Source organism: Ochlerotatus camptorhynchus, unplaced genomic scaffold (assembly GCF_037179485.1).
Source record: "Ochlerotatus camptorhynchus isolate MF236.1 unplaced genomic scaffold, CSIRO-AGI_Acam_v1.1 ptg000755l, whole genome shotgun sequence".
In the NCBI taxonomy this organism is placed as follows: domain Eukaryota; kingdom Metazoa; phylum Arthropoda; class Insecta; order Diptera; family Culicidae; genus Ochlerotatus; species Ochlerotatus camptorhynchus.
In genome coordinates, this window is record NW_027041222.1 from 1 (window position 1) to 126,599 (window position 126,599).

At 35.9% G+C, this 126,599-nt stretch overlaps 1 protein-coding gene and 1 pseudogene across 1 annotated transcript; one reads left to right on the forward strand and one right to left on the reverse strand.

Moving 5' to 3' along the window:
- Positions 1-49,221: 49,221 nt before the first annotated feature.
- LOC135714889 (uncharacterized) lies at positions 49,222-117,443 on the reverse strand. Its single transcript, XM_065238303.1, has 5 exons — positions 117,338-117,443; positions 117,191-117,274; positions 116,776-117,134; positions 106,917-107,225; positions 49,222-49,462 (listed from the first exon to the last, which is right to left on the reverse strand). The coding sequence occupies exons 1-5, from the start codon at positions 117,351-117,353 to the stop codon at positions 49,358-49,360; spliced, it is 873 nt and encodes a 290-aa protein (XP_065094375.1). The 5' UTR covers positions 117,354-117,443; the 3' UTR covers positions 49,222-49,357.
- On the forward strand, positions 82,007-83,438 carry LOC135714891 (uncharacterized; annotated as a pseudogene).
- Positions 117,444-126,599: the final 9,156 nt, after the last annotated feature.

Below are 126,599 nucleotides of genomic sequence, written 5' to 3' on the forward strand. Positions count from 1 at the left end.
TGGTCTCTTGCATTATAAAATGAATTTTTTTATACATTTTAGCTATCAAATAATTTCATATAAATGTTACGAAATAACATATAAATTTAGATCAATATTTGCCAATGAATCGCATAAAATGAATAGAAGTTTCATTGATAAAATTGTATTTTTGAGTTACTGTATGTATGGTAGAAACAGTTTTCAAAAGTTTCCCGGCTCTATAAATTTAAAATTAATTGATTGTTAGTTGTACGTTTTATAATACGTTAACAATTTAGCCCATAAACTGTATCAAGTTTTGTATCCGGCTTGTAACCAGCCTCATACAGTATCGTCTTGCTTTATAGTTATATTACCCAAATACCCCCATATCCCAAATAATAGAATTATTCCATAAATGGTACTCTGAAGATGTCGTTAAGCTAAATAACCATACACATTTTATTGGGGCACTTTTATGTATTGATCAGATTGATAATCCAGTATTAGCGTACACACAAAAATGGGGAAAACAAAAACGGAAATAAAAAATAAAACAAATTATCTTCCATGATCCACACAAAAACAACAAATGACACACACCTAACAAGTTGCTTCTCACCGTTCTCTCAAATATAGTCCAATTTATTGCTGGCAAAAGTACCGTAAAACATGGTAACATTGATAGTTTTTTCCAAATTTTATATTTTTAAAACATGTACTCAGGTCTAGAGTCAATTCGTTAGTAATATGTTTAACGGAAATTATTGCATTTGCACTATTGTTTTAGTCTTGTGACCGACCTCAATATTTTGACTTGGGGTTACTTTGATAATGCTCCAAAATCATAAACACGATTTAATAGATTAATTTAATGTTTTTTTATTATATTTCACTCCATATAACTTCCCTATTGACGATGCAGTGGTCCATTTTCTACTTGATCAACATTATAATCATGAATTTTTGGCATAATTTTAAATAATACCGCTTTCAGGAGTGAACAGCACCTTTTAAAATCAAATCGTTTTAAATTCATACATAAGTAAAAATTTATCACTGGATGTATATATCAAAATATGATTTGTTGCTTGCACAATGTGATAACCAGAAGAAACAAAATTTAACTTTATTATCAGTTTGAACAATACGCTGCACATATTCATGAAGATTTGATGCCCTTTCCATTGAAATATTTTTTGAATACTCAAATCTAGTATCATTACGACCATTCATTTATCCGATTATATAATGAGCACACTTTATTGCTTCACGGTTAGACAAAACATTTGTAGTGTTCACAATACACAAATATGTCACTCGAACATGTATATGCAAAACTAAACTAAAAATCATACATGCAGGCGTTTCGGAAGGACTGTTTGTTACTTTCGGCACTATTTTCCTTTTATCCTTAGATACTAACTCGTTAATCAATTGAAAATGATAAGAAAAGTGTTTTAATCTTTATTTTAGAGATTTTTAGCCCAAGGCAAGGCTAGTTCATCTCTAATCTGTAAAACTTATTACTTTATAGTTTTATTGTAGTATGCCTTGATTTGTCTATATATCAATATTTTTTATGTAGCAAAATACTGATTGTTAAAATATCAGGTAGTCAAAGACTCACCGAATGGTCCTAGGAACATCCATAAAATAAAATACTTCCTGTATTTGGTTCTGATCATTATGCAATGTAGTAAAGCACTGAATTTATATTCAGTCCGCATCGTGCTCTCTTGCCGTGCGGATCTATTTGCTTTTTGCTGAAGGAAGTGTTACTACTACCTAAAGCTACAACAAATTTAAACAGCACTTTTCAGTGCTCAACCTGTAAAAATTTTCTACCTTGTTCAACTCTTATTCCTCTTCGATCCTTGTTTGGACCCTACCCGAGGTAATCCTTCTTGGATATCGATTTGGAAAATTCCTCTTCGATCCTTCAGATTCTTATAGTAATCTGCTTCAAAGTCGATTTGGATAAAAATTTACTGCCGCCATGGCGCCTAAACGCAAAAGAAAGGGGCAAACTCTTGACCCCCCTTCTGATGAAATTAATTTGAGTAATCAATTTGATTTGCTCACGGATGATGAGAATGATCCATCATCCAAGAAAAATTCTAGTAAACTTTCCCGGCTTAATGCCAAGAAGGAAAAGATTCCCCCTATTGTGATAACTACTACCGATTTCCATGCTCTTCGCATGGAACTTTTGAATTTCGTGAAAGTTAAGTTTTCACTACAAATTGGACGTCGGGGTGAATGCCGTGTATTGGCTGAAACCTTGGACGGATTTAAATGTCTTCTCAAGTATCTTACTGAGAAGAAGCACAAATTTTTTACTTACGACACCAAAACTGAACGTGTGTTCAAGGTTGTCATGAAAGGACTGCCCAGTGGTGAATCCCTGGATCAGATCAAAGATGAACTGGCAAAATTACTTGGAGTTGTGCCACTCCAAGTAATCAAAATGAAAATGAAATCCCGTCCTGGCGATTCGCGCAACGGGATTTCTAATGATTTTTATTTAGTTCACTTCAAGTCTAGTGAACTAAACAACCTTAAGGCCTTAGAAAAAGCTAGCCTTATGCTCCATGTCCGAGTGAAGTGGGAACACTTCAGGAAGACTGGAGGAAATTTCCAAAACCTCACCCAGTGCCGTAAGTTCCAGGGATGGGGTCACGGAACTAAAAATTGCTACATGCCAGCTAAATGCATGAATTGTGGTGATTCCTCTCACGCAAAGGACGACTGTCCTGTGAAGGAAGATCCTAAGAAATTTAAATGTTCAAATTGTGGTGAAAACCACAAATCCAATTTTTGGGAATGTAAGACTCGCAAAGCGATCCTACAATCTCGTTCTAACCGTCAGGTAGGAAACGCTCCACGTTTCCGACCAGGTACAAATTCCTCTGCTGTTAACAACGGTCAGCGAGGAACAAATTCTACATTCGTACCAGTAGGTACAAATATCTCCCCTGCTTCAAATGTTTCATCTGTACCTACTCCCCTCGCTGCTAACAATGTTCAGCGAGTTAATGGAGCTACCTATGCTGCTATGCAACGGGTAGAAATCAAAATACTAACCAACGTTCTAATGGAAATTTTGACAATTTTGACTTAGGAAGCATTACTGCCCCCAAAATGGAATTTTTACAGAATTCATTAATTGACATGATTTCTGATATGCTTAAATCTAACTCCATGTTTGATGCTATTCAAACTGGAGTAAAATTTGCAAATAATATTGTCATGACTTTAAAATTCAGTAATGGATTTTAAAGCATTAAATATTGTAAATTGGAATGCTCGATCTCTTAAAGATAATGAAGACGAGCTATTTAACTTTTTAAGAGTTCATAACGTGCATATTGCCGTTATAACTGAAACGTTCCTTAAACCTGCCCATAAGGTTAAGAAGGACGCAAATTACTTGATTTATAGAAATGATCGTCTTGATGGACCCTGTGGTGGCGTTGCCATCATTATTCATAGACGAATCAAACATAAAATTCTTTCTTCATTTGAAACCAAAGTTTTTGAAACTTTGGGGGTTTCTGTTGAAACAAAATTTGGACAACTTACGTATACAAATAGGCAGCTATATTTGCCATTCCAATGCGTAGGCCAGCAAAAGAATTTTCTCAAGGGTGACCTCCAGAAACTTACCCGTCATAGGTCTAAATTCTTCATTATTGGTGATTTTAATGCAAAACACCGCTCATGGAATAATGCTCAAAGCAATTCCAATGGTAATATTCTGTTTGATGATTGTTCTGCAGGTTATTACACTATTCAATATCCAAACAGCCCAACATGCTTTTCTTCTGCAAGAAATCCCTCCACTATTGATTTGGTCTTAACTGATTCATGTCAACTTTGTAGCCAATTGGTTACCCATGCTGACTTCGGTTCTGATCACCTTCCAGTAACTTTTGAAATATCCCAAGAAATAATTTGTAATCCCAACAGCTCTACTTTCAATTACCATAGAGCTGATTGGGAGCAGTATCGAACATTTATGGAATATAACTTCGATCCAAACATTCCTTTGCAAACCAAAGATGAAATTAATTATGCTCTTGAATCTCTGACTACTTCTATAGTTGAAGCAAGAGCTGCCTCAGTACCAAAATGCGAGGTTAAATTCGATTCAATTATAATAGACGATGATCTTCAGCTCTTGATCCGTCTTAAAAATGTCCGTAGGAGACAATATCAAAGAACACGCGATCCTGCCATGAAAGTTATCTGGCGGGATTTGCAAAAACAAATTAAAAAGCGATTCTCTGCCCTGAGGAACAAAACTTTTGAAAATAATATTTCTAAATTAGACCCGAGTTCCAAACCCTTTTGGAAACTCACAAAAATTTTGAAAAAACCTCAAAAGCCTATTCCAGCGCTTAAAGAAGGTGGCAAAATTTTGATCACAAATTTGGAAAAAGCTCAGAAACTTGCTAAGCAATTCGAGAGTTCCCATAATTTCAGTTTGGGTCTTACTAGTCCTATTGAGAATCAGGTTGCTCGGGATTTTCTGAATATTTTCTCTCGGGAAAATATTTTTGATGATTCCTGGGGGACTGATTTGGACGAAGTAAGGTCTATAACTAAAAATTTTCAAAATATGAAAGCTCCAGGTGATGATGGAATTTTCTATATCCTCATCAAAAAACTCCCAGAGAGTACCTTGTCTTTCTTGGTAAAATTATTTAACAGATGTTTCCATTTGGCATACTTTCCTGATAAATGGAAAAATGCAAAAGTTGTTCCAATTTTGAAGCCGGATAAAAATCCAGCTGAAGCTTCTAGCTACCGTCCAATAAGTTTGCTTTCTTCAATAAGTAAACTTTTTGAAAAGATAATTTTGAATAGAATGATGCTTCACATCAATACGAACTCAATTTTTGCAGATGAGCAGTTTGGATTTCGCCATGGGCATTCAACTACTCATCAACTCTTAAGAGTTAACAATTTAATTCGTTCAAACAAATCTGAAGGCCACTCAACTGGAGTTGCTCTTCTAGACATAGAAAAAGCATTCGACAGTGTTTGGCATGAAGGTTTGATAGCTAAATTGAAAAAGTTTAATTTTCCACTTTATATTATGAAATTAGTTCAAAATTATTTAACTGACAGAACTCTTCAAGTAAATTATCAAAATTCCAAATCTAATCGACTACCTGTTAGGGCAGGAGTTCCTCAGGGTAGCATTCTTGGGCCTATATTGTATAACATTTTCACTTCGGACCTCCCTGATTTGCCTCAGGGTTGCCACAAATCTTTGTTCGCTGATGACACAGGCATTTCCGCTAAAGGAAGAAGTCTTCGTGTTATTTGCAGCAGACTTCAGAAAAGTTTAGATATTTTCTCTTCTTATTTACAAAAATGGAAGATTTCTCCCAACGCTTCCAAAACTCAACTTATAATATTTCCACATAAGCCTAGAGCTTCGTTTTTGAAACCTAGTAGTAGTCACATAGTGACTATGAACGGAGTTCCAATTTCCTGGTCAAACCAAGTGAAATATCTTGGATTAATACTTGACCAAAAATTAACTTTTAAAGATCACATTGAGGGCATTCAAGCCAAATGTAACAAATATATTAAATGTTTGTATCCTCTTATAAACAGGAAATCCAAACTTTGCCTGACGAATAAACTTCTAATATTTAAACAAGTTTTTAGACCGGCCATGCTTTACGCTGTACCAATATGGTCTAGTTGCTGCACTACCAGGAAAAAAGCACTTCAAAGGATTCAGAACAAAATTCTGAAAATGATTTTGAATTTGCCTCCCTGGTACAGTACAACCGAAGTACATAGAATTTCGAATGTTGAGACTTTAGCACAAATGTCCAACAAAATAATTAATAATTTCAGGCAAAAATCGTTGCAATCCTCAATTGCAACGATTAATTCCCTTTATACTTAGATAAGATTTAGTTTTAGTTTTTAGTTTTAAGATATCAATTGTTATACTGACATGCAGGTTAAAAAACCTGTTTAAAATACTGAATTGCCAAGACATGAACAATGTAAAAACACTTAGATATATATCATAACAATTAAGGCTGGTACGTTACTGCAGTAACTGTAGCACCTAGGTTAAAATGAAATGTAATTTATTTTAAATTTGAAACAAATAAAGAGTTAAAAAAAAAAAAAAAAAACTGAATTTATATTCATCAGCTGGTATTAGACTCTGAGTGATAGATTAGATTGTAGTATGTGTTGATTTGTATCTGTAACTGAAAAGTATAAAAATGCTGATTTTTGACCTGGTCATACTGAGTGGTCACCGGATGGTCTCCTGGAAGATCCGGATCATCCTGAAAATTAAATACTTATTGTATTGGATTGTAGTATGTACACCACAATTCGTCTCTATGTAATTAATAATGTAGCAAAATGTTAAATTTTTAAACATTAGCTGGTGCTCTCCTTCAGTGATATTTGGGTTGGAATATATTTAGTATTCAGTATTTTTATGACCAACAGAATCCTCCCGGTACAGAACCTTGAAAGATGGTTCATATGGCTTTTTCTGAGAGTTACAAAAGTTTAATTTTTATTGAAATTTTAATGGACCATCTGCACTTATATTTGGGATGAAATAAATTTAATATCAGACTGAGGAAGTTTTGAAATTGTGGGTGTTTACATTTTGCAAATTGTGGTAGCCTAATTCAAAAGTTGCTGCGGTTTGGAATCAAATTTATTTTTTTTTTACTTAGATGCAAGGGGACGCAGACATGTTTTCTACAAATTTACTGGCTTTTCTGATCAAAATCCAAATTCTATTTATGAAAAGGTTTTCTAATATCTTCTTGACAAGTGGAACTGAAGGGAAACATTTTCATGAACAGAAATTCGGTTTTGAATGAAAAAAAAAACTGCTTTTGACATTTTTTTTTGTGCTCAGCACGGAAAACAAAATCGGCGTAAAATAAATCCAAGAAAAAAAAAATTTCTCACGAATTAAATTATGAATGCTGTAGAGAAAAACTGTATGAAATAAGGTATACTGAAATGGAGCCGCACCCATCAACCAAAAGAATTTCTAAAGTATCCATGTACCATAGAGCAGGTATATGATCTTCGAAAGGTCTTTGGAAACATCCCTGATAAACGTACACTTGCTGGAATTTCTAAAATACATGGTTGGATTTTTTTAATTATTAGGGGTCTTCAGAATTATAATTAACTAATTAAACATATCCAGATACCACAGTGCAGGTCTATGATGTTCTTTAATTTTTGGAAAAAATCATAATCCTTCTTTCTTGCGAGAATATCTAAAAGTCATGATTTCATTTATTGAACAATTAGAAATCATCGGAATGATTACAAATCAATCAGGAAAATAACCAAAATAATCAGAGACCATAGTGCTGAACGTCTTTGAAATAAAAAAATCGTGATCAACCTACTCTTGGGAGACTTTCTAATATACATTGATTGATTTATTGAACAATTAGAGGTCTTCCGACTATTAAGTAACTAACCATAAAAATCAAGACGCCATAGTGCATGTCTATAACCTTCTTAAGTTCTTTGGAACAATTTCTGATCAACCTACTTTCTTGCGAGAATAGAAAATAAGATTAAGATACAAGATTTGCTTTATTGAGCAATAATAGATGTTTAGAGTAATTACTAATCAACCAGTAGAATTACCATGATAATAAGAGAACATAACGCTGGTCTATGGTCTTTTAAAAGTCTTTGTAAATTTTATGATCATCACCTCTTGGGAGAATTTCATAATTTATAAATAACCTACTTGCATGCGACAATATTTAAGAGGATATTTATTGAACAATTAGAGATCTTCAGAATAATTAGGGTGGAACACTTCTTCGGCTTGGTGCTGGTCTATGATATTCTGAAAGTCTTTGGAAACATTCTTGATCAACCAACTTTTGCGAGAGAGTGAGGGAGATATTAGATTAGATTAGAGGTCTTAAGAATAATAAGTAAATAACCAGAAATATAAAAAAATACCATAGTCCAGGTCTATGATCTTCCAAAGTTCTTTAGAATAATGTTGATTAACCTTCTTTCTTGTGAGAATGTTCTTTTTCTTCGCATTTCAAGCTTATTGCATATTGCATATTAGCTTATTGCGTTCTCTCATCTTAGTTTTCTAGATGCACTTCCACAGTTATTAATTGAGAGCTTTCGATGCCTACCATTTTTGCATTAGTATAATTTTGTGTATATTGTAGCATCATACTCTATGCCAAGGGAAGTCAAGAAAATTTTCAACCCGATACATTCCTAGATCGGACTGGGAAATGGAACCCAGCCACCTCCAGCATGGTCTTGCTTTGTAGTTGCACTTTTACTGTCTGAGCTAAGGGAGGCCCGTTTCGAGAATATCTTAGTGTCATTATTTGATTTATTGATGATCTATGGAATGAAAACCAAATAACCAGAAAAATTGCCAACATATTCAGAGACCATCTTTCAGGTATATGATCTTCTGAAGAAATTTGGTCAAATTCATGATCAACCTATTGTACGATAATGTCTAAGATGCTTGATTGGATTTATTGATCAATTAGAGATTATCAGAATAAGTACTTATCAACTTGAAGATTTCCTAAAATATTCACAGAAAATTATGCTGGTCTATGATCTTCTGGTTTATGAATAATTTCTGATCAACTTACTATTTTCCGAGAGTATCGTATAGTCATGATTGGATTTATTGAACATTTAGAGATCTTCCGAATAACTATCATTCAGCCAGAAGAATTTCTAAAATACCGAGAGACCTTAGTGCAAGTCTATGATCTTCTGAAGGTATATGGAAAAAAAATATCAACCTACTTACTTGCGTGAATGTCTAAAAGACATGATTTCATTTATTGGAAGATAAGAGATCTCCAAAATAATTACCAATCGATCAGAAGAACTACGAACTCTTGCGAAAATATCTAAGATTTATTATTTGATTTATTGAACAATTAGAGGTCTTCAGAATAATAAGTGACTAACCAGAAATATCCAGACACAAACAAACATCCAGAGCAGATCTATGATCTACTGATCTTCTTTGAAATAATTTCGGATCATCCTTTTTCTAGCAAGAATATTTAAGAGATATGATTTGATATATTTAAAAATTAGTGATCTTAGAAACAATTAATAACCAACCATAAAAAATGACAAAATATTAAGAAAACATAATGCTGGTCTACAGTCTTCTGAAGGTATTTGAAATAATTTCTGATGAACCTTCCTTTTTGCGAGAATGTCTAAGAAGCATGATTTAATTTATTGAACAATAAGAGATTTAAGAAAAAATATCAATCAACCAGAATAATTTTCAAAATATCCAGAGACCATACTGCAGGCCAATGAATTTCTGAAGGTCTTTGGGAAAAATCCTGTTCAACCTTCTCTTGGGGGATTTTCTTACAGTCCTGGTGTGATTTATTGAGAAATTAGAGGTTTTCAGAATAATTAATAACACTTGGAATATCCATAGACCTTAGTGCAGATGGATGCAGATCAGGAAGTTCTTTGTAATAATTTTGATCAATCTACTTTCATGCTAGTATATCTAAGAGTCATCATTTTATTTATTGAACAATAAGAGAGCTCGAGAATATATTCCGAAACATCCAGGTCCATGATTTTCTGAAGGTCTTTGAAACAATTCCTGTTCAATTTATTCCAGATATAAGGAGGAATCATCAATCCATCAACCAGGATGAGCAGGTGTATGATCTTTTGAAGGTCTTTAGATGCATTTCCTTCCTTTATATGCAGATAAACCTACTCTTGCGAGAATTTCCAAGAGACATGACTGGATTTATTGATAAAATAGAGGTCTTCATAATCATAAGTTACTAGCCAGAAATAACCAGAGACCTAGTACATGTTTATGATCTCCTGATGTTCATTGTAATAATAATTGCGGATCAACCTACTTTCTTGCGAGGCTAAGGATTGTTCAAGTTATAGAACGAACACACACTACCAGCCCCATTTTTTTTATTTTACTACTTAGTTTAATGCTTTCATCGGCAAGTTTTAAACTCTTCTTATAAGCAACAAAGCAACAATAATATACTATATTTTTGAAGCAGAATATTTGAAACACATACAATAAATTTCGTTCTGATTATCAACTTTGTCAACATACCTTTTATCACATTTTGTTCTAGTTAAATGATCTGACAAATGTAATGGTTATTATTTTGTACCTGTTTGTTTATTAATTTATTTGATAAGGCTCAACCGAATTAACTTAACAGAGCCGAGGATTCTTGGTCACTATACAATACATCTTAAAGCTATAGTCAAAAGGTACAACACAATAAACACTTTATCTTCCGCTATCCAAAAAGCCTCCTCCATCAGAACTGGAGCCGCTTCCAGTAGTTTCATTGTATGGCAAATTGTTGTACGCCAACGAGGGTCAGAGCGCGTCCATTGCAGCAATGGACGCAAAATGTGGTCAACACTCACACACTCATCACGAAACGGTTGCTTTCCAAAGTCGACGACGCATCGACCGAAAGAACTGCTGATGAAGAACAAAGAGGAGGACCACACAATGGTTGCTACCGAGTAAACAGACGATCGCGTAGCACACATCGAGAGTGGCCTGCTTTTGTCGACAGCCGAGTGAACACTCGATTATTTTTTTGTACCTAAAGTGTATAAAGTGGATCTCATTGAAAAAAAAAAATGAAAAATAACCTTGTTCATTTACGCAAAAAACAAAAAGGGTGAAATATTTGTTATAACTTAAAGCAATGAATATATGTTTTTATCATAATCTATACAAATACTGATTAAAAGAATACGGATGCAGAGAAAGATTAAAAATTAACAGACTATTTTTGGTAACCGTTTTATAATATGAAAAGTTCTTATCTAAGAGCCATAATGTCAGAATAATTATCGATCATATAGAAAAAGCTCCAAAATATAATGTACAAATTGCGTTTCAATCTTCTCTTGGGAGAAATACTAAGAGACAAGATTTTATTTATTGAACAATTAGATATCTTCAAAATAATAAGTAATTAATCAGAATGCAGGTTAATGAGTTGAAGTTGAAGTTCTTTAAAAAATTTGCTCATCAACCTTAATCCTTGCAAGAATATCTAACAGCCATAATATCATTCAGGCTTGCAGCCATTCGTTTGCTATAAAACAAATGTTTTTCGGATTTATGGAGTCATTACATCATATGATATGATGTATGATGACATGATATGATGATATTTTGCACATATGAGAAACAAGATGAGTTTGTAAAGTATGTGTTTTACACATGAAACCTGTCAATTTTGCTTCCAGAGATTCATAATTTGATAATCAATGATTATTAATTACTCATGAAGAGTGAATTTTCACCGATCATAAAATTGCTGATTGTGACTCTCTAAAAGCATAATTGAAAATATTCATGTGCCAAATATATAAATTACAACTTCTTCTTGTTAATTACAAGTATAAAATCAATTGATTTCACAATGAAATCCAGTTTTTATAGAAAACGAATGGCCACAACCCTGGTAAATATGCTCTCTTCATGAAGAATGAATGTTCAACGATCATAAAATTGTGCCTCTCTGAAAGTGAAACTGACAGGTTTCATGTGTCAACCACTTATTATACAATCTCTTCTTTTAACTGACAAGTGCAAAATATCTTCTGAAGATTTAATGATTTCATAACACCCACATGGTATTATTTATGGTAAATTAATAACAAAAACCTTAGCCAATATGTTACTACAAAGCCACCTAGTTATTGTTAACATGGTTTTCTGGTACCAGCCATTATCAATTGACCATGCCTGTCACGTCAGCAACAGGAAATGGGATATTAATCAATATGATATTATAATATCCAATCTCTTATGTAAAGCATGGTTCATAAGAATTATTGCATAACCTTAATATGTCTGTATCTGTATAAAGGTATGAATTATGAAACTTGAATCCCCCATCAACCATAATATTCACCCATCACTAAATTCCCAATATATGTTTTACCCCCGAATGTATATGCAAATATGTTAGTGCAACATGTAGAGAATCGCACTACATGTCGCAATACATTTCCTTGATGCCAGATGATTTTTTTACAAATTCACCAATTTTCTCATTCCGGTGGAGCCTTAAAGTGACATGTCAATAATTTTTTTATTATCCTTATGTTATAGCTGACTGAAAATGCTATCTAGTGCACAGTAGGTTGTTCTGGAGAAAAATAGGTTACGATGAAAAAAATTGTTTTTTAAAAAAATACAATTTTCAAAAAAGCTATTAAGAAAAGTCAAAAAAGTTTGTCACCCTAATTTTATGAAAGTACATCAAATTTGCAAACAAAAAGTACTTCGGTAACATTTTTCTAAGATGCACCGTTTAGAAGATATTACTGATTTAATATTGTTTTTTTTTGATAACTTAATAAGTTTTGGCCCTTTTCGGATGTACTCCGTGTTTTTCCAGTTTCAAAAGTATTTTTTTCGGAAAGATTGGAAAATTTTGAGTTAAAATGACACTGACAGCTTAAAGATTCGAGTGAAATTCTCTGCCTTAAGGCTCCACCGGAATGAGAAAATGGGTGAATTTGTAAAAAAATCATCTGGCATCAAGGAAATGTATTGCGACATGTAGTGCGATTCTCTACATGTTGCACTAACATATTTGCATATACATTCGGGGGTAAAACATATATTGGGAATTTAGTGATGGGTGAATATTATGGTTGATGGGGGATTCAAGTTTCAAAATTCATACCTTTATACAGATGCAGACATATTAAGGTTATGCGATAATTCTTATGAACCATGTTTTACATAAGAGATTGGATGTTATAATATCATATTGATTAATATCCCATTTCCTGTTGCTGACGTGACAGGCATGGTCAATTGATAATGGCTGGTAAACCATATGGAGGAAGTGATCGATCTGTATATTTCAGAAAACCATAAAATCAATAACTAGGTGGCTTTGTTGTAACATATTGGCTAAGGTTTTTGTTATTAATTTACTATAAAAAAAATTGTGGGTGTTATGAAATTATTAAATCTTCAGAAGATATTTTGCACTTGTCAGTTAAAAGAAGAGATTGTATAATAAGTGGTTGACACATGAAACCTGTCAGTTTCACTTTCAGAGAGGCACAATTTTATGATCGTTGAACATCCATTCTTCATGAAGAGAGCATATTTACCAGGGTTGTGGCCATTCGTTTTCTATAAAAACTGGTTTTTCAGCATTGTGAAATCAATTGATTGTATGCTTGTAATTAACAAGAAGAAGTTGTAATTTATATATTTGGCACATGAATATTTTCACTTATCCTTTTAGAGAGTCACAATCAGCAATTTTATGATCGGTGAATATTCACTCTTCATGAATAATTAATAATCATTGATTATCAAATTATGAATCTCTGAAAGCAAAATTGACAGGTTTCATGTGTAAAACACATACTTTACAAACTCATCTTGTTTCTCGTATGTGCAAAATATCATAATATCATGTCATCATACATCATATCATATGATGTAATGACTCCATAAATCCGAAAAAAAAACATTTGTTTTATAGCAAACGAATGGCTGCAAGCCTGAATGATATTATGGCTCTTAGATATTCTTGCAAGGATAAAGGTTGATCAACAATTTTTTTAAAGAACTTCAGATTATCATAAACCTGCATTCTGCAAAATATAGTACATTATTGATGCTATGTTGCTTATAAGAAGAGTTTAAAACTTGCCGATGAAAGCATTTAACTAAGTAGTCAAATAAAAAAAATGGGGCTGGTAGTGTGTCTTCATTCTATAACTTGAACAATCCCTAGTCTCGCAAGAAAGTACGTTGATCCGCAATTATTATTACAATGAACATCAGAAGATCATAAACATGTACTAGGTCTCTGGTTATTCCTAGTTAGTAACTTATGATTATGAAGACCTCTAATTTTTCAATAAATCCAGTCATGTCTCTTGGAAATTCTCGCAAGAGTAGGTTGATCTGCATCTAAAGGAAGGAAATGCATCTAAAGACCTTCAAAAGATCATACACCTGCTCTATGGTCTCTAAATATTTTGTAAATTCTCCTGGTTGATGGATTGATGATTCCTTCTTATATCTGGAATAAATTGAACAGGAATTGTTTCAAAGACCTTCAGAAAATCATGGACCTGGATGTTTAGGTATATATTCTCGAGATCTCTTATTGTTCAATAAATAAAATGTTGACTCTTAGATATACTAGCATGAAAGTAGATTGATCTAAATTATTACAAAGAACTTCCTGATCTGCATCCATCTGCACTAAGGTCTATGGATATTTCAAGTGTTATTAATTATTCTGAAAACCTCTAATTTCTCAATAAATCACACCAGGACTGTAAGAAAATCCCCCAAGAGAAGGTTGATCAGGATTTTTCCAAAAGACCTTCAGAAATTCATTGGCCACTATGGTATCTGGATATTTTGAAAATTATTCTGGTTGATTGATATTTTTTCTTAAATCTTTTATTGTTCAATAGATCAAATCATGCTTCTTAGACATTCTCGCAAAAAGGAAGGTTCATCAGAAATTATTTCAAATACCTTCAGAAGACTAGACCAGCATTATGTTTTCTTAATACTTTGGCATTTTTTATGGTTGATTATTAATTGTTTTGAAGATCTCTAATTGTTAAATATATCAAATCATATCTCTTAAATATTCTTGCTAGAAAAAGGATGATCCGAAATTATTTCAAAGAAGATCAGTAGATCATAGATCTGCTCTGAATCTTTGTTTGTGTCTGGATATTTCTAGTTAAATAGTCACTTATTATTCTGAAGACCTCTAATTGCTCAATAAATCAAATAATGTCTCTTAGATATTTTCGCAAGAGTAGGTTGATCGGGAATTATTGCAAAGACCTTCAGGAAATCATAGACCTGCACTATGGCAGTTCTTCTGATCGATTGGTAATTATTTTGGAGATCTCTTATTGTTCAATAAATGAAATCATGTCTTTTAGACATTCACGAAAGTAAGTAGGTTGATAATTTTTTTTCCATATACCTTCAGAAGATCATAGACAAGTGTACGTTTATCAGGGATGTTTCCAAAGACATTTTGAAGATCATATACCTGCTCTATGGTACATGGATACTTTGGAAATTCTTTTGGTTGATGGGTGCGGCTCCATTTCAGTATACCTTATTTCACTTCGGCACACAGCCCGACAGCCTCATACAGTTTTTCTTTACAGCATTGATAATTTAATTCGTGAGGAAAAATGTTTGTTTTTTCTTGGATTTATTTTACGCCGATTTTGTTTTCCGTGCTGAGCACAAAAAAAAATGTCAAAGCAGTTTTTTTCATTCAAAACCGAATTTCTGTTCATGAAAATGTTTCCCTTCAGTTCCACTTGTCAAGAAGATATTAGAGAACCTTTTCATAAACAGAATTTGGATTTTGATCAGAAAAGCCAGTAAATTTGTAGAAAACATGCCTGCGTCCCCTTGCATCTAAATAAAAAAAAAATAAATTTGATTCCAGACAGCAGCAATTTTTGAATTGTGCTAAGAACCACAATTTGCAAAATGCTAACACTAACAATTTCAAAACTTCCGCAGTCTGATATTAAATTTATTTCATCCCAAATATAAGTGCAGATGGTCCATTAAAATTTCAGTAAAAATTAAACTTTTGTAGCTCTCAGAAAAAGCCAAATGAACCATCTTTCAAGGTTCTGTACCGGGAGGGTTCTGTTGGTCATAAAAATACTGAAAACCACGTTTGAAAAATTAAATATATTCCAACCTAAATATCACTGAAAGAGAGCATCAGGTGACCAGTCAGAAGCTATGACCAGCTAATGTTTAAAAATTTAAAATTTTGCTACATTCTTATTTACAAAGAGACGAATTGTGGTGTACTGCAATCCAATACAATAATTATTTAATTTTAAGGATGATCCGGATCTTCCAGGAGACCATCCGGTGACCACTCAGTATGACCAGCTCAAAAATCAGCATTTTTATACTTTTCAGTTACAGATACAAATCAACGCATACTACAATCTAATCTACCACTCAGAGTCTAATACCAGCTGATGAATATAAATTCAGTGCTTTACTACATTGCATAATTATCACAACCAAATACAGGAAGTATTTAATTTTATGGATGTTCCTAGGACCATTCGGTGAGTCTTTGACCACCTGATATTATAACAATCAGTATTTTGCTGCATGACATATTGATATATAGACAAATCAAGGCATACTACAATAAAACTATATAGTAATAAGTTTTACGGATTAGAGATGAACTAGCCTTGGGCTAAGAATCTCTAAAATAAAGATTAAAACACTTTTCTTATCATTTTCAATTGATCAACGAGTCAGTATCTAAGGATAAAAGGAAAATAGTGCCGAAAGTAACAAACAGTCCTTCCGAAACGCCTGCATGTATGATTTTTAGTTTAGTTTTGCATATACATGTTCGAGTGACATATTTGTGTATTGTGAACACTACAAATGTTTTCTCTAACCGTGAAGCAACAAAGTGTGCTCATTACATAATCGGATAAATGAATGGTCGTAATGATAAAGTTTCAATAAATATTTTTTTCGGCTTTTCATTTTTTAAAACTAGTTTTGAGTATTCAAACAATATTTGAATAGAAAGGGCATCAAATCTTCATAAATATGTGCAGCGTAACGGCGCCGGTGGTATAGTGGTAAGCGTGATTACCTCTCACCCCAGCAGGCCTGGGTTCAATCCCAGTCGGCGCCGCCGGGATGTTCTGAGGCATAACATCTCTGATCACGCCTTCCTTCGGATGGGAAGTAAAGCCGTTGGTCCCCGGTTCATGAGTTGATGATGGGTCGATAGGTAGGGTCCAGGTGTGGGAGCTGCCTTCCTGGCACGTCGGTAGCATTGGTGCTCAGCACGGAAAACAAGATCGACGGAAAAAATAAACCAATGGAAAAAAAAAAATGTGCAGCGTATTGTTCAAACTGAGAAAAAAGTTAAATTTTGTTTCTTCTGATTATCACATTGTGCAAGCAACAAATCATATTTTGATATATACACCCAGTGCTAAATTTTTACATATATATGAATTTAAAACGATTTGATTTTAAAAGGTGCTGTTCACTCCTGAATGCGGTATTATTTAAAATTATGCCAAAAATTCATGATTATAATGTTGATCAAGTAGCAAATGGACCACTGCATCGTCAATAGGGAAGTTATATGGAGTGAAATCAATAAATAATTCAATACATTATCAATGGTTTTTATGAGAATGAACAACATATAGTAAAAAAAAACATAAAATTAATCTATTAAATCGTATATTGTATGTTTATGATTTTGGAGCATTATCAAAGTAACCCCAAGTCAAAATATTGAGGTCGGTCACAAGACTAAAACAATAGTGCGAATACAATAATTTCCGTTAAACATATTACTAACGAATTGACTCTAGAAACCTGAGTACATGTTTTAAAAATATAAAATTTGGAAAACATACAATGCTGCAAAAATATTTAGAAAATGCTTCAAAAAACTATCAATGTTACCATGTTTAACGGTACTTTTGCCAGCAATAAATTGGACTATATTTGAGAGAACGATGAGAAATAACTTGTCAGGTGTGTGTCCTTTGTTGTTTTTGTGTGGATCATGGAAGATAATTTGTTTTATTTTTTATTTTCGTTTTTATTTTCCCCATTTTTGTGTGTACGCTAATACTGGATTATCAATCTGATCAATACATAAAAGTGCCCCAATAAAATGTGTATGGTTTTTTAGCTTAACGACATCTTCAGAGTACCATTTATGGAATAATTCTATTATTTGGGATATGGGGGTATTTCGGTAATATAACTATAAAGCAAGACGATGCTGTATGAGGCTGGTTTCAAGCCGGATACAAAACTTGATACAGTTTATGGGCTAAATTGTTAACTTATTATAAAACGTACAGCTAACAATCAATTAATTGTAAATATATAGAGCCGGGAAACTTTTGTAAACTGTTTCTACCATACATACAGTAACTCAAAAATATAATTTTATCAATGAAACTTCTATTCATTTTATGCGATTCATTGGCAAATATTGATCTAAATTTATATGTTATTTCGTAACATTTATATGAAATTATTTAATAGCTAAAATGTATAAAAAATTCATTTTACAATGCAAGAGACCAATACGAAGCATTTGTTGTAGATAATCAGACATTTCACTCGTACGATATATATATATATAAAAACAATAAGTTTTATGGTAATATATTAATACAATAAAACTTATAGTAACACAATGTAAAAACAATATAATTAATAAAGAAACACTAAAAACTATAATGGATTTTCTTTCCAAAGGATATCAGAATCTTATGAAATTTTGCCAACAGTTACAGTTTATGATTATTAAAACAAAAAAAAAATCAAAAAAGTTAGGGGTGGTTAATTTTCCCAGAAAATTTAAGTTGAAGTTTTTAGATTTTGCCGGATAACACGAACTTTGAAAATTCATACCTTTGGAACTAAACATCGTAGGAAGAAACTGTTGTAGTGAAATTATAAGTTATTTATCTCAGCAATCCAGAAAAAAAAACATGAAAATTAGTTTTTTTTACGATGATCACACAGAAAAACAGGAATAACCTTTTTTTGCAATTCAAATTCTTAAAAATTAATTTAAATGCTCTCTAACGGCTTGCAAACTTTCAGTTCAATTTTTCCGATTTATGATTCTCTTCTTTGGCTTTTTTATTGCGTCCCTACTGGGACATTACGCCGTGTTCTTTGAGCACATCCACAATTGTTAATTGAGAACTATCGAGGTCTGTACCATTTTTGCATTAATATAATTGTGTGGCAAGTACAATCATGCTCTATGCCCAGGGAAGTCGAGAAATGTTTTAACCCGAAACATACCAAGAACATCCCAGGAATTGAACCCAGCAGCCTCCTTCATCTTGCTTTATAACTGCGTCATTATGAAAAGGAAATTGCGTCAGATGAAAAGGAAATTATTTCAGCAATAAATAAAAATACTAATTTCTCATACAAATTTTCACTATGGAGGAAACATACAAAGAACTGGAAAAACAATTTTCCAGAATTTTTTTTTATTTTCCGAAAATTGTTTCTTGCTCAAAAATTGCATAAAATAAAAAAGAAAATTTCGTTAAATTCAAATTTTTACTTCAAATTGGCCGTCGGGGTGATTGTCGCGTATTGGCTGAAACTTTGGATGGATTCAAAAGTCTTCTCAAGTATCTTACTGAGAAGCATCACAATTTTTTTACTTACGACACCAAAACTGAACGTCTGTTCAAGGTTCTCTTGAATGGTCTGCCCAGTGGTGAATCACTGGATCAGATCAAAGATGAGTTGACAAAATTACGTGGACGTGAGCCAGCCCTAGTAATCAAAATGAAAATGAAATCCCGACCTGGCGATTCGTGCAACGGGATTTCTAATAATTTTTATTTAGTTCACTTCAAGTCTAGTGAACTGAACAACCTTAAGGCATTAGAAAAAGCTAGCCTTATGCTCTACGTCCAAGTGAAGTGGGAACACTTCAGGAAGACTGGAATAAATTTCCAAAACCTCACCCAGTGCCGTAAATGCCAGGGATTGGGTCACGAAACTAAAAATTGTTACATGCCTGCTAAATGCATGAATTGTGGTGATTTATCTCACATGAAGGAAGATCCTAAGAAATTTAAATATTCAAATTGTGGTGAAAACCACAAATCAAATTTTTGGGAATGTGAGACTCGTAAAGCGATCCTACAATCTCGTTCAAAGCGACAGGTAGGAAATGTTCCACGTTTACGACCTGTCACTAATTTCTCTGCTGTTAATAATGGTCAGCGAGGAACAAATTCTACATTCGTACCCAAAGGTAGAAACTCCATGTTTGATGCTATTCAAACTGGAGTTAAATTTTCAAACAATATTTTCATGACATTGAAATTCAGTAATGAATTTTAAGTTATGAAATATATTAAATTGGAATGCTCGATCTCTTAAAGATAATGCAGACGAGCTATTTAACTTTTTGAGAGTTCATAACGTGCATATCGCCGTTATAACTGATACGTTCCTTAAACCTGACCATAAGGTTAAAAGGGACGCAAATTATTTCATTTATAGAAATGATCGTCTTGACGGAGCCGGTGGTGGCGTTGCTATCATTGTTCATAGACGTATCAAACATAAAATTCTTTCTTTATTTGAAACCAAAGTTTTTGAAACCTAGGGGGTTTCTGTTGAAACAAAATTTGGACAACTTACGTTTATAGTTGCCTATTTGCCATTTCAATGCGTAGGCCAGCAAAAGAATGTTCTCAAGGGTGACCTTCAGAAACTTACCCGTCATAGGTCTAAATTCTTAATTATTGGTGGTTTTAATGCAAAACACCGCTCATGGAATAATGCTCAAAGCAATTCCAATGGTAATATCCTGTTTGATGATTGTTCTGCAGGTTATTACACTATTCAATATCCAAACTTTGCCTGACGAATAAACTTCTAATATTTAAACAAGTTTTTAGACCGGCCATGCTTTACGCTGTACCAATATGGTCTAGTTGCTGCACTACCAGGAAAAAAGCACTTCAAAGGATTCAGAACAAAATTCTGAAAATGATTTTGAAGTTGCCTCCCTGGTACAGTACAACCGAAGTACATAGAATTTCGAATGTTGAGACTTTAGCACAAATGTCCAACAAAATAATTAATAATTTCAGGCAAAAATCGTTGCAATCCTCAATTGCAACGATTAATTCCCTTTATACTTAGATAAGATTTAGTTTTAGTTTTTAGTTTTAAGATATCAATTGTTATACTGACATGCAGGTTAAAAAACCTGTTTAAAATACTGAATTGCCAAGACATGAACAATGTAAAAACACTTAGATATATATCATAACAATTAAGGCTGGTACGTTACTGCAGTAACTGTAGCACCTAGGTTAAAATGAAATGTAATTTATTTTAAATTTGAAACAAATAAAGAGTTAAAAAAAAAAAAAAAAAACTGAATTTATATTCATCAGCTGGTATTAGACTCTGAGTGATAGATTAGATTGTAGTATGTGTTGATTTGTATCTGTAACTGAAAAGTATAAAAATGCTGATTTTTGACCTGGTCATACTGAGTGGTCACCGGATGGTCTCCTGGAAGATCCGGATCATCCTGAAAATTAAATACTTATTGTATTGGATTGTAGTATGTACACCACAATTCGTCTCTATGTAATTAATAATGTAGCAAAATGTTAAATTTTTAAACATTAGCTGGTGCTCTCCTTCAGTGATATTTGGGTTGGAATATATTTAGTATTCAGTATTTTTATGACCAACAGAATCCTCCCGGTACAGAACCTTGAAAGATGGTTCATATGGCTTTTTCTGAGAGCTACAAAAGTTTAATTTTTACTGAAATTTTAATGGACCATCTGCACTTATATTTGGGATGAAATAAATTTAATATCAGACTGAGGAAGTTTTGAAATTGTGGGTGTTTACATTTTGCAAATTGTGGTAGCCTAATTCAAAAGTTGCTGCGGTTTGGAATCAAATTTATTTTTTTTTTTACTTAGATGCAAGGGGACGCAGACATGTTTTCTACAAATTTACTGGCTTTTCTGATCAAAATCCAAATTCTATTTATGAAAAGGTTTTCTAATATCTTCTTGACAAGTGGAACTGAAGGGAAACATTTTCATGAACAGAAATTCGGTTTTGAATGAAAAAAAAAACTGCTTTTGACATTTTTTTTGTGCTCAGCACGGAAAACAAAATCGGCGTAAAATAAATCCAAGAAAAAAAAAATTTCTCACGAATTAAATTATGAATGCTGTACAGAAAAACTGTATGAAATAAGGTATACTGAAATGGAGCCGCACCCATCAACCAAAAGAATTTCTAAAGTATCCATGTACCATAGAGCAGGTATATGATCTTCGAAAGGTCTTTGGAAACATCCCTGATAAACGTACACTTGCTGGAATTTCTAAAATACATGGTTGGATTTTTTTAATTATTAGGGGTCTTCAGAATTATAATTAACTAATTAAACATATCCAGATACCACAGTGCAGGTCTATGATGTTCTTTAATTTTTGGAAAAAATCATAATCCTTCTTTCTTGCGAGAATATCTAAAAGTCATGATTTCATTTATTGAACAATTAGAAATCATCGGAATGATTACAAATCAATCAGGAAAATAACCAAAATAATCAGAGACCATCAGAGACCCCTGAACGTCTTTGAAATAAAAAAATCGTGATCAACCTACTCTTGGGAGACTTTCTAATATACATTGATTGATTTATTGAACAATTAGAGGTCTTCCGACTATTAAGTAACTAACCATAAAAATCAAGACGCCATAGTGCATGTCTATAACCTTCTTAAGTTCTTTGGAACAATTTCTGATCAACCTACTTTCTTGCGAGAATAGAAAATAAGATTAAGATACAAGATTTGCTTTATTGAGCAATAATAGATGTTTAGAGTAATTACTAATCAACCAGTAGAATTACCATGATAATAAGAGAACATAACGCTGGTCTATGGTCTTTTAAAAGTCTTTGTAAATTTTATGATCATCACCTCTTGGGAGAATTTCATAATTTATAAATAACCTACTTGCATGCGACAATATTTAAGAGGATATTTATTGAACAATTAGAGATCTTCAGAATAATTAGGGTGGAACACTTCTTCGGCTTGGTGCTGGTCTATGATATTCTGAAAGTCTTTGGAAACATTCTTGATCAACCAACTTTTGCGAGAGAGTGAGGGAGATATTAGATTAGATTAGAGGTCTTAAGAATAATAAGTAAATAACCAGAAATATAAAAAAATACCATAGTCCAGGTCTATGATCTTCCAAAGTTCTTTAGAATAATGTTGATTAACCTTCTTTCTTGTGAGAATGTTCTTTTTCTTCGCATTTCAAGCTTATTGCATATTGCATATTAGCTTATTGCGTTCTCTCATCTTAGTTTTCTAGATGCACTTCCACAGTTATTAATTGAGAGCTTTCGATGCCTGTACCATTTTTGCATTAGTATAATTTTGTGTATATTGTAGCATCATACTCTATGCCAAGGGAAGTCAAGAAAATTTTCAACCCGATACATTCCTAGATCGGACTGGGAAATGGAACCCAGCCACCTCCAGCATGGTCTTGCTTTGTAGTTGCACTTTTACTGTCTGAGCTAAGGGAGGCCCGTTTCGAGAATATCTTAGTGTCATTATTTGATTTATTGATGATCTATGGAATGAAAACCAAATAACCAGAAAAATTGCCAACATATTCAGAGACCATCTTTCAGGTATATGATCTTCTGAAGAAATTTGGTCAAATTCATGATCAACCTATTGTACGATAATGTCTAAGATGCTTGATTGGATTTATTGATCAATTAGAGATTATCAGAATAAGTACTTATCAACTTGAAGATTTCCTAAAATATTCACAGAAAATTATGCTGGTCTATGATCTTCTGGTTTATGAATAATTTCTGATCAACTTACTATTTTCCGAGAGTATCGTATAGTCATGATTGGATTTATTGAACATTTAGAGATCTTCCGAATAACTATCATTCAGCCAGAAGAATTTCTAAAATACCGAGAGACCTTAGTGCAAGTCTATGATCTTCTGAAGGTATATGGAAAAAAAATATCAACCTACTTACTTGCGTGAATGTCTAAAAGACATGATTTCATTTATTGGAAGATAAGAGATCTCCAAAATAATTACCAATCGATCAGAAGAACTACGAACTCTTGCGAAAATATCTAAGATTTATTATTTGATTTATTGAACAATTAGAGGTCTTCAGAATAATAAGTGACTAACCAGAAATATCCAGACACAAACAAACATCCAGAGCAGATCTATGATCTACTGATCTTCTTTGAAATAATTTCGGATCATCCTTTTTCTAGCAAGAATATTTAAGAGATATGATTTGATATATTTAAAAATTAGTGATCTTAGAAACAATTAATAACCAACCATAAAAAATGACAAAATATTAAGAAAACATAATGCTGGTCTACAGTCTTCTGAAGGTATTTGAAATAATTTCTGATGAACCTTCCTTTTTGCGAGAATGTCTAAGAAGCATGATTTAATTTATTGAACAATAAGAGATTTAAGAAAAAATATCAATCAACCAGAATAATTTTCAAAATATCCAGAGACCATACTGCAGGCCAATGAATTTCTGAAGGTCTTTGGGAAAAATCCTGTTCAACCTTCTCTTGGGGGATTTTCTTACAGTCCTGGTGTGATTTATTGAGAAATTAGAGGTTTTCAGAATAATTAATAACACTTGGAATATCCATAGACCTTAGTGCAGATGGATGCAGATCAGGAAGTTCTTTGTAATAATTTTGATCAATCTACTTTCATGCTAGTATATCTAAGAGTCATCATTTTATTTATTGAACAATAAGAGAGCTCGAGAATATATTCCGAAACATCCAGGTCCATGATTTTCTGAAGGTCTTTGAAACAATTCCTGTTCAATTTATTCCAGATATAAGGAGGAATCACCAATCCATCAACCAGGATGAGCAGGTGTATGATCTTTTGAAGGTCTTTAGATGCATTTCCTTCCTTTATATGCAGATAAACCTACTCTTGCGAGAATTTCCAAGAGACATGACTGGATTTATTGATAAAATAGAGGTCTTCATAATCATAAGTTACTAGCCAGAAATAACCAGAGACCTAGTACATGTTTATGATCTCCTGATGTTCATTGTAATAATAATTGCGGATCAACCTACTTTCTTGCGAGGCTAAGGATTGTTCAAGTTATAGAACGAACACACACTACCAGCCCCATTTTTTTTATTTTACTACTTAGTTTAATGCTTTCATCGGCAAGTTTTAAACTCTTCTTATAAGCAACAAAGCAACAATAATATACTATATTTTTGAAGCAGAATATTTGAAACACATACAATAAATTTCGTTCTGATTATCAACTTTGTCAACATACCTTTTATCACATTTTGTTCTAGTTAAATGATCTGACAAATGTAATGGTTATTATTTTGTACCTGTTTGTTTATTAATTTATTTGATAAGGCTCAACCGAATTAACTTAACAGAGCCGAGGATTCTTGGTCACTATACAATACATCTTAAAGCTATAGTCAAAAGGTACAACACAATAAACACTTTATCTTCCGCTATCCAAAAAGCCTCCTCCATCAGAACTGGAGCCGCTTCCAGTAGTTTCATTGTATGGCAAATTGTTGTACGCCAACGAGGGTCAGAGCGCGTCCATTGCAGCAATGGACGCAAAATGTGGTCAACACTCACACACTCATCACGAAACGGTTGCTTTCCAAAGTCGACGACGCATCGACCGAAAGAACTGCTGATGAAGAACAAAGAGGAGGACCACACAATGGTTGCTGCCGAGTAAACAGACGATCGCGTAGCACACATCGAGAGCAAGGTTGCAAAGACTCATTTCAGCTAAAACAATGTTTTTTTTAAATTACGAAATAATTAGATGCCATGATCAAATTTTGAATTGGTAGGATACAAGAAGAGGTTGCAAAGAATGTGTTTGACATATTAAACCTGTTTATTTCACTTCATGAGAGTCACAATCAGCGATTTTTTACAAACTCACTCACTCACTCACTCACTCACTCAGCGATCAGCAAATCGCTGATTGTGACTCATAGAAAGCAAAATTTACAGGTTTTATGTTTCCAACGCATACTTTGTAACCTCTTCTTGTAAGTTACAAGTAAAATATGCCATTATACCATCTTTTGGTTTTATTATTCCGAAAAACATTATTTTAGCTGAAATGAGTTTTTGCAACCTTGATCGAGAGTGGCCTGCTTTTGTCGACAGCCGAGTGAACACTCGATTATTATTTTGTACCTAAAGTGTATAAAGTGGATCTCATTGAAAAAAAAAATGAAAAATAACCTTGTTCATTTACGCAAAAAACAAAAAGGGTGAAATATTTGTTATAACTTAAAGCAATGAATATATGTTTTTATCATAATCTATACAAATACTGATTAAAAGAATACGGATGCAGAGAAAGATTAAAAATTAACAGACTATTTTTGGTAACCGTTTTATAATATGAAAAGTTCTTATCTAAGAGCCATAATGTCAGAATAATTATCGATCATATAGAAAAAGCTCCAAAATATAATGTACAAATTGCGTTTCAATCTTCTCTTGGGAGAAATACTAAGAGACAAGATTTTATTTATTGAACAATTAGATATCTTCAAAATAATAAGTAATTAATCAGAATGCAGGTTAATGAGTTGAAGTTGAAGTTCTTTAAAAAATTTGCTCATCAACCTTAATCCTTGCAAGAATATCTAACAGCCATAATATCATTCAGGCTTGCAGCCATTCGTTTGCTATAAAACAAATGTTTTTCGGATTTATGGAGTCATTACATCATATGATATGATGTATGATGACATGATATGATGATATTTTGCACATATGAGAAACAAGATGAGTTTGTAAAGTATGTGTTTTACACATGAAACCTGTCAATTTTGCTTCCAGAGATTCATAATTTGATAATCAATGATTATTAATTACTCATGAAGAGTGAATTTTCACCGATCATAAAATTGCTGATTGTGACTCTCTAAAAGCATAATTGAAAATATTCATGTGCCAAATATATAAATTACAACTTCTTCTTGTTAATTACAAGTATAAAATCAATTGATTTCACAATGAAATCCAGTTTTTATAGAAAACGAATGGCCACAACCCTGGTAAATATGCTCTCTTCATGAAGAATGAATGTTCAACGATCATAAAATTGTGCCTCTCTGAAAGTGAAACTGACAGGTTTCATGTGTCAACCACTTATTATACAATCTCTTCTTTTAACTGACAAGTGCAAAATATCTTCTGAAGATTTAATGATTTCATAACACCCACATGGTATTATTTATGGTAAATTAATAACAAAAACCTTAGCCAATATGTTACTACAAAGCCACCTAGTTATTGTTAACATGGTTTTCTGGTACCAGCCATTATCAATTGACCATGCCTGTCACGTCAGCAACAGGAAATGGGATATTAATCAATATGATATTATAATATCCAATCTCTTATGTAAAGCATGGTTCATAAGAATTATTGCATAACCTTAATATGTCTGTATCTGTATAAAGGTATGAATTATGAAACTTGAATCCCCCATCAACCATAATATTCACCCATCACTAAATTCCCAATATAGGGTTACGGTATGTAATGTGGGTCTAGTCCTTTCATTCGGCCTATCACGCAAATAAATAATTAATTAAGGAATATTACACAAAAAATAAGGAAAATATTGATCACTGATGATTGATAAATGTGTACCACACACAAATCAATTTATATCACAACATTTCAATACATTTTCAGCTCTCGTAAGTAATAAAACTGGTTGAGAATATCACTCTGTTCGGAGTTCTTAGCCGCCATGACTTCTAAGGTTAAGATGGGAAGGTTGCACTGACGATCATCAAATGGCCTGATTATGGCATTTATTGAATGGAATTACCTGATAATACACACTAGACGTAAAACTCACAGTTACTGTTTGAATATTTTATGTTTATTTTAATTGTTTAACAACGTTTTCACAAGTAAATCATGGACCCAACTTTAGGGACACATTTCTTTTCTATGTTCCTAACTTTGGCCCATGAAATTCATTTGACAGCATATAGCAATAAGAGTAACGTCAACAATGTGGTTTGCATTTGGATGATAAGGAACGAACAGGAAGGGAGATTTTTTCTGCCAAATCTGTATAATGAACATCACAATGTTTTGATTTAGATATTCTGCGGTCGAAAGACGATAAGCGAAATTTTTAATTTTTAATTTTTAACTTGAGTGATTTAATGTAGTTTTCGTAAAATGTTTTGAGGAATGAAGAGTATTAAGTTAACAGTGATAGTGATAAAAAAAATACATAAGAAAACGTTACCAAGAGCGTTTTTTTTGAGAATCAAACAGGATAGGACGAAGTTGCATCCATAAATAGACCCAATTTGGGGACAATAGACCGATATTACATACATTTCCCTGGTGAGTTTTTGTCTTAAAAAAAGTAAGTTTTTCAACTTTTTGCGGTTCCTGATAGCAAACGACATGATAAGCATATCTAAGCATACCATTTAGCAGTAGAATATCGTTTGCAGGTAAATTAATTGATGAGTTATGATTAAAAACGTAATCTATGGCTGCATATTAGACCGAGGTTAGGGACGTATACCCTATGTTTTACCCCCGAATGTATATGCAAATATGTTAGTGCAACATGTAGAGAATCGCACTACATGTCGCAATACATTTCCTTGATGCCAGATGATTTTTTTACAAATTCACCAATTTTCTCATTCCGGTGGAGCCTTAAAGTGACATGTCAATAATTTTTTTATTATCCTTATGTTATAGCTGACTGAAAATGCTATCTAGTGCACAGTAGGTTGTTCTGGAGAAAAATAGGTTACGATGAAAAAAATTGTTTTTTAAAAAAATACAATTTTCAAAAAAGCTATTAAGAAAAGTCAAAAAAGTTTGTCACCCTAATTTTATGAAAGTACATCAAATTTGCAAACAAAAAGTACTTCGGTAACATTTTTCTAAGATGCAACGTTTAGAAGATATTACTGATTTAATATTGTTTTTTTTTGATAACTTAATAAGTTTTGGCCCTTTTCGGATGTACTCCGTGTTTTTCCAGTTTCAAAAGTATTTTTTTCGGAAAGATTGGAAAATTTTGAGTTAAAATGACACTGACAACTTAAAGATTCGAGTGAAATTCTCTGCCTTAAGGCTCCACCGGAATGAGAAAATGGGTGAATTTGTAAAAAAATCATCTGGCATCAAGGAAATGTATTGCGACATGTAGTGCGATTCTCTACATGTTGCACTAACATATTTGCATATACATTCGGGGGTAAAACATATATTGGGAATTTAGTGATGGGTGAATATTATGGCTGATGGGGGATTCAAGTTTCAAAATTCATACCTTTATACAGATGCAGACATATTAAGGTTATGCGATAATTCTTATGAACCATGTTTTACATAAGAGATTGGATGTTATAATATCATATTGATTAATATCCCATTTCCTGTTGCTGACGTGACAGGCATGGTCAATTGATAATGGCTGGTAAACCATATGGAGGAAGTGATCGATCTGTATATTTCAGAAAACCATAAAATCAATAACTAGGTGGCTTTGTTGTAACATATTGGCTAAGGTTTTTGTTATTAATTTACTATAAAAAAAATTGTGGGTGTTATGAAATTATTAAATCTTCAGAAGATATTTTGCACTTGTCAGTTAAAAGAAGAGATTGTATAATAAGTGGTTGACACATGAAACCTGTCAGTTTCACTTTCAGAGAGGCACAATTTTATGATCGTTGAACATCCATTCTTCATGAAGAGAGCATATTTACCAGGGTTGTGGCCATTCGTTTTCTATAAAAACTGGTTTTTCAGCATTGTGAAATCAATTGATTGTATGCTTGTAATTAACAAGAAGAAGTTGTAATTTATATATTTGGCACATGAATATTTTCACTTATCCTTTTAGAGAGTCACAATCAGCAATTTTATGATCGGTGAATATTCACTCTTCATGAATAATTAATAATCATTGATTATCAAATTATGAATCTCTGAAAGCAAAATTGACAGGTTTCATGTGTAAAACACATACTTTACAAACTCATCTTGTTTCTCGTATGTGCAAAATATCATAATATCATGTCATCATACATCATATCATATGATGTAATGACTCCATAAATCCGAAAAAAAAAACATTTGTTTTATAGCAAACGAATGGCTGCAAGCCTGAATGATATTATGGCTCTTAGATATTCTTGCAAGGATAAAGGTTGATCAACAATTTTTTTAAAGAACTTCAGATTATCATAAACCTGCATTCTGCAAAATATAGTACATTATTGATGCTATGTTGCTTATAAGAAGAGTTTAAAACTTGCCGATGAAAGCATTTAACTAAGTAGTCAAATAAAAAAAATGGGGCTGGTAGTGTGTCTTCATTCTATAACTTGAACAATCCCTAGTCTCGCAAGAAAGTACGTTGATCCGCAATTATTATTACAATGAACATCAGAAGATCATAAACATGTACTAGGTCTCTGGTTATTCCTAGTTAGTAACTTATGATTATGAAGACCTCTAATTTTTCAATAAATCCAGTCATGTCTCTTGGAAATTCTCGCAAGAGTAGGTTGATCTGCATCTAAAGGAAGGAAATGCATCTAAAGACCTTCAAAAGATCATACACCTGCTCTATGGTCTCTAAATATTTTGTAAATTCTCCTGGTTGATGGATTGATGATTCCTTCTTATATCTGGAATAAATTGAACAGGAATTGTTTCAAAGACCTTCAGAAAATCATGGACCTGGATGTTTAGGTATATATTCTCGAGATCTCTTATTGTTCAATAAATAAAATGTTGACTCTTAGATATACTAGCATGAAAGTAGATTGATCTAAATTATTACAAAGAACTTCCTGATCTGCATCCATCTGCACTAAGGTCTATGGATATTTCAAGTGTTATTAATTATTCTGAAAACCTCTAATTTCTCAATAAATCACACCAGGACTGTAAGAAAATCCCCCAAGAGAAGGTTGATCAGGATTTTTCCAAAAGACCTTCAGAAATTCATTGGCCACTATGGTATCTGGATATTTTGAAAATTATTCTGGTTGATTGATATTTTTTCTTAAATCTTTTATTGTTCAATGAATCAAATCATGCTTCTTAGACATTCTCGCAAAAAGGATGGTTCATCAGAAATTATTTCAAATACCTTCAGAAGACTAGACCAGCATTATGTTTTCTTAATACTTTGGCATTTTTTATGGTTGATTATTAATTGTTTTGAAGATCTCTAATTGTTAAATATATCAAATCATATCTCTTAAATATTCTTGCTAGAAAAAGGATGATCCGAAATTATTTCAAAGAAGATCAGTAGATCATAGATCTGCTCTGAATCTTTGTTTGTGTCTGGATATTTCTAGTTAAATAGTCACTTATTATTCTGAAGACCTCTAATTGCTCAATAAATCAAATAATGTCTCTTAGATATTTTCGCAAGAGTAGGTTGATCGGGAATTATTGCAAAGACCTTCAGGAAATCATAGACCTGCACTATGGCAGTTCTTCTGATCGATTGGTAATTATTTTGGAGATCTCTTATTGTTCAATAAATGAAATCATGTCTTTTAGACATTCACGAAAGTAAGTAGGTTGATAATTTTTTTTCCATATACCTTCAGAAGATCATAGACAAGTGTACGTTTATCAGGGATGTTTCCAAAGACATTTTGAAGATCATATACCTGCTCTATGGTACATGGATACTTTGGAAATTCTTTTGGTTGATGGGTGCGGCTCCATTTCAGTATACCTTATTTCACTTCGGCACACAGCCCGACAGCCTCATACAGTTTTTCTTTACAGCATTGATAATTTAATTCGTGAGGAAAAATGTTTGTTTTTTCTTGGATTTATTTTACGCCGATTTTGTTTTCCGTGCTGAGCACAAAAAAAAAAATGTCAAAGCAGTTTTTTTCATTCAAAACCGAATTTCTGTTCATGAAAATGTTTCCCTTCAGTTCCACTTGTCAAGAAGATATTAGAGAACCTTTTCATAAACAGAATTTGGATTTTGATCAGAAAAGCCAGTAAATTTGTAGAAAACATGCCTGCGTCCCCTTGCATCTAAATAAAAAAAAATAAATTTGATTCCAGACAGCAGCAATTTTTGAATTGTGCTAAGAACCACAATTTGCAAAATGCTAACACTAACAATTTCAAAACTTCCGCAGTCTGATATTAAATTTATTTCATCCCAAATATAAGTGCAGATGGTCCATTAAAATTTCAGTAAAAATTAAACTTTTGTAGCTCTCAGAAAAAGCCAAATGAACCATCTTTCAAGGTTCTGTACCGGGAGGGTTCTGTTGGTCATAAAAATACTGAAAACCACGTTTGAAAAATTAAATATATTCCAACCTAAATATCACTGAAAGAGAGCATCAGGTGACCAGTCAGAAGCTATGACCAGCTAATGTTTAAAAATTTAAAATTTTGCTACATTCTTATTTACAAAGAGACGAATTGTGGTGTACTGCAATCCAATACAATAATTATTTAATTTTAAGGATGATCCGGATCTTCCAGGAGACCATCCGGTGACCACTCAGTATGACCAGCTCAAAAATCAGCATTTTTATACTTTTCAGTTACAGATACAAATCAACGCATACTACAATCTAATCTACCACTCAGAGTCTAATACCAGCTGATGAATATAAATTCAGTGCTTTACTACATTGCATAATTATCACAACCAAATACAGGAAGTATTTAATTTTATGGATGTTCCTAGGACCATTCGGTGAGTCTTTGACCACCTGATATTATAACAATCAGTATTTTGCTGCATGACATATTGATATATAGACAAATCAAGGCATACTACAATAAAACTATATAGTAATAAGTTTTACGGATTAGAGATGAACTAGCCTTGGGCTAAGAATCTCTAAAATAAAGATTAAAACACTTTTCTTATCATTTTCAATTGATCAACGAGTCAGTATCTAAGGATAAAAGGAAAATAGTGCCGAAAGTAACAAACAGTCCTTCCGAAACGCCTGCATGTATGATTTTTAGTTTAGTTTTGCATATACATGTTCGAGTGACATATTTGTGTATTGTGAACACTACAAATGTTTTCTCTAACCGTGAAGCAACAAAGTGTGCTCATTACATAATCGGATAAATGAATGGTCGTAATGATAAAGTTTCAATAAATATTTTTTTCGGCTTTTCATTTTTTAAAACTAGTTTTGAGTATTCAAACAATATTTCAATAGAAAGGGCATCAAATCTTCATAAATATGTGCAGCGTAACGGCGCCGGTGGTTTAGTGGTAAGCGTGATTACCTCTCACCCCAGCAGGCCTGGGTTCAATCCCAGTCGGCGCCGCCGGGATGTTCTGAGGCATAACATCTCTGATCACGCCTTCCTTCGGATGGGAAGTAAAGCCGTTGGTCCCCGGTTCATGAGTTGATGATGGGTCGATAGGTAGGGTCCAGGTGTGGGAGCTGCCTTCCTGGCACGTCGGTAGCATTGGTGCTCAGCACGGAAAACAAGATCGACGGAAAAAATAAACCAATGGAAAAAAAAAAATGTGCAGCGTATTGTTCAAACTGAGAAAAAAGTTAAATTTTGTTTCTTCTGATTATCACATTGTGCAAGCAACAAATCATATTTTGATATATACACCCAGTGCTAAATTTTTACATATATATGAATTTAAAACGATTTGATTTTAAAAGGTGCTGTTCACTCCTGAATGCGGTATTATTTAAAATTATGCCAAAAATTCATGATTATAATGTTGATCAAGTAGCAAATGGACCACTGCATCGTCAATAGGGAAGTTATATGGAGTGAAATCAATAAATAATTCAATACATTATCAATGGTTTTTATGAGAATGAACAACATATAGTAAAAAAAAACATAAAATTAATCTATTAAATCGTATATTGTATGTTTATGATTTTGGAGCATTATCAAAGTAACCCCAAGTCAAAATATTGAGGTCGGTCACAAGACTAAAACAATAGTGCGAATACAATAATTTCCGTTAAACATATTACTAACGAATTGACTCTAGAAACCTGAGTACATGTTTTAAAAATATAAAATTTGGAAAACATACAATGCTGCAAAAATATTTAGAAAATGCTTCAAAAAACTATCAATGTTACCATGTTTAACGGTACTTTTGCCAGCAATAAATTGGACTATATTTGAGAGAACGATGAGAAATAACTTGTCAGGTGTGTGTCCTTTGTTGTTTTTGTGTGGATCATGGAAGATAATTTGTTTTATTTTTTATTTTCGTTTTTATTTTCCCCATTTTTGTGTGTACGCTAATACTGGATTATCAATCTGATCAATACATAAAAGTGCCCCAATAAAATGTGTATGGTTTTTTAGCTTAACGACATCTTCAGAGTACCATTTATGGAATAATTCTATTATTTGGGATATGGGGGTATTTCGGTAATATAACTATAAAGCAAGACGATGCTGTATGAGGATGGTTTCAAGCCGGATACAAAACTTGATACAGTTTATGGGCTAAGTTGTTAACGTATTATAAAACGTACAGCTAACAATCAATTAATTGTAAATATATAGAGCCGGGAAACTTTTGTAAACTGTTTCTACCATACATACAGTAACTCAAAAATATAATTTTATCAATGAAACTTCTATTCATTTTATGCGATTCATTGGCAAATATTGATCTAAATTTATATGTTATTTCGTAACATTTATATGAAATTATTTAATAGCTAAAATGTATAAAAAATTCATTTTACAATGCAAGAGACCAATACGAAGCATTTGTTGTAGATAATCAGACATTTCACTCGTACGATATGTATATATATAAAAACAATAAATTTTATGGTAATATATTAATACAATAAAACTTATAGTAACACAATGTAAAAACAATATAATTAATAAAGAAACACTAAAAACTATAATGGATTTTCTTTCCAAAGGATATCAGAATCTTATGAAATTTTGCCAACAGTTACAGTTTATGATTATTAAAACAAAAAAAAAATCAAAAAAGTTAGGGGTGGTTAATTTTCCCAGAAAATTTAAGTTGAAGTTTTTAGATTTTGCCGGATAACACGAACTTTGAAAATTCATACCTTTGGAACTAAACATCGTAGGAAGAAACTGTTGTAGTGAAATTATAAGTTATTTATCTCAGCAATCCAGAAAAAAAAACATGAAAATTAGTTTTTTTTACGATGATCACACAGAAAAACAGGAATAACCTTTTTTTGCAATTCAAATTCTTAAAAATTAATTTAAATGCTCTCTAACGGCTTGCAAACTTTCAGTTCAATTTTTCCGATTTATGATTCTCTTCTTTGGCTTTTTTATTGCGTCCCTACTGGGACATTACGCCGTGTTCTTTGAGCACATCCACAATTGTTAATTGAGAACTATCGAGGTCTGTACCATTTTTGCATTAATATAATTGTGTGGCAAGTACAATCATGCTCTATGCCCAGGGAAGTCGAGAAATGTTTTAACCCGAAACATACCAAGAACATCCCAGGAATTGAACCCAGCAGCCTCCTTCATCTTGCTTTATAACTGCGTCATTATGAAAAGGAAATTGCGTCAGATGAAAAGGAAATTATTTCAGCAATAAATAAAAATACTAATTTCTCATACAAATTTTCACTATGGAGGAAACATACAAAGAACTGGAAAAACAATTTTCCAGAATTTTTTTTTATTTTCCGAAAATTGTTTCTTGCTCAAAAATTGCATAAAATAAAAAAGAAAATTTCGTTAAATTCAAATTTTTACTTCAAATTGGCCGTCGGGGTGATTGTCGCGTATTGGCTGAAACTTTGGATGGATTCAAAAGTCTTCTCAAGTATCTTACTGAGAAGCATCACAATTTTTTTACTTACGACACCAAAACTGAACGTCTGTTCAAGGTTCTCTTGAATGGTCTGCCCAGTGGTGAATCACTGGATCAGATCAAAGATGAGTTGACAAAATTACGTGGACGTGAGCCAGCCCAAGTAATCAAAATGAAAATGAAATCCCGACCTGGCGATTCGTGCAACGGGATTTCTAATAATTTTTATTTAGTTCACTTCAAGTCTAGTGAACTGAACAACCTTAAGGCATTAGAAAAAGCAAGCCTTATGCTCTACGTCCAAGTGAAGTGGGAACACTTCAGGAAGACTGGAATAAATTTCCAAAACCTCACCCAGTGCCGTAAATGCCAGGGATTGGGTCACGAAACTAAAAATTGTTACATGCCTGCTAAATGCATGAATTGTGGTGATTCCTCTCACATGAAGGAAGATCCTAAGAAATTTAAATATTCAAATTGTGGTGAAAACCACAAATCAAATTTTTGGGAATGTGAGACTCGTAAAGCGATCCTACAATCTCGTTCAAAGCGACAGGTAGGAAATGTTCCACGTTTACGACCTGTCACTAATTTCTCTGCTGTTAATAATGGTCAGCGAGGAACAAATTCTACATTCGTACCCAAAGGTAAAGGTGTTTGATGCTATTCAAACTGGAGTTAAATTTTCAAACAATATTTTCATGACATTGAAATTCAGTAATGAATTTTAAGTTATGAAATATATTAAATTGGAATGCTCGATCTCTTAAAGATAATGCAGACGAGCTATTTAACTTTTTGAGAGTTCATAACGTGCATATCGCCGTTATAACTGATACGTTCCTTAAACCTGACCATAAGGTTAAAAGGGACGCAAATTATTTCATTTATAGAAATGATCGTCTTGACGGAGCCGGTGGTGGCGTTGCTATCATTGTTCATAGACGTATCAAACATAAAATTCTTTCTTCATTTGAAACCAAAGTTTTTGAAACCTAGGGGGTTTCTGTTGAAACAAAATTTGGACAACTTACGTTTATAGTTGCCTATTTGCCATTTCAATGCGTAGGCCAGCAAAAGAATGTTCTCAAGGGTGACCTTCAGAAACTTACCCGTCATAGGTCTAAATTCTTAATTATTGGTGGTTTTAATGCAAAACACCGCTCATGGAATAATGCTCAAAGCAATTCCAATGGTAATATCCTGTTTGATGATTGTTCTGCAGGTTATTACACTATTCAATATCCAAACAGCCCAACATGCTTTTCTTCAGAAAGAAATCCCTGTACTATTGATTTGGTCTTAACTGATTGATGTTAACTTTGTAGCCAATTGGTTACCCATGCTGACTTCGGTTCTGATCACATTCCAGTAACTTAAGCTGTTAACCCAACAGCTCTATTTTCAATTACCATAGAGCTGATTGGGACCTCTATCGAACATTTATGGAATATAACTTTGATACAAATATATCTTTGCAAACCAAATTTGGTATTAATAATGTTCTTGAATCTTTGACTACTTCTATAGTTGAAGCAAGACCTGCCTCAATACGAAAATGCGAGGTTAAATTCGATTCAATTATAATAGACGACGATCTTCAGCTATTGATCCGTCTTAAAAATGTCCGTAGGAGACAATATCAAAGAACACGCGATCCGCCATGAAAGTTATATGGCGGGATTTGCAAAAACAAATTAAAAAGCGATTCTCTACCCTGAGGAACAAAACTTTGAAAATAATGTTTCGAAATTAGACCTCTTTTGGAAGCTCGCAAACATTTTGAAAAAACCTCAAAAGCCTATTCTAGTGCTTAAAAAATGTGGTAAAATTTTGATCACAAATTCGGAAAAAGCTCAGAAACTTGCTAAGCAATTCGAGAGCTTCCATAATTTCAGTTTGGGTCTTACTAGTCCTATTTAGAATCAGTTTACTCGGAATGATCTGAATATTTTCTTTCGGGAAAATATTTTTGATGATTCCTGGGGGACGGTTTTCCTGATTTGGACGAAATAAGATCTATAACTAAAAAGTTTCAAAATGTGAAAGCTCCACAGGTGATTATGGAATTTTTTAAATCCTCACCAAAAAAAAAGCTGTATTTCTTGGTAAAATTATTTAACAGATGTTTTCATTTGGCATACTTTCCTGATAAATGGAAAAATGCAAAAGTTGTTCCAATTTTGAAGCCGGATAAAAATCCAGCTGAAGCTTCTAGATATCGTCCAATAAGTTTGCTTTCTTCAATAAGTAAACTTTTTGAAAAGATAATTTTAAATAGAATGATGTTTCTCATCAATACGAACTCAATTTTTTGCAGATGAGCAGTTTGGATTTCATCATGGGCATTCCACTACTCATCAACTCTTAAGAGTTACCAATTTAATTCGTTCAAACAAATCTGAGTTGCTCATCTAGACATAGAAAAAGTATTCGACAGTGTTTGGCATGAAGGTTTGATAGCTAAATTGAAAAAGTTTAATTTTCCACTTTATATTATGAATTTAGTTCAAAATTATTTAACTGACAGAACTCTGCAGGTAAATTATCAAAATTCCAAATCTAATCGACTACCTGTTAGAGCAGGAGTTCTTCAGGGTAGCATTCTTTGGCCTATATTGTATAACATTTTTACTTCGGACCTCCCTGGTTTGCCTCAGGGTTGCCACAAATCTTTCTTCGCTGATGACACAGGCATTTCCGCTAAAGGAAGAAGTCTTCGTGTTATTTGCAGCAGACTGCAGAAAAGTTTAGATATTCTCTCTTCTTATTAACAAAAATGGAAGATTTCTCTCAACGCTTCCAAAACTCAACTTATAATATTCCCACAAAAGCCTAGAGCTTTCTTTTTGAAACCTAATAGTGGATTTTATTTTAAGATTCCAATTGTTAGACTTACATGCAGGTACAAGAAACCTGTTTAAAATAATGAATGTCCAAAGCAGGAACAATGTAAACACACTTTGATTTATATCATAATAATTAAGGTTGGTAACTTACTGTAGTAGCTGCTAGATTAAAATGAAATGTAATTATATTTGAATTTGAAACAAGAAAAATTTAAAAAAGGCATACTCTAATAAAAAATAAGAAATATTTAATTTACCGATGTTTATGACTAGCTGATAAATCAAAAATCTTCATTTTGCTACATTTCTAGAAGCAAATGAAGGCATACCACAATCTAATATAAAATTCCGGTGACCAATCAGAGTCAATGACCAGCTACTATATGGAAAATCAGCATTTTGCTACATTACATTTTGATATAGACTAATCCTGGCATACTATAATAAAACCATAAAGTAATACTTTTTTACGGATGATCCGGATCATCCACAGGGTGAGGTGACCACTGAATCGATGCCCTCCTGAAATATTAAAAATCAGTATTTTGTTGCATATTGATAATATTGCACAAATCAAGGCATACTATAATCACTTTTCTTATCATTTATTCAACTGATCAACGAGTTAGTATCTAAGGATAAAAGGAAAATAGTGCCGAAAGTAACAAACATTCCTTCCGAAACGCCTGCATGTATGTTTTTTAGTTTAGTTTTGCATATACATGTTCGAGTGACATATTTGTGTATTGTGAACACTACAAATGTTTTGTCTAACGGTGAAGCAACAAAATGTGCACATTACATAATCGGATAAATGAAAGGTCAAAATTATTACGTTTCAATAAGAAACATTACTTCAACTTTTCATTCATGCATAATGTTTCTAAAATTAGTTTTGAGTATTCGAACAGTATTTCAATAGAAAGGGTATCAAATATATATGAATATGTGCAGCGTATTTTTCAAACTAGGAATAAATATTGATTTAGACCTTAATCTTATGGATAGCACATTGTGCAAGCAACAAATCTATGTTGCCGCATGGTTGCCATTATGGCTATGATTTTTATAAATTCATATTTGAAATTCATTCGTGAGTTTCTCAAAATTCTTTGCGAATATGCTCGAAAATTTAATAATCGATTAAAACTTATGGTATAGAATAGGGAATAGACTCATTTATTAGGTGATCCTTTTAGCCATTATGGTTTTATAACCGTTACAAGGAAGCGGGGTATGGTTTCCCCATATAAAATAAAAAAATAATAACTTTCACTAGTTTTCTCCAGAGAGTTTCTTTTGCATGAGTGGGCAGATAGCCATGAATTTGGGCTCAAATTAACCTTAGGTATCAATTTAGGGAATAGACTATATCTGATTACAATGAGAATCATGATTTTTGAAATTCATGCACAAACGTGCAATGAAGTCAGGTTTCAGATTTTTTCATTCCGGTGGGTCCTTAAAAGTATTTTGAAAAACAAGTTACAAAATCCCACTATCAGGAATAATGATTTCTTCAAGTGATTTTTGGTGCGTTGTGCTGAAAATGTGCATTCAACTCTTGCATATCGCCTAACAGTTTAATCCATTTAAACTGGATGTTTTTATACTGTGCATATTTTCTCTCTATTGCCGAACATCGCCACAGACATCAAACCGATGAGACAACTCGATTTCGAGATACACCTTTTTGAGAACTGCAAATGTAAGCTCCTCAATTAGCAAGATTCAAAAGAGCGAATTAAGCTTATTTTTCAGGGATGGTGATTGTGCGCAATAAAAAATAACATTATATGTTGGATATCATCAGTTTATTTTTATTCTTGTATTTTTATAAAATTATTGTTTACACAACTTTCTTAACAATATTGAATATTTTGGCATCATTGTCAGGACCAGTGGTGGCACGAGTCCTGGAGTTTAACATTTTTTCCTTAACATTTGATACTTTTTGCGATAACCATTTTGACGACACACAAAAACAAACTGGCAAGCGGCAAAAATGTCATGACATTTCTAAACTGTTTTCTGCCAGCGACAGAACATTTTCGCACAAAGAAGCAGACAAGACCGCTGTTCGCTTGGAATGTAGTTATAAACGGCCGCCCGTGTGCTGGCTGTTTTGTTTCGCTCTGGACGATGGTTTTTCAAAAAATGTACTGTTGCCACCTCTGGTCAGGACAGTTTGAATAAAGCTTTGCCTTTATTGTATTTTCTGATAGAGGAAGAAATGAGTGGAATTTTAGAGTTCCTTGAATTGTTTTTGCATTATTATATTGATTATTTAGCTGCAAAGACATATTTTCGTATTCTTCTGTAGTAGAATAACAAAATGACAACTTTGTAAGTTCTTCTTCTTTTCGTTTGTTTACCCAATTAAACAACTCTCTTGCAGTCTTTATCGGGTGTTCGCGTTCTTTGGCTAAACTTGCTCTGGTAGCCATGCGTTTTATCGTACCTCCAATAGCATCGCATGGACCTTTTCCGTGCGATGTTGCGAAGAAATGCCATTCAGCGTCAATACCATACTTTGACTTAAATTTACAAAGGCTAGAAAAGTTTTTTTCGGTTTTTATGCTGTGAAGCAGCACCATCTGACATAAAATAATTTTTTTTTTATGTTTTTATTTTGATCAATTTGTAAAAAGTTTATCATTTTATCAATAAACAAATTGACAGCGACTGAATCATGTCTTAGTTCTTCAGAAATTATAATGAAGCTAAATGTTTAATTTGCATATTTTCAGTATAATATATTACGAAAGGATGGATTGTGGCCTGTTGCACGTTCCAATGGTGTGATTGAACTTCATCCTGCAAAACGAAGCTGTAATTTTCAGAAAAGTCACAAATAGCTAAAAATTCACCATCTTGTAGTGGAGGCGAACCAGCCTAAGGCTGAAAGCCTCCTAAATAAAGCTAAATAATAATAATAATAATAACCATCTTGCAAGTTTTGTTTTGTAGTTTTCAAAATCAGGTACATCAGGTATGGTCTAAACAGTTGGCATCCTTGAGCCGCCGGCTACGCTTTGTTCCTCGTTTTGGGTGAGGTGAGCTCTTGAATCAATATGTAGACGGCAAGACGAACAAACACGAAAATCCTTGGTGTTCAGTGTGGATACCTTGGAAAATCCAATTGATTTTAGTTTTTGGATGATACCATCCGTGAGATATCGCAGCTCTTTCGAACACTGAATGTCTTTGAATGGGCGAATACATCTTATTTTACTCATTTTGTAATCTGTAACATAGAAAATATTTTCCAATTGTTAGTTTTGTACGAAAATATCACAAAACATATAATTAAAATGTGTATTTAAAACTTACCTTTGCACCAAAACGTGTTACACTTTCCTTTACAATTATTATGTTATCAAACAACACTGGATCTCGTTCAAAAACACAGGATTATGAGCTGAAATTACTATAATCACTATGCTACTAGCAACCTTTCTGCATTTACTGTTTGGTTTTCCCTAGTAGATACTTTTAAGAGATGAACTAGCCTCAGGCTAAAAATCTCTAAAATAAAGATTAAAAAAAAAAAAAAAAAAAAACCTAGTAGATACTGGATGAATTCAGAACCGAGTCAGACATTATTATACAGCTCACGTGTAGAAATCATAGAATGCTGGGTAAAGACTGTTGGGAGATAGGTAGAGTTGAACGCTCAGGTATCGTCGAACCTTCAGGTACGAGTTTGGAGAGTTGGAGCGAGGTAGATTTGCTGGCGTAGGTATATTGTTATTGAAGAAGATTGTAAATTGTATATACCTGGAATGAATAAAGAGTGCGGCGGTTGTTGATTGAGGTATCAGTCGGCAGCCCTCTAGTTTGATGGAAGGTGACTACTGCGTTCTTTTTATTTATTATTAAGGAACGGTCAACGACGGAGCTAGCCTCGTTATGGCCAGCGTGGCCATGGTGGACTAGTTCCAACAAAGACCATGTTTACAATCACCAACTGTACGTAGTCGGCAGCCCTCTAGTTTGATGGAAGGTGACTACTGCGTTCTTTTTATTTATTATTAAGGAACGGTCAACGACGGAGCTAGCCTCGTTATGGCCAGCGTGGCCATGGTGGACTAGTTCCAACAAAGACCATGTTTACAATCACCAACTAGACTGATATCTGATTACCTGTATCTAATACTTGTTAGCACGTTTTCAGCACAACGCACCAAAAATCATTTGAAGAAATCATTGTTCCTGATAGTGGGATTTTGTAACTTTTTTTTCAAAATACTTTTAAGGCAGAGAATTTCACTCGAATCTTTAAGCTGTCAGTGTCATTTTAACTCAAAATTTTCCAATCTTTCCGAAAAAAAATACTTTTGAAACTGGAAAAACACGGAGTACATCCGAAAAGGGCCAAAACTTATTAAGTTATCAAAAAAAACAATATTAAATCAGTAATATCTTCTAAACGGTGCATCTTAGAAAAATGTTACCGAAGTACTTTTTGTTTGCAAATTTGATGTACTTTCATAAAATTAAGGTGACAAACTTTTTTGACTTTTCTTAATAGCTTTTTTGAAAATTGTATTTTAAAAAAAAAACAATTTTTTTCATTGTAACCTATTTTTCTCCAGAACAACCTACTGTGCACTATTTTCAGTCAGCTATAACATAAGGATAATAAAAAAATTATTGACATGTCACTTTAAAGGGAAAATTTATATTTTAGTTCAAAACACAAATACCAAACTTTTTTTTTACCGTGCATATTTTCTCCATATAACACCAACAATTGTCTAAAACTTCGCCCAAGACACCAAACCAATCGGACAAACCGTTTCCGAGATACAATTTTTTGAAGATATCATGTGCATTTTTCATAGGCCCTTCTCATAAGTAAGGCTAGATTCAAAATGGCGAACCAAGTATGCAAAACGGCGTTTTTCTTCCCCAAAAACTTGTATGCAAGGTTTCATGCAAATCAAAAAATACAAAAAATAAAAACTGGAAAAATTTCCCACTTGTTCGTGGAACCGCTCTAGTGTCAAAATGTTCCCCCGAAATTACATTTGAACACTACCCTGAAATGAAAGGGGAAAACTTAAGGCTTCGTTAGATGTGTGGCTCAGAGATACTGATTTTTTTTTATTATCCTGAAATATTTTATTTGATGCTGAAAATGTGTGTCAACCTGTTTGCCAATCGATTTAAATACATGCGATGTTTGTGTGACTTACACACCTACACACTTACTAACGACTACGCCGGAGCTGTCCTCATACGAAGCAATTAATTTTACTGATGTTACAACGAACAGCTAATATATAAAAAAATCACCATTTTACCACATTCCATTTAGTTGCAGAGAAAAAGCAAGGCCTACTTCGTTCAAATTTACACAGAAATCAATTTTAAGAATGTTCCAGATCTTATGACGGACCATCTGGTGACTACTCAGAGCCATTGAACAGCTAGTGTATCTATAATTACCATTTTACTTCATTTCACATAGTTGCAGAGCAAAATCAAGGCCTACTTTGATCAAATTTACGCAGCAATAAATTTTACGTATGTTCCGTATTTTCTGGACCACCTGGTGATAACTCGAAGCCAATGACCAGCGAATATATAAAAAAATCACCATTTTACTACATTCCATTTAGTTGCAGGGAACAAGCAAGGCCTGCTTTGATAAAATTTACACATAAATCAATTTTACGGATGTTCCGGATCTTCTCACGGACCATCTGGTGACTACTCAGAGCCATTGAACAGCTAATGTATCTAAAATCACCATTTTACTACACTCCACATAGTTGCAGAGTAAAATCAAGGCCTACTTTGATCAAATTTACACAGCAATAAATTTATCAGATTTTCCGGATCTTCCAGCGGGTTATGTCGTGACCACTCGGAACAATTGAACAGCTAATATAACAAAAATCACCATTTTACTACATTTCACGTAGTTACAGAGCAAAATCCAGGCCTACTTTAATCAAATTTACGCAGCAATACATTTTACGGATGTTCCGGATCTTTCGGCGAGCCACTTGGAGCCAGTGAACAGCTAATATATAAAAAAAATCATAATTTTACTACATTATATACAGTTGCAATGAAAAATCAAGGCATACTTTGATGAAATTTACTTTGCAACCCATTTTATGGATGTTCCAGATCTTTCGGTGGGTCATCTGGTGACCATTTGGAGCCAATGACCAGCTAATATTTCAGAAATCACCATTTTACTGTATTCCATAACATTTCGGAGGAAAATCAAGGCCTACTTTGATCAAATTTACACAGCAATCAATCAGCATTGAAATCTCCTCCAATGACGATTGGTCTCCGTCCGGTGAGCTCCCCGGTGAGTCCATCTAGCATCTGGTGAAACTGCTCCATTGTACATCTCGGGGGTGCATAGCAACTACATACCAAGGTTCGATTAATTTTGGCGATCACAAAACCTTCGTAAGACCTCGTCACCACTTCTTGTATGGGATACCTGCCCATAATTTGTATTGCCGCCATCCCTGCTCTATCGGCCACCCAGTTATCGTTATCGGGAGGGACTCGATACGGCTCCGCAATCATTGCAACGTCGCACTTTTTTTCCGTTGTCGACTGCCACAACAGTTGCTGTGCTGTGTCACAATGATTGAGATTTATTTGGGTTATCTCCATCTGCCCTTAAGACCTTTCTTATGAAGACGATTTCGTACGGTTTGTGATGTCAGTTGAATGGAAAACTCGCTTTCAATCTGTTTCGCAATTTTCGGAACTGATAGTCCCCGGTCCAGCTCCGCCTTCTTCACGATAGCTCTGTCAATTCGGCCAGTTGTCTTTGAAGGACGCCCCGATCGCTTAGCTGGTGAGATAGAACTACGCTTTTTGTACATCTGCACAATACTTCAAGAGCACTAAATGACAGCTAGACACAATGTTTACATTCGAGAAAGTTGCAGAATACACACTAAAACCAACCGGTGGAAACTAACGATTTTAAATTGGCTCAATGCTTGACTAACCTATTGGTCCCAAGCAAATCGATTAACGTACCCTATTCTTGTCGAAATTCTAGTACTACACTATGTTTGTTTTGATTCGCTATGAAAGTTTGACAGATAAAATGAGGGGTTTGTGGATTTTTCCTATGTTTCGAGGGGTGCATCGATTAGCTTGGGACCCAAGAGTGTACCAGAGCTAAGCCAAAAAGTTGAGCACGTTTCTTCGGGACCTTCTAGTCTTAGAGTTACCTCTATGCTAAAACTCTTTAAAACACACTTAAATCGCAGTATCCGTTTGGGAGTGGATAAACTTTTTTTGCGTAATTTTTTACCCTTTTCCATAATTCATCACAAGAAATCTCAAGAAAAGATATAAACGCCGTATTTTCAATGGCAATGTGATAAATAAACATAAATTGATAAATCATGGAGGAACACTCATTATATTAAACTGATTTTCACCAGAAAAACAAAAAAAAAATTGTAAATTGGTAGGAGATGGATAAACTTTTTTTTATATACTGTATGTATTACCTCTATCAATTGGATATTAGTATTACACATATACCGAATTAAAATATATAACGAATTGAAACCGATTGATGGAGGTTCGTTTTCTTATAGTACTTCCAGTTTCAAAATGTTCTTTTGAATCCTGGCACGTATTTAGTTTGTTTTTTTTTTTATTGTAAAAAGTATTTGGGACCATGATAATTTGATCGTGGAATCCATGGGATCCGTAGTTTGCAGCTTTGCATCTCATTTCGTGATTCACCTTTGTTGTAGGGTTAACTACCGTAAGATTTGATAAAGGGAAACAAATTGTTGAGATATTGTTAAAAGTCTTACAGTCATTCTTGAAGCCAAACTTGGCCTACGGATTATAAACTCGGCCTAATGCATTGAAACGCCATTGAAATGCCAATGAATTCACTTCGGCCTATCGGATGAAGTTAAAAATTGATTCGGTCGGAGCGCTTCATTTGTTTTTGAGAATATTGGGTGCAAACATTCATATCACGCGTTCTTATTGACTTCGTTCGGTAGCATTTGAACTAAAATATCGTACCAAAAGCAGAGTTTACCTGTTAACGCCGAAATCATGGATTTATTTGATGTTTTCTGCTTGATAGGCCCTAAATGGGCGCTTAGGCCGAAGTAGTTCTCTACCCTAATACTTCCTTCAACGAACACATCTTGCATTGCCATGGTCATCTGGGAGGAGGTCCGCATCTCGTGCTTTCCCCAGGAACCTTTCGCAGCCACCAGCTATCACCAGTCCAGTCTTGGGCGTATCCAGCGAGGCGTCTTTCATATTGCTCACAATCTCCGACACCGACAGCGGAAAACTTGCTGATTCACGGCAACGTCGGCCACCGAATCACCACCAAAACTCGCGACGGACACATTATCAGCACGTTCCTGTGCTAATTCACCAGCCGGACCGTGTTCAAACTAGCCCGCGGTGACGAATCTCTCAATAGAACAAAACTACACGTCGAAAATATGGCATCCAAACTCGGAGAACCGGGCTCCCGGGAGGCAATGAAAAAAGGCAACGAACAATGAAACTGAAGCTGCGTCGTTTGGAGGTTCGATTCATGGTCAACCAAGTCACTCAAGGCAACCACAGGCAAAACACGATATATCACTTCATGAACACTAAACTAAATTTCAGCACACAAATTAACAAATTTAAAGCAAAAAATGTTTAATTTGCTGACGAATTTTTTTTTTTTTTTTTTTATATCTTTATTAAGGAGACTTTCAGCCCTGGGCATCACTGACGAAGAATACGCAGCAAAATAAACACATCAGCTTTCAAGTTCGGCCTACTGCTATCCAAACTGATTCGATTGTAAGCATGACCCTAAATAACGTAAAAATTGAGGTTACGCGACGCCACTGATTTAATATAGTAGGTCTTGAATATCAAAAAATATGCTCAATGCAATATGCAACAATTCTAACATATCATTTGATTTTTCATTGAACGTAGGGTCGATCAATCTATTTTTTTTTAAATATTGTTATTGTTATTGCTCAGTTCACACCCTGGCCGACTATCACCCGCCCATCTGTACTTAAACTAGGTATGAGCCTACGGAAATTTTGGTCGTGGCCTATGCTAGACCGTTTAGCATAACGACTTTCTTCCACCAGCAGGCCTGTTGCTCCCGTAGGCTAGCTACTAGCTTCAGATTTTAAGGGGATAATAAGAAAATAAAAGAATAGAGAAGAGCGATAGAGTATTTGTTGAAGAACAAAAACAGCACGCTGACTTGTTGTGCTGCATGAGCTATGTCGGCTTTCATTCCCGCTCCTGCGGGTTACGCCCCTCTTCACGTGCTCACTCACTCAAGTATCCTGAAAAGTGGAAAACCTCCAGAGGTGCAGAGGGCCAATATGAGAAACCTCCATTTTGATTCTGTTTATTAACCCATTTATTGTATTATTGGACCGTCCCTTCCCTTTTAATATGTATTTCAATGTATATACGAGTTGATTGATATAATTATTGTCAAATTTCGATGAACATGGTTCATGGTCATCTTCTCCTTCTTCAGGTTCGCTCATCACCCGGAATGAAGGCTCGGTGCGGTTAGTAATATCAAACAGTGTTACATGCCAACGAAAAAGAGATACAAGTAGGATTAGTTTTTTTAAAGTAATAGTCATCTGAATACCCAACTAACCATATCTCAGTGACATTTTCTCACTCTGAACCTACATTAAAAGTTATGTTGTGAGTATATGGTTACTTTGGTACTCACATGAAATGTTGTGCAAGTACCACATGTTCAACAATGCTCAACTATGGACAGCTCAATTTTAATGCCATTTCCTTTTTGAATTAGCGTACACCAACATGATAATCTTCTAAGAAACACCTAAGAATGTATAGAGATAAAGCTCAAAATACAGTTTTAACTGATGGTACTTTATAAACATCAAACTGTCCAATATTGGACCCTGCCAACACACGGCGCCTGCACGGTAATGTGGGTAATGAATGGTTCATCGGTTGCGAAGTGAAGTGCTTCTCAAACTGAAGCGAAACATTTCTCAATTTTTCAAAGTTATCCTAACGTAAACTTAATATTATCACCCATATGTCCGTCCACGCCCGAAACCCATCCACCACACAAAATCAAATAAAAATGTTTCTGTATGACAAACACGTCTAGCCACAAACGAGAATATGGGTGTATATCTTCACTGTAACAACTACGGATAATGATCGAAAATACTTGCATTTTACTAAGGCACTTTTGAGCAAACCACATTGGCACAACGACGCCCTATACGCGATCTGACCAAAGCGCAGGGAATCTATTTTTTTTTTTAATATGATACAAAACTTCCAATGTTAGAAATTCATGATTTTCTGTGAAATTACCAGTGAAAAATGCCCACATTTAGGTGCAACTCCATTTAAAAACATATATTTCCCATGACATCTGCTGAAAGTATATTTCTTACAAGGATTTAGGAAACCAAATTTAATGAGAATATCTCATAGAGAGTTGCCTTAAACTCCCACATGTATCGTGTATCTTTTGGCAGATACACGTGCTTTGTCCACTATTTGTCGGCTGCCTACAACTCAAGGGCCACTTGGCATTGAATTTAATTTAGTCTGTGACATATTTGACAGGTCTTCTACAACGGATTTGATAAATTCAATTTATTTATTTTTCTTGATAACATTTATATAATAAAAAAACTAATGAATATTTTACATCAATAAACAATTCGTTATGCATAAATTGAAAACAAAAACATCTAAAATATGTAATAAAAAACAAAAATGTATGGGCAATTTTACATATATAGGTCTATAATTAATTTTACTTCAAATAATAAAGACTAGCGTTAAAGAAGAATAACTACTAAAAAAAAAATTACAAAAATATGTAACTATAATGAATGAAATACTGCAGCATATGTGTTACATTACCTATTGTGTTCCATTGCCAGAATCATTATTGTTGTCCTCAGTGATGCCGGTGTAGGTATTATAATAGATTGGCTGTGATGGTGAATATCCCCAAATGGTAAATCCCTGAATATGATAAAAAAATCTCATTTATTCTGTAAATTAATAGGAACATAGGAAAACTTAAAATAAGAAATCAAAAAAAAAATATGGGATGGTAATTATAATCATAAAAATGGTGATTGATTTCTCCATACTTTATTTTATGAAATGTTCCTCCTTACCTATCTATATTAAGAGCATTTATAGAGTAAGGTGGGGCAAGACGTGTCACTAAGCATGATGGGTCACTAGTATATTTATTCATTTATTTGTCTTTAAATGTTGATCAACACGTTATACGCATGCAAAATGATGGTTTGCTTTTTCAAACCAGCTTTGGGGCTACATTGAGCCTGTTGATGTTGACCAACAAAAATATAAAAAAATCAAGTAGATGAACTTACCCCCCATGACCAGGGATAGGGAACAGCACAAAGCGCAAACAAGTAAACACATACACCTGTTCGTTTGTAGAAACGCAGGAATAAGAGACCAGCGGAGACACTGTTATGATTCCAATCGAACTGTCAAAAGCGGTTCCAATCTGCAATGTTTACAAATGGTTTGCTTCAATTAGGGAGGAGTATTAAAATCGTTTAACAATCACTCATGAACTCGTTGGTCGGTGCATTGGCGAAGCAAGCAGTTACAAATGCAAGTGGTGCCAGGATTGCTTTAATGTTTATCTTGTTGCAAAATTCATGTTTTTTTCTCCGCTGGTCTCTTATTCCAGTGTTTCTATTTGTTTGCAAGTCTAAAATAAAGAGACGTGCAATGAGTATAGCTATGAGCTTGTGCTAATGAAACATGTGAAAACCTGTTTAAAATAAGGAATTGCCAGTGTTACAGTCGCTATAAATCGATGGAGACGCATGGTAGTCTAGTCGCATAGGAGTATTGAGTGAAAACTCAAAACTTGAGATACGCCATTTCCTCTATAACACAAAAACGAAGAAAAACACAGCTGATTTTGTGACATAATGCGCACTGAGAAAACTGTCCCTAAAATTTACAAAAGCTGCGTATACGTATGAACGTATGAAAATATGATCTCAATCCAGTTTCGTAAGAATCTTATGTTTTCATACTATATTATGACAAACAGAATTGAGCATTGCAGTGCTGTATTGCATTACTCATCGAAATTAAAATTAAGTGCCTTCCATTCATTTTGACTAAAAAAATGTTTTAAGAAATTATGGAATAATAAGATATTATGAAAATATTTTGATTATGTAAATAACATTATACTTCAACAGTTTCAGTGAGATTGATGCGCCTTTCTTTGCAAACCACCCTGTAGGAAGCTTAATAAGTATTGCGAATAGTGTTATTCGATTTGCTGGATCGTATCGTTGGAAGGAGATTCTTAAATTCCCATAGATTTCGTGTAAGTATCTCTGCTTACCGGTCCGCGCCTCCGGTTTTGGTCCTTCATACAGCGGTATTGTGAATTCAGATCGGTAGCTCAAATTAATCTTACAATACAAGATCTTTGAAGGGATGGTGGCTACCTTACATACATTTTTTTTCCTTGGTTTGTTTTCCGTGCTGAGCACTTATGCTACCGACGCCAGGAAGGCAGCTCCCACACCTGGACCCTACCTATCGACCCATCAACTCATGAACCGGGGACCAACGGCTTTACTTCCCTGTTTGAAACCAGGCCTGCTGGGGTGAGAGGTAATCACGCTTACCACTGCACCACCGGCGCCGCTACCTTACATACATACATACATACATACATAAAAGTTAAAAACGTCCAAAAGTAACATGGGACAGATATGCGTAGAACGGCAGTTTAAACAATAGTTAATAGTATAATTAAAAACTAATAGATCGTCCGAAAAATTTGAAGCCTCAATAGGAAGCTGAAGATATAACATCAGAGTAAACGTGGGGGACCGAAATCCGAACAACTAACAAATTAATCAAAATTCGTACATTCTATACAAAAACCTATTTTACGTATGAGGTTGTCGGTCCCGCACGATACCTGTTACCTCCAGAACGAACCGTCGTCGGCAAAAAATATATCTTCCATCAAGCCTGCTGCTTCTAGAAAGGAAAGAAGAAAAAACAAATGTATCTACAAGATCAAGATCCAGGAGGAAGCTTGACCCGCCTCAGTGGCGTGAGGACAAACATGTTCGTTTCAACTATCCTGAACTGACTGTAAACGTTTCTCCACCACCGGTGAAGAAAATGATTCCTTACCAGAGTCAAACACCTCTCTTCACCAGCGACAAAAGACTTACAAGATGTCCATTCAAATTCCATTTTTCAATTCCCAGTTTTTCCCAGTTATTCCAAAAAAAAACTCCACCTTAAACAAAAAAGGCGTTCAAAAATAACCCTTTAAAGATAATGATAAAATTTTGTCAGCAGGATTCCTCTACAATATGCAGGGCTGGTAGTGGTTAGAGCGTAAAATTATTTACTGCCTAGGCCACGCCACTGACAAGACCTATACCGACAGCAGCGTTTGACAGTAGGCAGCATGTCCCGGGCTCAAATCGTTTATTTTGCTGTGCTGGGCCCGCTGTCACGGTATAACATGTTGCCTACGCTCGGCTGGCCTAGGCTGAGTGTGAAAGCACTGCACTATTCAATCAATTACTCTGTGCAGACTGTTTGTACCAAACGGTAAAGGACGAGGCAATGAAAGAGCCAACAAAAACATTCAGTCATTTACGAGTAGGCGACGCACACCGCTTGCCTTCGCTCACACAGCATGTAATTGAGTCATTTTTCCATAGAAAATGTACGCTCAGTCATTCAAATCAAATATTGGGTACCATCACGGCAGAATAAACGTGTTGACTGAGCTACTGACTGAGTGCTCGGCTGTCAGTGACTCGTTTACCTCTCAATCATTCAGACTCTTACGAGGCAACTCATATTCATATCAAAATGACTCAATGAACCTGACTGTTTTGCGCACTGGTGGTTATACTATAGTATTGACTACAATAACGAAAAAAGTGATAAAATAGTGACTTTAAACAATAAAAAAGTGACCAATAGTGACATCTATTGATCGGAAAGATATTAAAGGTATGAATCGAATCTGTCGTTGAATGCGATCCGCTTTGACACATATTATAAATTCCCAAACCACCATGAGCATTTCACAAACTTTTTTTAAATAAAACAAATGGTTGAAGGATCTTATAAATTTGTTTTCGTAAAATCAGTATTAATTGAATAATCAATAGGTTAATTTATAGCCTCCATTTCCTTAAACAGTAATCAATTTTCTGAAACCATTTTTTTTGGAAACGAACCGTTGAATAAGTTTGATTTAGATTCAGATCGCGAATTTTTAAAGGTCTTGAATATAGAAATTTCTGTAAAACTTCAAACATAGACAAATTTCATATCTCTAGAACCTAGACAAGTGTTCTGGATCGTATCAATAATTATCATTATTCTGGAACGAGAAAATTTTTCTCGAAAAATATCGATCTTCAAAAAAGTTGCAAGACTACTGTTCTGGATAGCTCAAGAGATGAACTAGCCTATGGCTAAAAATCTCTTAAAGATAAAAAAAAATCTGAATCGGAGTTTTGAGTGGACTGTAGGTTAATTTTCCGTCCAGACCGCACTATGCACTTGAGGTCACCGACCTTCACTTGACCACTGGAAAAGGTCTGTACAAACGACACACCAGACTTGTTTGTTGTGTGGTAAGATTTATACTGATTTATTGCTGCTATTTATTATCGAACCTAGCTATTGTGTGGATCGCGTACGATCGGGTGGATGCAAGAGAGTAAGAAATGAGAGAAATCCTAACTGTTCTACAGCGATCCATGGGGTACTCTTATCGATTTACGTAAACAAGTACAGTTTAGCAATTCAAAAACTCAGTAAAAATTACTGACTGGATAAGTGTGTACTGATGTATGGTTGGTGAAGAGGCTAGCATCTGGAGGGTATTCTCGGGCTAGTGAATGCAACCCATCTCCACTTATAATTCAGGAATACACTAGTTATTCATTTCTGTTTGATATGTTTACAAAGTTTGACAACTAGAAATCAGTATTGTGTGTGTGTAGTGTAGTTACCAATTTTCCAAGTCATAGACTTCAGATAACTGTTCAAAGTCCTATATTTATTTTAACGGAATCATGAACCAAAAAACCAAAGACCACTATGACAAACACGATCGATCTGAAGGGATCTTTGGCTGACTAATGAAAAGGGGGAGGCAGAACATAGAAATTGTTTTAAGGTGATACGATCCAGAACCTCGGGCTCTGATTTCCCTTCGCTTTTTCCAGGAGTCCATTATCTGCTATCGGGAAACATACAATAACAAAACTGTGATGACAATTGAGTGCCTCAAATCGCAATAGTGCCCGAGATTAACTCTCTAGAAAACTAGAAGTGGCAGTGAAAGTGCCTATGATTTGTGGACGCTGAATCGTATCACCTTAAGAACTCAGTATGTTCCATTCCCAGGTTGGAAATTTTCTCAACTTCCCTGGACATAATACAGATTCATGCATTGGTTGGCATAGAAAGCTTTCAATTAATTACTTTGCATCTAGACCACTTAATTGAGAGCCACCAAAAGACTTGTTACAGAAGCGTAAAATGCCTAGAAGTCCAATTAAGCTATGACTTCTGCGAGCTTCAATGAAATTTTCAGTAATGCTTTAATTTCCCTCTTTTCACATGACTTTTCCTGAAGCTTGTATGTTACAGTTATTAACTACAGTAGCCCTCATAATTCCTTTCGAGGCTGTGCGTTTGATCGAACCTGACGTTTGTTTTTACCGTGGAGTTTTTTTTATCTATAATCGGTTGCTGATCTGGCCAAAACCAGGCCCAGGAGACATTTCTAGTTCCTCAGTCCCTATTATTTACCGCTGAGAAACTGTTCCGAAGACAAGTAGAACCTCCACGAGACGTCCCATCATTCGTTGCATCATTAGTTCCATCATTCGTTGAGTCGCAGCGTTGAACCTGACTATTGGCCACAGGCTTGCCATCAAAAATTGACTACATACATCCGAACATTTGTTTATCTCAAGTCGACGGAAGACATTCCACGCAACTACCATAAACCGGAATAGTTCATGTTGATGTTCGTCAAGCTTCGTCTACAATTTGAACTTCTACATCAACACATGTCAGGCAGCATTCAGGTTCAATTGGCTAAACTTGGTGAGTTCGTTCCATTTTGTAAATTTTTATCTGTTCAAACCAGGAACGTTGGGAGATCACCTTTTTGTGGTACGTTACTGGTATAAGATCAAGACCAACAATTGAAATGGCCTTGACTCCATTTTTGTAAGGCCATTTTCTCGCGAACCGAAGTCCGCAAAGGCAAACCAACATAATGAAAAGGTAGCGGAAATTCTCCTCTACCCGATTGTGGTTTAGGTTTGCGAATGAAGGTTTAGGTTCGCGAGAAAATGGCCTTACAAGGTTTCTTTGCAAAATGGAGTTGAGGCCATTTCAATTGTTGGTCTTGAGATCTACCACCGAACCCCAGTCGTTACAACTTCAAACTAAGGAATCAGGATTTTCCAGTAATCAAAGGATTACATTTAAGTGCTTGTTACTTTTTATGACTTGATAATAGTGACACCCGCTGTTATGCATTTCTATATTGTATATTTTAAATCAAAATTATTGATTATGTTCATAGAGTTTACATAATCCTTTTCCCTTTGTCCTCCTCCTTTTCCTTTCCCTCTTCTCTTTTCAGAAAGCGAGTAATGACGCTATAGCCATAAGCCATAAAAGGCTAGGACAAGAGTTAGTGTTCATGTCCCAACCGTCAGAAGAAAATGGAGCATCACTTAACCTTGCTAGTTTTGATGCTTCCAACAAGCAACCAATCATATAATTACCAAAAACGGAACGTACGGTATGAGATGTCCACGTTTCATCCATTTATTGGATTCTGAAGCATCGAAGATTTAAACAGGCCCGATGTTTTCTGAATCATCTTGTCCCTTAAATGCTGCACAGTAGGCCGGGCCGTTTTGATAGGTGTGACGCATCTTTGATGTGAAACATCAATAGACAAGAAAAATTATGGAGGTATATCCATTATTTTCCAGGATGCTTTCAAGAACTGGCTGTGTTGGTGTTAGATTAGATTAGATTAGACAGTAGCCCTCAGCAACAGGCCATCAAACGACATCAAACAAATCTGCTGACGGAGTAGCACACGCGGCGACAACGAATATCGACGACGACAGGCATGGCATCACCAAGTAACTGATCCTACAGGTATAAGTGCAAGGTTATCAATTAGGATTGTAGGAATAGCTTGTATGATTTGAATTGTAATACAATTAAATTCATTATTGTACTGACCATCGTAGAGAGTAGTTCTTTTTTAAAAGTCTTCGAGTACTTGTGGTACATAAGTGGCGCAGTCGCGTAGTTCTGGTTGTGGATGAAGTGAAGTGAAAAGTGAGTTTTTATCCGAAATTGCCATCGGGGGAACACCGGTGGACGAGACAAGGACGAAATCATCTTCAAGCTTTACACCTCCACACACGCCAGAGGATCTAGTAGCATCGCATCGGGACGAGCGATCTTTAGCCGAGGGAATATTGGAACGCCGCATCGGAACGTACGATAAGCTATAGCCGAGGGTATCGGTGCTGTCTAACCATAAGTAATAATCAATTTTTTTTCTAAGCTTCTGTTTATAAACGCAATTTAGTTTTATGCACTGTGTGATTACAAGATTTAGTGATTTAGTGAAAAGTGAATGATAACAAGAAAAATGACGGAAAGTCTAGCAAGAAAAATAGAAGAGCTAGAGCGCATTTGGGAACAACAAACTATACAGTTAGAAAGGTTACAGAATGCTTCGCAGAGGGTAACTATGGCACCGCAGCAGGCACATTCTTTTGACCTTTAAAAATCCCAGACGTTATTAAATTAGTACCAGTGCTGTAAGTTCTCAAAATCAATTGAAATTTTTAGATGAAAATGAGAAAAGCAGCTATCCGCTATCAAAGAAGACCTCCTTCGAGTGGGTGATTAGTCATTTGACGAAGGCATGGATCATTCTCATTTGAGAAACGCTTGATATTATTCATTTGAGTGTAACCTACACATAAACGGAGCTCTGGTCGACATTCCGGCGAAAAAGCTAAGCCAACCCGACACTAACCTGACTTCTACCAAACCCCAAACCGATGTTGACCCAAAATTGACCCGACATCAACCCGACATTGGGTCGACATCAAGCATAAATTTGTCTTACAATGATCCGAAATCGGGTCGACTTGTCTGTTCGGGACCATTTTGCTGGGTTTCTTCCATACTTCACTGTCGTATATCAAATGATAGTGAGTGACTCAATTGACAGTGACGATGAGGCTCGCGATGAGGTTCGAATGAGAAAGGTGCTGGCCATGTAAGAATTCATTTTCACAGAATTGATTGAATGGTTGAATTGGTTCATCTTCAATCGAATGATATGAAAATTAACAGCACTGATTGTGGGATCGATAATGAGCTACCTGCCTGGTAGATTCAGTGAAAAAAAAACTAGAATGCGCAAAAAAGGTAGTGCCATTATACAAGATTCAATTAGTTATGCCTATTTGGGAGTCCATAATACGGGACAAAATAACAGGCAAGGCTAATGAAGTTTTGCTTATGAGTAACACTGATTGCTCGTGGGCTGCAATTAAAGCAAAATTATTAGAACGGTTTGGGGACAAGCGTGATCTGTCAACCATAATCAGTAAAATGCTGTACCTTAAACAAGGCAGCAAAGGCGTTGAAGAATTCTATTTTGAATGCGATAGTCTGTTATCAGATATCAATGCAAAAATAATATTAGATGATACGATGAAGCCATGTGCAAGAACGATCATAGCATCTTACGAAGCAATGCTTATTAACACTTAAATAGACGGGTTACACGAGCCCATCTCGTCTTTAACGAGAACAAGTAGACCAAATACTCTTCTCTTGGCCTATCAACATTAGACTGACCCACATTTATATGGGAGATTTTATATCGTTTTTTTTTTCAACGGGCAAACCCCTTGATTGTGCTATTAGGCGAGAAAACCACTCTCTAAAAATTTCAGCTCTTTTGACTTAAAGTTTAGATGGGGATTTTTTTCGAAATGTATGGAGAATTAACATCCCTTCACTCTTTCGTGCATAGAACTGGTCCAGCAAACTCTTTTGAGCTCAGAATTTCAGCACATGTAGCTTAATATATGAGAAACAACTTTGTTCAAGACAGCATCATGATTGAAGTTAGTATTATGGAGATATTCATTCTTGAATTTATATGTGCATTTTGTTCGTATATTGCAGCAAAATAAGGCAGCTTATGCAACGTATCGACTAGATTACCACTAAAATAATACAAGTTCATATTTTCCACAGGCCAACATTCAGACTCGTGTCAGTAGGTGAGATAACCACTCTCTGAATGTTTCAGCTATTTTTGACGTTACAAAGGCTGGCGATTTTGGTTTAATGTTCATATAGGAGATTGGATTGAAATTTTCATATACAAAATGCTTATATATATTCAAAAGCGACTATCTCAATCAGGCTTGAAATTGCTCATTACAGCTAAAATGCTACTTTTCGTTATTATGAAACAATAGGATACTATTATGCTAATTTTTATTTGCAAGATGCAAGAAGAGGTGGTAAAGATAGTATATGACATATTAAATTTGTCAATTTTGCTTTCAGAAGGTCACAACTAGCGATTTTATGATCGCTGATTGCTCGCTCATCGCGTTGCTCATCGTTACAGCTACCTCTTCTTGCATCTTACAAATAAAAATTATCATTATAGTATCCCATTGTTTCGTAATAACAAAAAATAGCATTTTAGCTGTAATGAGCAATTGCAAGCCTGATCTCAATAAAACTAACCGGATTCATAATCCAGTCTTCAGTTGTTACTTATTGTTTGTTTGTATTCCAGAAGCTCAACACTGTTCTTCTCAAGAAGACATCGAGATACACAGCACAAGAAACCCACCAGATCAGCAGCAATAACGAATCGGGACGATTCTTCCTCAAACGGGGGACTAGTCAAACACCTCTCTTCACCAACAACAACAACAACAACAACAGGGCTAATGGGCAAAACACCGTTTCAGCACCGGTGAGGATTTCTAAGACTCTGAACCATTTGGTGGATTATTTTAACTTTTGGTTAAAATTTGACAGATGGAAAGTTATTAAGGTGTAAGCTGCGGGTAAGAGAAGGATAAGGAAATTAGGCGAACGCGAGGGGACGACTCTATCTACGATGCAGGAATTTTGTGTTTTGCTGTGGCTAGCTGCGCGTATGCTGAGCAAATAGAAAGAAGATTTATCACGATTTTTAAGATTTTCTGCAAAAAGATGATGCGCGATGCAAGTAGATGCGAGAAATGAAAGAAGATTTTTCGAAGATTTATTGGCTAGTGTGAGATTTTTTGAGCATCTAGAATTGAGATTTAGATGTGTCGCCTCCCTCGGGCGAACGGTTTATTTACGCATACACAACATTCTGATTGGGAAGCGAGTTACGCAAGCAGTTGAATGTGTGTAACTCGAACGTTCAACAAAACGGACCAAGAGCAATATCACTGCTAATGACGATTTTCGATTTGAGAATACCTCCCATGTTTAATTTCATCTTGAACGAAGCCGTCATTGAATACTCAAACATCTGGAAAAATAAAACTAAGTATCACTTTCTCTCTCATTCAGCATCTGAAGCCTTTCTGCTCTTACAAATGAGTCACCTCGTCGTGGCCACATTATAAAAATTGTGCTAGAACCTTGCGATTTTTTCTATGTTGATCAGAATCAAGAGATCAAAGCGTATTTAACTTGGAATACATATTTTGGAATATGGTGGTCATATCCTGGTTCACCGGGTAATCTGGATTGACCGATAAAGTGGCCACATTATAAAAATTGTGCTAGAACCTTGCGATTTTTTCTATGTTGTTCAGAATCAAGATATCAAAGCGTATTTAATATGGAAACTATATTTTGGGGTGTAGTGGCCATATTCTGGTTCACCGGATAATCTTGATTGACCAATGAAGTAGTCACATTATAAAAATTGTTCTAGAACCTTTCGATTTTTTCTATGTTTGTTCAGATTCAAGATATCAAAGCGAATTAATAAAGAATTTAAATTTTGGGGTAAAGTGGCCATATCCCCAGAAAATCTGGATTGACCGTAGAAGTGGTCATAACGTGTAAACAGTCCTGCAAAACTACGATCTTTTTTCTTAACAATCTTGTTCATATTCAAATAATTAAAACTATTTTTATTAAAAAAAAAATCCCTAGTATCCCACTTCTGGCAGGTGCTTTAAAAAAATTGGTACTTTAAATCCAAAAATTGTACACATTTAAAGTTCTGTGAAGAAGGCTTCAGCTCAATTGATCATAAAAGAACAAAATTATATCTGCTATTATATCGATCGGCACTGTAAACTCTCCTAAAAACCCGCAGTTTTTGAATACAAATTCAACCAACCAAACTCAAAACCATACTGATATAACTTGAATAGTTGATATACCAGTAATCAACATTTCAGAAATGTTGAAGCCGTCCTGAAAAGTTACAGCTCATAGCTCATCAAATTTTTTTGAAGAGAAAAAAAATCACGAGGTCTTATTATTTTGTCCGGTACTGTAGCTGTATTTGTTAATTATCGATATGTTTCTGAAGAACTGTAATTGGGCACTTGATTTCAGAGTAATACCGGATTTAAATGGGGTATATTTTTTCAATGTATGGTAGATCACAATAATTTCTAAAAAAAAAGACTTTTGAATCGTCTCATATTATTTTTTAATAAAATGTCAAAATTATCTGTTCAAAGAGTACCTCCGACCACTTCTTAGGCCACTACCGGATGTTTTGGAATACCATGGACCAATTTTCGATCGGACAGATCATGGGCATGAGACACATCAAATCACGATGTTTTCGTTTTTATGTCCAGTACTGTAAGATATAAGAATATACCTTGGCCTACTGTTAAGTGCGATATATGTTTATCACAGAAGCTTTAGCACGATCGATTGCAATTAATTGTTAACAGCCCAGCGGATATCATCGCAATCGGGAAACTACTGTCAACATGATTTCTAACGGTGACATCGCGAAATTTTATCTACAACACCAATCCGAAGATGAATTATTTCGTTTTTTATGTCGTAAAGGGAAGGAACGAGAAAAAAATATCAAGCCAACAGTGAAAGCATGGATTAGCAGCTTCAAATATTATTGGTCGAAGCATGGATGCAAAAAACGATTTTTCGAGAAGGATTCGAAATGGATTAAGTCTGTATTTACGGTATGTTGCCTGAAGAAAAAAAAATCAGAAGAATAGCTTGTTGTGATTTTGATTTAAAGCTGAAACAATCAGGATCACCAGCTTCTCCTTTCAATAATTCTGGAACAACATCACCATGTTACGTTTGGGACACTTTGTCCCTACAGATTCTTCTGGATTGTGATATCTTTCCGAAATCACAAACGCGCTCGTTGGTGGTTAGAACAATAATAATCTTTATTCAAAATTATATTCCTTAACACATTTTTTCCTACGGGAGACACCTGAAGTCATTATGTGACAGTTTATGTAAATGATCACCAATCAGCGATCGATATTAACAAACGAGAGAATGAGAGAGTGAGAGAGAGAAAGAATTTGGAGAAGGCAAATTGGTTAAATCGGTTGCGCTGAAAACGGCTTAGCAACTAGGAATATCGGTTGCCCGGAGTGCGCCTTGGCGACAAGTAATACGATACCCTTAGACGCCGAGTATGGGTTATTGAATTTGTTTTAGCGTTCATCGAACTGCTCCATGCACTTGCTGCGTAAGGAGTTCGATGTCCGAGTGAGGCATGGGAAAATGCTTGTTACTAATTGAAAACTGAAATGATTTTTGGAAATTGATGACATGTGAGTTGCGCATGTCACACCATTCCCCTTAAGGAAAAAATGATTGAATGTAATGGAAATTATTTTGACTTCAAATGTCTCGCACAATTTTTTTTTCTCTTTTTTTTAACGCACCCCTTCCCCCTAACAGAGAAAGAAATGCACTACCAAATATTTTTTTTTTTAATTTATTTTATCAATCTTGATATGTGTACTTCCTGTTGTTTATTGTCTTTGTCAAGTATTGTAGCATTTGATGGATTTAGTTTAATTACTTTGAATGGGCCGTTATAAACTGGTTCTAATTTGTGCCTATTTTCAATTTGTAAATACACTGTATCGCCTAATGTTATCTGTCCCATATGACGCCGCATATCTGTCCCATATGACTTTTCGTCGTTTTTCAGTTAGATGTAGCATTGGCCTTATTTTTTATCGTATTTTAAAAGGTAATTATAAAATTTAGTTTTTTATTCTAGAAAAGTCAAAAAATATCAGGTCGATTTGTCCCATCTTGAAAGTAACCGCATATGAGTTCCATTATTGCAATACTTTTTTTTTTGTAAAAGTTATCGTTTATTTCTGTATTATTAAAAGATTATTTACAAATGGTTACAATTCGCATCTCAAATAGAATGCAAGTGCACTAAAATCGATTCTATCGTTAACTTCATTAACATAGGTGATGTATAATATACCGATTTTCAAGATTTCATTTCGTGTTGTTGGTCCTATGTTTAGTAGTGCTGGTCGCAGCAAATCTTCGAAAGACAGTCTTTGCCATCCGCCGAGTATCATCGTCATCTTCTGCTGTATAAAAGCCTATGCTACGCGAGGGCAGTTACCAAACTTGTGTTGCAGCGTTTCAATCGCTGCATTGCAATGCAAACAATTCTCTCCGTCTGCCCGTTGGATGGTTCTCATCAGTTTTCGATGCTCCGTCTTCTCGTTAACCAGCAAATATAAACTGCTTCGATGGCTCGATGACAATTGTTTTGTCGCAATGTTTGCCCAAATTCGTTTCCAGTTACGCCAGGATTTTTCCTTTCAACCCGTGGTGTTTCCGTTCGTTCCAGAAAAAGACGATGTATTTGGTTACTGGAGGGGTGTTCTCGTACAAGTGGAGGAAGAAGGGGAATTTGCTGAGAAATCAGCTTGAAGCAGGGAAGATCTACAGGGGGAGGAATATCTTGGTTCAGAAGGGATTGGTAGTAAGGAAGGGAGCCACTTGCCTGCATGTGCCGATTCACTAGCAGCGCTTTGCACTTCAAAGTTGGTAGCTGCAATTTCAATCCGCCAGAAACTCTGTCGCGCGCCATTTGTTCCATTGGAATGGGTGCAACATACCAAATCTTCGCCGTGATGAATGTGTTTAAAAGTATTACTTTTTGTTGCAGGTTAAGACTCCTCAGCGATTGCAACCACAGCTGCTGAGCAAATTTGGATACGAGAGCATCCCAGTTAATTTTTGCGCGGATTGAATTGGTAAAATATACGCCCAGAATCTTCACCATTTCTGCTGTTTGCAGCCACGGCACGTTTAGTGGGTCTCCATCAATGAAGCCAACGTCTATGGCGGCAGTTTTAAGCCAATTTAATTTTGCACCAGCGGCACGTTCGAACCGATCAAACAAATCATTGATGCGTTCTATTACCTCTGTGTTAGTGACTATCACAGATACATCATCTGCGTATGCCACCACAAGGTCGGGACCGAGTTGTCGCTCTAGCTGTTGCAGGAACGGGTGGAGGTAGATGATGAAAAGTAGCATCGATAACGGGTCTCCCTGTCGCACCGACCGTTGGATGGGAAAATGCTGCGAAAGATGTCCATTTACAAGCAGGCGAGATGAGGATTGTTCGGCAATTCGTGCCAGTAAGCCGACAAAAGTTGGGTTTATTCCCAGCTGCCGCATGGTTCCGTGAAGGAAGGAAAGGGATACCCGATCAAATGCGTGATCGAGATCGTAGCTTATCAGTTTCCCTTTTCGTTTCCTCGCTATCAGCTGTGCAATACGATCTTTCAGAGAAAGAGTGGCTTCGAAGATTGAGTGCCCTTCGTTTAAACACTTTTGTGCATTACTCAATATGCGGTGGGTCTTCATCACGACCTCGAGACGTGCTTTCAAGATTCTGCCGAGAATTTTAAAGTCCGCATTCAGAAGGCTGATCGGTCGGGATCCTCGCCTTTGATGATCCACATTTGCGACGATATTGTAGCCAGGAATGGAGAGCTGCGCGTTCTCCACTTCTTGCAGAAAAACGATGTCGAGATCCATTGTTGTACAAAATGATCGGAGAGCGTTGAGTTTCGTTTCGTTGGTAATCGTGTTAATATTTATACTGGCAACGTTGTAGCTGGTGAACTGATCCGTTTTAATTGTTCTGCTCCCGCTCGTCGTCGCTGCCGTCTCGGCGCTTTCTAGTTTGGCACCGTCCTCTCGGACGCGTGCTGTTGGTTGATATTGCCTACTCGTCTGTCTCGTTGCCATCGGATTTGCCACTGGCAGGTTTGTGAACCACTTCGTCACTAGCAGGAGGTTGTTGACCAGGAGTACTGGACAACGACCTGCTATCCGATGGTTGTTTCGATCGGATTTGTTGCAGGTACCGGCATCAGCTGCTGCTGCTGCTGCTTCTGCTTCTTCGGCGGCGGACATCTCAATGCCGACGTTTGGTTAATCGGCAACGATGATTTTGGGGCTTGCGGCTTCGCAGTGGTTTTTGCCGGCATTGCTGTTTCGTCGCATCGGCATACGATTTCTGAACAAGCAGTTTTTTGTTCTGCACACAGGACGCACCGATGTGAATAAATTCTCGGCAGTGTCGGTAGGTTTGACGTTGGCCAAAATAGGACAGAAACGCCGATTCTCCATCGATGAAGACCCACGACTCGATGTTGTGTTTTACGACCATTTTTGTAATCCGAACACCAGTGTAGATACTCGAAAAGGTAAATTATTGATCACTTCCGCACATCTGCTCGCGCACTGAGATGACGTCACCGTAGGCAGATAAGAATTTGCTGATCGCATCGTCCGACACGTCCTCAGACAGATCAAACATCTTCACCTCCACTGCTCCGTCCTCCAACGTTATTCGCAGGGGGATCTTCTTCCCTCCTTCCACTTCCACTTCGTGTTTTCCATCATGTTCTTCGCACACTTTTTGTGCCAGCGCCAAGTCGACGACCTTCACGAAGGCACATCCTAGGCTCCGGCTACAGTGTTTTCTTAACACTTCACCTGGCTTTAAGCCCAGGACAGTTTCAACGAAACTTTGCACTTTCACATAGTCCGGCTTTTTCGGCATCATCGCATAATCCATGCGGAATGTGTTCTCGCGGTGCACCATCGCAAAGTCGTAGAACGTAGGAACACGCAACGGCTCGACGATGAAAAAACGCTACGAAAAAAAGGAAAGCAAGCTTGTAATCGACTTCCTGGTTTAGCTATAACGTAGACGCGTCTGCTTGGCTCGGAAGTTGAGCGCTATGTCAATTGTCTATTATGATTATTTTGTTTTATTTTTTGTATTTCAGTCTCATTCTTAGTGATATTATTAATTAATAGATTAAATAACAAGAACAATACTGTCAAAACAAAATTATACGTAACAAAAAATAAAAGTTCAAAATCTGCCAATCATTTTCCTCCTTCGGTTTGGGGTAGTTCCATCCAGAATGCCTCCAACAATGGTAAAATAGTTTTCAGTAGTTCGTTTTTCCTTTCAGCGTCGATTCCTCTAGGTTGACTCTTCCTTTTCAAGTGGTCTTCCAAATTGAAGCCATCAGCCGAAATAAGCTTTTCCTGCTTGTTTGTAAATATCTGAATATTCTATTCAGGTTACCGCCATCTACTGAGCAACAGTAGTGCAGATTCCATGAACCTTTTTTCACGACAACATGCCTAATATTGTCGATATACGGGCGAGGTTCGACCTTATTAAGCACGTATTGTGAAATGTTGAAAACACTGGGGAAAAAATGTTCCGGCAGCATGTCGAATACCTCAACGTTTTCTTTAGCGTTTCCAACCGCGGTTTTGAAATCCGGGTACGTAATTGGTGGATATAGTCGCATTGCATTTCGACGGAGGCGTGGAAGCTATTCGCGGCCATGAAAGTGTGTCCGGGTTCAAAAAATTTCAGAACCAATTCCTTCAAATGAATATTTTTGGAATTCATCAGAATTATCAAATTAAGGAAAAGGTTCCAATTCTTATTTTGGGGGACCGCTAATACTACATGTCCAGGCATAACTGAATCTCCGTCCTCTCGATACTCTGCTCGGGTTGCTTTGGCCAACTGAAGGTGCTTTTGGTATTTTTGGCATATAGCACAAGCGCTATTCGGGGCTGAAACCTCTGCTGAATGTCTAGACGTTTTTATATGCTGCATTGCTGAAATACATGTCTCACACTCTTCATGTCCCAGTTTGACCATCGAAATATTCATCTTTTTCAGTATTCGGCAGTAAAACTGGTAGCTTACATCAGTCTCGTGTGTTTGGTTATAGTTCCGGTGCATTTTCTTGATAGATAAGTCCGACGGAAAATACAACCGATTCGGAGCGTGGGCACGCCGGTAATGCGAAATGGTCGGATTGTACTTAGCGATGTGTGCTTTGACGCTGCTACTCTTTTCAGTGCTACGCTCATATTTGCCTTGTTTGAGAGCCCTTGGTCCGATTTCTTCATCATCGTCAGCATCATCTACCATCCGGTAGATAATGTTTCTGTAACATAAAGGAAATAATTTTTTTTCCTTGATTTGTTTTCCGTCGATCTTGTTTTCCGTGCTGAGCACCAATGCTATCGACGCCAGAGAGGCAGCTCCCACATCTGGGCCCTACCTATCGACCCATCAACTCATGAACCGTTCCCTTCCGAAGGAAGGCGTGATCAGAGATGTTATGCCTCAGAACATCCCGGCGGCGCCGACTGGGATTGAACCCAGGCCTGCTGGGGTGAGAAGTAATCACGCTTACCACTACACCACTGGTACCGCTTAGAAGAAATAATTAATGCATTAAGTTTAATCCTATTCCATATTATTGTCAGTAAACTCCTACCCGCCGTGTTCCCCGTATCCCAAAGTATTTAGAAAGAACTTTCTAAAAACAAGGGGTGACGGATTTCACGCCAACTCATCCAGTGGTTGGCAGCACCCTCTCAGAACCTTATGGAACTTTGTGGGTGTGGAGACTTAGCAATTTTAAGCAACTTTGCGTACTTATTTTTTTCAAAATTTATCTCGCCTAACATTTGATAAGGGTCAAAGTTTTTTGTCGATTTTTTTTTCAAATCGATATAGCTTAAAAATGACAAGCCCTACAAAAAAGTGATGTATGGCGAACTTTTAGCAAATAATCTGAAATTTTATAAAAAAATTTAAATAAAATAAAAAATCGGTTTCTACACTCTAAAAAAATATATTTAGAAATTAAAAGTCATTTTCCCAAAAATGGTACCCCTCAGATTTGCTTGATATTTTTTCTCATGAAAGGCAATATAATTACCTAACTTTTCTTCATACATCGCAAAGTGGGCGCTTTTAAGGAAAAAAAGTTGTTCGAACAACAACTTTTTCATGTTAATTTTTTTTTAGCGTGTTTCACTCAAAGTCGAATAGTAATACGCGCACAACCTTATTAAAATTCAATTAAACTTTATGGGTATACTTTTCGATAATCTGGGCGAAATCTAGCCTAACATTTGAAAAGGGTACAGAGAAGTTACCTGCAAATCGTCCAATAAGAGTTCAGAACAAAACGTTCTAATGAGGAACAGCCATCTCAGCATGGTTTGCACTTTCCTGTGATGGATTGTATTATAATATATGCATACACTCTATCCAACTTCTATAAAACCACCCTCAAATTGTTCCAAATCAACAGGTAAACTAAGTAAAAATCACTTAGTATGTTTTATTCATGAAAAGATTTCAATTCATGTATTTGTGATTAATTTAATTAGAAAAATAATCATTCATTTATTTTTATGTATTAGGTGTGTCCATTAGTAAGCAATATGCATATATGTTTATACCTCATCTCTCAAGTGAATACATATAATAGCGCAGGTAACTTAACGATTATTTAAGGCATGCCTAAAATAATCGTTAAGTTACCTGCTATATAGCAGTTATATAACAACACAGGTAGTCACATGAGAGATATAAGGTATAAACTTAAAGCACCGCAGTCTGTTTCTACCGACATAATCTAATATTTAAGTTTGGTGATATCACAACAATGCTCATAGTTGCTGTAGTGCATAGTTGTTGAAAGTGTAGTGCTGCATAGTTGTTGAAACGAAAAAGTGTTTATATATACAACAATGGAACAATCTGCTGAATTGATTATTAAAAGGGTGCAATGTAGTGCCAACATAAACAATCCCAATTGCAGCCGCAATAATTTACGTAATTTATCATCAAGTCTCATAGAGAAAATACATTCATGGGGCTTTGATCATCAATTGGATGTAACAATGCGTATTTGTGAATCGTGTCGTGGAATTTTAGTGCACAATAGGACACCTCTCCCGAAAAAGAGGCGATCGGATGGAAAAGAATCAAGCCATGCTCGGAAGTTTGAAGAGCCGCAACCATCAACAAGTCATCAGCAATCAGAACATCAGGAATTTGATGATACACTAGGTAAATAATAATAACTTTAACTGTTTCAACTGTGTGGTTTAAGGATTGTACATCGAAGATACAACTTCATTTTCAACATTTTTTTAGAGCACGAGCTGGATGAACCGCTTATCGTACAAATTTGATCGATTGGTAGGCCAACCTCGGTGAACAATCTATCAAATTTTCACGACTGTACGATATGCGGTTTATGCAGCTCGTGCTCCACAAACATGGGGAAAATTCAGATGCGGCTTCGATGTACCGTAAACGGGGATGTCTTTGATAATGGAGGTAACTTTGATAATGCAGCTAATCCAAAAAGTTATGACTTAATGCTCTTCGTATTCATTATTTTGGAAGGGAACATCGGTTTCCTATCCAAAATATTGCGTACGATGTGCCTTAAGTCATAAATTTTTGGCTTAGCTGCATTACCAAAGTTACCCCTATTATCAAAACCACCCCCGTTCATGGTACTATCACCTTAACAGCGTTATATATTAATGTGTGGTAATATTTTTTTCTTCTTTTCTTTAATTTTACAGATACAGATCCATCGCTAGAATCAATCCCATCAGCGGATCAGATCCAAGGTCCATATAATGTGGAACAATTCAATTGTATAGCTTCAACCTTACAGTTATCACCAATTTCATCGAGAAGTATGAGAAGTATGAATTATCGTGTTCAAAAATCTGCAGAGATCACAAAGGCAGTGCGTAAAAATATATTTGGGATGGATTCAGACGATGTCAACAAATCAAATGATTTTGACGAAATGATCATGCAGTTAAAGGAGAAATTTAATTTGCCTTCTACGAGTACAAATGACAAATTAAAAGTGTTATCAGTGCTCCCTAAATCATGGTCAGTGAATCAAATAGTTAATGAGTTTAATGCACCCCATCATACAGTGAAACAGATGAAAAGGCTAGTCAGAGAACAAGGTATTCTTTGTAGTAAGAAAGCAAGAAGTGGTCATGGATTTAATGATACTGAAAAACAAATTGTTTTAAATTTCTTTGACAGTGATGATATTAGTAGGCCTATGCCAGGAAGTAATGATTATGTTTCTGAATATCGAAATGGATATAAAGAGCATGTTCAGAAACGTTTATTGATGATGTCTCTTAAAGAGGCTTTTATGATTTTGGAAGAGAAATACAAAAGTGTTAAAATCGGATTTACTTCGTTCACTCAGCTCCGACCAAAGCATTGCATACTGTTGGATAGTACAGGTACACATAATGTATGTGTCTGTACTATACATGAAAATGTTAAATTGATTATTAATAGTGTAAAATTTGATTCATATAAAGAAATTGCAGACAAAATACTTTGCAGTAGTCCTATTAGAACCATAGATTGTTTTTATCGTACATGTGAAGAATGCATTTCCACAGATAGTATCGTGAGGGAACTTACATCAGTATTAGAAGCAGATGATATGGAAGAAGTTTTATTTCAACAGTGGTTGACTACCGACCGTTGTAATTTGGAAACTATTATTAAACCTGCAGATGAGTTTGTTCAATATTTGACGGAAAAAGTTGAAAAGCTCATAACCCATGATTTTATTCATAAAGAGCAATCATCTTACCTAAGTAATAAAAAAAAATCTCTTCAAAACGGTGAAATTTTAGTGATTTGCGACTTTTCTGAAAATTATTCATTTATTATTCAAAACTCAGCACAGGGGTATCATTGGAACAATAATCAAGCTACGATACATCCTTTCGAAATTTACTACATAAAAGAAAACAAGTTGGAAAATTTAAGCTTTATTATTATTTCAGAAGTATTGACCCATGATACAATAGCAGTTCAATTATTTATATCAAAATTGTTAGATTTCATTAAACAATCTATTAGTTTCACAAAAATTACTTTCATGTCAGATGGAGCAGCGGCTCATTACAAAAATAAAAAGAATTTTGCCAGTTTGTGCAACTTCAAGTCCAAGTATGGATTGGAAGCAGAATGGCACTTCTTCGCAACGTCTCATGGGAAAGGCCCATGTGACGCAATTGGAGGAACTCTCAAACGAATGGCAAAGAGAGCAAGTCTTGCTCGAGATTATGGAAACACAATCACAACTCCACAAGAACTGTATGACTGGGCAGTTAAACAAACAGATACAAGCATAACAAAATTGAACTTCTGCTTCATATCAAATGATCAATACACAAAGATGTCCGATGAACTCAAGGAGCTGTCCAGTCATGTAAAAACTATACCTGGTACACAAAAATTTCATTGTTTTGTACCTATTTCTCAAAACATAATTTCTACTAAGCGATTTTCACATTCAAAGGAAACTCCGAAAAATTTCACTCTGTTTCCGATAGACTAATAATCAATGAAAAACTCAAATTATGTATGGAGAATTATAGGAAAATAAATTATGCACTAAACAAAAACACTAGAGTTTTCATTTATTAAAACACCATTCGAAATGCAGGAAAATCCTCTGTATTAGGCCCTTTCAAATGTTAGGCTAGATTTTTGTTTTAAGCACGCCCAGATTATCAAAAGGTCAAAATCTTTATGCTCATTAAGTTTCAACGGATTTTAATAAGGTTGTGCGCGTATTACTATTCGACTTTGAGTGAAACACTCTAAAAAAAAATTAACATGAAAAAGTTGTTGTTCGAACAACTTTTTTTCCTTAAAAGCGCCCACTTTGCGATGTATGAAGAAAAGTTAGGTAATTATATTGCCTTTCATGAGAAAAAATATCAAGCAAATCTGAGGGGTACCATTTTTGGGAAAATGACTTTTAATTTTTAAATATATTTTTTTAGAGTGTAGAAACCAATTTTTTAATTTATTTAAATTTTTTTATAAAATTTCAGATTATTTGCTAAAAGTTCGCCATACATCATTATTTTGTAGGGCTTGTCATTTTTAAGCTATATCGATTTGAAAAAAAAAATCGACAAAAAACTTTGACCCTTATCAAATGTTAGGCGAGATAAATTTTGAAAAAAATAAGTACTCAAAGTTGCTTAAAATTGCTAAGTCTCCACACCCACAAAGCTTCATAAGGTTCTGAGAGGGTGCTGCCAACTCCGAAGACGAGTTGGCGTGAAATCCGTCGGGTGCTTCATCACTAGCCAGCGTTCGAATATGAACATTGTACGAGTGGTACTTTCGCAAAGTGTCATCGATGAATACATTACGACTCCGCCTTTGTACGGTTGTACGCAGAACTCGTTCTCGGATGAAATGCTTCTGACCAGCAGCGTCCAAACTCCAGAAGGTTTTATTCATATCAATCCTGTCATCTCTGCAGACCAAATTGCCGCACTCTTTACTGCACCCGCAATCTTCCCAAATTACGACATGAGCGGAGCGTCGTCTTTCCGCAACGTCACGCTTCCGGATTTCTTTTTTCGTGCTCTTATTCTGCCTTCCAGTTGTCTTCCTTTCATTTGAATCTGACTCGATATCAGAAGATCTGCTATCTAACTCATCTACCAGTTTTGCTGAACCATCTCCCGCTGACTCGTCACTTGGGTCCTGCTCTTGCTCCACGGACGGCAAAGTAGCGAAATACGACCGAAAACGTTGTAGTTTCTCCACATCATTACACGAAAACAATTCACCGTCGTTGGTCACCACATCAAATCCACTGCACTATTCGTCGGAACTTTCATCACTACTTCCACCGTAAATCTGGATTAGATTCAAAGCGGACGTCATGATTTCGTAAAAAGGAACGGTAAAACCGAGCGGTCCTTGGCAAATTTAGTTTTGTTTTGATTCAAGCTGGTAGTATTTGACAGATGCCTACCATGGAGCGTTGAAACAGAGTGGGACTGGAATGCGATTATTTTTGTGAATGACGGGCAAAATAACCGCATATCAGTCCCAGCGCGGTTTTCTTCGAATAACACTTTTGCTTTTTTAATTTATTGATGCAATAGAAATAAAGACATAATAATGCACGTAAATGAACAAAAGATTTTATTTATATCAAGCGACACATATATGTACGTTAAAACATATGATTCCAACTTAACTTGCTGTTTTCTCGGTTTGCTGTTTTTACATTTGGGACTGATATGCGGTTACAGGCAGTGTATTTGTTCTTTTAACTTTTTCACTTTGTATTGTTTTCATGACGTTATTGTGTGTAACTTGTAATCTGAATTTCATTTCTTTTTGATTCCTTCCTTTGGTTTGTTTTTTCCGTCGATCTTGTTTTCCGTGCTGAGCACCAAAGCTACCGACGTGCCAGGAAGGCAGCTCCCACACCTGGACCCTACCTATCGACCCATCAACTCATGAACCGGGGACCAACGGCTTTACTTCCCATCCGAAGGAAGGCGTGATCAGAGATGTTATGCCTCAGAACATCCCGGCGGCGCCGACTGGGATTGAACCCAGGCCTGCTGGGGTGAAAGGTACTCACGCTTACCACTACACCACCGGCGCCGTTCATTTCTTTTTGATAAGAGTCAAGATTGTATAATGGTTCTATCTGATTATTTTTGCAAAATTCGAAAGCTTTTAATTTTTTGCCAAAAATAATTTCAAATGGCGTGTAGTTGTGTTGTATGTTCGGTGTTGTATTATAACAAAAACAATAAAAGGACAGCCATTCATCCCAATCATTTCTACGCTCGTTTCCAAACGTCCTCAAATACTCATTTAAGCATTTGTGATTGCGTTCCAGAGCGCCAATTGTTTGGGGATGATATGCTGTAGAGCATTTATGGTCTATTTGAAGTAAATTACATATTTCTTCAAACACTCCCTTGTACGCTGTACCTTGATCTGTGTTTATACATTTCATGGGACCGAATACAAGAATGCATCTGTCTATTACTGCTTTGGCAATCGTAAGAGCTGATTTATCGGGTACTGGAATAACAATTACGTAGGGTAAATTATGGCTTCGGCACCCATTGACTGTTTTCGGCAATCGAAATTGAAACGTTTATTTCACTGTATTTTCTCATCAAAACTCTTCGCTGAATGTATTAAGCCGATTCCTTACCTTTTCAGCTTCAATCAGATTACATTTTTACGACTGTGAATTCCTGTTATACCATACTTTTCTTTAAATGAAATATACATACTACAAAATACGGCTGATTTCGAGTTGCCGATAATAGAACAGCTGGTTAACACGCAGTTCAAATGGAAAGGGTGCCGAAGAAAAAGAGACTGCCGACAATAGTCACTTTCACCTGAGAAGTTTGGAGCGTTGTAAAAACATGTTCAACCCGTGTTGATCAATTCTGTCGATTGGAATTGGTAGAACAGCAAGCAGCAGATAAATGTCAACAAACAAAACCGTCATGTATGTGTGTGACGCTGAGAAATCGCTAATAGAAGTTCGGACGCTGCTTAGATTGACGAGAATACGTAAATTCCCCTATTTAGAAAGATCACATTGCAATGTAATTGCATAGCGATTTCCTTTTTCCGTAAGAGCAAACGGTCCGACTGTGTCAATAGACACGACGTCGAATGGTTTATTTTAGTGTTGTTGTTACAGTCCGCATCGTGCTCTCTTGCCGTGCGGATCTAATTGCTTTTTGCTGAAGGAAGTGTTACTACTACCTAAAGCTACAACAAATTTTAACAGCACTTTTCAGTGCTCAACCTGTAAAAATTTTCTACCTTGTTCAACTCTTATTCCTCTTCGATCCTTGTTTGGACCCTACCCGAGGTAATCCTTCTTGGATATCGATTTGGAAAATTCCTCTTCGATCCTTCAGATTCTTATAGTAATCTGCTTGGAAGTCGATTTGGATAAAAATTTACTGCCGCCATGGCGCCTAAACGCAAAAGAAAGGGGCAAACTCTTGACCCCCCTTCTGGTGAAATTAATTTGAGTAATCAATTTGATTTGCTCACGGATGATGAGAATGATCCATCATCCAAGAAAAATTCTAGTAAACTTTCCCGGCTTAATGCCAAGAAGGAAAAGATTCCCCCTATTGTGATAACCACTACCGATTTCCATGCTCTTCGCATGGAACTTTTGAATTTCGTGAAAGTTAAGTTTTCACTACAAATTGGACGTCGGGGTGAATGCCGTGTATTGGCTGAAACCTTGGACGGATTTAAATGTCTTCTCAAGTATCTTACTGAGAAGAAGCACAAATTTTTTACTTACGACACCAAAACTGAACGTGTGTTCAAGGTTGTCATGAAAGGACTGCCCAGTGGTGAATCCCTGGATCAGATCAAAGATGAACTGGCAAAATTACTTGGAGTTGTGCCACTCCAAGTAATCAAAATGAAAATGAAATCCCGTCCTGGCGATTCGCGCAACGGGATTTCTAATGATTTTTATTTAGTTCACTTCAAGTCTAGTGAACTAAACAACCTTAAGGCCTTAGAAAAAGCTAGCCTTATGCTCCATGTCCGAGTGAAGTGGGAACACTTCAGGAAGACTGGAGGAAATTTCCAAAACCTCACCCAGTGCCGTAAGTGCCAGGGATGGGGTCACGGAACTAAAAATTGCTACATGCCAGCTAAATGTATGAATTGTGGTGATTCCTCTCACGCAAAGGACGACTGTCCTGTGAAGGAAGATCCTAAGAAATTTAAATGTTCAAATTGTGGTGAAAACCACAAATCCAATTTTTGGGAATGTAAGACTCGCAAAGCGATCCTACAATCTCGTTCTAACCGTCAGGTAGGAAACGCTCCACGTTTCCGACCAGGTACAAATTCCTCTGCTGTTAACAACGGTCAGCGAGGAACAAATTCTACATTCGTACCCGTAGGTACAAATATCTCCCCTGCTTCAAATGTTTCATCTGTACCTACTCCCCTCGCTGCTAACAATGTTCAGCGAGTTAATGGAGCTACCTATGCTGCTATTGCAGCGGGTAGAAATCAAAATACTAACCAACGTTCTAATGGAAATTTTGACAATTTTGACTTAGGAAGCATTACTGCCCCCAAAATGGAATTTTTACAGAATTCATTAATTGACATGATTTCTGATATGCTTAAATCTAACTCCATGTTTGATGCTATTCAAACTGGAGTAAAATTTGCAAATAATATTGTCATGACTTTAAAATTCAGTAATGGATTTTAAAGCATTAAATATTGTAAATTGGAATGCTCGATCTCTTAAAGATAATGAAGACGAGCTATTTAACTTTTTAAGAGTTCATAACGTGCATATTGCCGTTATAACTGAAACGTTCCTTAAACCTGCCCATAAGGTTAAGAAGGACGCAAACTACTTGATTTATAGAAATGATCGTCTTGATGGACCCTGTGGTGGCGTTGCCATCATTATTCATAGACGAATCAAGCATAAAATTCTTTCTTCATTTGAAACCAAAGTTTTTGAAACTTTGGGGGTTTCTGTTGAAACAAAATTTGGACAACTTACGTTTATAGCTGCCTATTTGCCATTCCAATGCGTAGGTCAGCAAAAGAATTTTCTCAAGGGTGACCTCCAGAAACTTACCCGTCATAGGTCTAAATTCTTCATTATTGGTGATTTTAATGCAAAACACCGCTCATGGAATAATGCTCAAAGCAATTCCAATGGTAATATTCTGTTTGATGATTGTTCTGCAGGTTATTACACTATTCAATATCCAAACAGCCCAACATGCTTTTCTTCTGCAAGAAATCCCTCCACTATTGATTTGGTCTTAACTGATTCATGTCAACTTTGTAGCCAATTGGTTACCCATGCTGACTTCGGTTCTGATCACCTTCCAGTAACTTTTGAAATATCCCAAGGAATAATTTGTAATCCCAACAGCTCTACTTTCAATTACCATAGAGCTGATTGGGAGCAGTATCGAACATTTATGGAATATAACTTCGATCCAAACATTCCTTTGCAAACCAAAGATGAAATTAATTATGCTCTTGAATCTCTGACTACTTCTATAGTTGAAGCAAGAGCTGCCTCAGTACCAAAATGCGAGGTTAAATTCGATTCAATTATAATAGACGATGATCTTCAGCTCTTGATCCGTCTTAAAAATGTCCGTAGGAGACAATATCAAAGAACACGCGATCCTGCCATGAAAGTTATCTGGCGGGATTTGCAAAAACAAATTAAAAAGCGATTCTCTGCCCTGAGGAACAAAACTTTTGAAAATAATATTTCTAAATTAGACCCGAGTTCCAAACCCTTTTGGAAACTCACAAAAATTTTGAAAAAACCTCAAAAGCCTATTCCAGCGCTTAAAGAAGGTGGTAAAATTTTGATCACAAATTTGGAAAAAGCTCAGAAACTTGCTAAGCAATTCGAGAGTTCCCATAATTTCAGTTTGGGTCTTACTAGTCCTATTGAGAATCAGGTTGCTCGGGATTTTCTGAATATTTTCTCTCGGGAAAATATTTTTGATGATTCCTGGGGGACTGATTTGGACGAAGTAAGGTCTATAACTAAAAAGTTTCAAAATATGAAAGCTCCAGGTGATGATGGAATTTTCTATATCCTCATCAAAAAACTCCCAGAGAGTACCTTGTCTTTCTTGGTAAAATTATTTAACAGATGTTTCCATTTGGCATACTTTCCTGATAAATGGAAAAATGCAAAAGTTGTTCCAATTTTGAAGCCGGATAAAAATCCAGCTGAAGCTTCTAGCTACCGTCCAATAAGTTTGCTTTCTTCAATAAGTAAACTTTTTGAAAAGATAATTTTGAATAGAATGATGCTTCACATCAATACGAACTCAATTTTTGCAGATGAGCAGTTTGGATTTCGCCATGGGCATTCAACTACTCATCAACTCTTAAGAGTTACCAATTTAATTCGTTCAAACAAATCTGAAGGCCACTCAACTGGAGTTGCTCTTCTAGACATAGAAAAAGCATTCGACAGTGTTTGGCATGAAGGTTTGATTGCTAAATTGAAAAAGTTTAATTTTCCACTTTATATTATGAAATTAGTTCAAAATTATTTAACTGACAGAACTCTTCAAGTAAATTATCAAAATTCCAAATCTAATCGACTACCTGTTAGGGCAGGAGTTCCTCAGGGTAGCATTCTTGGGCCTATATTGTATAACATTTTCACTTCGGACCTCCCTGATTTGCCTCAGGGTTGCCACAAATCTTTGTTCGCTGATGACACAGGCATTTCCGCTAAAGGAAGAAGTCTTCGTGTTATTTGCAGCAGACTTCAGAAAAGTCTAGATATTTTCTCTTCTTATTTACAAAAATGGAAGATTTCTCCCAACGCTTCCAAAACTCAACTTATAATATTTCCACATAAGCCTAGAGCTTCGTTTTTGAAACCTAGTAGTAGTCACATAGTCACTATGAACGGAGTTCCAATTTCCTGGTCAAACCAAGTGAAATATCTTGGATTAATACTTGACCAAAAATTAACTTTTAAAGATCACATTGAGGGCATTCAAGCCAAATGTAACAAATATATAAAATGTTTGTATCCTCTTATAAACAGGAAATCCAAACTTTGCCTGACGAATAAACTTCTAATATTTAAACAAGTTTTTAGACCGGCCATGCTTTACGCTGTACCAATATGGTCTAGTTGCTGCACTACCAGGAAAAAAGCACTTCAAAGGATTCAGAACAAAATTCTGAAAATGATTTTGAAGTTGCCTCCCTGGTACAGTACAACCGAAGTACATAGAATTTCGAATGTTGAGACTTTAGCACAAATGTCCAACAAAATAATTAATAATTTCAGGCAAAAATCGTTGCAATCCTCAATTGCAACGATTAATTCCCTTTATACTTAGATAAGATTTAGTTTTAGTGTTTAGTTTTAAGATATCAATTGTTATACTGACATGCAGGTTAAAAAACCTGTTTAAAATACTGAATTGCCAAGACATGAACAATGTAAAAACACTTAGATATATATCATAACAATTAAGGCTGGTACGTTACTGCAGTAACTGGAGCACCTAGGTTAAAATGAAATGTAATTTATTTTGAATTTGGAACAAATAAAGAGTTAAAAAAAAAAAAAAAAAAAGTGTTGTTGTTACTATGGAAGGTGTTTTTAGAGGTATGTAATGTTTATTCATTTTGCATAAGGCGTACGATTTTACATAATCTGTTATCGTTTTCTTCATGTCTGCGATTTATTATTTTTTTATAAAGTCTATTTATACCGAGATGACCTCCGATTGGAGAATCATGGTATTGTTTAATTATGCTATTAATTTGTGTTTCTGTTGAAACTTCAATAGGTTTTTCATAAAGTATTATGGCAGTATTCTTAAGAATAGCATTGCCGATTTTTTTGAAAGTATCTATATTGACGTATGAAAAAATATCGTCATTTATTTGAATTGCTAGCTTCTTTTGTGCATTTATTTTGTCATTTCTTTGCGCATTTCTTTGTGTTTGTTTGGGCAGGCCTGCCATCTATATATTGTAATGCCCTTTGTAATTCTGTTTCCAAATTTGAATTTAATGCGAGGGTTACTACTGGAGTAAGCCTCTTTCTAAATTTTTTATCATATATTATCATATCCATGCATGATTTATTAAAACTATAATTAAACGTTAATTTTGGCAAATCAAATGCCTCCAAACTCAGGCTTCTGTGTCTGAAGGTCAGCCGATGGAGGTGGATTCTTCTTTGTCTAAGACCTAGTTATCTGTTTTCTTGATAACGCATCTGATAATACGTTGGAACTGCCTTTGATGTATTCCACTTCAAAATCATACTCCTCTAAATCCCATCTCATCCGCGTAAGTTTGGATGAGAGATTTTTCAGAGAAAATAGATATATTAGTGGTCGATGGTCAGTGCGTATTATAAATTTTCGGCCATAAATATGAAGCCTAAAATAATTTATTGCCCAATGTTATTGCGGTAAATTCCTGCTCTATTGTTGACTTAGTAGATTCACCTTTCGTAAATGCTTTACTAGCAAATGCAATTGGTAATTCGAAATCGCCGTAACGTTGAGCTAGGACTGCTCCGCAAGCTACTTTGGACGCGTCTGTTGTTATAATAAAATCTTTTTGATAATCTGGGAATTGCAAAATCTGTGGCGATAACAATTTCATTTTCAGAATTTCAAAAGATTTTTGACATTCTTCATCCCACTTGAAATCTGCCTTTTTTCCTAGTAATTTGTTTAATAGGCTGGTAATATCAGCAAAATTTTTAATGAAGCGCCGATAATAATTGCAAAATACAACGAATCGTCGTACTTCATCAGCACTTTTCGGGATGGGATAGTTTAAGATTATTGAATGTTTAGTTTTGTCGGGTTGTATACCATCCTTCGAAATATGGTGTCCTAGATAGGTTACCTCATTCTTAAAGAAATGGCATTTAGATGGGTTCAATTTAAGATTAAAATTTCGTAAATTTTGAAATACGTTACGTTAGTTTGCAATGTGATGATTTGTGATCTCTTGTTTTTGAGATTCGGGTTATCTGTAATTTTTTATGTATATGGGTTTGCTGTCATTGAGAATTATATCTTGTTTGTAAAAATTGTTCTCCGATAGCGTATCACCTTGAAACAGGGTGCCTTCCATTCATTTTTACTAAATAAATGTTTTATGAAATTATGGAATAATAAGATATTATGATGATATTTTGAATGTGTTAGTTATAAGAAAAGATTGTAAAGTTTGTTTTTCACACATCAAACTTGCAAATTTAGCTTTGACAAAGTCACAATGAGCGTTTTTCTGATCGCCTCTTCGCGAAGAGTGAAGAGCGAAGAGTGAAGAGCGAAGAGTGGATGAGATAAATTACAAAATCGCTTATTGCGACTCTCATGTAACAAAATTGGTAGGTATTATGTTTCAAACACAAACTTAACAATCTTTTCTTGTTGTTTACATAATCAAAATATTTTCATAATATCTTATTATCCCATAATTTCTTAAAACATTTTTTTAGTCAAAATGAATGGAAGGCGTCTTGAAGTGAGAAAATGTCGTTAAATTCAATGCAAAGTTTTTCGAGTTTATCTTTGACAAGGTGGTCATTATTTCCAATGTTCAGTTCATTTTTCAATTTTTGCGCTTTTTCAGTCGAATGCATTTTGTTCGCATTGTTTGAAATAGTACAATAATAAAAATTTGCAAGTGATTCATTTTTAGGCACGAAATTTGTCGGTAATAAGACATCCTTTAGTCGTGTTAGCACCCGTTAGTCGTGTTTTCACGAATCGAGTAGCAATGTTTTTAGCGGCAGCTTCAATCGCTGCGGTGGACTAAGTCGAAAAACAACGTAATAGAGTCCAAAAAGGAATTCAGCCTCTGTGGATTGCCATCATATATTTCAACGAGCGCAGTGCCCGTTTTTATGTCTACTTTTGCCATCTTGTGTTTTAATATTTTTTTTCGATTAATCCTATTTTTTAATTTTATATAAAAAAAATAATATAAAGGTAACGGTTGTAATATTTAATACCGTGTTTTTAGCGAATTTTAATTTTTCATTAATGATTTGTACGGTATCACTATATTTATTGTGTGCTCCTTTTATGTAAAAAATTAGTTCTGATTGCACCAATTTTGATTCATTTTGCGCTAATAAATCATTAATATAATTGTAAATAATTTTAATTTGCTTTGCTTTAGCAATCAAGAATTTTTTACTATAAATCCTTCTAGGAGCTTTAGTAAAGTTTACTAAAATTAAATTTAATTGTGCAATCTTAGAGTTAAGCTCTAACTTAACTTGTTCTATGTCCATAGAAATACATTTATAAGAAACGTTTTAGCTCACCAGCCGTCCTTTCTGCATCGTCCGAAGTGCCTCGTATCTGCATGCACGTCATTTTTTCCTCGTTGTTGTTGTTTGAAGTCGATGGTTACTGAACCGTGTGAGCCGCTGGCGGTGATGATAGCGTTTATGTTTGCATTTCCCTTTACTAAATTCGTCCGTTTTGTTGCACTAACGATAGACTGGCTCACGTAATAGTTTTTTTTTTCTTCACTTTTTTCGCAGACTGGTTCACGCAATTGTCTTTTTGCACTTTTAATGTTCTACTCTGACACTGTCCAAATTGTCTTGGGATGCTGAGCTGGCGCGGTTAAATCCTTGCCGACGCCACCTCTTCTTCAGAGATTTTCGAAGCACCAACAGCAGTTGCAAAACGTTGATTGCCACAATGATCCACAGCTTTATTTCGTGTGATTCATGGTAAATTTCACTGCTTTCTAAGTGTTCCACTATGTTGACGTTGGTGTTCCCTTCTTGGGTTGTGGAAGAACTTCTCGACTTTTGATTGCCCATTTTGATAAAAATTACTTTATAAACTTGGGCCAGTCTACTGTTCGGGTTTCTCGGTTGCCCGGAGTGCGGCTTGCGACAAGCAATACGATACCCTTAGACACCGAGTATGGGTTATGAATTTGTTTTAGCGTTCATCGAACTGCTCCATGTACTTGCTGCGTAAGGAGTTCGATGTCCGAGTGAGGCATGGGAAAATGCTTGTTACTAATTGAAAACTGAAATGATTTTTGGAAATTGATGACATGTGAGTTGCGCATGTCACAACCATCCTGCATAAGCGACAGCCGTTCAAGTACGTCCGACTACAACTCTTCCTCGGCGGTTTCTGAAAGCACACTATATCGAAAAGTAGGACGAAAACGACTCCAGTTCAATGATCTTACGGAACAATCCAAAGCTAAAAGTTGTCAACGGCTAGCCCATGATCATCCCTAAGATAAGCTGCTCAGAGCAGCAGAAGCTGCTGCACGCAAACTTGAAAGCCCAGCAGTCACGAAGATTTTGAAATTGTTGAAAAATGGTGGTGAGTTCTGGGCGAAGAATACGTTGAATACGTCAGAGGTGTACCAGAAGATTGAACCATTGTCTTTGATGCTGAAAACCAGACTTGGATTGAGCAAATCAAAGTATCAAGGTTTAAAATCAGTTTTTGTTTTTTTTTTTTTTTCAATTTATCACTTATACTATGAAACAAATTTCTTAATTAAATAGTTTCTAGTATCTGTCGCACCTCAAATTGTCAGTAAATTTTAAGAGAGCTATTTATATGAATTTATTCAAGGTATCATCAAATTTATGAAACACGAATTCGGCATGAAACATCTGATATCTTGGGCGGATATGATTTCTAGCATTCCACCATTTTCTTCACCGAATTGGGCAGACGGTTATCTGTCGACCTCCGTTTCCGTTCGGGATTTAATAAAGAACGATGTCGAACGGGTCCTCGAACTGGATGACATAAGATCCAAGATATTTGAACTCTGTGCCGACTACAGAAACGTACCGACAGAAAATTATATGCTATTGCAACTGCTGAAGAAAACCGGTGAACCGATTTATCAGAATCCGAACCCGCAATCGGATTATTTCTGCCGCCCCCGCTCTCTATGTTGGACAAAAGAAACGGATTTCATTACCCGGAAAATGTTCGATGCATTTTTTTACGAAGTAGATCAAATCAAGGATGAACCCGTGGTGGTTACGGTTAAGAATATTGAGCTTCACATTACAGCGCAAGCCATTCGATGATCGACGGAAAAGTTGCAAATGCTATAGTTGGCAATAAAAATACGCATGCATATCCAGTGTGCTTGGACACTACGAGCGGAAAAATTGGACCTTCTTTCTTCCATGCCCGTTTGAATTCCGTTGAGTGGGCCATCCGCTCAGCAGCCAAAAAATCAGTACCAGGACATCCTGCCCTCACTCACCCGCAAGTGAAGTTGGAAGCCAAACGAATTGCAGACTGCCTTGAACAACATTTCAAAGTACAGGTTAACCGTCCGAAACCAGGAGGAAGTGGTAGTTCCAATAATGGCAACCTTGCCCGCCGTTAGCTTTCAGAGCCTGACATATTTGCCGATATTTTGAATGTTAGTAGGAATATGATGCAAAATTTGAGACTTATCAACAATTTGGCGCTTTTGTCACGGAAGCTGAAAATGCTGAAAAGGTGAAGTTGCTTTACGAACGATTGAAAAAAAAAAAAGTATTTTGGAGGAGTTCCCGTTCATTAAAGCATTACCACCTTCTTTGCACAAATACAAACATTTAGCACATTATATCGATCAATTGGTAAGGTAAACTACCTAAGCAATAAAAATCAAACTAATCATTTATTATTTTTCAGCCATACTCTATGAATTTTGTGGATGGGATGAGCAGGCTGGAGAGCGAATGCACAAGCGCCATAAATTTTGCAGGCCAAACCTTGCTAGAAAAATGTCTCCCGAGGCAAATTTATCAGATATGATGGCAACGGCATTAGCATGGTCCGATCCGAAGCTATCGTATCTAACATACCACAATGAAGGTTCGAAAGTAGCATGTGGTAGTAAGGATGTGAAATACATGGAGGAAGTGGCACAATATTATATGGATAGCGGACTACTTCATTGGCCAATCAAGATTATCCGGAGAATCAGGATATGGCCACTATAATCCAAAATATGTATTCCAAGTTAAATACGCTTTGATATCTTGATTCTGAACAACATAGAAAAAATCGGAAGGTTCTAGCACAATTTTTATAATATGGCCACTTTATCGGTCAATCCAGATTATCCGGTGAACCAGAATATGGCCACTACACTCCAAAATATAGTTTCCATATTAAATACGCTTTGATATCTTGATTCTGAACAACATCGAAAAAATCGCATTGACGCACAATTTTTATAATGTGGCCACTTTATCGGTCAATCCAGATTATCCGGTGAACCAGGATATGGCCACCATATTCCAAAATATGTATTCCAAGTTAAATACGCTTTGATCTCTTGATTCTGAACAACATAGAAAAAATCGCAAGGTTCTAGCACAATTTTTACAATGTGGCCACTTTATCGGTCGTTCCGGATCCTCCTTTAGGCCAGTAGAGTTTTCCTGAGGGCGTATATGGTGTCTTTACACCATATATACTTAGTACTATCAATTTCCAGTAATATACGTTAAGTAAAGTCTAAAATTATGTCGACAGATAGTGGCATTTCCTTTATTACCGGGAACTCGGGTTGATCCCTGCCCTCTATCTCGGTACGCAAAAGTCTCCGGCCAATGAGACCACCACCAATCGATTCAGGAAAGTGTTTCCTTTGAGAATATGTATAACATGTTGACTGAAACCGGCAGCCGAGATATTCAATTAAGTCGCGGTTTTGTCACTTTTTGCCCACTGTGCATTGCTTTGAAAGTGTTTTTTCACCGCGAAAAGTTTTTTTTCACCGCGAAAAGTTTTTTTTTGCAAGTAGTTTTTGTGCCTTAGGTGACTCGCGCATTTTGGAAGGAAGCAGCCGATCCTGGCGAAGCCTACGGTCGGTCTGTTCATCTTTAACCCGCTTCGCCAGGATCGAAATTCTTGCCGCATCATTGGCCATAGTTAGCAGCAAGAACGGTTAAACATAGTAGCAACCACACGGACTTAGGCGGGTAATATGACAGGTGGGCAGGAGCTCACGATCTCCCAGTGTTGGTGAGTTCTTGGTCGTTAATGTTCACGGAAAGTTCACTATTTTACCATACAGAAAATCAAAACAAAAAATTTAATGGGCGGATTAGAACAGTTTTTTATCTGTTTCATACGACCGGAAGGTGTATGCTGGTCACAAATGCCGTGCTAAACTGATTTCCTACTCAATTCATCAACCTTTGATGTGAATTTCGCTAATAAACACGAGTAACATTTCTTATAACAAAACTTGCCATACCAAAATGGGCATAGTTCATTTTAGTAAACAAACTAGCACTTCTTCCTTTCTATTTCCCGCCTAGCACACGGACGGTGTGTAACTGGAAACAATAACCAGCAGAAAGCAGTGAGCCACCGCACGGACGGTGTGTATACGACCGGCATCTATTGTTGCAAATCAGCAACAAAATATGCAGTAGAAACGGTAAGGGCAAAGTAGCACGTATCTCTTTTCTTTTCCTTTATTTATATATGATGCAAAATTTGAGACTTATCAACAATTTGGCGCTTTTGTCACGGAAGCTGAAAATGCTGAAAAGGTGAAGTTGCTTTACGAACGATTGAAAAAAAAAAAGTATTTTGGAGGAGTTCCCGTTCATTAAAGCATTACCACCTTCTTTGCACAAATACAAACATTTAGCACATTATATCGATCAATTGGTAAGGTAAACTACCTAAGCAATAAAAATCAAACTAATCATTTATTATTTTTCAGCCATACTCTATGAATTTTGTGGATGGGATGAGCAGGCTGGAGAGCGAATGCACAAGCGCCATAAATTTTGCAGGCCAAACCTTGCTAGAAAAATGTCTCCCGAGGCAAATTTATCAGATATGATGGCAACGGCATTAGCATGGTCCGATCCGAAGCTATCGTATCTAACATACCACAATGAAGGTTCGAAAGTAGCATGTGGTAGTAAGGATGTGAAATACATGGAGGAAGTGGCACAATATTATATGGATAGCGGACTACTTCATTGGCCAATCAAGATTATCCGGAGAATCAGGATATGGCCACTATAATCCAAAATATGTATTCCAAGTTAAATACGCTTTGATATCTTGATTCTGAACAACATAGAAAAAATCGGAAGGTTCTAGCACAATTTTTATAATATGGCCACTTTATCGGTCAATCCAGATTATCCGGTGAACCAGAATATGGCCACTACACTCCAAAATATAGTTTCCATATTAAATACGCTTTGATATCTTGATTCTGAACAACATCGAAAAAATCGCATTGACGCACAATTTTTATAATGTGGCCACTTTATCGGTCAATCCAGATTATCCGGTGAACCAGGATATGGCCACCATATTCCAAAATATGTATTCCAAGTTAAATACGCTTTGATCTCTTGATTCTGAACAACATAGAAAAAATCGCAAGGTTCTAGCACAATTTTTACAATGTGGCCACTTTATCGGTCGTTCCGGATCCTCCTTTAGGCCAGTAGAGTTTTCCTGAGGGCGTATATGGTGTCTTTACACCATATATACTTAGTACTATCAATTTCCAGTAATATACGTTAAGTAAAGTCTAAAATTATGTCGACAGATAGTGGCATTTCCTTTATTACCGGGAACTCGGGTTGATCCCTGCCCTCTATCTCGGTACGCAAAAGTCTCCGGCCAATGAGACCACCACCAATCGATTCAGGAAAGTGTTTCCTTTGAGAATATGTATAACATGTTGACTGAAACCGGCAGCCGAGATATTCAATTAAGTCGCGGTTTTGTCACTTTTTGCCCACTGTGCATTGCTTTGAAAGTGTTTTTTCACCGCGAAAAGTTTTTTTTCACCGCGAAAAGTTTTTTTTTGCAAGTAGTTTTTGTGCCTTAGGTGACTCGCGCATTTTGGAAGGAAGCAGCCGATCCTGGCGAAGCCTACGGTCGGTCTGTTCATCTTTAACCCGCTTCGCCAGGATCGAAATTCTTGCCGCATCATTGGCCATAGTTAGCAGCAAGAACGGTTAAACATAGTAGCAACCACACGGACTTAGGCGGGTAATATGACAGGTGGGCAGGAGCTCACGATCTCCCAGTGTTGGTGAGTTCTTGGTCGTTAATGTTCACGGAAAGTTCACTATTTTACCATACAGAAAATCAAAACAAAAAATTTAATGGGCGGATTAGAACAGTTTTTTATCTGTTTCATACGACCGGAAGGTGTATGCTGGTCACAAATGCCGTGCTAAACTGATTTCCTACTCAATTCATCAACCTTTGATGTGAATTTCGCTAATAAACACGAGTAACATTTCTTATAACAAAACTTGCCATACCAAAATGGGCATAGTTCATTTTAGTAAACAAACTAGCACTTCTTCCTTTCTATTTCCCGCCTAGCACACGGACGGTGTGTAACTGGAAACAATAACCAGCAGAAAGCAGTGAGCCACCGCACGGACGGTGTGTATACGACCGGCATCTATTGTTGCAAATCAGCAACAAAATATGCAGTAGAAACGGTAAGGGCAAAGTAGCACGTATCTCTTTTCTTTTCCTTTATTTAACGCCGGTCTCTGTTCCGCAATCTAGTGCCAATCACCGACGGACATCGATTGCCATCCATTGACGGCAATCGAATGTGCAGGAAGGCAGCTTCCACACCTGCGTAGGATATCGCACCCATTCAACACACATGGGCCGGGACCAACGGCTTTACTTCCCTTCCGAAGGAAGACGTGACCAGAGATTTTTATGCCTCAGAAAAATCCCACCGACCTCGGCTGGGATTGAACCCAGACCCATCGGGGTGTTAGAAAGCAGTCACGCTTACCACTACACCACCGGCGCCGGCTTAGCAGCACGTATCTGTTTTGTTTTATATTCTCACTTCTCTGACGGTTTGCTTGTGAATCGTCTCTTTCTCCCCCAGTGGAATCGTTCCACATAGGGTGGTTCGTCAATGGAAAAAAGTTAAAAAAAAATACTTCTTAGCGAAAGTTTTCAATTTCGTATGGATGATGCACATGGGGGCGTTAAGCCTGTCAATGATAAAGTTAGAAAGCTTCATTACCAGGCGTCTTCTGCCTCGCCTTGGGTTGTCTACTTTCGGCAGAAAGAGAAAGCCCTAAACTTCTTAGGGATTAAAAGAACATTGACGCGTCGTTTCCTGAGGACCGAATTTCATTAGGTCAATCGGAACAAACTGCGTATAACCATAGAGGTAACTCTAAGACTAGAAGGTCCCGAAATAATGTGCTCAACTTTTTGGCTCAGCTCTGGTACTCTCTTCGGTCCCAAGCTAATCGATTCACCCCTCGAAACATAGGAAAAACCAATAACCCCTCATTTTATCTGTCAAACTTTCATATCGAATCAAAACAAACATTGCGTAGTACTAGAATTTCGACTAGAATGGGATACGTTAATCGTTTGCTTGGGACCAATAGGCTAATCAAGTAGTGAGCCAATTTAAAATCGTTAGTTTCGTATTGATTGTTGGTATAACTGCGCCCACATATAAAGTCGCAAATGAGATTGCTGACGACGAGGGTTACAATGAAGAGTCTACATCCCATCTATTGTGCTCTAACTCACTATCATTAGATTGTCTGTGGAAGATTACCAATGAACCCCATGATAGTGATCACTTACCAATTATTAGTTCAATCAAAAGAGGTCGTCTAAAAACAGATCAGGGCAATTCTCTACAGATCGACGAATTTTTTTAATTTTTTTTTTGATTTGTCGGCTCCGATTTTGATGAAAATTTGCACAGTTGTTCTTTTTTACTAAAGATGCCAATTTGTGTTATCAGTTCTTCAAATTGAATCACGACTATTTTTCTAACAGGGCCTGTGTAAAAATAGGACTAATGAGTTAAAAAATATATATTGCTGAAACGGTTTGTTGGATTGATTTGGTGTCTTCAGCAAAGTTGTTGATATTATTTTGGCAATAATGTTAAAAATATACACTGTAAAAAAATCGTTTGTTTCAATGAAAAAAATAAATATATTTGTTATTAAAAAAGTTAATTTCTCAAAAAGCGCATTTTTGAAAATTTTCATTTTAAGCCTCATTGAAGCTCATAATGTTTGCTACTAACTGGCAAAGAAGTTATGATTTTTTGAAAATTTCACGATTTTTACATTTTCATTAAAAACACATGTTTTTCAACCGTGTATATTTTTTCAAGAATCGCATTTTAATTTTGCACAACTTTCCCCAAGACACCATAGCAATCAAGCAAGCCGTTTTTGCAATATAAGTATGTTTATTTCATTAGTGTTTTTCTACACAGGCCCTACTGAAAAGTTAGGATTCATTACATCTGATACCATGAAAAGGTATCGTTACTAACAAAACTAAAAAAATTATTTGATGAATATTGAGCTAGAACTAAATAAAAGTGATATCATCTGTCTGTACCTAAGGTAGAAATTGTACCTATCGATCTGATACTTAAATGAGACTTTACCGCATACATCTTAAAACGTTATCATAGGAAATAAGTGTAACACCATTTGGTTAGAAGGTTAGCATAACCTGTTGTATTTCAATGAAATAATTTTTAAAGATTATTATTTTTATTTATTTTTTAATACAGGAAGCAACATGAGTGAACGAGCATGTTTTATCAGGTGCATTCGGCCGTTCGAGGAAGTCTAGTGCTCGAAAGAGCTGCGGAATATTTCGAATATTACCATCCAGAAATTAAAATCGATTGGATATTCTGAACCATCAGGATTGAATACTGGTTTTCGCATTTGCACGTCCTGCCGTCTTCGTGTTGATAAACAAGCTTTTTTCATCTCAAACGAGGAACAGCATGTTGCCGGAAGCTCAAAGATGCCAACTACAGTGATAGTACCTGTCGTACCGAGCTATTAAAGCCTTACAACTGTACCACCAATGTCATCAGTTACTTCAGTTCAATCGTACCAAGAATTCACTCAACCAGTCAACATCGAGATATTCAACCGAGGCATTGCAGGAATCCAGGTATCACCGATAGACGTGGGAAAACTTAACTACATCCACTACCCCGAAAAGAAGCACCGTGAAATCAACGAAGGTATTAGAAAGAATCTTTTCAACTTCGAGCCCGAGGCTGACGAAGTGAATGAACTCAAAGAAGTTTTAGAAAACATGAAGGAAAAGTTTTCCACTGAAAGAAGTGAAAAATTATTAATTTTATCGTTATTGCCTTATTCATGGCCAACACAAAAAGTTATGGATCAATTTAATGCTAGTAGATATATTGCAACAGAGGCTAAGTTGATAAAGGAAGGTCATTCGTCAAAAACCACAAAATATGGCACAGCCTTAAGTAATGAAACAAAATTGGCAGTCATAATTTTTTTTGAAGATGATGATATAAGCCGGGCAATGCCTGGTCAAATGTGTCTGTGCAGAAAGACGGAAAACGTGGCTTGTCGTTTCAAAATAGATTACTAATGATGACTTTGAGAGAAGCTTATAAACGATTCAATGAAATTCACTGCAATGTAAAAATTGGATTCTCTTCATTTGCAAAACTCCGCCCTAAGCAATGCAAACTTTTAACCAGCTCTGGAACCCACAATGTTTGCGTGTGCACAACGCATGAAAACATCAATCTAATTTTACACAGTTTGAAAAAACGTAACCATTTAAATGATGTAAAAACGTTCACTGACAGCCTACTTTGTGAAAACAAGACAACATATTGCTATCTGCGGTGTTGTGAAGATTGTCCAGACTCTTCCGCATTAGAAAACATTTTATTAAAACAATTAGAGGAAAAATGCATTTATCAGCTTTCATTTGAACAGTGGGTTACCACGGATAGATGTGATTTAGAAACTATTGTAAAGCCTGCAGACGAGTTTGTTTCATTTTTCTGCTTGAAATTGACAAGTTTGATACCACAAGATTTCATAAAAACACAGCAATCTAATTTTTTGAAAACTACACGAAATAATTAGCAAGAAGGTGAATTTTTAGTTACTTGCGATTTTTCCGAAAACTACAGCTTTGTGTTACAGGATGAAGTTCAGTCTCATCACTGGAATGTCCAACAAGCTACCATTCATCCATTTGTTATATATTTTAGAGAAAATATGCAAGTTAAACATTTAAGTTTTATTATAATTTCTGAAGAGTTAAGGCATGACTCAATGGTGGGCGTTGGCCAAATTTGGATTTTTCAGATATAATCCTAAATAGGACCTAGATTATTTAATACTCTAGTAACCTCAAGTCCGTGCTCTGTCACAATGTTTCATTGTGATTAATCAACACTCAAAGGGGTAAAATATCAAATTTGGGGTGAATTTGAAAGAAAGGGAACTTGGAGTGTAGAGCGTACTGCCCACTGGACGATTCTGAAGCCTGGCCAAGTGAGTGGGGTATGGGTTTATTTGATTGAACGTCATTTCCAATGTATATATTGATACATACAAACCATTGGCATTTGAGATAAGACAGAGATAGGATGCGGAGGGCCCGCTTAGGGGAAGCGTAACCCATGTTATGGTTTCCATTTATTAAATAGTTCAGATAGGCTGGAAATGACATGTTCATAGTGAGAAAATGTACCATATGGGGCCCGTTCACTGATCAAAATCAGATTCACATCGTCAGACCCTGCCCAAGAATAAGGGGATTGACGATGACTTGTCAAGTTTTATTTTGAATTTGCGTTTTGCATTTAATACTCTAGTAAATCTCGCGTCCGTGCTCATTCACAACAGTGTGAGGTGTCAATACTCACTGGGTCATATGTCTTAGACCAGTTCCAGATTAGTTTGCTATTAATATCTTCTGCATCGCAGTTCGCGATAGATTCCTAAATATGGGTTCTCTTTTCCGATCATAATAGTGTGAGGGAAGGGGGTGAGTTCTGGATCAACAGTGGAGGGGGGGCCATCGGTTTTTGTGGGCAGACCGTCCAAAGCCCATTCCTCACAGATCGGAGGCTGCTCACGCAGACCAACACCATCTTCGTTTAGGTGGAAGTTTTCCCTATCCGATGATGGTGTTGGTTTGCGTGGGTGGCCTTCGCTTTGTGAGTGGGGGCTTTGGAGCGGTTTGTTTACAAAAGGCTGATGGGCCCTTTTCTATTGTTGATCCAGAGTTAAACGTTGCGATATGAGAGCGAATAGAGGCAAATAAATACACGGCGAGTGGGAGCGACTCAGGTTTGAGTTTGGTTCACTCATAGTCGCCGGGAGTGCGGGAGCTCGGCGATGGGTTGATTTGCCTCATGTTTTCCCAGGTTTTTCCATTATTTTCCAGGGAAAAATTCCCGAATTTGAGAAAAGTAAACATTGGATTCACTCAGTCTATTGGTACTACTCCGAGACTGAATAAAATTTTCGTCAATTTCCTCATTTTCCGGCATATTTTTTAGGTTTTCCACAGGAAACCATGAGACAAATTTTACTCATCGCTGAGTTCCTGCACTTTTTGCGGTTGTGAGTGAGCTGGACTCAAATTTGAGTCGTTCTCATTCGCCGTGTAGGGAAGACAACACCATGACCCAAATAAGTAACCAATGCATGCGGCTCACACACTATTTCTTTCTTTCTTCTTATCATGTACTAATATTAACTGCCTGAGGACAAATGGGAACACGACCAGAAGATCAATAGGAGAAAAAGAAAATTCGAACAAGAAAAGAAGAATTAAACTTGCACCGGCAAGAGGAAGCAGGCAGAAAGGATCATGCCGGTTGGAGACAGCCAATGTATACTGGACGAAGCTTGTATCTAGGAAAAGTCGTATGTGCAGGAAACCGTAAGTAGGATAAGAATCGTAAAAGGTGTGTGCTTGCTTGATAAGATCCTAACTTTACTTTAAATACACGGTAGGAATCGAATATCCATTTATGATTAAGGTTTTGCCCATTTTTCAGTGGGAGTGGCAATACTCATTGATGAGTGATTTATCGTACCCATTTATTAGTAACTGTTAGCAGCTAATGATTAATTGATTTACCTATTTTAGAATTACCTATACTTCACATCAGAACCTCATTTCCTTCAATTACTACTCCGTCGCAGCACACACCTTATATGGATCGCTAACCTTTATTTAGTTTCAGCATTTTCGACATTATAATCAAAAGGTGAGTTTTAAAAGTATAATTACCATGCATATAGATAAGTTAATGTACCAGAACCTGGACGGACACGAGCCTACCCAGGGGAGGACCCGGATACGACCACCCATGTGTGTCTAGAGTATCGCACGAGCTGACGAGTGCAACGGGAAGGACAGTAGGTGTATAGACTAGGGGGTTGGTCCCTAGATAAGCCTTCTTAGCGGAAGGCACAGCCTATGCACTGAACAATTACAATTACAATTACAAATTTCTGAAGAGTTAAGGCATGACTCAATGGCTGTTAACTTATTTATTTCTAAAATGATAAGCTTTTTACGTATTAACCAAAGTAAAAATATCAACAAGATTTATTTTATGTCCGATGGAACCGCGTCACAGTACAAGAACCGGAAAATTTTTGCTAGCCTTTGTAAATTTAAATCAAAGTATGGAATTGAAGCCGAATGGCATTTCTTTGCAACATCACATGGGAAAGGTCCTTGTGACGCTATTGGAGGTACCGTAAAACGGGGTATCTTTGATAATGCGGGTAACTTTGATAGTATAATGTAAAGATTAAATTTAGTCGCTGCGCTTTTTTCAAACTAGAAACATTGGTTCGATATTGTAGCTTAGGGTATTTCCGTTGATATCGTATACAGTTTTTATATAGTATGTGTTATATATTTTACAAACATATTAAAAAACAATTTCCGTTTTTTCGCCTGTTTGAAAAAGCACTCAAACCATCACTTATGAAATGTATTTTCTATATAGCCATCACAAATTCAATGTGGTATTCTTATTACTTATGATATTTTCTGATTATATACTCATTCAAAGTTTCATATTTAAAGAACTAAATTGTTTGAGTTTCACTCATTTTTTTCTACATCCATCGAGCATTATCAAAGTAACCCCAAATCAAAAAAACTGAAGTTAGGTCACAAAACTAAAAAAATAGTGCAAATGCTTTAATTTTCGTTAAACATATTACTAACGAATTGACTCTTAGATCCTCAGTACTTATTTTAAAAAATATAAAATTTGAAAAACATTCATTGCCGTAAAAATTATTTAGAATATAGGGGAATTTACGTATTCTCGTCAATCTAAGCAGCGTCCGCACTTCTATTAGCATTTTTTCAGCGTCACGCACATATATGACGTGTCTGTTTGTTAAAATTCATCTGCTGCTTGCTTCTCTATCCATTCCAATCGACAGAATTTTTCAAAACGGGTTGAAAGCGTTTTTACAACGCTCCAAACTTCTCAGGTGAGTGTGACTATTGTCGGCAGCCTCTTTTTCTTCGGCAACCTTCCCATTAGAACTGCATGTTAACCAGCTGTTCTATTATCGGCAACTCGAAATCAGCCCCTTTTTGCAGTGCGTATGCTTCATTTGAAGATAAATCTGGCATAATAGGATTGCTCGGTCGTACAAATATAATCAGATTGAGGCTGAAAGACTAAAGAATCGTTTGGATACATTCAGGGAAGTGTGTTGATGGGAAATCATAGTGAAATTATCGTTTAAATTGTGGTTGCCGAAAACAGTCAATGGGTGCCGAAGCCGACATTTACCCTACTTTAAAAAACTATCAATGTTACCCCGTTTTACGGTACAATAAAACGCATTGCTACTAGAGCAAGTTTGGCCAAAGAACGTGAACATCCAATAAAAAATGCAAGAGAGCTTTATAATTGGGCAAATAATCGAAAAGAAGAAGAATTAACAAAATTATCATGTAGTTTTGCCACAACAGAGGAATACGAAGGTATGGCTTCACACCTCAACGAGCAATATAATAATGCAAAAATAATTCAAGAAACTCAAAAGTTTCATTCTTTCATTCCTGTTTCAGAAAATAAAATTAAAGTCAAACGTTACTCAAACTGTAATGATAATGATGCCAAAATATTCGATATATTTAAGAAGTGATGTAAATAAAAATAGAAAGTAAGTGTATTACAATGAAAATAAATTATGTATCATCTGTCCATAAGGTTTCCGAATAAAAAAAAGTAAAAAAGAGCAGACAAATGTATTTTGTGGATTTAAGTTGAAATTTTAAAATGAAAAAGTAGTCGGGATTCGCTATTACAAATTGTAATAGCGAACCCCGACTACTTTTCCAATAGGGCCTGTGTAGAAAAGCGCTTATAAAATAAACATTTTAATACATTGCAAAAACGGCTTGCTTGATTGCTATGGTGTGTTCGGAAAAGTTGTGCAAAATTAAAATGCGATTCTTGAAAAAATATACACGGTTAAAAAACATGTGATTTAATGAAAATGTAAAAATCGTGCAATTTTCAAAAAACCATAACTTTTTTGTTTTTGAGTTTACCATCACCAAACTTTGCCAGTTAGTAGCAAACATTATGAGCTTCAACGAGGCTTAAAATGCACTTTTTGAGAAATTAACTTTTTTAATAATAAATATTTTTTTTTTTTCATTGATACAAACGAAATTTTTTACAGTGTATATTTTTTACACAATTGCCAAAATAATATCTACAACTTTGCTCAAGACACCAAATCAATCGAACAAAGCGTTTCGGCAATATATATTTTTAAACTCATTAGTACTATTTTTACACAGGCCCTTTTCAAAAAGTAGTCGTGATTCAATATGAAAAACTGAGAGCACAAAATGGCGCCTTTACTAAAAAGGAACAACTGTGCAAAGTTTTAGCGTAATTGGAAATGATCGGTCAGGATCGATTTGCGAACCTTCGTGAAATGCCTCATCAGAGTCAATTCAAGTTCCTTTTGACCTCACGAGGAACATTGATTGGCAAAAATTTGTATCGGCGGTAACTCTTGGTATTGATTCTACCGATCCTCTACCACCATTGGACGAGTATCGTTTCTTTACCGAACTGATCTACAGAAGCGCATTAGAAGCGACGACGTGTTCCAAGTGCATCCTTCAAAAGAAGACCCGCCACCCCTGGATGGGATGACGAATGCACAAAGTTATATCTTGAGAAATCCGATGCCTTTAAAAATTATCGTAGGCCTGAAAGATCTGAGCTTCTTGAAAAGTATCAAAAGCTTGAAAAAAAGCTTAAAAACTTACTAAGAGCAAAGAAACGAAATTACTGGCGTACTTTATCGAGGGACTTTCTAGAGAAACCTCTATGACAACGCTTTGGAAAAAGGCTCGCTATATGCGTAATCGCTCATTTTCCAATGAGAGGGAAGAATACTCCTCCCAATGGATATTCGACTTCGCTAAAAAGGTTTGTCCAGACTCTGTACCAGCACAACCAACTTTACGGGATATAGCCCGAAGTAACGGCTCGCTGGATCAACCATTCACAATACTGGAATTTTTAATGGCATTTCTTTCATCTCTGCTCCGGGAAGCGATATGATCAAATTCGACCTTCTAAAAAACCTCCCCGATATCGCTAAAAGACGATTACTTAACCTATATCATTCATTTATGAAATTCAATATAGTTCCACCAGCATGGAGACAGGTTAAAGTAATAGCTATTCAAAAGCCTAGAAAACCAGCGTCTGATCACAATTCTTACGGTCCGATCTCTATGTTATCATGCCTGAGGAAATTATGAAAAATGATCCTATCAAGACTTGACCTTTGGGTCAAATACGCAGTTTGGTTTCCGAAAGAGTAAAGGAACAAACGATTGTCTAGCGATGCTTTCATCTGATATTCAACTGGCCTTTGCACACAAGGAGCAATTGGCTTCAGTATTTTTGGATATTAAGGGCGCATTTGATTCAGTTTCCATAGACATACTGTCAGACAGCCTGCACAGTAGTGGATTACCCGGTATTTTAAATAATTTCTAGTATAATTTGCTGTCAGAAAACAAATGACCTTCAATCTAGGTCAACTGACAACTTCTAGAATTAGCTACATAGCCATACCCCAAGGTTCATGTTTAAGTCCCTTACTTTATAATTTCTATGTCAAAGATATTGATAACTGCTTAGATAATCGATGCACGCTTAGACAACTTGCCGAGGTTTCCTTGAGAGGTCCACGTGGGGAAATCTTGCAAAGACCATTGCAAAATTCCCTAAATATGTCTTTATGGGCAAGAAATTTAGGGATCGAGTTTTCACCGCAAAAAACTGAATTGGTAGTGTTTACAACAGGCCAGTGGCAAGGCCTATACCTACAGCAGCGTTTGACAGTAAAGGGTGATACGGTCAAAATTTGGTCAAGGGAGAACGCGTGTAAATCGGTGAAATCGTTTATTTAAAAAATCAAATTAAATTTCTTTTTCAAGTTCAATTAGTATAAAATTCAGGAAAAATATTCAGTTAGGCTTCCGCTTTTCCAAATCCGAATTGCCGGGCCTTACGCTTGACCCCTGCCATCAGATTTTGTACAGCCACCTTGTCCACCTTCTTCGCCGCAGAAAGCCAGTTTGCCTTGAACTGCTGCTCGCCCTTAGCAGTTTTTTTGGTCTTCTTTAGGTTCCGCTTGACAATAGCCCAGTATTTCTCAATTGGGCGGAGCTCTGGCGTGTTGGGAGGGTTCTTGTCCTTGGGAACCACCTGCACGTTGTTGGCGGCGTACCACTCCATGGCCTTTTTACCGTAATGGCAAGATGCCAAATCCGGCCAAAACAGTACGGAACAACCGTGTTTCTTCAGGAAAGGCAGCAGACGTTTATTCAAACACTCTTTCACGTAAATTGCTTGGTTGACAGTCCCGGAAGCTATGAAAATGCTGCTTTTGAAGCCACAGGTACAGATGGCTTGCCAAACCAGATATTTCTTTGCGAACTTTGACAGTTTCATGTGCTTGAAAACATCTGCTACCTTTCCCCTTCCTTTTGCCGTATAAAACTCCTGTCCCGGAAGCTGCTTGTAATCGGCTTTGACGTAGGTTTCGTCGTCCATTACCACACAGTCAAACTTCGTCAGCATCGTCGTGTACAGCCTCCGGGATCGCGCTTTGGCCGTCGTATTTTGTTTATCATCGCGATTTGGAGTCACTACCTTCTTGTAAGTCGATAGTCCGGCTCGTTTTTTGGCTCGATGCACGGTTGTAGACGATACACCCAGCTTATTTGCGGCATCTCGGAGAGAGAGGTTAGGGTTTCGCTTGAAACTACCGGCAACTCTCTTTGTCGTCTCAGCGGCTTACGGTTTTCGATTTCCCCCCGATCCAGACTTCCTGGCTGTCGACAAACGTTCCCCAAACACTTTAATTACATTTGTAACGGTTGATTTGGCAACTTTTAGCGATTTTGCCAACTTTGCGTGCGAGTAGCTCGGATTTTCGCGATGCGCGAGCAAAATTTTGATACGCTGCTCTTCTTGCTTGGACGGCATTTTGACAACTGAAGAGTGAATTCCAAAATCAAAATAGGAGCAACATTCTACACACACACACCTTCAAAATGAGGGGTGTTCAGGTTTTTTAAATGTAAAATTGAAAGAAATACGTCAAGTTGATATTGACCAAATTTTGACCGTATCACCCTTTAGGCAGCATGTCCCGGGCTCAAATCATTTATTTTGCTCCACTTTCTACGATCAATTTCCGGGACATGAAGGGGTGCTCACCCGGAAGACCTAATTAAACTGTATATAACGACTATTCTTTCAGTTCTTGAGTATGCCTGCTCAGATTCCTCTCAGCAAGAAAAACCACCTAATTAAATTGGAACGCATTCAATATCGTTGTTTACATATTGCCCTTGGCTGTATGCATTCAACACACAATATGAGCCTAGAGGTTCTAGCGGGAGTAAAACCCCTACATAACCGTTTCTGGGAGCTCTCATTAAGAATATTGATTAAATGTAGTATCAGTAACAACCTTGTGATTGAAAACTTCGAAGAAATGCTCGAATTGAGCATCCAGTCTATGTCATCGGTTATAAACCTTCCGTGCTATAACCCCCCTCGTGCATGCTTTACTAACTACAGTTCCCCCATTGACTATGATCTCTCCATGAAACAGGCTATTCAAGGAGTTCCAGATCAACTTCGACCTATCTCAATTACTCGTATTTTTGCTGAAAAGTACCAACAAGTCAATTGCAATAGAAGATTTTTTACTGATGGATCACGCATTGATGGATCCACTGGTTTCGGCGTCTTCAATGAATACTCAATCGCCTTTCGGAAACTTCAGGAACCTTGTTATGTTTATGTTGCTGAGCTAGCAGCAATCAACTTCGCATTGGGGATGATTTCCGACATGCCGATAGACCATTACTTTATCTTCTCGGATAGTCTCAGCTCAATTGAGGCTATTCTGTCGATGAAACAAGGTAGGCACTCATCTTATTTCCTTTCAAAGGTAAGGGAGCATATGAGTTTGCTGGTCGAAATATCATATATGATTACCTTTGTATGCACAGCAAAAAAAAATTTTAATATTACATCCTAGAGAATGCACTTCAATGATGGCGAAAATATCATGTAATTTTTATGACCACAATAATAAACAAATGCAGTAAAAGCTGCGTAATGTCAGTTCATGCACTGTATTAATGATAATGTTGTCCTTTTTGGAAAGTAATATTACACCATATTTTCGACACGATTGCAGTGCATCCACTTTGATGTGATATTAAAATTAGTTTTTTGCTGTGTGGGTCCCCTCACATTGCCCAATCCCAGACAATGAGAAGGCAGACTCTCTCGCAAAGGTGGGCGCACAACAAGGCGAGATTTATGATAGAAGAATTTCAAATGATGATTTTTTCCCATTAGTACGTCAGAGTTCTCTTTTAAGTTGGCAAAACGATTGGACAAGTAATTCTCTTGGGCGGTGGTTACATTCCATTATTCCAAATGTTTCTTCGAGAGCGTGGTTCAAAGGTCTGGACGGAAGTCGGGGATTCATTCGCGTGATGTCAAGACTTATGTCCAACCACTATTCGCTAGACGCACATCTCTACAGAATAAACCTAGTTGACAGCAATATATGTAGGTGCAGAACCGGTTATGGTGACATCAATCACGCAGTTTGGTATTAGCCGGGTAATGACGCCTCCAGAGCACGACTGTTGGATACCCTTGTGGCCCGAGGTAGACAACCCTTCCGTGAAGTAAGAGATGTGATCTTCCCTACATGCAGGCGATCTACGAATTCATTTTGTTTGTCTGATGTTAGAGTTTGATGTGATCATCCCCTCCTTTCCAAACAATTTCCAGAAATTGTGTCCCAGTCTTATTATCCTTCTGTTTCTGTGCTACTTGCCCCTGCCCAGCCAGGATTTCATCAACCCTCCGAGAGTTCTGAAGGAGGCTTCAGAAACCAGTTTCCTACCTAGCTCCTTCCAATCGAAATTTTTACCCATTAACATCGAGCCCGCCACGAGTAATTGGTACCCAATACTAACCTAGAACTACTGCTGTTTAAAATGTAAATTCAAGCATTACTAATTTTTGGCTCCGCAAAGTGTCACACACGAACGAGCCTAGTAAATAAACGAACTAGTTAAAAAAAAGGTGGTGGAAGGATTGTAATCGTGACGATAGTTAAATCGAACAAAAATTAAACCATTTTAGGTGGTAGGGGAAATGGCTCTAATTGGCCTATGGATCTAAGATTGGGCCAATCGCTAAAAATCTGCTATTCATCAATTTTATCTAGTTGAACGCGTCATTGGGACGGTACTCGTGGATATTTTTGGTCGCTGTTGAAAATTTAGTCGATTGCTGGGCCCAAAATTGTATGGGCCCAAATTAGGGGCATTTAGGCCGACATTACATCCATTTCCCCTAATTCATCAATGTGATCCTGAATGCAATATTGTTGCGTTGTTCACGATGGAAATGGATACAACTAATGAGTTAACGACAGACAATATACTTTTCAAAAGATTTTTTACGGGTAGTATGCCAATTTGGCAAATGCATTGCAAGTATGCGTTAAAAAGTGCAAGTTGATCGATATTCATTATAAATATTTCTTTCTATTCCACATAAAACTGAAAGCAGCAACTGCGAAGATAAAAAATATTCATTTTGCGTAAATAAAAACATCGTGGAAAGGCTTGAACATTTCCGTGATAATTTATTAACTAGAGAAAGTTCTGAAGAGGCTAAGTTGATAGTTCTGCTAGAGTACGGCAGTGTGAACATTGAATAGAAGTTGAAATTAAGCTACAAAATAAATATAAACAAAATATTTTAAAAAGATATGCAATTTGAGTAAACATCTCAAAAAGGCGAAAATTTCTTAAAATATGCAATAAGTGAATTTTAACCTACGAGTATCTCGAAAAAAACAACTTTGGGTAAATTAAGCATTACGAGCTTTTTTGGTGTAAATTTAATGTGTTTTAATAGGGTAGAGAACTACTTCGGCCTATCGACTACTTGGGCCTATCGAGCAGAAAACTTCAAATAAATCCATGATTTCAGTAGGATACTTTAGTTAATAAGCTGCCCAACGAAGTCAATGAGAACGCGTGATATGAAGGTTTGCACCCATTATTCCCAAAAAAACAAAAGAAGCGCTCCGAGCGAATCATGTTTTATCTTCATCTGATAGGCCGAAGTGAATTCATTGGCGTTTCAATGCGTTAGGCCGAGTTTACAATCCGTAGGCCGAGTTTGGCGTCAAGAAGCAGTGTTAGACTTTTGAAAATATCTCAACGATTGGTTTCTCTTTATCAAATCTTTCGGTACGTACGGAAAGGTAAATAAATTTGAAAGCCATCAGTAATAATAACATTCCGTTTGGTGCTAAACTGCGCTAAATTAAGAAGGAGTAAGTGCGGGTTGTGCTTCATAGGCCGAAAATGGGGTAGTTAACCCTATTAACACTATTTTAAAGATATTCGATAACTGTAGGTGGTATTTTGGAAAATACTTATTTTTTCAATAATTCATAACTTTTTTGTTTATGATTTGCCAAGCAAATGCACAGTGTCAGTAGGTATTAATTTATCTAAACTACAAAATAAATATAAAAAAAAATTATTTAACAAAACATATGCAATTTGAGTATTTTTAATTTTTTTTTGATAATTTTGATTTTTTTGTAAAAAAAAACTATATTTTTTTACAGTGTATATTTTTTCTTGGAAGGCACAATATTTGTCCGCAACTTCTTCTAAGACACTATCTCGATCAAACAAATCGTTCACAGATATATGTTTTTCTATTGATGCGTATCATTTTTGCATAAGCCCTTTTCAAGTGTTATTCGTGTACAATACTAGGGAACCAAACATGTAAAATGGCATGTTGGACAATAACAAACAACTGTGCAAAGTTTCAACATAATCTTAGAAGGTCGATCAAAAAATTAAAAAAAAAATCGCTATTTGAAATGGAACTACTGATGTAGTGAATAGTCTCGCAATGTCAAAGGAGCTTATAAAATAAATACCAAGCATGATATTGTGTTCCAACATCACGTGTGATATTGAAAGCGTATGAGAGCGAAAAATGTCATTTGATTGATGATTTTGCCAACACTGATTCCGGTAAATGACGTAATACCATTTTATCAAGCATGATATTGTGTTCCAACATAATGTCATTTGATTGATGATTTTGCCAACACTGATTCCGGTAAATGACGTAATATCATTTTATGCATCATGTTTATCGATGTTTATTCAACTGATAAATGTTCAAGAACTAACTTGTAGAAGAAATTAGAACTACAGTCATACCTCGATATAACATAACTTCCACCTCGATATAACGTAACTTGTTTTTTAAGTCTAAAAATTGAAAAATATCAACTCACAATCGATTATTAACGTTACAAATCCATTTTAAATTATTTTATATATAGTATTATTAAATTTTTCATATAACGCAAGGTTGAATAGCCAACTCAATGACTGATGGTTTGTTTTCTTTGTATTCTTTTTGCCTAGTACTACACTATGTTTGTTTTGATTCACTATGATAGTTTGACAGACAACATGAGGGGTTCGTGGAATTTCCTATGTTTCGAGGGGTGCATCGATTAGCTTGGGACCGAAGATAGTACCAGAGCTGAGCTGAGCTGAGAGTTGAGCACGTTTCTTCGGGACCTTCTGGTCGTAGTGTTACCTCTATGCTCGTAGGTAGTTAAACAAGGACCGACGCATTTGTGAGCAAATGCCTCCAATGAACCAGAAGTAGTAGTAACATTACGTTTATTTCCATTGACTATGCTTTTGACGTATGGCTGTCTTTCTTTACTATATTGGGAATCACATTACGAAATAGGAAATGTGCAAATGGGAGGCATGTAACGAAAAGTGTATAAATTGAGAAATAAACCAATGCTGAGAAATATTTCATTCGACGGAGAAAACATCCAGCAATTTTGATGTAGGACTACGTCTGTGATTTCTACACTTTGTGAAAACCCAAAATGGAACAAGTAACAAAATTATGTAAGGTTTTGAACAGTTATAACTCTGTCCATATCGGATGGATTTTAATTCTAAAGAAGCCAATCGATTGGACAGCCATCTACAAATGAACACTTTATCAATTATCAATAGGTCACTATTGAAAATTGCACGAATGTGCAATTGTTGCTATCATAATTTAAATTATCACCAAGCGCTATCCCTAACACAGATTTAAAAATTGATTTCACTCCGGTCTTGCCAAACGGTGTTTATGCAATCACTGCGTGTGGTTAGTGGTGGTGTTCAGTCGTCATCAGCAGCAGCAGCAGTGATTTCGGCGCTTGGCGTTCTCCAGTACATAATTAAAGCCTGCCCGTATGCAGCTAGCTGCATGCTCTCGATTCTACGAAGAAAGAAGACGAAACCGCACCGCTACTGATCGGATTCAATTGCACGTCGTGCGCCACAGTGGGACATCTATGTCAAGTGCATCGCCCTCGTTCCAAACAACATACAGCTCGCCAGCTTTATCTATATTGAACACCCTAATAGTAGCTCAGCATTACTGCACCATTACGACAAAAAAACGTTTCTTTTCAGGACCACCATAAATTTGTTAAAGAGTATTTTCTGGACATTTCTCAAGGTCATTAATCGGATATCAGTTCCCATAAGTTTCAATCTAACATACCATGTATTTTTAAGACAACATTGGGGGTCCAATTACAAAAACCAAAGTTGGTTGCGGCATGAAAGGGGTTTGATTTTGATCCAGAGATGATGGATTTTAATTCGTAAACGCCAATCGATTGGAAATTTTTCTACAAATGAGAATAAGACTATCAATTTACAAAAGGTCACTATTGAAAATTGCACAAATGTGCAACTCTAGTGTTACCTCTATGCTCGTCGGTAGTTAAACAAGGACCGACGCATTTGTGAGCAAATGCCTCCAATGAACCAGAAGTAGTAGTAACATTACGTTTATTTCCATTGACTATGCTTTTGACGTATGGCTGTCTTTCTTTACTATATTGGGAATCACATTACGAAATAGGAAATGTGCAAATGGGAGGCATGCAACGAAAAGTGTATAAATTGAGAAATAAACCAATGCTGAGAAATATTTCATTCGACGGAGAAAACATCCAGCAATTTTGATGTAGGACTACGTCTGTGATTTCTACACTTTGTGAAAACCCAAAATGGAACAAGTAACAAAATTATGTAAGGTTTTGAACAGTTATAACTCTGTCCATATCGGATGGATTTTAATTCTAAAGAAGCCAATCGATTGGACAGCCATCTACAAATGAACACTTTATCAATTATCAATAGGTCACTATTGAAAATTGCACGAATGTGCAATTGTTGCTATCATAATTTAAATTATCACCAAGCGCTATCCCTAACACAGATTTAAAAATTGATTTCACTCCGGTCTTGCCAAACGGTGTTTATGCAATCACTGCGTGTGGTTAGTGGTGGTGTTCAGTCGTCATCAGCAGCAGCAGCAGTGATTTCGGCGCTTGGCGTTCTCCAGTACATAATTAAAGCCTGCCCGTATGCAGCTAGCTGCATGCTCTCGATTCTACGAAGAAAGAAGACGAAACCGCACCGCTACTGATCGGATTCAATTGCACGTCGTGCGCCACAGTGGGACATCTATGTCAAGTGCATCGCCCTCGTTCCAAACAACATACAGCTCGCCAGCTTTATCTATATTGAACACCCTAATAGTAGCTCAGCATTACTGCACCATTACGACAAAAAAACGTTTCTTTTCAGGACCACCATAAATTTGTTAAAGAGTATTTTCTGGACATTTCTCAAGGTCATTAATCGGATATCAGTTCCCATAAGTTTCAATCTAACATACCATGTATTTTTAAGACAACATTGGGGGTCCAATTACAAAAACCAAAGTTGGTTGCGGCATGAAAGGGGTTTGATTTTGATCCAGAGATGATGGATTTTAATTCGTAAACGCCAATCGATTGGAAATTTTTCTACAAATGAGAATAAGACTATCAATTTACAAAAGGTCACTATTGAAAATTGCACAAATGTGCAACTCTTGCGATGGCGATCAAAATTATCACCGATCGAGCAGCAGCAGTGTTTTCGGCGCGTGGCGTTTTCCAGTACATAATGAAAGCAACTAGCTATCAAGGCTACCCACAAGAGCCCTGGATTCACCGAAGAAAGAGGAAGAAGCCGCACCGCTACTGATCGGATTCAGTTGCGCGTCGTGAGCCGCTGTGGGCCATCTATGCCAAGCGCGTCAACCTCGTTCCAAACAACATACAGCTTGTCAGCTTCATCGATGTTGTACACCCTAATAGTAGCTCAGCATTACTCAATCATCACGACAAAACGGTCCTTTTCTGGACCACCATAAATTTGGTAAAAAGCTCCTTCTGCAGTTAACAAATAACATTTTTCATATATGACCACGTAGTTCTACGTCACCATTGCGTACAACCCCATAGGGCTGTCCCTTGTAGTTTTTTTATGTATGTGTAGTACAAATAGTGAAAATAGAACAATTGAACAATTAAGAAATTTAACAAATAAAATATGAATATGTCGCGTACTAATCAGAATCGCGAATGGATGGGATGAATCTATATTCTCTATATTCTAATGATGAATCTATATTTGAATCTATATTCCGTGCGGGAGGACATCACAAACTAACACTTCTTCCTTGTGTGGCACGTTGCATTAGGCACCTAGATTCGCCTCAATGCATTACCAATGCATGAATTTGTATATTGTGTGGCAAGCACAATGATACTCTATGCCCAAGGAAGTCCAGAAAATTTTCAACCCGAAAGATTCCCTCGACCGGACCGGGAATCGAACCCACCGCCTCTGGCTTGGTAATGCCGTGCCTTTACTGACTAGGCTATGAGACCCCGGTAGAAAACTCATCGGTAATATTAAAACAATGCAGCGGTTGTACTAAAAAGTTGATTTACTTTTTTTTCCTTCATTTGTTTTCCGTCGATCTTGTTTTCCGTATTGAATACCAGTGCTACCGACGCCAGGGAGCCAGCTCCCACACCTGGACCCTACCCTATTGACCCATCAACTCATGGACCGGGAACCAACGGCTTTACTTCCCTTCCGAAGGAAGGCGTGATCAGAGATTTTATGCCTCAAAAATACCCCACAGGCACCGACTGGAATTGAAGCCCAGGCCTTTTGGGGTGAGAGGCAATCACGTTTACTACTACACCACCGGTGCCGCAGTTGATTTACTGTTGGTATCGATTCCATTTTCACACAAATGGCACCATTTTAAATATTTAAAGAGTTTTAAGGATATATATTTTAAACAACTAAAAGAACTAAGCACAAAAAAAAGTGTACCGACCAATCGCGGTCCTACATCAACCTTCCGTTCGTGCCCCTAGACACAGACTCTAGTACTTTTTTTTCATTTTCATATCTTTCATGTAAGCCTTGAGAACTTATCTAATAAAATTGTGGAAAATTATATAAGAAAGGTTTTGTAAACCTGTTAGATGACTAGAAAAAAATTGGGTCATCTTTGGGTTACAATAAACAATTTTCGATATAAAAAAAAAATTGCTTCGATATAACGTAACTCGATATAACGTAACGTTGCTTTATATCGAGGTACGACTGTACTTACATGAGCTATGCGAAAAAACCCGTGGTTTATGAACCCGCGCGGTTCACCAAAGTTTTTCGGGTTCGTGCTCAATGTAGGATTGGGCGATCTTTACTATCGCTTTTATTCAAATTATTTTTAATTCCCATTTTGTTTTACGAGTGGTGTTGGTGAGCAACAATAACAGATCGGTGGACCCGCTAATCTGAACGACACTTCATTCATATTAACGAGGTTCATTTTTATGTTGAACCTCTAGTAGTCCTATGAACATAAGAAAATTTGTGTTTCTGGTAGCCTTATTTACTGTTTTGTTTTGATTATGCGTTCCGTTTCACAATGTTCCATTTCGCTTTACTCCGTTTCATGAGCTAATTGACGTTTGAACAATTTTTGTTTGCGCGGGGTGCAAATTAGCGGATTAAAAACTGTCAGATTACCGGAGCTATACGGCCATAGATTCTAAGAAACATCCGAGTCAGCCATCGCGTATCCTTGTACCTATGAATACTATATTATAAGTTTCTTACCTGTGGAGATTGAGGAGCACCATACATCATAGCTGGATAATTGGTGTCATATGGAACATGATTTTCAGAAATAGTGTCCGTCCGATTGGTTGGTAGATTTTCATGTATCACCAAATCTGATGGAGGTACCACAATTCCACCTGATGGCGCAGGTGCTACAACTGTCCCATATGGGTATACAGAGTATGTCGGTACGTAACAGGTTCCTTGTGTGGTCATCGATGGTTCAATGTTTGCAGAATCAATAGTGTAAAACTGTACACCTACCGGGCATGAGTTACTTGAAGAGTACGATGGTAAATTATAGGTCTGGAATAAATATTAACTTTAAAGCATTAACGAATTAGGGGGACCTAATTCGTAAACAGACGATATAGTAAATACAGACTGGCGAATTCGAATTCAGCAGAGATAAACGGACAGTCAAAATGTGAAGACAAACATCTTTATAGTGGAGAGTATTGAAATCACTTCGCAATGTTCTAATAAAAAAAAAAAATATTTTTTCTAAGAAGAGTTTTTCGATAAACCAGTGCACAGTGGTCCAGAATGCAGATTTAGGTGGAATGATATGTTTTGAGCCTTTTGAGAATGATATGTTTTGAGCCTTTGAAACTTTAGACTAAAAGTCTCTTCTACAAAGTTGTTCCTTATAGTTTATTATTATAAGTTGTTATTATAGTTCCTCATTTTTATGACAATGAATTCTAGGGTGGTTCCTATTATCATTAAAATCAAAAATCTAACTTTTTTGTTTGAATAAATTAAGGTATACATTCTTATAGTTGAGCAAATTTCAAGCAACTTTGTCGAAAACAACTTTTTTGTATCTCTTGAATTGGCTGATTTAGAGCTATTTTCTTGAATTGAGTTAGGGTGGCTCTTAAAAAAACAGTTTTTTTGCTCTAGTTTTCTTATTTACAATTTCTCAGCAAAGGTGTCTTTAAATAACTTTTAGATCTTAAGAAGGCGCAAATTTTTGCTGCTCAAAGTTTGTCAATATCTTTCGCCGATCAAGAGTTATTGACGTTTTTATACTAAAAATATGCACTTTTCAAATGTTAATATCTCTGGTTGGGGCAAAAAAAAAAGCTTTTTTACGGCATTTGAAAGGGCGTATGTTATTCTCAATAATATGATAAAATTGGAGGTATGTTATTTTTGAAACTCGTATAAAATCAATTTGAATTTATTCATATTTTTTACTATATTTGGGTATATCTTTTTTATTAGAAGAGATACAGGCAACAAATTCCGCTATAAAACATTCGTCTTAAAGAGTTTTAAAATTCTCTAGCAGATAACTTTCATGAGAAATTTCAAATAAAAAAGTTATTGCTAAAAAACTATTTTTTTTTCCAGGAACACCCTAAGTCAACTCCGAAAAATTACTCTAAAATGAGAACGTTAAGAGATATGAAGAAAAAAATTTCTTCGACAAAGTTGCTTGCAATTATCTTAGCTACAACATTTTCAAACATTACATGTTTTTATTTTGTAAAACAAAAAAGTTAGTTTTAAAAATTCCCTAATTTGAGGACCACCCTGACGTTTGCAAACACCAAAAGAAGGGAATTTTTAAGAACAATAACTTCTTCGAAGACACTTAATGTCCAAATATTGAAACAAATGTACTAGCACATTTTATATAAATTTGTCATTAGAGTGGTCCTATGAAATCCATCTTTTGCCAATAACTTTTTTATTTGAAATTTATCATGAAAGTCATCTTACAGAGACTTTTAAAACTCTTTAAGACGAATGTTTTATAGCTGAATTTGTTGCCTGCATCTCTTCTAATAAAAAAGATATACCCAAATATAGTAAAAAATATGAACAAATTCAAATTGATTTTATACGAGTTTAAAAAATAACATACCTCCAATTTTTTCATATTATTGAGCATAACATACGCCCTTTCAAATGCCGTAAAAAAAACTTTTTTTTTGTTTGCCCCAACCAGAGATATTAATATTTGAAAAGTTCATATTTTTAGTATAAAAACGTCAATAACTCTTGATCGGCGAAAGATATTGACAAACTTTGTGCAGCAAAAATTTGCGCCTTCTTAAGATCTAAAAGCTATTTGAAAACACCTTTGCTGAGAAATTCTAAATAAGAAAACTAGAGCAAAAAAAACTGTTTTTTTAAGAGCCACCCTAACTTAATTCAAGAAAATAGCTCTAAATCGGCCAATTTAAGAGATACAAAAAAGTTGTTTTCGACAAAGTTGCTTGAAATTTGCTCAGCTATAACTTTGCCGAAGAATGTATACCTTAACTTATTCAAACAAAAAAGTTAGATTTTTGATTTTAATGATAATAGGAACCACCCTAGCATTCATTGTCATAAAAATGAGGGCCTAACTATAAGGAACAACTTTGTAGAAAAGACTTTTAGTCTAAAGTTTCAATTTCAGGCTCAAAACATATCATTCCACCTATCTGCATTCTGGACCACTGTGCAGTGTTACAACAAAAAAACAAATAGAATGATTTTTCCAGTGACCTACCCAACAAACATTGGAAGCAGAATAAGAGCTTATTCGGGCGAAAATATACTAATTAAGCTAAAAACTAGCATATTCAGCCTTTAATAAACCCAAATTGATTGTTGGGTATTGTAGGTGTTAGTCTGATTGTACGACTTTTCCCCGAAATACAATTCCCCGAATGGAACAGTTCCCCGAAAATAAATTCCCCGAATGTACCATTTCTCCGAATCTGCAAATCTTCGCTGGTTAACTACTTGTTCCGAACAATACCACAATAAACATATTAATGTGTGTCGAATAAAGACAGTAGGTCGTATGAATAAAAGCGTTTACTTTACTTTTCTTACGGGAAAGTAAAGTAAACTCTTTTTATTCATACGGCCCAATAGTTTGACTTTTGTTAAAACAAAATGTAAAGGTCAACCTCCAGAAATCGGTGTAATCGGTGTAATCCGGTTCTATAACATTCCCCAGAATGCACAATTCCCCAGAATGTACCATTCCCCAGAAAAGCATTCCCCAGCATGTACCATTCCCCAGCATGTACCATTCCCCAGCATGTACCATTCCCCAGAAAAGATGATGAAATTAGTAATTTTCACTTTTCTTTTTTTTTACTATTGATAATACACTATGTTTACTTTTATGGAACTATGTATTTATCAATTCTAAACCATTTTTTAGCTCTTTATAAAATGACAACCTTCAAGTTTTCGAGCACTTCGTTCATCTTTTAATAAGTCAAAGGGTCTATTATGCAATCCAATTCAACCAGTCGGAAACTGTTAAACCTTATCGAAGAATTGTTCGACCTGAGTTGAAGAATTTCTCGTGATGGATTAAAAAATCGGTGCATGGAATGTTGAACTACCGATTACAAATTTATAACATTATTCTACTCGTTATTATCCCAAATGGTCATTACCCCGAAACCCTTGCGAAAAACTATTGATTATATATTTTCCTTATATATTAAAAGAAGGGAATATTCCCTTCTTTATCGTTTATCCAAAGAATTAATTATTTCCTTTTCTTATATTTTCAAAGAAGGGAATATTCCCTCCTTTATCATATATTTAGCGAATTAATGATGTTTTCTTTTATATATTCAAAGAAGGGAATATTCCCTTCTTTATTGTATATCCAAAGAATTAATTATTTACTTTTGTTATACCTATTTTCAAAGAAGGGAATATTCCCTTCTTTATCATACATCCAAAGAATTAATTATGTTCTATTTTATATATTCAAAGAAAGGAATATTCCCTTCTTTATCGTTTATCCAAAGAATTAATTATTTCCTTTTGTTATATTTTCAAAGAAGGGAATATTGCCTTCTTTATCATATAGGTATTTAAAAAATTAATGATGTTCTCTTCTATATATTCAAAGAAGGAAATATTCCCTTCTTTATCGTATATCCAAATAATTAATTCTTTCTTTTTGTTATATTTTCAAAGAAGGCAATATTCCCTTCTTTTTCATATTGTTTACATATTTAAAGTAGGGAATATTCCATTCTTTATCGTATATCCAAAAAATAAATGATTTCCTTTTCTTAAATTTTCAAAGAACAGAATATTCCCACCTTTATTATATATTCAACGAATCAATGATGTTCTCTTTTATATATCCAAAGAAGGGAATATTCCCTTCTTTACTGTATATCCAAAGAATTAATTATTTCCTTTTGTTATATTTTCAATGAAGGGAATATTCCCTTCATTATCATATATTTAACGAATTAATTATGTTCTGTTTCATATATTAAAAGAAGAGCATATTCCCTTCTTTATCGTATATCGCGGTATATTATATATATTTACAAAGTTTTTCTAGCGAAGTCTTCATTATGAAATTATTCGATAGGAACCTGAGTTCCGATTACAAATTTATAACATTATTCTACTCGTTATTATCCCAAATGGTCATTACCCCGATACCCTTGCGAAAAACTATTGATTATATATTTTCCTTATATATCAAAAGAAGGGAATATTCCCTTCTTTATCATACATCCAAAGAATGAATTATTTTCTCTTTTATATATTCAAAGAAGGGAATATTCCCTTCTTTATCGTTTATCCAAAGAATTAATTATTTCCTTTTCTTATATTTTCAAAGAAGGGAATATTCCCTCCTTTATCATATATTTAGCGAATTAATGATGTTTTCTTTTATATATTCAAAGAAAGGAATATTCCTTTCTTTATTGTGTATCCAAAGAATTAATTATTTACTTTTGTTATATTTTCAAAGAAGGGAATATTCCCTTCTTTATCATACATCCAAAGAATTAATTATGTTCTATTTTATATATTCAAAGAAAGGAATATTCCCTTCTTTATCGTATATCCAAAGAATCAATTATTTCCTTTTGTTATATTTTCAAAGAAGGGAATATTGCCTTCTTTATCATATAGGGGAAACGTAGGTAATGTCGGCCTACATGTCCCTAATTTGGGCCCATCGCTAAAAGTCTGCTATTTATCAATTTTATCTAGATGAACGCGTTATTGGGACGTTACTAATGGATATTTTTGGTTGCTATTGAAAATTTAGTTGATTGCTGAATTTATGTAAGGGCCCAAATTAGGGACACTTAGGCCGACATTACCTGCATTTCCCCTATTTAACGAATTAATGATGTTCTCTTCTATATATTCAAAGAAGGAAATATTCCCTTCTTTATCGTATATCCAAATAATTAATTCTTTCTTTTTGTTATATTTTCAAATAAGGCAATATTCCCTTTTTTCATATTGTTTACATATTTAAAGTAGGGAATTTTCCATTCTTTATCGTATATCCAAAGAATTAATGATTTCCTTTTGTTAAATTTTCGAAGAACAGAATATTCCCACCTTTATTATATATTTAACGAATCAATGATGTTCTCTTTTATGTATTCAAAGAAGGGAATATTCCCTTCTTTATTGCATATCCAAAGAATTAATTATTTCCTTTTGTTATATTTTCAAAGAAGGGAATATTCCCTTCTTTATCATATATTTAAAGAATTAATCATGTTCTCTTTCATATATTAAAAGAAGGGAATATTCCCATCTTTATCGTTTATGCAAAGAATTAATTATTTCCTTCTGTTATATTTTCAAAGAAGGGAATATTCCCTTCTTTATCATATATTTAACGAATTAATTATGTTCTGTTTCATATATTAAAAGAAGAGCATATTCCCTTCTTTATCGTATATCGCGGTATATTATATATATTTACAAAGTTTTTCTAGCGAAGTCTTCATTATGAAATTATTCGACAGGAACCACTTTGTTCGTACACTTTACACACTGGTCAAACAAATACGAATGCAAGGTTTTAACGAAGGCCGTCGCCAAATGTCATAACAAATCATAACCACAAACTTTATCTAGGGTGTTGAACGACTTTGTACTGTTTATCAATACACTGAAGTCTTTTTTTACACGGTTTTTTTAACGCGGTTTCTTTTTACACGGTTTTCCACGATTTACACGGTACGTTTTTAACGATTTCTCAACAACGATATATAATAAGCTATAGGTAATCGAATGGCATACATAAAAAAAAAATCACATTTTTTTGTGTATATACAGAAATTTTTAAAATATGTATATATGGACCATATCATGCTTTAATTGCAAATGACATCAAAATCCGATTTTTTAAAAACATTTAAGCATGTGAAAAATCAAAATCTCGTAAGTTTTTTTGACACGGTTTTTTTTACACGGTACGTATATCCCGTGTAAAAAAAGACCTGAGTGTATTCAGCAGAGATATTTTTCTGAATTTCATATAGATAAGTTGTAACAAACCCTGGGATCATATTTAAATAGATCGTACAGTGTAAATGGTATCTTTCGGGGAACTAGTTCTTTTGGGGAAATAGTTTTCGGGAAAACGTTCCTTTCGGGGAACTGGTTCATTCGGGGATAAAACTTTCGGGGAAAGCGTTTTCGGGGAAAAGTCGTACAATCGTTAGTCTTGTTGAGTACATTATGGAGTCACATTTTAAATTTTAAAATAAATAATTTTAAAATGTTTAAGTTATTGTTAAACAAACCGATTTAGTGATCGCATAACATCAAGAGTAACTCAATCATTTCTCAACCAATTATTGATTTCTAAGCAGTTTTGGAAAGCATAAAGTCAGAGATTTGGAAATATATACACATATGATGTTTTTTTTTTCAGCTGCGCCGGTGGTGCGTGATTACCTCTCACAACAGCAGGCCTGGGTTCAATCGCAGTCGGCGCCGCCGAGATGTTCTGAGGCATGACATCTCTGATCACGCCTCCCTTCGGAAGGGAAGTAAAGCCGTTGGTCCCCGGTTCATGAGTTGAAGGATCGATAGGTAGGGTCCAGGTGTGGGAGCTGCCTTCTTGGCGTCGGTAGCATTGGTGCTTAGCACGGAAAACAAGATCGACGGAAAACAAATCAAGGAAAAAAATGGCTTATTTCTAGCTTCAGACGAGAATGAGGTGAATAAAACATGATCCTCCCCCTCGCAATAGTATCATTATTTTCTCTGCAATCCTGAGGCTAAATTCAAATTTTGCGCCAAATTGGTCAACAGCGTTTGAAGCTATTTTTTCGAGTTGAAGTTTAAAATGTATAACAAATAAAATTTTCACTGTTTTGTCGTTAGGTGGCATTGAAAACGACCCAAATGGTTATCCAATACATAATAGGAAATTATATGATCTTCGTCGAAGACTGGAAGACGATTGGAGTTGATCCTGAAAAGTTATTAGCATTTCAGGATCAACTCGGATTGTCTTCCGGTCTTATACATACAAAGTTGTTGAGCATATAATTTCGTATAAGAGTATTGGGTTTAATAATTTTTGGGTCGTTGGCAACGCCACCTAGCGACCAAACTTTGAAAAAGGTGTTTTTATATACATTTCGGAAAAAGAAAGCTTCAAAAAGGTAAATGTTGACCGATTTGGGTCAAATTTTGAACAAAGCCTCAGAATTGCATAGAAAACAAGTGGCAATATGGCAAGGAGGGAGGGTCATGTTTTGGTCACCCTAATGGCGTCTTAAGTTTTTATTAAAATACGATTTGTTTGTTATTTAATTAGAAACATCGGAACGAATTCCAATAAAATCACCATAATGTGTATATATTTCAAAAGCTGACTTCAAACCAAAAATCTATTGAAAAATGATTATGTTATTCATGATAGTATGCGTATCAATTTTTTAAACAATAACTTTAAATATGGAGGGTGTTTTAAATGTGATTTTATGGAGTACTTGAATGGACTAACAACCTAAAATAGTTTTCACATGTGTGAATAATTATAACAGCAACTTTTGAATAAAAACGTACACTCAATTCTGTTTAAACGCGACTTTCCATTTTTTTTTCGATTTTGCCTTCATGTAGGATGTGTACAGAATTTTTTTTATACCACCAAAGAAAACTTTGTTTTTTTTTGTGATATTTTGAAACAAGTTAAATTCAATTTAGTTGCAATTTTAGATTACTAGATCAAAAATAGGGGCGAAAAAAACGCGTAAACACAGAATTAAGTGTAATTTTAACCGAGTGTCAAATTGTTTTATGCTTATTTTTTTTAGCTTGTTCTATGCTTAAAAAATTATTATTACACAGGAATAACGGAGAAAAAAGGAGTCATTCTATGTGTAAACACTTGCAAGTGTTGCTTGTACTGAATTCAAACATAGGGGCATCAAAGAATGTCACACTGTAAAGGGGAAGAGGGGAGGGGGTGGGAGAGGGTTTACAAATGCATTAGATATAAAACGTGATGAAACGAGGGAGGCAGCTTGTATTTCTCTAAATTTCGTGTGACGTACTTAATGCATGCTCCCATATCGATGCTGCTAGTTTCATATAATTTGTATTCGCCAGTCTGTGTTTACTATACCGTACTACAGAGTGTGTAGTATTCATATAGCGCATCGTATACGCGTAAACCCTCGTACCTAAATGCGTAAACTTCCATGGAACCTGATATGTTTACGACAGTATAGGGTGGATATACGTTCTTATTATGGTGTGTTCCACTTATGGCAAATGGGAATTCCAACTAGGTCATAATTGGAAATTGGAACACACCATAACAGAAACGTATAGCCATATCTGATACATCTAGCCTAACTATTTGAATACCTCTATTGTCTGTATGGGTTGTACGACATTTCACGGAAATCCATTCCGCGGAGTTCCATTTGGCGGAATAAATAACCCGTATCGCAGAATCACTTTTGGCAGAGCATTTGATATTATTAAAAATCTAGAAGAATTTTCCATAAGCAGTACTTTCTTATTTATAATTCCGAATATTGGGAAACTTGTGAGTTTCTGGCTTTGAATGTGGAATGCGGAATTTGAATTCAATAGGGGAATTCACATATTCTCATCAATCTTAGCATAGTCCGTGCTTCTATTAGCATTTTCTCAGCGTCATACACACACACACACAATTGTGTATTATAGGCAATCATTCACATTTTTATAAAAATTCGACCATTTTGGATGTTGTAATTTTTCAATAGATTGTAGCACACAAAAAATGTACCGTGTATATTTTTCACAGAATTGTTTTTCTTTGTTTTAGACGTCATTTTGATCAGAAGTGACGTTTTATTTTTATTGAAAAATGTCTAAAATGCCATTTTGAAACGGCTAAAGTTTCATGCAAATCGGAGAAGCTCGAGTTTAATTTTTTATCCTATTTGACCTGGAATTGATCAATGAAAATATCTAATTTTTTAATTGTATATCTTGTCTAGCCATTTAACGCATTATATATAGCTTGTATGTTATTAATGTATTAGATATTGTTATGAAATATTGGTTGTAATGTCTATTTTAAGTTTATTTTTTGTAGTGACCGGTGAAGGGAACCCTTGATCGTTATTGGGTCTCCATTCACCGCTCATTGAATGTAAACAAAAGTATGTTTTTTCAACAATAAATAGTGAACTAAAAGTACCACAGGCATGTTAAACGAGTGAGATGTTTAGAACTCATTTTGTGTTCTTTTTCAACAAAAATGAAAAATGAGCGATGAATGGAGGTCGAGCGGTGAACGGGCACCTCAGGTAATTCTTTCGAGTTTTCCTGTACTAGTAATCTGCCGTTATACGCATAACTGCCCCATGTTATATGCAATCTTTATGCACCGTGTTATCAATGAAATTAATTTCAAACAATTCCGTAAAATGGAGCATTCCGCGAAATGCGGCATTCTAATATGGCACATCGCGAAATGACTTTCTGTAAAATGTCGTACAATCTCTATGTGTACCTGGGAATTGGAGCTTTCATTGTTATTCACAGTTGCTGTTTTATTGCAATCTATTGGTGATACACTGGAATAATATACCTGAGTCGATCGAGACCTGAAGTTTTTTTGTTCGGGTATTTTCTTGAAATGTTTCGTTGTACATGTATTTTTGCTTTTGGAAACATAATTTTCATTTTTGATCGCTGTACATGCCGTTCCCCGCTGTCTTAGATTATTGGAATTAGGATCAGAATTTGAAGAAATATTAAATTTGTTTTCAAGTTCATTTACGAGATCTCTAACATCATTTGCTTCATTAATCGGGCACTGCATAGAACCGATTGCATTCCCGATTTCCAGACCGAGAGGGACGGGTGGTGGTAGCATGCGAAATTGGTTTTGACGAAAGTAATCAATTCCGAGGTTATAAAAATATCTCAAGGTCACAAGGTCATTCACTAAAACAAAGCAAGTATAAAAATCGGATACTAATCTGATTAGCAGGAGTATTTACTTGGTAAATCACTGCCGTTTAGAACCATACTTAAAGCGGCATTGAAGTTCGGTACTCCGTCGATATATCGCGTGTTGGGTAAAGCTAAAACGATTTAAACATTGTTATTATGTTGTATCATCAATGGAAAAACAATAAACTGATTACAAATATTAGGAGTCATCGTTGCATTGATTACTTGATTCAATGGTCCATAGTAGTGACAAGGGTATGTTCCAGGTGCAGCGAAACCACATGGGTGAGGAGGATAAGGTTGTGCATAAAAGTTTGATGCAATCGGATCATACGGAAACTGTTGATAATAGTGAATATATAGTATAGTTAAAAATAATGAAAACAACAAAAAGTCTACTCCACTTGCTATATTATGTATCGATATGGTGACATAGGGCCATTACCGATTTAAGACCCTTACGACCTTTCAGTGAATGGGATAGGCTTGCCTGACTGTCCGAAGAAACAAAACAACTTTTAGGAATTGGAACATGATAATCAACGGGTCCCAAATAGGTAGGGGAATTTAAGTATTGTCGTCAATGTATCAAGCGTTCACGCTTTTATTTACATTTTCTCAGCGTCAGGCACACATTTGACGTGTTTGTCTGTTAACATTTATCTACTGATTTAAAAAAAAAAAAATTCTAAATTCAAAATAAATTACATTTTATTTTAACCTAATTACGCTAACTGACCAGCCTTAGTTGTTTTGGTATAGGGGAAATGTCTCTAATGTTGGCCAATGGATCTAAGATTGGACCCATCGCTAAAAATCTGCTATCAATGTTATCTAGATGAACGCGTCATTGGGACGGGACTAATGGATATTTTTGGTCGCTATTGAAAATTTAGTCGTTTACTGAATTATTAGGGACATTTGGGCCGACATTACATCCATATCCCCTAATTAGATAAAAAAAAGGGGTTTTTAGTTTTAAGATCTTGCCAGCTGGCGAGTGATATATGTTCACAATTGTCTCCAACCTGCTTATATATCGAATTAAACCACCATTTAGGACCTTATACGAAATAATTCACTAGGGTGGTCCAAAAATCAAAATAGGTATGTAAAAACCATTACTTTTTACCAAACGCATGTACATATCTGAAAATATCATCATGTTGTGTTTTGGAATTTTTAAGAATCCAAACTTCAAAACATTTGATGATATTACTTTTTAGTATCTGAGACCACGTAAAATAGAAGCATAGACAGACATAAATCGTAGGTTAATTCCGAAAATTGTACAGGACAACCGTTAGTGCTGTTTAGTTTACAGTACAATCTGACGAAAGTACAATGATTTTTTAACATATCCACCTAATACGGGACAACCCTTTATATGTGTTTCTTTTAAATTCCTACCCTATAGAGGTGCCAAAAAAGTACCCGCATAAAGCATATTGTTTATCTGGCTTCCTTTTGGGTTTTAATTAAAAAAACACACACTAACAGTGTTCTCCTACAGGCAAGCAACGGTCTCAAGTACTTATTTCTACGTAAACTTTTTTACCTTGGCTTTTTCTACCTATGCTTTAGTATAAAAAAGGATGCGATCTGAAAATGTATGATGTATGATCAATCAGTAGTGCGTTTGAAGAAGACAACAAGCAGAGAACTGATAGAGAATAGTACGACAGTTTGTTAAAAATGGTTGACATTTGGCTAGTTGGAGAATATCTGCCGTTGTTCGGCCATTCTGTTAACTTGCCGACGTATAGTGAAGTTTTTCGTAAATATATGTTTCATTTGCGTGCTGCCCTGCGCTTTGGTCAGAGAGCGTATAGGGCGTTCGTTGTGCCAATTTGGTCGTGGCACATTACGAGTATGAGAGAGTGATTGCAGTTTGCTCAAAAGTGCCTGAGTAAAATGCAAGTATTTTCGATGATTACCCGTAGTTGTTACAGTGAAGATATACACCCATATTCTCGTTTATGTCTGGACGTGTTTGCCATACAGGAAACATTTTTATTTGATTTTGTGTGGTGGATGGGTTTCGGGCGTGGACAGGCATATGGGTGATAATATTAAGTTTACGTTAGGATAACGTTGAAACATTGAGAAATGTATCGCTTCAGTTTAAGAAGCACTTCACTTCGCAACCGATGAACCATTCTGACGGCCCACATTGCCGTGCTGACGCCGTGTGTTGGCAGGGTCCAATATTGAACAGTTTGACGTTTATAAAGTACCATCAGTTAAAACTGTATTTTTGAACTTTATCTCTATACATTCTTAGATGTTTCTTAGTAGATTATCATGTTGGTGTAAGCTGATTCAAAGAGTAAATGGTATTAACATTGAGCTGTCCATAGTTGGGCGTTGTTGAACCTCTGGTACTTGCACGACATTTCATGTGAATTACCAAAGTAACCATATAATCACAAAATAGCTTTAGGTGTGGGTTCAGAGTGGTACAATGTCACTGAGATATGGTTACTTGGGTATTCAGATGAAACTATTACTTTAAAAAACTAATCCTGGTTGTATCTCTTTTTCGTTTTTTCGTTTGCATGTAACACTGTTTGATATTACTAACCGCACCGAGCCTTCATTCCGGGTGGTGAGCGAACCTGAAGAAGAAGAAGAAGAAGAAGAAGAAGACCATAAACCCCTTCTCGGAACGAGTGCTTTGTTAGTGGACCTGGTCTGCAATTCAAGGTTGGACTCTGTGATGATAAGTATCACATAACAGGTAAAGTAGGCAGCATCATCTTTATCGAAATGTAAGTATTATTGACAATAATCATAACTAGATTATATGCAAATTTATATGATAGGTACCTGGATCAACGTTGTTTAAACATGCGCATTCAATCGAGAAGGCTAATATAATATATATATATATATATATATATATATATATATATATCAATTTAAGTCAATATATATATATATATATATATATATATATATATATATATATATATATATATATATATATTCATTAAAATTACTCACTATAAATTTCATGCATTGTTTCTTCTTATTGTAGACAGCGAATAACGAATAGCGAGCAAGGGCGCTATAACCTAGGCGAATACAGCATTCCCTCCGTATAGGTTACGTCCGCACACCGCTCTCTGTTGTCCTTCGACTCAGGTCGGCTGGATCGATTGAGGGATGGCAGTGGGTGGGCGGTGCCGTCCACGCTTGTACGGAGGGAGGACTGTACGCTCGAACACAAGGGGTAAATACCTGTGTTCCATCCCCAGGAGATCGGACAACCAAGGAGTGTACATTAACTTTCTTAGCTCTGTCACTCCCAACGATTTATATAGCGTATTTTCAAATCCTGCATACGGAGCGGTTGGTACGGTATGTCCCCGCTCTTTGATTACCTGTGGATTAAATGTTAACCACTGTCTATACTTATTAAGTAGACATGGTAAACATTCACTTCCACAAAAATTAACTAAACGCTACACAGTAGGCCTGGCCGCTTTATTGTTTGTTTCACATCCTTGATGTGCAGCAGGCATAAATAATGACAAGAAAAATGATAGATGTATCATTTTCCAGAATTCTTTCAAGTACTGGCTGTGTATGAGTAGACTAGACTAGACCTAGATAGACTAGACTATATGTTTCATTTGCGTGCTGAAAAAAAAAAGTTGTAAGCTTAGTGCCTTCCTAACAATAAAGGATGCTTGGAAGAAGAAAAAAAAACTTAACACATCTGGTAAATGACATAAGCATAAAGAAAAAACTGTTGCTATTTTTCAATACCTGGAAAGCCTTATTAAAATGCAAACTTAGAATGGCTAATAAAGACGTCGAAAAAAGGAACACATTTCATGGATCATTGAGGAGTTTGTTTGATATCGGGAAGAATTTTAAGGCAAAACCCGTGAAGAAAAGCAGGCGATGCAAATATTTGCAAAAACAGCGGGAACAAGCTCATCTTGAAGAAGAAACTGAGGTTCTCCCTACCAATGAAACCATTTCGGGTAGCGATTTTGAGGAAGAAGGGTCAAGCCAAAGACCGGATCAAATTTGTAGTGTAACCTCAATTGAAACATCATCACAAAACGACAGCCAGGCTGGGTCAGTGTACTCGCCTAGTACATCCGAAACAGCTTCTCCAAAACAGGTACGTTGTGATGTTTTACTAATGTTTTTTTTTCTTCTAGATTATACACCTATTACCATCCATATTAATATATTTTGAACATTCTAGGTTCTCCAAAACCAGCTTTGACACGTAAATCGCAACTGATACGAGTTGTTACAGTTGAGGTAGCTGCTGCATTGGACCGCTGTAAAGTGAGTGATCGAAATGCTGTGTTTCTAATATCATCGATCGCTAAAGCTTTAGGCACGATGTTTCATCATTATTGTTGAACAAGGAATCTGTCAGAATCGCCACAGCAGGAATTCACTTACAAATGCAACATGATCTGAAAGCGTCGTTTAAGCCAGATATAAATTTAACAGTACATTGGGATTCTAAGCTGCTACCTAACATATTACCATCCAAAGCTCTACCAAAAACCGAGCGCTTGGCCATAGTTGTATCAGGCGAAGGCATTAGCAAATTATTGGCTGTTCCACCCATCGAAAACTCTACGGGGGCACAACAAGCAGAAGCGGTGTACAATGCAGTCTTCGAATGGGGGCTTGCGGACAGGTATGATCTTAAATCTTGTATGTTCACCTCAAAATTCAGACTATTTTATCGTTTGTTTTCAGAATTATGTTTACATCTTTTGATACTACTGCATCAAACACCGGTAGAAAAAAAGGTGCGTGTCAGTACCTGGACAAATTGTTTAAGAGGTAGCTTATAAATAGGCCTCCCTTGTAAGCACCACATACATGAACTGCTACTTGGCAAAAGCTTTTAAAATTCTGAAATTTGAAACGTCAAAGTCTCCAAATGTTGAGATTTTTAAGGAATTCCAATCAAATGGCACATTTTGGGAAAAGATTTCATACCACTCAGGTATGGATGATGATTTTTTTTTAAAATAGCTATTTCGGAAATAGAAAGATTGGCGTTATTGGAGTTTTATGAAAAACAAATTAGAGAGCAACACCACCGTGGTGATTACCGTGAGGTTCTACAACTTGCCATTTTATATTTGGGTGGAAAAATCGATGAAAAATTACAAATAAGAGCTCCTGGTGCGTTCCACAATGCAAGGTGGATGGTCAAAATAATTTATTCTTTGAAAATGTTTATTCTTCGGCATGATTTTGCTTTACCAGATAAAACTAAAAATCAACTAGCTCGATTTTGTGTGTTCATTGTAAAAATTTATTTGAAAAGTTGGTTTCTGTTGGTTGGCTGCGATGGCACTCAACAACGATCTGAACCTGTTAAAAATATTGAAGGAATATGAAACTGTTGATGAAGACGTTGCGAAAGCAGTACATAAAGGAATTTTAACTCACTTGCAAAATTTGGACAACAGCCTTATCGGACTATGTCTGTTCGACGAAAATGTAGACCTCCCGGTTAAGAAAAAGGTCATCGAAGCCTTACTTCTATCAGGTAAATGCTTTAATTGATACATTTGCATTTAATTTTCTAATTTTTTTTTTACAGATACTCATAAAAACATTACAGCCAGATCCATTGTTGAATCCAACGATATTTCAACGATTGAACTACACTCGTTTGTACAAGGCAGCAGTGGTATTGAAAACTTATTCAAAGCTCTTCAAATTCCAAAGTCGTTGCTGAATGTCGATATGGAGCAGTGGAGTAGTTCCATCGAGTTTAAAAATGCCAAAAGACGGTTCAATGATTGGAAGTAGTTAATGATAATGCAGAGCGTGGTATAGCATTGATTAAAACATACAATTCAAAACTATCAACGGATGAAGATCAAAAGCAGTGCATTTTACAATTAGTTGAAGATCATCAAAAAAATTATAAGAGTACCAGGAAATCTGATTTGGTGTAGCTGATAAGGAAATATATGGCAAAGTATAAAACAAGCATTTTTCATCTTTTCAGGCAAATGTTCCTCTTGGGTAAAACTCATGATAACAAAAAAAAAAAGAATAACGCAATTCAAGATATTTTTACAATTTGATTTTAGGAATTTCTGATGAAAAGTTGTGGTTTTTCATATATTTTTGAATTTTTGGACCACCCTAATGAAGAATAATTGGACCACCCTAGTTAATTATTTCGTATTTGATCCTAAATGGTGGTTTAATTCGATATATAAGCAGGTTGGAGACAATTGTGAACAGTTTTAGAAGCCAACTCATCAATCTTCTATATTCCATATAGAACTCATAAAAATAAGTCCCAGAAAGTCGATTTTTGAAAAAAAAAATTTTTTTTCGAGATTAAACCAAATCTCGACGTTTCATGCATTTTTAAGACATTTGGCATAAAAGTTTTTTTTTTCGATTTACGAAATTCATGTAAACCCCCCCCCCCCCCCCTCATTGGGAGATTTTCGAGAGTGAAAAAGTCATACTTTGACGCGTTTGCGCCACCCCTAAATCATGTCCGATTGAGCTCAAATTTTGCATAGGGTCATTTTTCTAGTTTTACATATTTTCAGGGCAGATAGAGTTCCTAATGTTATGAAAAAATCCCCAAGAAACGTCGGGTCGGAAATGACTGCTAAGTGAGTTATTCAACATTTTATGGTTTTTTTTATTGCCAACTTTGGTTAGCTATATTTTTTTAATCTTAATGTGGTTTTCTGATTTCAACATACCATATGAAAGATTTAAGTCTTACCTATCAATGTTCTTATCAATGTTCTTATCAATGTTAATTATCATACATTAAAATTGAAAAGTATGTTGAATGTACCAAAAAAAAACTGGTGAAATTTCATACATTTTTTTTTTATTATTATTATAGTCACTTTAACACTCTTGGGTCATTCGCCACTTGTCCGGGGTGAGATTTGAACTCATGATTTTGGCGTGAGAGGTATGGATGTTAACCACTACGCCAGGGTCGCCCCTAATTTCATACATTTTAGTGTTTTTAAGTTGAAAATTTCATTTCGGTTAATTTAGTTGTTCTACAAAACATTCTCCATGCAGTTACCTAGATTTGTGCGTTTGGTAGTAACCTTGTAGGCTTTATAAAAACTTGTGACGTTTTCTTAAAATGCGCTATGGTCACCCTATTCGTTCGTACGTTCGGCTGTTGCAGTGGACTACGCACATGAAAATTTGGTAGAATGTTATGTTGAAATACATTCTTAACTTTCGATTACCGCACATCTCCTGCGCCGAAAGAAAACATAACTGCGGAGATGTTTCGCGGTAAGTATCGAATATTGCTCAGACTCAGCAGAACACACAGCGAGAGAAACCGAATCGGCGAATTCTGAGAGCGGAAGGGAGAGAAGTAGGTAGTGGTAATAAGTCGATGTCCCTTTTATTTCATAGCACTCGCAGCTCAGCTGCGGTGCTATTTCGATGGAGGAGAGCGTAGCTCCGCTGCATGTATACTGATGTATGGTTGGTGAAGAGGCTAGCATCTGGAGGGTATTCTTGGGCTAGTGAATGCCACCCATCCCCACTTATAATTCAGTAATATTGTTATTGTTATTGCTCAGTTCACACCCTGGCAGGCTACTGCCTACCGATCTGCACTTAAGCCAGGCATGAACCTACGGAAATTTAGTCGTGGCCTATGCTAGACCGTATAGCATAACGACTTTCCTTTCACTAGCAGGCTTTTTGGTCCCACTAGCGACCGATTAGGGGATAGTAAGAGATTAAAAGAATAAAGAAGAGAGATAGAGGATGTTGTTGTTTTGCTGAAAAAAAACACGTTGGCTTGTTGTGCAACATCAAGTTTGTTCGCTTTCGTTCCGTTCCAAGGGGCAACGTCCATCGTCGTCGTACTCAAATACCTGGGAACATCCAGAGGTGCAAGGGCCAACGTGAAAGACTTCCATTCTGGGCAGCTGCTTGACCTGGGCCCAAGTCAAATTCCTATCGGCTTGCTTAATTTACTTGTTGACGCTCCGTCGCCTTAGTATTTGCCTTTTCTGCGATGTTCTGGCGGATTTAATTCATAATCAAATGCTTGCCTGCAGACTTCGTTTCTATTGCTATCGGCTTCTGATGACATTTACATCTGAGATCCGTTTGTGAGGCCCCTAGCCACAAGTTATATACCGCAGGCAGCGGTTGATGAGACCTGCAACTTTTGAGTGTTCTCCACTGGTGCTGCACAGATTCCACGTTTTAATCGAAGTTTCGAATTTTGGTACGTTGACCAAAATGACCAAAAATTTTATCTCCGCTTTTGTGTAAATGTCATATTATCACCGACCTTATTACCATCACTTAGTGTGTGACATCAGGTGTACGCTCCTCTGTGTTTTCGTTACCAATGCAGTTAATTTGACACGTTTGTTACATTCCCGTATGTCTCAATATTATTCTTGCTGAACCACCGTCAAACCCACTATCCAGAGGCAGCGAGCCACCTTAACACCTGAAATTATACAAAAACAAATCAAACATTAGCACCAACCCCCCCCCCCCCCTTCCTCGATTGCAACAGCTCCAAGCCATGCAACAGGATCATTTCGTGCCCCATGACAACTTGATCCAGTTGCTTAAAGGTTCATTGTTTTGGCACCAGCCGGGAGAGACTTGGTCCTGTACCAAATACTTACCTTGTCTCCATTCCACTCAGCTACTCGCAATTGATTGTGATATAGTGGGCGGAATATTACAATGTGAGACAATTCAATGCAGACGTCTTCCAAATTTGGCCGATCGTCAGGTAATCAGTGGGTTACCACCTGGCACCTCTTAGCAAGCACTATACTACGAAGCGGACCGGAAGTTTCAATAAACAACCTCCCCCATCCCCACTTATAATTCAGTAATACACTATTTATTCATTTCTGTTTGATATGTTCACAAAGTTTGACAAACAGAAATCAGCATTGTGTGTGTAGTGTTACCAATTTTCCAAGTCATAGACTTCAGATAACTGTTCAAAGTCCCAGATTTATTTTAACGGAATCATGAACAAAACATCAAAGACCACTATGACAAACACGATCGATCTGACTAATGAAAAGCGGGAGGCAGAACATAGAAATTGTTTTAAGGTGATACGATCCAGAAACTCGGGCTCTGGTTCAACTTTGCTTTTTCTATGCTATGCCAATCAATGCATGAATCTGTATTATGTCCAGGGAAGTTGAGAAAATTTCCAACCTGGGAATGGAACATGCTGAGTACGATTCAGCGTCCACAAATCATAGGCACTTTCACTGCCACTTCGAGTTTTCTAGGGAGTTAATCTCGGGCACTATTGCGATTTGAGGCAATAAATTGTCATCACAGTTTTGTTATTGCATGTTTTCCGATAGCAGATAATGGACTCCTAGAAAAAGCGAAATTGAACCAGAGCCCGAGTTCTGGATCGTATCACCTTAAAACAATTTCTATGTTCTA

Coding starts and splice junctions, on each gene's coding strand:
- LOC135714889 (XM_065238303.1), bottom strand. Junction 107,226..116,775: donor TCAGGTCTCGATCGACTCAG/GTATATTATTCC, acceptor TATTTATTCCAG/ACCTATAATTTACCATCGTA. Junction 49,463..106,916: donor GTGCTCCTCAATCTCCACAG/GTAAGAAACTTA, acceptor TATCATATTCAG/GGATTTACCATTTGGGGATA.